This window comes from Glandiceps talaboti, chromosome 12, assembly GCF_964340395.1.
Source record: "Glandiceps talaboti chromosome 12, keGlaTala1.1, whole genome shotgun sequence".
Lineage (NCBI taxonomy): Eukaryota > Metazoa > Hemichordata > Enteropneusta > Spengelidae > Glandiceps > Glandiceps talaboti.
The window spans coordinates 1,378,235-1,522,413 of NC_135560.1; the positions used below are offsets into that span (position 1 = coordinate 1,378,235).

At 36.4% G+C, this 144,179-nt stretch overlaps 1 protein-coding gene and 1 long non-coding RNA gene across 2 annotated transcripts; one reads left to right on the plus strand and one right to left on the minus strand.

The window, feature by feature from the left end:
- Positions 1-942: 942 nt before the first annotated feature.
- Positions 943-120,954, minus strand: LOC144443278 (insulin-like peptide receptor). The gene is made up of 21 exons (XM_078132716.1): positions 120,322-120,954; positions 109,956-110,489; positions 98,446-98,609; positions 94,510-94,660; positions 89,947-90,045; positions 86,814-86,958; positions 83,255-83,475; positions 78,708-78,834; positions 67,233-67,444; positions 66,834-67,004; positions 57,530-57,716; positions 52,214-52,584; positions 50,603-50,811; positions 46,909-47,201; positions 41,341-41,414; positions 34,839-35,046; positions 33,393-33,525; positions 29,650-29,809; positions 18,805-18,934; positions 8,872-9,006; positions 943-8,738 (listed from the first exon to the last, which is right to left on the minus strand). Exons 1-21 carry the CDS (start codon positions 120,437-120,439, stop codon positions 8,363-8,365), a joined length of 4,218 nt encoding a protein of 1,405 aa, XP_077988842.1. The 5' UTR covers positions 120,440-120,954; the 3' UTR covers positions 943-8,362.
- Positions 120,955-137,777: 16,823 nt separating this feature from the next.
- On the plus strand, positions 137,778-138,679 carry LOC144443337 (uncharacterized). Its single transcript, XR_013481685.1, has 3 exons — positions 137,778-137,879; positions 138,341-138,405; positions 138,614-138,679. It is a non-coding gene; the product is annotated as an uncharacterized LOC144443337 (long non-coding RNA).
- The last annotated feature ends 5,500 nt before the right edge of the window (positions 138,680-144,179 follow it).

A 144,179-nucleotide genomic window follows, 5' to 3' on the forward strand; every position in this document is an offset into this window, starting at 1 on the left:
ACAGGATCAAGCTGTCAATCTAACTGGTTGCACACTGGCAATCAAATAGATTGCATTCCATGTTTCAGCTATGGTTAATGGTGAACTATCAGTCTAGATGTTGTACATTCACGTAAATATCAATCGCATTGTAGCACAACAGTAAAGTTTCTAACAAGTGACCTATCTATCGGTCAGTCTAATAGCTCTGCTGGTCTTTTTGTTCTTTTTTTGTTTTGTTTTTGTAATGTTTAGAAGTGGTTCTGCTGCTCAGGTCTTCCACTATGCAGTTTTGTTTTAGCAAATTAACAAAGTGGTTAGTGGTTTCATATGATGACTCTCCCACACTATAGAACACATTTCACACAGAAAGTTGGTAAAATATTGTACTTTTACTTTAAAGTCACCATTTTACAAAAATTCTATTTTTACCCCTAATTTGCATATTAATGACCCAGTCAATCTGTCTTGAACGATCTTATATTTGCTCATCTCAAGACGTGTACAGAAGAAATTTCAACTCAATTGGCCCAGTAATCTTGGAGATTTTAAAGCATTTTTACCAACAAATTCTCCCCCCTAATTTGCATATTAATGCCAAATTTGTCTTCAACAAATTTATATCTACACAACAAATTTCTACTCAATTGGCCCAGTAGTTTTGTCGAATATTTTTGAAGCATTTTTACCCCAAATCCTATTTTTACACCTAATTTACAGAACAATAACGCAATCAATTTGTCATGAGCACACTTACATATGCTCATCAAATGATACCTACACACCAAATTTCAGGTCAATTGACCATGCAGTTTTAGAGGAGATGAAAGTAGAAAAGTTGACAGGACGGAAAACAGAGAATCAACCTAAAAATGGAACACAGTGAATAAAGAATACAGAAACACATTGTCAAAGATTTTAATATTCAAGATTCAAAGATTTATAAATTTATTTGAGTACTCAGCATAAGATTTATTTACATCATGTAAAACTTGAAAGCCCATATATGCCTATATGTAACCATGTATGCCTATGTATATGTACCCATGTATGCCTATGTATATATACCCATGTATGCCTATGTATATATACCCATGTATGCCTATATGTACCCATGTATGCCTATATATATGTACCCATGTATGCCTATGTATATATACCCATGTATGCCTATATGTACCCATGTATGCCTATGTATATATACCCATGTATGCCCATGTATATATACCCATGTATGCCTATGTATATGTACCCATGTATGCCTATGTATATGTACCCATGTATGCCTATGTATATATACCTATGTATGCCTATGTATATGTACCCATGTATGCCTTTGTATATATACCCATGTATGCCTATGCATATGTACCCATGTATGCCTATGTATATATACCCATGTATGCCTATGTACCCATGTATGCCTATGCATATATACCCATGTATGCCTATGTATATGTACCCATGTATGCCTATGTATATATACCCATGTATGCCTATGCATATGTACCCATGTATGCCTATGTATATGTACCCATGTATGCCTATGTATATATACCCATGTATGCCTATGCATATGTACCCATGTATGCCTATGCACATGCACCCATGTATGCCTATGTATATGTACCCATGTATGCCTATGTATATATACCCATGTATGCCTATGCATATGCACCCATGTATGCCTATGTATATGTACCCATGTATGCCTATGTATATATACCCATGTATGCCTATGTATATGTACTCATGTATGCCTATGTATATAATGAAGTATTTATAAACATTACATTCAACATTAAATAGGTCACGTTAACATGTTATTGGACACCGTATTTGACACTGGGGAGGCAATCTTTTGGATGCAAGCATCACTGGGGATGCTCCATAAAGATAGGACAACTAGGGCTAAACCTCTTAAGTGCAGTGTAGCCTGTGATAATTTGAATATGACCCATTGTATGCACAACATATCAAACAGTTTCATGTGCCCCATAGCCATTTACTGACATGGAGAGCTTGCCTGGGGGAGTTTAGAAACTACATGCTGTTATCATGATCTATCCACTTGAGTAGTTACTTATAATAGACACATGAGACAAGTAATGTGAGAAGTGGTTAGAAACATCAATATCATGATTACGGTGTCTTCTCAAAGGCAAAACGATGATCAAATAGACCCCATCGGCAGACAGTCTATGCTGAAACTTCACCCAGATAAATTCATACCATCTTCTCACCATTTCATTCTCAATAAAACTAAAGCATATTCTTTTTGAGCTTCATTACTAGATCGAACGCATTACATGAATTTGTTGTTCACTGCATGCTCTGAGATGACTACATGGTTCACAGGCATCTTTCAAGAATAAATGAATCTCTCAGTGTATGCCGAGTTTACCGTTCTCTTCAGTGACATAACATTTGTATCAAATACTTTTGCAATTGTGTCTCTGTCAAGTTGAAAGTTAACACTGTTGTTCCTGTTATGGAACCTAGCATAGTGTAGGCATGTTATGTACTCCATATGGATGGTCTGATTGCCTGGGCAGTCCCGGGAGATACAAGAAGTGCCTGGGAGCAAACCAGTGGCCAAAGGTCACTCAAAAGTCGATATTTATGTGCATTAGGTTACTGCAAATATACATTGACTAAAATTTAGTGGCTTCAAGCCCCCTATCTGCTGCTTGTCCAGTCTTAGATTTTCTAGCTATGTTACAGACATTGCAGGCTACCGCATATATTATTGCCAAAAACACATATAGACTGTCCAAATTTAGAGGTCTAATCAATATTAAAAGTAAACTAGAATGTTACAAATCCTATCTAGTCTAAGTTATGATCATTCAAGTCTTCTTTTATCGTTTTTCCATTCTCGCAAACCAGAGATGTTTTTTTCTGCCATACCATGAAATAACAAACTAACAAACCCTGGCTTCTTATGGCTGTGAAAGCCGTATCACACGTATACATAATGTATATTCATGAGCAATGGTGTCATGATAATCCGACTAATCAAAGTCCATCTCTCAAAGAGTCTGTTTCAGAATCATAACAACAAGAGTCTGCTCATTGTATGGCGAGGTCCTGGGGCCAGGTATGGCAACTAGCAACACAATTCTGAAACACTACAGTCACACTTACAACTATCCCAAAAAAAGCCCTAAAAACCATATTTGGGGAGTATATGAAATGATGGACTTTCACACAGCACGTTTTGGATGGTGCAGTAGAAGAGGCCACAAACGTTGACCGATGCAATGGATGCATGCACTGAGTGAATGTGAACAGGCTATTCAAAAGACCTGTGTAAAAGTTACAAGTACCATTTAAATTTACTAGGATAACCAACATATGGCAGGGTAAAGAGTATAAAGTAAGAAACTATGTGTGCCCGAAGAGCACTGTGCTAAAAAGTCGTACTTATACAGTGTTCAGCGAACAACACTTTTTATCTTGAATGAACTCGCATGAATCAACAAATTTGGGCTTGTTGTAACCAAGGAAGTATAACCCTGCTTTCATGTTATAACCTACTTGCTATAAATGCACTATCATATCAGATGCCTCGTCTGACGGTTCAGCAAATCCATGCTCTCACAAACCCTAGTATTGACACTTTGATGCAAAAGTTATAGATCATTATTTTATGTTCATACATGTATCATTTCAATCTTGTCTGGAGGATGACAAAAATTAAACTTCAGCAACAAGAACCCAACTTCAGTGTACATAGTTTCTTGCTAAGGCCGATTGTATATCAAGTGATATGCATGAAGCAATCTGATTGGTTGTAATGTTGATGTACAAAGCCACAGGGAGTAAATCCTTAGATTGTATATGAATGATGCCGAGGTCTCTGGTAGGGCACATAGGAGACGGTGCCATAAAAGCGGCCGTGGTTTAAGACAATGCGTTTTCAAGCTAAGAACCTTTCGTTCAAATTGACCTCAGCACATATAATCTCACCATCTTGCTTCCTGGAATGTACCATTCTGTTGAAGGGGTGCTGATTTCAGATTTGTGCCTAAGTCTGCAACCCTGTTTTGACTAGACACTCGTTGTTGAGGGTGCATGATGCGTAGAATTCCATAGCATATTACATTGCTTGTTGTCTGCTGTCAATTGTGTCATTTGAAAAGTGGCAGTTTACTTCAGTCTAGTGGCTGATTTCCAATATGGTGTTGGTCACAATGCACAATTTCAATAATTTACATATTTTTAAAAAAATCACAAAAAATAGAAAAGCACATGCTCTTACTTGAAATTAACAAATCTGAGTAGGCTACCCTCTGTGCATCTACATGCCAGATATCAAAGCAAATTGACAAATAGGATTTGAAAAGAAGTTGAAAATATCATTTTTTACAAAAGAGCTCGAAAAAATCTGACAACAGCAGAGATCAACTTGGCATATAAAAATCTGAATAGCCTCCCATGTGTTCGTGTTGCTAGGCACAATTATATACATGTTTTGAATGTTTATTCACTTGTCTATTATCCCTTTTTGCAATACATGCAATCATTTGGCTGTTGCTATGGAAGTGTTCTTGTTGCTAGGCATATCTGCATACACTTTTTGAATGTTTGTTCACTTGTCTAAGAATCCCTATAAAGATAAACTACACCATCATTTGGCTGTTACTATGGACGTGGTCATGGTTGCTAGCGTCATTTGCATGCATTTTTTGAATGTTTACTCACTTGCCTTGAAAATATATTGGCATTTGGTTGTTGCTAATGGCATGGTCATGGTTGCTAGGGCCAATTGTCAAAATTTCAGTCTAATTGACCAAATACTTTTGAGATACAAGTTTTTGACCAAAGTTCACATTTTCACCTAATTTGCATATCACTGATGAGATCATGTTGTGAACAATTTTTAATCTTACACACCCCTAAGAATATTCCCATCAAATTTCAGACCAATCCGCCCACTCGTTTTTGTGTTTAAGTTTTTGTTTTTTTTACCAAAACTGACATTTTTTAAAACCTAAATCACATAACTGTGATGTGATGATTTTGCTTTGAACAATTTCCTAACTAGCCACCAAATACCAAGGCAGTTGGTCTGGTGGTTTTTGAGTTTAAGTCATCCACCCCCTCACATAGAGGCAAACAGACAGACACCGCACCATGCCAACAGCACTACTGAACCTTATCAGTTGTGCTAATAAAAAATGGCCTGATTACAAATTACGACAATTCCCCTTGCCCATCCCTCTTAGAATTCTGGTTAGTACAGTACACAATGTGCAAATGGGACGCTAGTTTAATGCCTCGGAATGGTTTGACCTTCACAGACAGAGACATGCCCAGGCTATTATGGCGCTGTCAAGATACATTGCTACCTGGTTGTTCCTTCTAGCCCTTGTATCAACAGGCACGACTAGCTGACCATGTATTAAGATGGCACCATGGCTATCCACACACGAGCAGAATAACACAAATTTATGTTGTAACTCCCCAAAATTACAGGCATTCATAAGAAATGCAAATGAAACATACATAAAAAGACTTGCCAAGCGAGAACATGTCAAACACAGTTGATCACCTACAACATGATATGCACAACACACAAACAAATTGCTTTGAACACATCAACAGACAAATACCACAAGAAAAATGTATGGGACAACTCATCAAAATCACTGTGCTATAAGCTTGGCCTTTCAAAGACAACTTGATATAGTGGAAAAGCTGCAGCACACTCTTGCGAAAAGAGGTGTGAATGCTAACTGATTTAATTAAAATATCCCATTCGTATACATAAGATATTGAAAAAAATAGCAAAATGTATGTTTACTTATCATCAATGTTTGTGCTAAGATATATGCATTTGAAGAGATCACTTAATTACCATAAGTCGTTGTGTAAGTTAGTTTTAATTTGCATTATTTACCAATCAGTTGTGGTGATTAGCATATGGAAGATGTATAGCAAGTTTCATCAAAATCCATCCTGTAGTTCTAGAGATATTGTGTCCACAGACAGACAGACAAAAGCATAACGGGTGGAAATAGATTGGTCCCAGAATTTGAATATCTGTGGAATTTGCTTTTCTTGTTATTCCTTTGTAAAGTCAATAGCAGGATGTGCTTCAGTATCAACAACTTTTTTGTTGAAAACATAGTTCCCAATATTCAATGTATGCATTCATAATCTGAATTTTTACATAATTGAACTACATTATCTGACAGTTGTGCCAGCTTTTTAGAAACTGGCCCATACATATTTCAGGCATACATGAATCCTTATGAATATTTTGGGTCAATTGGATAGCGTTCAAGGTCAAAGGTCAAGGTCTCATTAGAAATAACATGGGTGTAGACACTCAATGTAGTCCCTATCTATTAAATTTCCAGAGTTAGTGGGCACAATGTGAATTCTTAAGACAAAAAAACCACCATCGCAAAAATCTACAATGAAAGTTACGAGGACTTACATATGCAGACTATATAATATCTGTGATGGGTTTGGTTGAAATTGACTCATGCATATCAGAGATAGAGGTGGACATGGTTACATGGACAGACAGACGGACCCCATACATAGTAGTTCCCCTTGGGTTTTGATTGTTGGGGACTAATAAATATTCAATAAATGAGTCATTACTGCACATGCACAGTATTAAAAATGGAATATATTTGTATTTTGAGAGTAAGACCCCTTTTAGTGACAGACATATATACATGATCTTCCACACCATAACTGTATGCACTTTGCAGTTCAGATTGATCTGATGGGTCTATGTTGCTGCTCATAGATAATGGTTTTGTGTAAACACTGGAAAATTCTGGGGCTTTATAAATCCTGATTTCTCCAACCTGGGGAAGACACCAGTCTTTGGCATGGATGACTTTATATTCTGAAGGTGATGTACAGTAAGGATATTGCCAGATGCATGGTTGCAGATGGCATCAATTGCCCATCAAATACCAGTATAATAGTCTCTCATTGAGGGCAATTTGGAGACATGCCAACTGTGTATACCACAAATTAAGCATAGATATTTTTGTGTCTTGAAAATCAGATCTCTATGCATGTAACATCAATATACATGTACTGGTATACACACATATCTATCTATCTATCTATCTATCTATATATCTATCTATCTATCTATCTAACTATCTAAATATCTATCTGTCTCTATATATGTGTGTGTGTTCAATATATACATGTTCATTTGCCATTGGTTCAGATAGGAACATTCAGGATAGTTGGCAGGGAGGTGAGGCTTAATATTGCCAACAGATCCTATATAATTAAAAGTACTGCCAAAACTGTAATCTTTACAACACTCATATTTTGGCAATCTAAATAGATTAAAATGATAATTGTAAAAATTGTTATACATTCCCTATCATATCAAATATCACCGTCTCAATATGGGCATCTTTTGGAAGTGGAGGTAATCCCCCTCACCCCCAGTCAGCATTATTGATTGGTATCAATTTCCCTTAATGGGCTCTCGTGATCAGGAGTGGCCATATTGGATTTGTGACTGCTGATGACAAACATAAACCTAATTAATCAATCAAGTCATTTATAAAGTGCCAGTATCCAATACTAAGTACAGTTCAGAGGCACTGTACAATTACGTATACACATTGAAAGCTCTGCTGAAAAGATATGTTTTAAGGTTCTTCCTAAAAGAACAAGCTGTGGGCTTTCACATAATCACATTTCACTGTGTCAAATATTCTAATGCATACATACATGCTCTTGACTACGGAGAAGGAATAAAATATTCTTGACATACTACACAATTTACGAATGCATCCACCATATCTGATAACAATAAGTGCAGACTTCTTCTGAATAGAATCTAGATCTACCAAACTTGTGAAAGTTATTTGAAAATTCAGCTATTGACCTTAAAGACAGAGGTGAAGGTCAAATACCTAGGCCCTAAAAGGAAACTACCTTTGATAAGATCGGTGGAGAAACTTGAATGTAGACTCTGTGTATTCAACTTGTTAAGTTTTACTGTATGCTGTACAGGCTAAATAGTCAAGATCGTGAAATGAAGTGATAGTGTTTGCAATTTGTGCCAGGTTCAATTGAAACTGAGTTGTGGGTGTCAGAGATATGACTGTCCACAAACGGACGGATGGATGGACATGGGTCACCCCTGTAGCCCACTGTGGCTGTGCCTGAAATGAATAAAAGAATACATAATATATAGTACATTGACTATGTCTATGCTGCAATCTTGTTTGCTAGTGTAGTTAACACATTGAAAGCAACTAATCAGAAATTAAATATGGCCGCTAATGATGGCAGCAATGCTTCCAGGTTTTGGTGCATATTGAGACAGTAATGCCTCATACATATTATTAAATATTGCCTGTCATTAACATTAACAAATTTTGAATTAGCATGTCGTACACTTGGGAACTTTAACAACAGTGCCATTAAGTGCCCCGTTTTTAGGTACATGAGCATAGTCTATAGGAACACTTCCTGATCTAGCACTTGCTGGCCTAACTTCAACTGTTGGAGTAGAGAGACTGGCTTCTGTCTCTGTATTCCTGTTTTCAAAATCATCTTCCGTGTTACTGACAAGTAGTGGCATAGCTTCTTCTTGCTTGTGGCTATCTTTGTTGACACGTCTTTCTTCACTGTGATAAAATGACACTTCCTTAAAGTGTGGTGAAAGTTCGCAGTGTGCTTCTAAGTTTTCTATCAGGTCTATGAAACTTGGTCTCATTTTAGGATTATATCGCCAACAAAGTTTCATCAAACTAAACCTATGTGGAAACGAAAAAAAGGGAAACAAAATCAGTGTTTCAGGAAATCACCCAGATTTTTTTTAACAATGCCTGTTTTAGTGTTTTGATCCGAAACAGAACAGAAGAAATGGTGCTACAGCACAATACTTACAGTCTTTCAGGGCAGCCTGTTGGTTCATCCAGGCAATTACCATCAATCACATATTTTAATACTTGTTCATTGGATAGACCTTGGTATGGCTGTTCTGCCAGTGTTGCCATTTCCCATAGCACAACACCATATGACCTAACAAAAACATTAACAATACATGTAATCAGCAAATTAAATACATTTGCAATAACGGTATGGTCAAGATAATGGGGCTTTTGAACACATGGAAGTGGACGTTTTTTCAAGTACATCCAAATGACGAGCTATCATAATTTTTGTGTGCGTTTTTCGCTACCAAAATCGAATTTCAACATGGTGGAAGATATTAATGGCTCTCATAACATCACCTCCAATGTAAATTTGTCAACTGTCCAAAGAAATTTCCACCAGAAATACATCGTTGAATACATGTAGTTGGTCATGGGAACGGTGCAAGCATCAGAAGTACTGCTAAGTTTGTATGATCTCCCAACAGGGAATTTACGGGTGTCGCAGTGAAAGTCGGCAAAATGTGTAACTTGTTGATGCGTAACTTACGCCCATACTATCGCTGTGGGGCCAATTTTTACCGATATAAAGAATTCTTTTGGTTATATTTCTTTGTAGCAACGTTCAATAATGAACAAGTCATTGAGAATGACATATTCCCCGCTATGATTGGGTTTTAAGGAACATGAAAACTGCGCCAACAAAATGGCTGCCAGGCAGCCATATCGGATTGTATCATGATGAGGATATGCACATGTATGTCAGAGAACACAGTGCTAAACCAACTTTGAATGAGATCTGTTCAAGCATGTCAAGTTATGGCTTTGGACAGGGAAAATTCGCAAACAAAATGGCTACTAGGCGGCCATATTGCATTGGATCGTATCATGAAACAAATTGACGTGCATATGTATGCCATAGTATGTTGCCCCTGTACCAAGTTCGAAAAAAATCGGTCCAGGCATCTCCAAGAAACGGCACACAATCCATAAGTAATAATACTCGTACAAGATCAATTTATACGGTCAGTGGTGGGTAGATTATGCATGATCTAATGATTTTCTGATTGGATTTTTAGCATGTTTTTTTTTCAGGTTAAATTCAAATTTCAACATGGCTGCAGCCAAAATTGTCTCCCCTAACATCGTTTACGATGTAAATAACGACTCTGGTCATGATATTTTCTATTTAATTTCGACTTGGATGGCATTATTGACTACTATGAAAAGATCATATTACTGTGGCTTACATTTAAATGGCTAGCAGCAAATTTCCATTGATCGGTATGCATGACGCCATATAGCGCCACTTTTCCCATCCGATTTTGGCACCGATACTACCGATTTATGGGCATTTTTTTTTTTTTTACCAATTTTGAGAATAAATTTTGAGATAATTTTTTGTCGTCCTGTCAAATATTGAAATATATTTATAGAAGCTCATTTTTCAGGTCTTGAGTGACGAATTGAGATATTTTAGTACATTTCCACTTCTGGTGGGGACAGACTGTAGTGTCATAAACGGATTAGTGAGCTGTTAATTTTTTTCATTCAAATTTAATACGACTGAAAATGACATTTTCTGCCAATTTTTCGCCAAATTTGACCATTTAACCAGTATACAGAAGTTTTGTAGGAACATAAATGTTAGTATTTGAATTTTGTTTATAACATAAATATTGTGTTTATTTGTGATATGTCAATGAATAAACAACTCATATTTGTTTTATTAATATCTTATTACTTTAATCGATATTTTGGTTCTGTGTGTGGCTTTTAAATGTATGTATTTTTAAGTATGATGTAGAAAATTTATTTTCCAATGAAATGATACCTTATTTTTCAAAAATGAGCGACTGTAAGTATTTTAAAATAAATTTAATCACACCACACTCACTCTGAACTTATGCTACCACATAGTACACACAATGTATGTACTTCAGATCAACTTGCTGTACCCGAAGATTTGATCAGGAGCACTCATGGGAGTAGAGTGCTGCGTGGGCAGAGCACATGTTGTGTGATTGTATGTTTCTAACCGACAACAACAGTCTAGGCCAATTGACAGGATTTCATAAATAGGACAGCTTTAAATACATCATCAAACTGCTTCATCCATTCAATATTTTCAAAGAGTATGACAGAAAATCATTGAAAAATCTATTTTCAACATGAGAAATCACATGGATATACTTGTAAGTGCCGTGAGGTCACACCGGAAGTATCGCACTTAGACTGACTCTCATATTTGTGACTTGTGATTGTGAAGTTAGTTTGCAGCCAATTTACCTAATACTGTCAAAAAATAGTACCAATGGCGTTGTAGCAACTGTACAGTTTTTAAAAATGTTTACCTGCATACTGATCCATGCTAAGTACAGGTGTTCATTTGCTGAATGATAAATGCAGTTGCCAATCCAACCCTGTTGTTATCTTTGCAATAAACATGATCATTTGGCTGTTGCTATGGACATGGTCTTGTTGCTAGGTATGTTTGCATATATTTGTTGAATGTTTATTCATTTGTCTATTAATCCCCATTATCGTTGCAATATACGTGATCATTTGGCTGTTGCAATGGGCATGGTCTTGTTGCTAGGCACATATGGATACATTTTTAAATGTTTATTCATTTGTCTATTAATCCCCATTATCTTTGCAATATACATGATCATTTGGCTGTTGCTATGGGCATGGTCTTGTTGCTAGGCACATTTACATACATTTTTTGAATATTTATTCAACTGTCTATTAATCCCTGTTGTTATCTTTGCAATATCTGTGATCATTTGGTTGTTGCCATGGGTGTGGTCTTGTTGTTTTTGAATGTTGGTTCACTTGTCTAAGAATCCCTGTTATCTTTGTAAAATACACCACCTTACTCACTTGCCTACCATATGATGTTATTTAATCAAAATAGACTGCCATTTGGTTGTTGCTATGGGCGTGGTCTTGGTTGCTTGGGCCAATTGTGTCTAAATCTTTTGATGAAAATCTGCAGTATAACACTTTTAGAAACATCTTACCAAGTTACAGTCTCATTGACCAAATACTTTTTATGATACAAGTTTTTGAAAAAAATTCACATTCTTACACCTAATTTGCATATCACTGACATGCTCATTATATGCTTAATATTTCTTCATCTATACACCCCCAGATGCATCCCCATTAAATTTCAGCCCAATCTGCTCAGTAGTTTTGGAATTAAAGATTTTTTCACCAAAACGACACATTTTAGCCCTAATTTGCATATCACTGATGGGATCATCATGTCATGAACAATCCTTAATCTAAACACCACTAAGAATGTTCCAACCAAATTTCAGTCTTTTTTGAGTTTTTTTACCCAAATCACAAACTGGTGGTAAGATCATTTGATTTGAACAATTTCCCATCTAGACACCCAAGGTAATACACCCACCAAATATCATCGGTAGTTTTTGACTTTTAAGTTGTTTACACACACACACACACACACACACACACACACACACACACACACACACACACACACACACACACAGACAGACAGAAAGACAGACAGATACTTTGCCATGCCTATAGCACAACTGAACATTATCAGTTCAGTTGTGCTAAAAACTGAGTCATGTGTCCCACATGATTAAAGATTTTGTCATCCATCAAACAATTTTAGCATTTTCAAATTTGTTTTACAATCAATCATAATGCGTACCATTTAGGCTATTTGTAGTCTAGTTCCTATACAGTATCATCACCATTTACACCTCTATCACCTTGTCTAGTTCCTATACAGTATCATTACCATTTACACCTCTATCACCTTGTCTAGTTCCTATACAGTATCATTACCATTTACACCTTAGTCTAGTTCCTATACAGTATCATCACCATTTACACCTCTATTCACATAGTCTAGTTCCTATACAGTATCGTTACCATTTACACCTTAGTCTAGCTCCTATACAGTATCGTCACCATTTACACCTCTATTCACAGTGTAGTTCCTATATACAGTATCATTACCATTTACACCTTAGTCTAGTTCCTATACAATATCGTGACCATTTACACCTCCACTCACATAGTCTAGTTCCTATACAATATCGTGACAATTTACACCTCCACCCACATAGTCTAGTTCCTATATGGTATCATTACCATTTACACCTCCACTAGTCTAGTTCCTATACAGTATCATCACCATTTACACCTCCACTCACAGTCTAGTTCCTATACAGTATCATTACCATTTACACCTCCAATCAGTCTAGTTCCTATACAGTATGTTACCATTTACACCTCCACTCACAGTCTAGTTCCTATACAGTATTGTTACCATTTACACCTCCAATCACAGTCTAGTTCCTATACAGTATGTTACCATTTACACCTTCACTCACAGTCTAGTTCCTATACAGTATTGTTACCATTTACACCTCCACTCACATAGTCTAGTTCCTATACAGTATCATTACCATTTACACCTTAGTCTAGTTCCTATACAGTATCGTCACCATTTACACCTCTATTCACAGTGTAGTTCCTATATACAGTATCATTACCATTTACACCTTAGTCTAGTTCCTATACAATATCGTGACAATTTACACCTCCACCCACAGTCTAGTTCCTATATGGTATCATTACCATTTACACCTCCACTCACATAGTCTAGTTCCTATACAGTATCGTTACCATTTACACCTCCACTCACATAGTCTAGTTCCTATACAGTATCGTCACCATTTGCACCTTAGTCTAGTTCCTATACAGTATCATCACCATTTACACCTCCACTCAGTCTAGTTCCTATACAGTATCATTACCATTTACACCTCCACTCACATAGTCTAGTTCCTATACAGTATCGTTACCATTTACACCCCCACTCACAGTCTAGTTCCTATACGGTATTGTTACCATTTACACCTCCACTCACATAGTCTAGTTCCTATACAGTATCGTTACCATTTACACCTCCACTCACATAGTCTAGTTCCTATACAGTATTGTTATCATTTACACCTCCACTCACAGTCTAGTTCCTATACAGTATCGTCACCATTTGCACCTTAGTCTAGTTCCTATACAGTATCATCACCATTTACACCTCCACTCAGTCTAGTTCCTATATACAGTATCATTACCATTTACACCTTAGTCTAGTTCCTATACAATATCGTGACCATTTACACCTCCACTCACAGTCTAGTTCCTATACAATATCGTGACAATTTACACCTCCACCCACAGTCTAGTTCCTATATGGTATCATTACCATTTACACCTCCACTCACATAGTCTAGTTCCTATACAGTATCGTTACCATTTACACCTCCACTCACATAGTCTAGTTCCTATACAGTATCGTCACCATTTGCACCTTAGTCTAGTTCCTATACAGTATCATCACCATTTACACCTCCACTCAGTCTAGTTCCTATACAGTATCATTACCATTTACACCTCCACTCACATAGTCTAGTTCCTATACAGTATCGTTACCATTTACACCCCCACTCACAGTCTAGTTCCTATACAGTATTGTTACCATTTACACCTCTACTCACATAGTCTAGTTCCTATACAGTATTGTTATCATTTACACCTCCACTCAGTCTAGTTCCTATACAGTATCGTCACCATTTGCACCTTAGTCTAGTTCCTATACAGTATCATCACCATTTACACCTCCACTCAGTCTAGTTCCTATACAGTATCATTACCATTTACACCTCCACTCACATAGTCTAGTTCCTATACAGTATCGTTACCATTTACACCCCCACTCACAGTCTAGTTCCTATACAGTATTGTTACCATTTACACCTCCATTCACAGTCTAGTTCCTATACAGTATTGTTACCATTTACACCTCCACTCACAGTCTAGTTCATATACAGTATCATCACCATTTACACCTCCATTCACAGTCTAGTTCCTATACAGTATTGTTACCATTTACACCTCCACTCACAGTCTAGTTCATATACAGTATCATCACCATTTACACCTCCACTCACAGTCTAGTTCCTAGTCTGTATACAGTATCATTACCATTTACACCTTAGTCTAGTTCCTATACAGTATCATCACCATTTACACCTCTATCACCTCGTCTAGTTCCTATACAGTATCATTACCATTTACACCTCTATCACCTCGTCTAGTTCCTATACAGTATCATTACCATTTACACCTTAGTCTAGTTCCTATACAGTATCATCACCATTTACACCTCTATTCACATAGTCTAGTTCCTATACAGTATCGTTACCATTTACACCTTAGTCTAGCTCCTATACAGTATCGTCACCATTTACACCTCTATTCACAGTGTAGTTCCTATATACAGTATCATTACCATTTACACCTTAGTCTAGTTCCTATACAATATCGTGACCATTTACACCTCCACTCACATAGTCTAGTTCCTATACAATATCGTGACAATTTACACCTCCACCCACATAGTCTAGTTCCTATATGGTATCATTACCATTTTTACACCTCCACTAGTCTAGTTCCTATACAGTATCATCACCATTTACACCTCCACTCACAGTCTAGTTCCTATACAGTATCATTACCATTTACACCTCCAATCACAGTCTAGTTCCTATACAGTATGTTACCATTTACACCTCCACTCACAGTCTAGTTCCTATACAGTATTGTTACCATTTACACCTCCAATCACAGTCTAGTTCCTATACAGTATGTTACCATTTACACCTTCACTCACAGTCTAGTTCCTATACAGTATTGTTACCATTTACACCTCCACTCACATAGTCTAGTTCCTATACAGTATCATTACCATTTACACCTTAGTCTAGTTCCTATACAGTATCGTCACCATTTACACCTCTATTCACAGTGTAGTTCCTATATACAGTATCATTACCATTTACACCTTAGTCTAGTTCCTATACAATATCGTGACCATTTACACCTCCACTCACATAGTCTAGTTCCTATACAATATCGTGACAATTTACACCTCCACCCACAGTCTAGTTCCTATATGGTATCATTACCATTTACACCTCCACTCACATAGTCTAGTTCCTATACAGTATCGTTACCATTTACACCTCCACTCACATAGTCTAGTTCCTATACAGTATCGTCATCATTTGCACCTTAGTCTAGTTCCTATACAGTATCATCACCATTTACACCTCCACTCAGTCTAGTTCCTATACAGTATCATTACCATTTACACCTCCACTCACATAGTCTAGTTCCTATACAGTATCGTTACCATTTACACCCCCACTCACAGTCTAGTTCCTATACAGTATTGTTACCATTTACACCTCCACTCACATAGTCTAGTTCCTATACAGTATCGTTACCATTTACACCTCCACTCACATAGTCTAGTTCCTATACAGTATTGTTACCATTTACACCCCCACTCACAGTCTAGTTCCTATACAGTATTGTTACCATTTACACCTCCACTCACAGTCTAGTTCCTATACAGTATTGTTACCATTTACACCTCCACTCACAGTCTAGTTCATATACAATATCATCACCATTTACACCTCCACTCAGTCTAGTTCCTATACAGTATTGTTTTCATTTACACCTCCACTCACAGTCTAGTTCCTATACAGTATCATTACCATTTATACCTCCACTCACATAGTCTAGTTCCTATACAGTATTGTTATGATTTACACCTCCACTCACAGTCTAGTTCCTATACAGTATTGTTACCATTTACACCTCCACTCAGTCTAGTTCATATACAGTATTGTTACCATTTACACCTCCACTCACAGTCTAGTTCCTATACAGTATTGTTACCATTTACACCTCCACTCACAGTCTAGTTCATATACAGTATCGTTACCATTTACACCTCCACTCACAGTCTAGTTCCTATACAGTATCATTACCATTTACACCTCCACTCACAGTCTAGTTCCTATACAGTATCATTACCATTTACACCTCCACTCACAGTCTAGTTCATATACAGTATCATTACCATTTATACCTTCACTCACAGTCTAGTACCTATACAGTATCATTACAATTTACACCTCCACTCACAGTCTAGTTCCTATACAGTATCATTACCATTTACACCTCCACTCACAGTCTAGTCAAAGTCATTACTCTAGAAGTCCTGAGATGCACTAGATGTCATTTAAAATTCATGATCCACAGCCACCCACACAGTCATTAATATCATGTCTTTGTTAATCAATCACAGAATTCTAACCAATAACACAGTCCCTCATACAGTTAGTGTTTATTGGGGACAGTTATGTAATATTTGTCAGCTCAGGATGCTACTTATACACTGTTTACATCACTATAGCAGCTGTGGTTCATTGATTGTGTTGATTGAGGGACTTTGACCAGACTGTGGTTTACCACAGTTGGCATCCAGACTAGGCTGTATTTTGTGAAACAATTTTGTACAGATTTTTCATATCCGATGTTCGTTTCATTTGCAAACTGTTTTAAAGTGGTGTTTGGAAATGCCTTTCAAATAGGTAAATTTTTAGCATACCATCATTTTGAAGCTCTTTTAGGGGCGACATCAAAATCAAACACATCGTAATTACGCGTCCTCACGAGTAGCTACGAGTAGTTACTATGTACTACGTGAAACAGGAGATAATGAGGTGTTCAAGTTCATGAATAACTGACAATAGATAATCAGTTCACTTTTCTTTGTTTCCCGTAAAGTTTTACGTAAAGACGTCGTCTTTGAGCGTAGATACGTGTAATTTTTTATCGCCAACACACAATAGACAGTGATTCTCGCCTTCCGTGTTTCCAATGATGACATCGTCTTCTATCGTAGTTGATCGTAGTTTGTCATAATTTTTGATCATCAAAGAAAACCACGTACTCCAGCCAGTAATGTGCTGATGAAGCTTGTACTGTACATGTTTTTATGAGTGCAAGTTCATGGGCGATATTCATAAAAAAACCAATAAGATACGCACAAAATCAAAGTTTCAATATTCAGTAAATCTTTTCACGAACATGACGGTATGTATTCAAAATTTATTGTGATGGACGCATGAACGTAATATTGTAACAGTCCTAGGTTAACAGTAAATCTTTGAGGAAGATTATCGTACAATTGTGTGACTCTCAAAGCATCAATCACGGTTAGACTTTGTTTTTGCACGGTCGACAAACGAACAGTACAACTTACAAGCTCACGCTTGGCGGCCATGCTAGGGCCAAGAAATGCTGTTGAATTTCCGGGTTGCGGAAGTGCAGTTTTGACATTTATATCATCGAATAACGGGATTTGTTTTATATATTCTAAAACATAAACTAATTTTTTATGTTTCTCAGTACAGTAACATTCCTAAATGATGGGGTTGAGTTGAGAAATCGCAATCTTTGGCAACACGTGATGTGATGTCGGTAGATAAACATAGAGACGCAAGTGATGAACGTATTCAGTTATTCGTAGCGCGAAATTTTGAAGAAACAAAATGTTTTTAGGTGATTTTTTTCACAATGAAGACTACGCGTAAATGATCGTAGTTTGGGCTCATGAATAACAGACAATAGGTGTTTACTTTTTATTGTCTACAACCTAAAGTACATGAATATGCGTCAAGACTTATGAATATTCAGAGTAGTACTCGTCTCTACTCGTTAGGACGCGTAAGTACGATGTTTTTGATTTTGCTGTCGCCCCTTACATAGAATTTTGTTTGGATGCAAAAATTTTTGTTGTATACAAGTGCCAATTTTTCTTTCACCACTGTGGCTAATTATGTAAAAAATATTTTCGCCAAGTTTGAGTTTGATTTGCCAATGCGAATGGGCAGTGCGGACACAGAGTAAATCAGTGTACAATGTGATTACAGTTAAAGTTTGCTTATACACGTATGGACGGTATCAAAATAATCTTCATTTATATTTTTACACAATCGGACTTAAAATAATACTTGTACTGCACACTTACCATACATCTGACTGACTGGTAAACACACCATCTTTTAAGGACTCAGGTGCCATCCAACGTACTGGGAGTAATCCCTTACCTCCCTTTCTGTAGTAATCTGTTTCGTATATATCTCTTGTCATTCCAAAATCTACAGAGAACACAATATATATAGTATTTAGTTACTGAACAATTTGCTTTTTACGGATTTTTGAACAATTTTTGGATTAACCCTTTCACCACCAAACGCTCTAGGGCACCCACCAATTCCCGCTATTGCAGGAACGCTCTAGGGTTCCCACCAATTCCCGCTATTGCGGGAATGCCAAAGTTCATTCACCTACCATGCCGTTTAAAGGCAGCTATTGCTACAAAAATTGCTGCCATAACTAGTTCCACACATCAGTGTTTCCTCTGGGTCAAAACATTTACTAGCAATTTGGCTAATTTGCTTCAAAATTTATCAGCCAAACCAGACTTTCAATTAGCCAAACTTTTGGGATAAAAATGAACCTATATAAGTAAAGACAATAACGCAAAATTGTATGTTTTTACTTTGTTTATTTACATACATTTTTCATGTCATGTTGGCAAACGTACGGTTCTCATCTTTGCTTTGAAGTTGTAGCACCAAACATCGAGGTTTTAATCAGGTCTCATTGTAACTATTTTCTAAATCTCAATGTGCAGTGTGACCTGTGAAATTTGAAAATGACCCATCGTATGCATAACGTTTCAACAGTTTCATGTGCCCCCTGACCATTACCTGACGTGGAGAACACGTCTTGGTAGTTTAGAAACTACGCGATGTTACTTATCCACTTGATTGGTTACTTATTAACATGTGGTTAGAAAGGGTTTCCATCGATAGCACGGCCATTACGGCAAAGCATCTTCCCTCACGAGTGAAACGATGATAAAATGGACCAGATCGTTGGACAGTCTATGCTGAAAACTTCACTTAGATAAATTGAAACTGCCACGTCACCATTTCTTTCTCACTAAAAATGAAACTTTTTCTTTTTGAGCTTCGTTACTTGATCGAACGCATTATGTGAATTTACCGTTCACTACACCATGCTCTTTGTCTGGTTCGCACATTATGTATCATTCAAGAATAAATGAATATCTTCATGTATTACGAGTTAACATTTCTCCTGCATAGTGGAAGGGCCCGGTAATAAAGACGACTCATCTTCCATTGCCCCTTGCATGTGACGAATTACTTGATCAAATTTTACAAGCATGGATCGCATGAAAGTTTACACAACGGAACTTACAAGTTTGTTGGATGGGACGTTATTTGCATTGCTGATGTAACGATTTTATGATTTGTTTAACTTTTGATGAACGCACAATGTGTACACTTCCTTCTAAATGTAATACAATTTAGTTTAAACTAGTATGCATTTGCAAGCAAAAGCGTAGTTCCAGGGCACAGTTGGGGACATGAAGAGGCGATGATGTTTGGATTGGTGTAAATTGGCATATAGTGGATATATTGAGGGTAGGATAGTGTGGCAGTGAAACAAGGTTACATACCTAAGGGTTGGGAGACATCTGGTATATTACAGGACCATGGTAGCTGTAATATGTTTGCATGACATGGGCATTTCCCAATAGGCGAGTGTGCAGATTTGACATAGATGTGGTCTATTACTACATGTAGGTGCCTTTGAGTGTGGTGGCTGTTTTAACAACTTGGTTGAATTGGAAGCTGGACATGAATTTCTCAACTGGGTGAACTTGTTGTGCTAGGAGATTGTCATTGAAGTCTCCACAGATGACATTGTGGTAAACATTGATTGTGTGCAAGGATGCAATGAGTTGACCAAGATTGCTGAGGAACAAGCTGGTTTGGTAGTTTGGTATGTAGAAAACACGTAACCCCACCTAGTACCTGCACATGAACGACCGGTGTCATCGACAAAAGTAGCGAGATCTGTTCACATCTGAGCAGGAGACCTACTTTGTTTTAGAAATCACGACAAGGCGAAAATTCGAACAAATATGTTATGTTACAGCAGTCGATAAAGTCATATTCAAATCGAAGTTTGTTTAGGGCGATGTTGATGTTTCCGACGTTCAAGTTACAAATAAAATGATATTCAGCGGAGATCAAGCATTCATAGAAGTTGTATACTATTGGTAAGTGGTGATAAATCGAAATTATATCAAAAATACTTGCCGAAATAGAATATTTAATTTTATACTAAAAAACATGGCAACCATAATATTGAATGTCATTTGACACGTAGGTATAAACTTTCAAAAGTTATTACTTGCGACGCAACGAGGTGGTTACACGGAGCAACTCATGAAGCAACTCGAGAAGCAATTTGTGACGAGTTGCCGAAAAACCAACATTCAATTCACGTAGGATGGTCTCCAAAAAACCTGTTCTAACAAAACTAGGCCGATCGGAATTAAAAACTAAAAACTCATCGATGGATTGCTGTAAACGAGAACTCCAAACAGTCATCATATCAATCATCCAATGATGCGAAAATTGAAATCTCCCTGCATACTGAGCTGATGAATATTCATGATATGCCATGACATCATTCATGTCCCGCTTCGAATGCATCACTATTTTTCCCATATAAGGGTAGCACAATGCAAATGAATGATAGCGCTAACTTCAGCTGGAGATCAACAATTATGAACGAACACGGAAGTGTTCCACGCTCCCACCACGTAATTTTACCGAACAAACGTTGATTTTTATGGTAACCACATCAAAAGGAGCACAATTTTGGAGGCGATGTAGAAATACCGAGGTCAATGTTGATGCACATAAATAAGTTGCACGACATTTTATAGGATTATGCCAAAAGATAAAGGGAGTAGTTGAGCACAAAACTACCGAGCACATAAAATGAGTGAAACCAATATATCTGTCCCTTAATTTAACAAAATCACGTCCAATGATGCACAAATTCGATCAAAACAGGTTCACACATCGTAAACTAAACTTTACTGTACTATGATCGCTGATCACGCTTTCACCACGTGTTTCTGATGTAATGAGTCAACATTTAAACACGACCCTTCAACTCCACAACTTTTAGTTCAGTACCACCTCCAACACAATAGTCAGCTATCAAGAGTTTTTAGCTTGCACAAATAGTGACGGAAATAGGGGTCCCGCAACGGCTAGTGTTTGCCACAATGCATGCTGGGAAACCCGGAAGAAAACTGCGTGGAGACCCCCCACAGAGTTGTAAACCGAAAGTGGATAGAAAGTAAGAACGGACACAGAAACAAGAGTTCCAGGTCGCCCTCTAGAGGGCACCCTGGAACTAATTACGGATATTCCACGTTGCGACAAAGAAACCACAAGCATTACGCATAGATTTTCTGGTGCCCTATTCTAAATTGGCTTCGCAAGTTTGGCTAATTGTATCAAAATATTCTCGCCAAATGCAGAATTTATTCGCATTTTGCAATTTGGCGAGTGGGCAGCGGAAACACTGACACATGCATATTACTCTTGTTTATCTACACTGCCACTTTGAAAGCATGACAGTGAACAATATCTGGAATACGATCCAAATGACGAGCGATCGTAATTTTATGTGTGTTTTTCGCTTACAAAATCGAATTTCAACATGGTGGAAGTAACTAACGGCTCTCATAACATGGTCTGCGATATCAATTATGTCACTATCTTTGACTCGAAATACATCATTGAATACAAGTATTTAGCTATGGGAACACATTGTACTTGTGTGTAAGCATCAAACTCCTGCTAACTAAGGCCGTGTGAGCTGCTGGCAGCAGTTTATGGTTGAATTTTTGAATGTTCAAATTTACGCAATCTTGTGACCCTAGGTGCCGACGCCCATGCTAACGTTCTGGGGGTAATTTTTGGCTATATCATGGTATATGATATTATTTTGGTTTTATTTCTTTTTGTTACACTCAATAATGACTTGTATTTGTATTAGCTCACTGTGTAGAGGTCAGTGGAGGGAAACTTATGCATGATATGGGCGATTTTCCAATCAGATTTTTTACGTGCGTTTTTCAATGTAAAATTCAAATTTCAACATCGCTGAAGCAAAGTCTGTCTCCCCTAACATAGTGTGCAATGTAAAATAAAGGTGCTGTTCGTAGAAATTTCCACTCAATTTTGACTATGAATACAATGTTTTATACAAGGAGATGGCTGAGTGAACTCAATGCAGTATATGGAAGGATCAGATTATTGCAACGTAACTTCAAAGTCCCGACTGCATATTTGGTTTTGTGGGTAAGCATATTGGCAAAAAGCGTCACCTTCGCGTCCCAATCCGAACTCGTATTCTACCAACTTGTGGGTATTTTTATTATTTTTTACTGATTTTGAGCATAAATTTGGTGATAATTTTTTGTTATTCTGTCAAATAATGAGTTATAATTACACAAAACTGACTTGGGGGCGACGACTTGATATAACTTTGTCCCTTTCATTGCCGATGTGGGGGCCAACTATTGCATCATAATTGTATTAGTGAGCCGTTAATTATTTTTGTTCAAATTTAATACGACTGAAAATAACATTTTCAGCCAAATTTTTGCTGATTTAACCAGTATACAGAAGTTTTGTAGGAACATAAATGTTGGTATTTTGAATTTTGTTTGTGACATAAATATTTTGTTTATTTGTGATATGTCAATAAATAAAAAATCTGTTTGTTTTATTAATATTTTATTATTTTAATCCATATTTCGGTTGTGTGTGTGACATTTGAATGTATGTATTTGCAACTGTGATGCAGAAAATTTATTTTCCATTCAAATGATACCTTATTTTTCAAAAATATGCAACGCTAAGTATTTTTACATCAGTTTGATTTATAACACTCACAGTCACATTACATTAGTAAGTGGGCTGGTGGAGATCAAACAATCCCATGAGGCCATTGGTGGTGAAAGGGTTATTAAGAGGGATCATTGACTAATTGGGACCCAAGGGGTCCCAACTGCAAATCTGGGAGTCATTTACAATGTTAGTGTGAGTGAAACTAATGTCGGTGAAATGAGGGTATTCTGATAATGGAGAGATCAAAATAAGTAACAACAGTATTGGTCAGTGTGGGTGAGTTGGCAATTGAAAGTACAAATAAGATACAGTCCCTCTCATATACAACCAAAACATATACATACACAATTTGATTAATTGATGTATTGTATGCTTTGTGTTTTCTTCTTGGCTGTTATGTGTACTGTTGTTTGTTCTTCCGTGAGCACTTGTTACCAATCTAATTAAAATCTGATGGGGATGTCGGATAATCGTTCATTGCTATTTTACCTTTGTTATTTTGCCTGAATTGACCTTCGTGGTACATGTTTATGTTTTAAACCTTATCGCCTCTTCTACATCTGAACTGGCACCCATGCCCACGCTGCTCTGCTCAGTGAGCCACACAGCCAATCAGGTTGCGTCTTACTGAAGACAGTTTATAGTGTACGCAACGCAACGCAATGCAAAGCGACAGAAATGTTCACGATAAGGACGTTTTTTAGAAATTATTTCTTAAATTTCCCCTTTTCTGAGTTCATATAACACAACTGTGGCAAATATTTCTATGACTCGTACAATACTTCATGACTTTACGTTCGAGGAGAAGCATACTACAGAGAACGCCTACGCGATAACTATGAACACTACCCGGGAAACGCATTCCAATGTAGCTAGCATGTACATAAGAGGACATGCATAGAGGTATATCTAAACAAGAATTCTTTAATTACTGTAAATATATAGCAATACAATCACTGAATGTTTTTACAGTTGAAAATAATTTATATGTTGTCAGTTGCCTGTGTGCACAAGTAGCGCCATGTTATTTGTTGATATTCAATGCGTATGCCCATGACAAGTAAGACGCAACCTGATTGGCTGTGTGGCTCACTGAGCAGAACAGTGTGGGCATGGGCGCCAGTTCAGATGTAGAGGAGGCAATCAGGATAAAAACGTAAACATGTACCACGAAGGTAAATTCCTGTTGTTATCTTTGTACTATGCATCATCATTTCACTGTTGCTAAGGACATGGTCATAGTTGATGGTTTTAGATCTAATTTGCATATCATTGAATGATTGATGAGATCATCATGTCATGAACAATTCTTAAAGGTACGACTGCCTGGGCCTGGGACTCTATTTTGCATATGACTGACTATATGTTTGGAGGTGGAGAACTTGTGATGACTCACTGGCAAGTAATCACCAAAATATAAACATTCCCTATCTGGGTTGTTCACATGCAAATGCCGCATATTTGAATAATCCTGAGTGACACACAATCTAAACAGCTGTTTGCAGGGGAATTTGTCTCATTTTGAAAGTTTTTTTTTCATTCTATGAAACAAACATTGATTTTCAACTAATTTGTGTACCAAGTTACCATCCTACGACATTTACAAACAATTTGTACATGATACATGACCTGTGTGTTTCTCGGAGCACAGAAAAAATGCTGAACCAGATTTAAACTGAATGCCTTCCATAAGCAATTTCATGATTTATGCAAGAAATTTAGCTCTATATTCTGTGATGAATGTGAAACACCCGACATTATAAGTGTTTATGTGTATCTAGTCTAGACATTTCGATTTATTTTGCCATAATATGGGGACATAATATTTTAGCATTTATACCCACAGACACTGACAATTAGTCAGGAAGTGTGAGTAAATATCGGTAAATGTTGGTTAATAAGACATGTAGAGTGTAGTTTTTGTTTACTGATGTCTATTACAACCACCAGCAATGTATTTTTTCACAAAGCTGTTGAGTTTTATTCACCTGTTGACCATGCTCGTCATAGGCTACGTGCTAACCATGTCTCCTTATGACGTCATAAAATCCCGTGGTCTAGGTGGACCGGAAATACCCGAAAACTCTCGAAGTAAATCCGAAGGGAACTGACGGAAAAAAGGTCATTTTAAGGTGTTTGCAGACGCTTTTTTAAAGTTTTAAAACCAGAATGCATTTCATAAACATGTTGTCTAGCAAATTAGCAATAGTGATTGTGAGCATTTTGAATCACCTTTAACTTCCTTCTGTCCCACCATGTACCACGAGTTTACGGGAAAATTGTCAAGATTTTGTTGAGTGGCGTGCCCTCACTGTACACTAATTATATAGAGGTCAATGTATAGGTCAACATTATTGATACATTGTCGCGAAATTTTCTTCGCAGGCTAGGCGAGGCTTGGTCTATTTTCCATATTTTGACCACACACATGATTTGGGTATAAATTATAGATTATTACACTTGATAAATATGTGAGAGTGTATTTATATCCTGAGATACAGAGCTAGATAAATGATTATGTACAAGCCTTGCAACAAACAGTGGTAGTTTGTTATCGAGAGAAATCGGAAAAGAACATGGTAAAAAGGAGACGGTTCGCGGTCAATATAATACTTCCCAAACTTCTAATCGAAAATCTAAAAATACCGCCAATGGTGTTGTAGCACAACTGTACAGTTTCTAAAAATGTTTATCCATATGGTAGTCCATGCTAACAATAAGTGTTCATTTGTTGAATGACTATCCAGTTGCCTATCCAACCATGTTGCTATCTTTACGATATATGCTATCATTTGGCTGTTGATATGGGCGTGGTCATGTTAGTTAGATATATTTGCGTATGTTTTAGTTCACTCGTGTATGAATTCCTGATATTATCTTTGCAATATATATGATTATTTGGCTGTTGTTATGGCGTGGTCTTGTTGCTAGGCATATTTACACACATTTTTTGAATGTTTATTCAATTGTCTATTAATTCCCATTGTTATCTTTGCAATAAATGTGATCATTTGGCTGTTGCTATGGGCGTGGTCTTGTTGCTAGGCACATTTGCATACATTTTTTGAATGTTTATTCAATTGTCTATTAATCACTGTTATCTTTGCAATATATGTGATCATTTGGCTGTTGCTATGGGTGTGGTCTTGTTGCTTGGCACATTTGCATACATTTTTTGAATTTTTATTCATTTGTCTTTCTATTCCTGTTATCTTTGCAATATACATGATTATTTGGCTGTTGCTATGGGCGTGGTCTTGTTGCTAGGCAAATTTACATACATTTTTTTGAATGTTTATTCAATTGTCTATTAATCCCTGTTGTTATCTTTGTGAAATACACGACCGTTTGGCTGTTGCTATGGGCATGGTCATGGTTACTAGGGTATTTGCATACACTTTTTGAATGTTTACTCATTTGCCTACCAGATGATGTTGTTATTTGACCAAAATATACTGCCATTTGGTTGTTGCTAAGGGCGTGGTCATGGTCGCTAGGGCCAATTTTGTCAAAATGTTTTGAAGAATAACACTCAGTAACATCTCACCAAGTTTCAGACTCGGTGACCAAGTACTTTTTGAGATATAAGTTTTTGACCAAAAATGAACATTTTTACACCTAATTTGCATATCACTCATGGAATCATGGCATGCTTAATATATCTTTGTCCATACATCCCTAGATACATTCCCATTAAATTTCAACCCAATCTGCTCAGTAGTTTTGGAATTATAGATTTTTAACCAAAAAGACACATTTTTAGCCCTAATTTGCATATCACTGATGGAATCATCCCGTCATGAACAAATCTTACTTTACACCCCCTTAAGAATGTTCCCACCAAACTTCGCACCAATCTGCCCAGTAGTTTCTGAGTTTAAGTTTTTTGACCAAAAATCACATTTTTTGACCCAAATCACACACCTGTGATGCGATCATTTTGATCTGAACAATTTCCCAACTAGACACCCAAGGTAATGGACCCACCAAATATCGTGGCAATCGGTTCAGCGGTTTTTGACTTTAAGTTGTTTACACACACACACACACACAGACGCCGGGCGATCCCTATAGCACTACTGAACCTCAGTTCAGTTGTGCTAAAAATTGCCTTTTTGACAATTAATTTGAAGCTTTTTGGATCAAAATTTCAAAATTTTGTCTAGACAGATTTTGACATGTATATTTATGACAACTGTAAAAAAAAAATCAAAATTGCCTATTACAGAGTGGAAAATATGAAAAATATGATATAATAATATATATAGGTGTCAAATTTCATCATAATTTAATCAAACTCTACTTTAATGTTTTTAATGTTATGATGAATATTTAAGGGACAAACTCACAAAATTTGGAATCAATATCTTTATTTTTAACAAAGTTAAAACTATTTCTACAATAAAGAATTGGATGAAAAATAGCCTATACAACAACCTTAAAAGTCGATCAGATCAGAAGTAAAGGTAAAGACGTCAATTTTGGCACAGATAATGGATATAAACTGAAATTCTAGTCTCAAAATTTTGTTTCATATTTCGAGCAATATGAACCCACATTGCCAGCCACGGCAATTCAACACAGATATATGTTCAGACTCACAATCATTAATTTGAGAACTTGTAAGGTCAGATTGAAATATGTACAAAGTATAAACCACACATGAGGTAGAGACACCAAATTTAGCACAGATTATGAATATAAACTAAACATTTGTGTTGTTTCAAGCATCAGAACCCACCTTGCCACAGACACAACATAGCCATAGTCATTTTAAGATCATTCCTAAATGCCCAAGTGAGAAATCATGTGATGTCTACATCTTCACACATCATGCACACATAGCTGGCCATGTGCTCTGACTTCTGTTTACATTTGGGATGTAAGTAATGAGGGAATTCAGTAATTCATAGCCCAAATTTCATAATATAAATGACGTTTATCTTTCACATTTTTACTACAAATTTCATTTTAAATAACTTAAAAATAAATTAGATCAAATAGTATAACTAACCTTAGAGGTTAAATTTAGTTTGTAATTTGTTTCGCACTAAATATGCTTAAATTCAGATGACAAATTCACAGCTCAAATTGTCTGACCAGTGATTGTTTAGTTAGCTAGCTACAGTGGGATGATACATCCTATGGAATGGTTCTGCATCATCTCTCTTTGTCAAACAGAGACACTCGTGCACACCAATGTCAATTTTGTCTTGTTATTCTCAGAATTTTTGTGAAACAATTATGCTATCATAAATATTAAGGAGTTCATAATTGGAGAAGCATAAAATTTAGTATGATGAACCATAACACACTAGTAAGTAGACTTTACATTGCAATGGTTGCCAATTCTATGATGTGTGGCTACATTACATTACATTCTGGTATTGATACAGTTTACTTCACTGTGACATGTCAGTCATTCAGAACATGTTAGTTGTTTCATTTCTTTGCTCTTAATGCTGTTTCCAGACATCCAACACTCCTGGTTCCCCCTGGAACTATTATGCATTGTTGAGATTTTTATTAGTCTGTTTTGTTTACATTTGCAACATTTACAGTAAATATCAGACAGGGTTTTAGCCTAGGAACCGCAGTTAATTGTCCATCTACCAGTTGAGGGTGTGGGCAGGTTAAATCTGCCCAGGGAGCTAACTCGTGTCAGTAATGGCAGAAAAAAATTCTGATATTTTAACGCTTTACAAATCTGTATCTTCAAAAGTTCCTTGCTGATTTTAGTCATTCAAGTGTCATTTTCCATCTTTCAATGAGATCTATCTAACAATTACAGGTTTGATAAGCAAAAGACACTTTTAAAAAGTGCCTGATATGGCTACTGATAATGAACATTTCAACTTTACTACTTCTACATCCCCAATGTGTAATTGTTTCTTTAGCATTAGGAGTTGTCTGAGGATGTGTGTTAAATGTCATGTCACATGAGTGAAACACAAAGCCTACTTCATTTTAGCTGTAAATGTCATGTCACATGAGTGAAACACAAAGCCTACTTCATTTTAGCTGTATTTGACTAACAATAGATAATTTCATATTCTTACCTCCTATTTTCACAGAACCATCTTCAGCAACCATACAGTTCCGTGCTGCTAAATCTCTATGTACAAATTTTTGAGCGGCTAAGTAGGCCATGCCATCTGCAATTTCCCCTGCCATATGCAGGATTTGAGTGACTGTTGGTGGTAAGCTATTCTTATTATCCTGTAATAACAAATGAACATAATCAAATAAAAATAGCACCAATGGCTTTGTATTACTACTGTAGAGACATGTGTTATTTAAAAATAGCGCAAATATTGCATTGCCGCACAACTTCATGTTCAGGGCAATGATAGATATATAATTTTTTGAATATTTAAAGTTGTAACCAAAACAAAATTTTCATACCTAATTTCCATCATCATAATCCAGCCATCCTATGTTGGAAGTGTACAAGACAAGTATAGCAACATCCTAATCAAACTTTAAAGGGATGTGTCTACAAGGTTTTGTACTTCTTTATTTTTTTAAATCAATTTGGAACCAAGTCATACCAATATAACAGGTTTATCTTTCTTGGTTGTCTTATTGTAATATTGTAAAAGCCAGCTACATTCAGTTTATATGGGTAGGTGATGAAACAGCTGTCTTACAATATATTACATAATCCAGTCATAAACCAAACTGGCCATGCTACAGGCTTTACCACCAGAGGAAATAGTAAAGTAAACATTATAGTTAATTAACAATGTACTGTTCTCACTGTGTCAGCTATTAATGAGGACAAATGTACACATTCTCAACAAAGTTAAGCTCAATCTACTGGGTAATTTCAGAGTTGAAGATTTTTGAGGAAAAGCAATGACAAAGAATAACACTTCTAGAAACATCTCACCAAGTTTCAAACTCATTCACTTAGTATTTTTTGAGATATAAGTTTTGACCAAAATTCACATTTTTACACCTTAATTCCATATCACTCATGGAATCATGGTATGCTTAACATATCTTCGTCCATACATCCCTAAATGCATTTCAGCCCAATCTGCTCAGTGGTTTTGGAATTATAGATTTTCAACCAAAAAGACACATTTTCAGCCCTAATTTGCATATCACTGATGGAATCATCCCGTCATGAACAAATCTTACTTTACACCCCCTTAAGAATGTTCCCACCAAATTTCGCACCAATCTGCCCAGTAGTTTCTGAGTTTAAGTTTTTTGACCAAAAATCACATTTTTTGACCCAAAACCCACATCCCTGATGCAATCACTTTCATTTGAACAATTTCCCAACTAGACACCAGAAGTAACATGACCACCAAATATCAAAGCAATCGGTCGAGCAGTTTTTGACTTTAAGTTGTTTACACACATACACACACACACACAGACAGACAGACAGACAGACACTTTGCCATGCCTATAGCACTACTGAACCTTTCAGTTCAGTTGTGCTAAAAACCAGAGAACTAAAAATAGCGCCAATAGCATTGTAACACAACTGTACAGTTTTTAAAAATGTTTTCCCATATGCTGATCCATGCGAGGTATAGGCGTTCATTTGCTGAATGATTATCCATACATTTGTCTATTTATCCCTGTCTGTTATCTTTGCAATATATGTGATCCCTTGGCTGTTGCTATGGGCGTGGTCTTGTTGCTAGGCACATTTGCATACATTTTTTGAATGTGTCTGTGTTATCTTTGCAAAATATGTGATCATTTGGCTGTTGCTATGTGCGTGGTCATGTTGGTTGCCATATTTGCATATATTTTTTGAATGGTTATTCATTTGTCTATCAATTCCTATTGTTATCTTTGCAATATACGTGATTATTTGGTTGTTGCTATGGGCGTGGTCTTGTTGCTAGGCAAATAACATACATTTTTTGAATGTTTACTCAATTGTCTATCCATCCCATGGTTATCTTTGTGAAATACATCACTGATTGGCTGTTGCTATGGGTGTGGCCTTGTTGCTAGGCAAATTTACATACATTTTTGGAATGTTCATTCAATTATCTATTAATCCCTGTTGTTATCTTTGCAATATATCTGATCATTTTGCTGTTGCTATGGTCGTGGTCTTGTTGCCAGGCATATTTGCATATATTTTTTGAATGCTTATTCATTTGTCTATCAATTCCTGTTATCTTTGCAATATATCTGATCATTTGGCTGTTGCTATGGGCGTGGTCTTGTTGCTAGGCACATTTGTAAACATATTTTGAATGCTTAGACACCCCTAAGAAAATTTCAGACCGATCTGTCCAATAGTTTTTGAGTAAGTTTTTTGACTAAAAATTACATTTTTTGAACCAAATCACACACCGGTAGTAAGATCATTTTGATTTGAATAATTTCCCAACTAGACACCCAAGGTAATACACCCATCAAATATCATGGCAATCGGTACATGCAGGAAATTTAACCTGCCAAACACAGTATGATCATGGAGGTCTTGATATGACTATTTTTCCATCCCCATAAAATGTGTGACTTCTTATTCTTTGTACAAACTGTTTTTTTTTTAATGCCTAAGGATTGTGCATTTATATGAACCTGTTTTAATCATAGTGTCTAAGGGGGGGGGGGGGGGGGGGGAAGAACCTGTTCTAGCATGTCTGAGTTATGGCTTTGGACATGAAAACTGCACAAACAAAATAGCTGCCAGGCGGCCATATCGCATTGTATCACGACAACAATGAATATGCACATGTATATCATAGAACACTGTCCGAATACCAACTTTGAATGAGATCTGTTCAAGCATATCTGTGTTATGGCTTTAGACAGGGAAAATTTGCAAACAAAATGGCTGCTCGCAGCCATATTGGATCGTATCATGAAACAAATTGATGTGCATATGTATGCCATTGTATGTTGCCCCTGTACCAAGTTTGAAAAAAATCAGTCCAGGCATCTCCAAGAAATGGCTCTGGACGGATGGACGGAACCCAATCCATAAGTCCCCCTCTCGGACTTCATCCGGCGGGGACTAAAAAGACACATTTTTAAGTGCATATTACTAATGGAATCATCATGTCATGAGCAAATCCTAATTTACACACCCCAAGAACATTCCCACCAAATTTCAGGCCAATCTGCCCAGTAGTTTTGGAGCCTGGGGGTTTTTGGCTTTAAGACACAGACACACAAACAGACAGTTTATCATGCCTATAGCACTACTGAACCTCAGTTCAGTTGTGCTGAAAATGATTTCCAGCCCTGTTGGTACCTAATAGGGAACTTGCAATCCGGATATCCAGACTGATCATGCTCAGATACAAAAGACTATTGGATTATCTGTGGTTATCATAATATGTAATCTGGAACTACTGATAAAATAACACCTCCCCCTCCCACAATGGCCAGGGTAACTATGAATTGAATATTTGTGGTTACAAACAATGTATCAAAGTTGTTTACAATGCTAATTGATTAGTACTCATTATTACATTTCCCATGATGCAACATTCAACATGGCAGGTTTGCAAGTTGCCTATTCAAATTTAGTTAATGGGCAGGAAAGGTTGATCAGACTTAGTTAATGGGTAGGATGGGTTGATCAGACTTAGTTAATGGGTAGGATGGATTGATCAGACTTAGTTAATGGGTAGGATGGGTTGATCAGACTTAGTTAAAGGGTAGGATGGGTTGATCAGACTTAGTTAAAGGGTAGGATGGGTGATCAGACTTAGTTAATGGGTAGGATGGGGTGATCAGACTTAGTTAATGGGTAGGATGGGGTGATCAGACTTAGTTAATGGGTAGTATGGTTGGATGGGGCTATAATACTAACCAGTTCATCAGGTCGATGTGATCGTAACCAGTTTTTCAAATCACCTTGTACCATCAATTCCATTAAAACCAAAGTGGGTTGGCCTTTTGATACTACTCCAAGTAGACGAACCACATGACTACAATTGAAAGCCCTGTAAGTGAAACAAATATATCATTTTCTCAGCCTCTTGCAGTTAATGTATGAAGCAAGGAACCTATTGGTCAGAATAGATGTTTTTTTATTCCTTTTTTTTTCCGTAACACATGTAGGAGAGTGGTTTTGCTGTTCAGCGCTTTCACTATGCAGATTTATTTTAGCAAAGTAATAGTGGTTGGTGGTTTCGTATGATACACGATAAGCAAAGTTGATGAAATATTGTACTTTTAAAATATAGTCACCACTGTACAAAAAGTCTATTTTTAGACTAATTTGCATATTAATGACCCTGTCAATTTATCATGAACAAACTTATATCTGCTCATCCCAAGACACTGACACAACAAATTACAACTCAATTGGCCCAGTAGTTTTGGAGAAGACTTTTGAAGGATTTTACAAAAATAGCGGCAATGGCGTTATTGTACAACTGTTGCTAGGCATATTTGCTTACATTTTTGAATTGTTATTCACTTACCTACCCATGCCACATTTCATCTTTGCAATATACACCATTTGGCTGTTACTATGGGCATGGTCTTGTTGCTAGGCATATTTCCATACATTTTTTGAATCTTTATTCACTTACCTACTCATCCCTATTGTTATCATCTTTGTAATATGCATAATCATTTCAGTGTTGCTAAGGGTGTGGTCATGGTTGCTAGGGCTAGTTGTGCCAAATGTTTTGAATAACTGCAGAATAACACCTCCAGAAACATTCCCACTAAGTTTTTGACCAAAATCTAGATTTTCAGACTTAAATTGAATATCGCCGATGGGATCATCATTATGAATACAGTTTCATCTACACATATCCAGATGCATCTCCATTAAATTTCATCTCAATATGCTGAGTAGCTTTGGACTATTTTTGACAAAAAAAGGTGCATTTTTACACCTAATTTGCATATCACTGAAGGGGTCATCATATCATGAATAATTCCTAATGTAAACACCCCTAAGAATGTTCCCACCAAATTTCAGACCGATCTACCCATTCATTTTTGAGTTTAAGTTTTTTGACCCAAATCACACACTTGTGGTAAGATCATTTTAATTTGAACAATTTCCCAACTTGACACCCAAGGCAATACACCCACCAAATATCATGGCAATTGGTTCAGTGGTTTTTGAGTTTAAGTTGTATACACACACACACACACACACACACACACACACACACACACACACACACACACACACACACACAGACAGAGACACTTTACCATGCCTATGGTACTACTGAACCATAACAGTTCAACTGTGCTAAAACAACACTTTCAAAGAGTACAGACAGAAACTTACTTCATAACTGATGCTTCATTTAAAAATTCAATTCTATCTCGAATACAGGCATTTTCATTGACTGTTTTCACAGCAACTTTCACTTTGCCCTCTTCGTCCTTTAAATCCTTAGCTTCACCTTCATACACCATACCAAAAGAACCCTGTCCAAGTTCTCTTACTAATGATACTTTGTCTCGTGGAACTTCCCATTCATCTGGAATATAAACTAACAAAGGAATAGAAAAATCAAACCTTACTCTATAAATTGAAATTTCTTGTTTTCAGTTAGTGGTTGTAACTTAAATTTGCCACTGACTTGTATTGTATGTATATCCTACCATTTAGCTAATATACTTTATGTCTACTTTCACTGACTTGTATATCCTACCATTTAGTAAATATACTTTGTCTACTTTCACTGACTTGTATATCCTACCATTTAGTAAATATACTTTATATCTACTTTCACTGACTTGTATATCTTACCATTTAGTTAATATACTTTATGTCTACTTTCACTGACTTGTATATCCTACCATTTAGTTAATATACTTTATGTCTACTTTCACTGACTTGTATATCTTACCATTTAGTTAATATACTTTATATCTACTTTCACTGACTTGTATATCCTACCATTTAGTTAATATACTTTATATCTACTTTCACTGACTTGTATATCCTACCATTTAGTTAATATACTTTATATCTACTTTCACTGACTTGTATATCCTACCATTTAGCTAATATACTTTATATCTACTTTCACTGACTTGTATATCCTACCATTTAGCTAATATACTTTATGTCTACTTTCACTGACTTGTATATCTTACCATTTAGTTAATATACTTTATATCTACTTTCACTGACTTGTATATCTTACCATTTAGTAAATATACTTTATGTCTACTTTCACTGACTTGTATATCTTACCATTTAGTTAATATACTTTATGTCTACTTTCACTGACTTGTATATCTTACCATTTAGTAAATATACTTTATATCTACTTTCACTGACTTGTATATCTTACCATTTAGTAAATATACTTTATGTCTACTTTCACTGACTTGTATATCCTACCATTTAGTTAATATACTTTACGTCTACTTTCACTGACTTGTATATCCTACCATTTAGTTAATATACTTTATATCTACTTTCACTGACTAGTATATCCTACCATTTAGTTAATATACTTTATATCTACTTTCACTGACTTGTATATCTTACCATTTAGTAAATATACTTTATGTCTACTTTCACTGACTTGTATATCCTACCATTTAGCTAATATACTTTACGTCTACTTTCACTGACTTGTATATCTTACCATTTAGTAAATATACTTTATGTCTACTTTCACTGACTTGTATATCCTACCATTTAGCTAATATACTTTATATCTACTTTCACTGACTTGTATATCTTACCATTTAGCTAATATACTTTACGTCTACTTTCACTGACTTGTATATCCTACCATTTAGCTAATATACTTTATATCTACTTTCACTGACTTGTATATCCTACCATTTAGCTAATATACTTTATATCTACTTTCACTGACTTGTATATCCTACCATTTAGCTAATATACTTTATGTCTACTTTCACTGACTTGTATATCCTACCATTTAGTTAATATACTTTATGTCTACTTTCACTGACTTGTATATCCTACCATTTAGCTAATATACTTTATATCTACTTTCACTGACTTGTATATCCTACCATTTAGCTAATATACTTTATGTCTACTTTCACTGACTTGTATATCCTACCATTTAGCTAATATACTTTATATCTACTTTCACTGACTTGTATATCCTACCATTTAGCTAATATACTTTATGTCTACTTTCACTGACTTGTATATCCTACCATTTAGTTAATATACTTTATATCTACTTTCACTGACTTGTATATCCTACCATTTAGTTAATATACTTTATATCTACTTTCACTGACTTGTATATCTTACCATTTAGTTAATATACTTTATGTCTACTTTCACTGACTTGTATATCTTACCATTTAGTTAATATACTTTATGTCTACTTTCACTGACTTGTATATCTTACCATTTAGCTAATATACTTTATGTCTACTTTCACTGACTTGTATATCTTACCATTTAGTTAATATACTTTATATCTACTTTCACTGACTTGTATATCCTACCATTTAGCTAATATACTTTATGTCTACTTTCACTGACTTGTATATCCTACCATTTAGTAAATATACTTTATGTCTACTTTCACTGACTTGTATATCCTACCATTTAGCTAATATACTTTACGTCTACTTTCACTGACTTGTATATCCTACCATTTAGCTAATATACTTTATATCTACTTTCACTGACTTGTATATCCTACCATTTAGCTAATATACTTTATATCTACTTTCACTGACTTGTATATCCTACCATTTAGCTAATATACTTTATGTCTACTTTCACTGACTTGTATATCCTACCATTTAGCTAATATACTTTATATCTACTTTCACTGACTTGTATATCCTACCATTTAGCTAATATACTTTATGTCTACTTTCACTGACTTGTATATCCTACCATTTAGCTAATATACTTTATGTCTACTTTCACTGACTTGTATATCCTACCATTTAGTAAATATACTTTATATCTACTTTCACTGACTTGTATATCCTACCATTTAGTTAATATACTTTATATCTACTTTCACTGACTTGTATATCCTACCATTTAGTTAATATACTTTACGTCTACTTTCACTGACTTGTATATCCTACCATTTAGCTAATATACTTTATATCTACTTTCACTGACTTGTATATCCTACCATTTAGCTAATATACTTTATGTCTACTTTCACTGACTTGTATATCCTACCATTTAGCTAATATACTTTATATCTACTTTCACTGACTTGTATATCCTACCATTTAGCTAATATACTTTATGTCTACTTTCACTGACTTGTATATCCTACCATTTAGCTAATATACTTTATGTCTACTTTCACTGACTTGTATATCCTACCATTTAGCTAATATACTTTATGTCTACTTTCACTGACTTGTATATCCTACCATTTAGCTAATATACTTTATGTCTACTTTCACTGACTTGTATATCCTACCATTTAGCTAATATACTTTATGTCTACTTTCACTGACTTGTATATCCTACCATTTAGCTAATATACTTTATGTCTACTTTCACTGACTTGTATATCCTACCATTTAGCTAATATACTTTATGTCTACTTTCACTGACTTGTATATCCTACCATTTAGCTAATATACTTTATATCTACTTTCACTGACTTGTATATCCTACCATTTAGCTAATATACTTTATGTCTACTTTCACTGACTTGTATATCCTACCATTTAGCTAATATACTTTATATCTACTTTCACTGACTTGTATATCCTACCATTTAGTTAATATACTTTACGTCTACTTTCACTGACTTGTATATCTTACCATTTAGTTAATATACTTTATGTCTACTTTCACTGACTTGTATATCCTACCATTTAGTTAATATACTTTATATCTACTTTCACTGACTTGTATATCCTACCATTTAGCTAATATACTTTATATCTACTTTCACTGACTTGTATATCCTACCATTTAGCTAATATACTTTATGTCTACTTTCACTGACTTGTATATCCTACCATTTAGCTAATATACTTTATATCTACTTTCACTGACTTGTATATCCTACCATTTAGTTAATATACTTTACGTCTACTTTCACTGACTTGTATATCCTACCATTTAGCTAATATACTTTATGTCTACTTTCACTGACTTGTATATCCTACCATTTAGCTAATATACTTTATGTCTACTTTCACTGACTTGTATATCCTACCATTTAGCTAATATACTTTATATCTACTTTCACTGACTTGTATATCCTACCATTTAGCTAATATACTTTATGTCTACTTTCACTGACTTGTATATCCTACCATTTAGCTAATATACTTTATATCTACTTTCACTGACTTGTATATCCTACCATTTAGTAAATATACTTTATATCTACTTTCACTGACTTGTATATCCTACCATTTAGCTAATATACTTTATATCTACTTTCACTGACTTGTATATCCTACCATTTAGCTAATATACTTTACGTCTACTTTCACTGACTTGTATATCCTACCATACGTGACTTGTACATATGGGATAATTTGCATTTTTGGTTCAACAAAAATTACCTCCTTCAAATTACAACTAACAATAGAAAACAACGCACAGTGTTGATCACCAAGTCAGTCACTACAAATGAGTGTCTCAGATTTTTCCCATCTGTTTTTGTTACGAAGAAGTATAAATATTTTTCATAAGTGTTCAAATAAACCGAGTATGTCTCAATTAAATCCGTCTTACTTTCAAAGAAATAACACAATCAGAAATCGGAGACACACTTTACTATTACGGTGAACAAGATCATACTTTGTTTGGTGTTGTCGGGCACTCTTTGAAGTTGCTAATTTCAACAAAGTAACGCACTTCTTTGCAAAATGCAAACTTGAAAAAATGACAAAAACGTGTTCGAAGGTTGAAACAAAAATCCAAACATTTCACACATTCGTTATCCAAAAGTTGCGATCATAACTAAGTGTCACATTACTTTATCACCTTTGAAAATTTGTTTTTCCATGGTATAACCATTGTATTGGCCAAAAAATATGAAATCAGTCAGTTCAAATGTAGCCAACGCCCACTATTTGACGGAAGCTATTTTGGCCATTTGGGTTATATATTAACAATGCATCTGCATATGTTTGGAAAAAAATGGAGGGCGGAGCCATCTTCCTTTTATGGAAAGCAGAGTGTCAAGCCACTGAGTCTGAGGTTTTAGTATGTAAAATAAACATAGCCGGTAAATGTTACCTGGGTTCCCTGATCAATATACCAGAGTTCCCCACGGGTGTGGCCGTGAAATGATGGAAAATATACAAAATCCTTTGAAAATTGTGTTTTAACTAATAAAGAAGCAAGTTAGCTCCATAAAACATCTCTAGTAATAGTACTATGGTATTTTTCTTGGAATTACAGTGCAAAGTCCAATTGCATGTTTTGCTTTCCAGCATCATACTCAGAGTCGACAATTTCGCTCTACTACGACGACTTTGCTATTAAAGATTTTGGAAGGTCAAATATTGTAGAGTGATGACGAGTGCTACGTCTGAACTATTACATTGTAAATAAATAAGTTAACTTCCAAAACGTGGGTTTTGACTTCACTCGCTGAAACATAATCACTACTACTGTGCCACAAGGGTGACCATGTTTTGTAAACCTGAAACATAATCACTACTACTGTGCCACAAGGGTGACTATGTTTTGTAAACCTGAAACATAATCACTACTACTGTGCCACAAGGGTGACTATGTTTTGTAAAACTGAAACATAATCACTACTACTGTGCCACAAGGGTGACTATGTTTTGTAAAACTGAAACATAATCACTACTACTGTGCCACAAGGGTGACTATGTTTTGTAAAACTGAAACATAATCACTACTACTGTGCTGCAAGGGTGACTATGTTTTGTAAACCTGAAACATAATCACTACTACTGTGCTGCAAGGGTGACTTTTTTTTGTAAACCTGCGAATTACTTCGCCTAGATAGCGAAAATGGATTCCCCAGGGATCAATGTGCTGTTGTTAAATCAGCTGATAAATACTTTTTTTTTTCCTTTTTTGCTTAAAATTGTGATGATGTGGTACTAATTACACCTTTCCATCATTCTTTGTTGTAGGATGCCTTGGTTTTATCAATGGCAGACTTCGCAAAGACCATCTCTATAACAAAGCTGACTTGCACTTGCATTTTGACACTTGTGGTACACTGTACCTCAGACCAGTGACTATAGGAATTCTTTTAGTGGTCTGAGACTGTACTGGTATCAGCAAGTTTATGTAAATGAGTTGACAAGTACTTGACACATTTCATCAAATGTATGCTAATGAGCTGCCTAGTACTTGACACTTCCCACTATATTATAATAAAGTGTGCAAATGGTTGTAAAGCCATGTGCATTTGTGTTTGTTTTTTATTCTGTCCCACATCTCAAGATTGAGAAGTGCTACATTTGGGGTTCACACAATGATAGCTGAGATGGTTGGAAGTAGTTTCCCCCAAAAAAGTTAATTTTGTAATTTTTTCTAGTTTTTGGTTGGACTCAAACCTTATGACTTAGTCCATGTTTCTATATGTCAAAATGTACTTGTCTTCAGTAACTTTTTTTTTTTTACTTTGAAACTATTTTGCTCTACTTCTGATGTCTTAAAATATTTTGGTTTTTTTTTTTATCTACTATCAATTTACACATTCTTCTAACATGTTTTGTTGAATGAATTCTGTAGACTAGGTATGAGTACACTCATGGTTAAACAGTGCTGGGTACTATTCAAATGTTTATCAGTAACAGAATATTTTGACTTGGGTTATTGAAGGAAAAGTTAAACATTATCTACCACTTACCATCAGCAGCACTCATGTATTCTGGATTATATGACGCATATAGAACACCTTTAGGGATTCCATTATTCATGTAGCTGTAGAAAATATTTAAAAACAAAATGTCCAATATATCAAAACTGGCACTGTAGTACAAATGAATATTTTTATTATCAATGACTTAATTTTTATTTGGGATAATTTTAGCCTGACTGGCCAATCTTCCAATTATAGAACACACTTTAAAGACATTGATTTCTAAATATTTAGTAGTTACTATGGGTGTGGTCTTGTTGCCAGGCATATTTGCACATTTTTTAGCACAACAGTTACTGTACTGATAAGCTTTAATATTGCTATGTAGACATGTCAAAGTGTCTGTCTGTCTGTGTAAACAACCTAAACTCAAAAATAGCACCAAATAGCCCCATTTTTCAATGTTTACTCACTTGACTACCAGATGTTATCTTAGCAAAATATACTGGCATTTGGTTGTTGATAAGGGCATATGGTCATGGTTGCTTGGGCCAATTGTGTCAAAGTGATTTGAAGAAATGTTTAGAATAACACGGCTAGGAACATCTCACCAAGTTTTAGCCTCATTTGACTTTTTGAGTTATAAGGTTTTTTTACCAAAATTCACATTTTTACACCTAATTTGCATATCACTGATTAATATGCTTAATGTTTCTTCATATACATGCATCCCAAATAAATTTCAGCCCAATTTGGTGGCAAGATTACTTTGATTTGAACAATTTCCCAAGGTAACACACCCACCAAATATGGCAATCAGTCCAACAGTTTTTGACTTTAAGTTGTTTACACATCCACACACACACACACACACACACACACACACACACACACACACACACACACACACACATGGATATGTACGCACAGACACACAGACAGACAGACAGACACTTTGCCATGCCGATAGCACTACTAAACCTTATCAGTTCAGTTGTGCTAAAAAAACTGCTGGACCAAGTGACACCACTGATACAGTCATACATTTGAGTTGACCTGGTTATAAAAGTCTTTCATTTTCCACACTTATTCTGATTTCTAAACCTTGTCTCTTCATCGGATAAATCATGAAGTATTTTAAATTTAGTAACAGGTGTTCTTGCCAGGATTTTGCCAGAGTGAGACATTTTGTTCCATTGCATCAGAAATATTGGCAATTTTTGAGTCAAGATGTAACAAGGTATTTTGAAATACATCGACATACATCAACATTGTTATCATCTTCACTACCTCACAGGCTGTGGCACAAGTAATAAAGAAACTATATAAATTTTGTAATTTGGGTGATTATCATTTTTATTTTACATTTAAGGGTGAACTAAGTCCACTTTATCCCACTCTTAGGCTGAAATAATCAACTTACTGCAGTAAATTTACAAGAGTCAACACTACCTCTCATACTGGTTTATTCCAGTGTTCTATTCATTCTGGGATTTAATTGTATTTAGGAGTAATAGAAATATAATGAAAATTAATAATGTCATTACATACCACTGTTCATTCAATGATATGACACTGAGATTTAATGCTAACATTGTCACAATAGTGCCACTGTTTTGTTTTAGTAGCGTTTATAGATGTGGTTTTGCTGCTTTGTCTTAGCAAAGTAACAAAGTGGTTAGTGGTTTCATATGATGACTCACACACCCTATAGAACACATTTCACACAGAAGGTGGTAAAGTGAACTGAACTGAACTGAACAAAGCAATTCAATCTGCTAAACGACAATATCAGGAAAAATACTGCCAATCGCATTGTAGCACAACTGTACAGTTTTTAAAAATGTTTATCCATATGCTAGTCCATATAACAATAGGTGTTCATTTGCTGAATGACTATCCAGTTGCCTAGCCAACCATGTTGCGATATACGCAATCATTTGGCTGTTGCTATGGGTGTGGTCATGTTGCTAGATATATTTGTATACATTTTTGAATGTTTTTGTTCGCTTGTGTATGAATTCCTGATATTATCTTTTCAATATATGTGATCATTTGGCTGTTGCTATGGGCGTGGTCTTGTAGCTAGGCACATTTGCATTCATTTATTGAATGTTCATTCGTCTTTCAATTCCTGTTATCTTTGCAATGTACATGATTATTTAACTGTTGCTATGGGCGTGGTCTTGTTGCTAGGCAAATTTACATATATTTTTTGAATGTTTATTCAATTGTCTATTAATCCCTGGTGTTATCTTCGCAATATATGTGACCATTTGGCTGTTGCTATGGGTGTGGTCTTGTTGCTAGGCAAATTTACATAACATTATATTTTTTGAATGTTTATTCAATTGTCTATTAATCCCTGGTGTTATCTTCGCAATATATGTGACCATTTGGCTGTTGCTATGGGCGTGGTCTTGTTGCTAGGCAAATTTACATATATTTTTTGAATGTTTATTCAATTGTCTATTAATCCCTGGTGTTATCTTCGCAATATATGTGACCATTTGGCTGTTGCTATGGGCGTGGTCTTGTTGCTAGGCAAATTTACATACATTTTTTGAATGTTTGTTCAATTGTCTATTAATCCCTGTTGTTATCTTTGTGAAATATACTGCCATTCGGTTGTTGCTAAGGGTGTGGTCATGGTTGCTTGGGCAAACTGTGTCACAATATTTCGAAGAAAATCTGCAGAATAATACTTCTAGAAACACCTCACTAAGTTTCAGTCTCATTGACCAAGTACTTTTTGAGATATAAATTTTTGACCAAAATTCACATTTTTACACCTAACTTGCATATCATTTGAGCCCTTCGTCACTGTGCTGAACAGCTGTTGAGTGTATTTGCAGACATACATTTGTATTTAATATCTCACTTTCGCAGTGTGTCGTACCTTCCTGTTTCAAGAAATCTACAATAATTCCTGTACTGAAGAAATTCCCAGTCAAGTGTTTGAATGACTATAGGCCGGTTGCACTTACATCTGTCATCATGAAATGCTTCGAACGCATAGTCTTACACCATATTAAGTCTATATTACCAAAGTCTATCGACCCATACCGTGCCAATCGCTCTGTAGAAGATTAGTATCAGTTGCACTTCATTCAGTATTAACTCATCTAGATAAACGTAATTCATATGCTCGAATGCTATTTGTCGATTTCAGCTCTGTGATTAACACTATTATTCCATCCAAGTTAGTCATAACATTTTCTGACCTTGGAATTAGCCGTTCCATGTGTAGGTGGATCTTAAGTTTTCTCTATGATAGGCCACAGTTTGTTAAAATTAATAGCAATGTATCTTCTACATTAGTTCTTAATACAGGTGCTCCTCAAGGTTGTGTCTTAAGTCCTTTACTGTACTCCCTTTTCACCTATGACTGTACTCCCTTGTATGATGAAAACGTGCTTGTAAAGTTTGCCGATGACACCACAGCCATAGGTTTAATTACTGATAATGATGAGTCTGCGTATCGGAGTGAAATTTCAAATTTGGCAAACTGGTGTAGTGTCAACAATCTTGAACTGAATGTGAACAAAACCAAAGAAGTAATCATCGATTTTTTAGGGATGGCAATATGACTCATGCTCCAATTAACATCAATGATAGAACAGTTGAAATTGTTTCTATATTTAAGTTTCTAGGCATTCAACTTTCAAAACGTTTGTCTTGGCAAACTAATACTGATTACCTGGTAAAGAAGGCACAACAGCGTCTATATTTTCTGAGGCGTTTGAAGAAAATTAGCATGAGTAATTCCATTCTAGTCAACTTTTATCGCAGTGTTATAGAGAGTATTTTAACATATGCTATCACAGTCTGGTTCAATAATATAACCAAGGATGAATTGAATACACTTGAGCGGGTTGTGCGTACAGCACAAAGAATCATCAGCACAGAATTGCCATCATTACATTCCATTTATAAGTCACGTACTATGCACAAAGCAAAAGCCATTATTCAGGATTCTAGCTATCCAGCACATGATTTCTTGAAACTTTTACCCTCTGGTAGGTGGTATAGGAGCATCAGAACAAGAACAGAACATTTTAGGAAGAGTTTTTATCCATCTGCGATCCGTATTTTAAACCGAACATAGACATCTACCACCTGTTTTATTATAACTTGTCTTAATATTGTATTTTAGTATCGTGTGTGTTTTATTGTCTGTTGTGTCATTCTTTTATATTCTTAGTTTTATTCCCGTTTAGTATTTTTATGAGCTCGTGTGAAAAATCAATTTCCAATGCTTTGTTAGCATATGGCAAATAAAGTTATTATTATTATTATAAATATTGTACTTTTATAGTATAGTCACCATTTTCCAAAGTTCTATTTTTACCCCTAATTTTGCATATTAATAACCCTATCAATTTTTCTCTTGAACAAACTTATATCTGCTCATCGAATGAGACCTACACAACAAATTTAATGACCCAGTCAATTTGTCTTGAACAACTTATATCTGCTCATCTACCCCCCCCCCCCCCCCCCCCCCCAACAACTTTCAACTCAATTGGCTCAGTTGTTTTGGAGAAGATTTTTGAAACATTTTTATCACAAATTTCTATTTTTAGACATAGAAGAATGAAATAAAAAAGGTTGACGGACGGACAGTCAAAGGTCAGATATCAACCCACCCCTATAGCTCTGCTGACTGTCCAAAAAAATTTTAATTTGGCAGACTAGACGTGGTTTTATTTTCCTGACGCTAATTTGATGTGAAATATAGTACCTGTACTTTGTTCTGACTATCTCTAACATCTAGTATCACACTTAAGTCTTGTGGGAGAAACAAACCTTATAATCTGCCTAAAATCGGGGTTACTTTCCAATCAACTATTTTAAACTGTATACTAGAATAAGGCACCATGTTATTTCAAGACTGACCCAGATCAACACTTCACTGCCGCCCATAAGAGACGTCACAGTGTCACACTGTCATTTCTGGGAATACATTGTCAGTGCCAAACTTATGCAGCATACTATATGGCTGTAATATTTCAATCTTGAGAAATGGTAATTAATGACAAGCAAAATCGAGTAGTTTTGATTATTAGTACACATGTACATGGTGGAAACATTTCCCGTCCATCAAAGATTCAAAAACATGTATGCCAATATGCCTTGCAACAGGACCACGCCCATAGCAGCGGCTAAATAATGGTTTATATTGCAAAGATGAAAAGTGGGAAGGGTAGGCAAGTTAATAAAGATTCCAAAAATGTATCCAAATACGCCTAGCAACAAGACCATGTCCATAGCAACAGCCAAAAACAGTTGTGCTACAATGCCATTGGTGTTATTTTTTACTAGTCTGTTCATTTTTCAATAACCATATTACAAAATACATAGATTTTACTTTGATCCTCTGTCTGTACATAAATTATGTTGATTTATATTGCTCTAAGAATGTAGATACATTACAACGTATTGCAGTATGACTATTTCAACTACCAGTGTTATGTAACAGTTTCACTTCTTTATTGTGATAATTGTCTATTGTATCTTTGGACCATAATATCTACAACTTAGTTCTACCATACTATATTTGCTGTCGTTGAGTATAACCACTACAGCAAGAAATTGTCATTAACATGTCCTTACCTTCTTTTCACTTTATATACAACTGCAACACATATGGCAATAATAATAGCAACAACACCAACTACACATCCAACAACTATTATAATAGTATTGCCATATTTGGGTTGGGAATGATGTTCTGATTGATCTGCAGGTAGATCTGACTTCACAAAGAAGACTGGCCAAGTCCATGTACCATTTCCTGCTAGAGACGATGCACGTACACGCATAGAATAATTGCCAGGAGATAGATCTTTCAAAATGTATCCTCCAATTACCTGATATTCAGAGTATGAAATGCATTCTTCTTTACCCTGCAAACAATAAAAATAACAGAGTAGGTCAAAATAAAACACAGGGCTGATGACGTTGTAGCACAACTGTAGTCTGTGCTATCTTAAAAATAGCACCAATGGCATTGTAGCACAAGTGTACAGTTTTTAAAATTGTTTATCTACATGCTGATCCATACTAGGAATAGGTGTTCATTTACTGAATGATTATCCAGTTGCCTATCCAATCATGTTATCATCTTTGCAATATACACGATAATTTGTCTGTTGCAATGGGCACTGTCATGTTGCTAGACATATTTGCATACATTTTTGAATGGCCGTTCATTTGTCTATCAATACCTGATGTTACCTTTGATGATACATCCTATGGCTGTTGCTATGGGCGTGGTCTTGTTGCTAGATATATTTGCATATTTTTTTGAAAGGTAATTCATTTGTCTATTAACCCTTAAGATGCCATGGACTTCCCATGCAAATGACCCCCTAGGCCAAGGACTTTCTTGGTTGCACACAGTTGTACACAATATTTTGATAGTGATCATTTTACACCAAAACAGGTGGGGTATAGTCTCATCTACAAGTATATCAATAATTATGAAATATTGCATTTTAATTTACATGAATGTATAGTCAGTAACTTGACCAAGGAATTAAAGAAAATTGGTATAAAACACACGTTTTTGGTCAAAAAAGCATGCAGGGTTCGTACACTTAAAGCAAAACAAAATTCCAGGACTTTCCAGGGGTTTTTCGTCAGTTTTCCAGGGGTATCTATATTGAATTTTGGCCATTTTCCAGGGGTGTTGACACTAAAGTATATTTTTTGAATGACATCTATTTGTCTGATGTGGACGAGAAAAAATTATCAACAGTTCCCATAATATGTCACAAAACATTTTAAAGACAATCGACACTCTGCAAGACGTTGGTTTCAAAACCACGTTTGTACGCTAAGATTAACGGAGAAACCGCTGTCCTAAGTAGCCGTTTCGTCAAGCTGTTGCATTGATCGTGTAAGATTGAGTCGCAGCATTCGTCAGTCTAATTCAGACATATCCAGAAAAATAAACTAAAAACTCAAGTTTGTCCTTGTTATTGTATGGTTTGATGTTACTAGATTTATAAGTCACCTAAAATAATTTTTTTCTTCAAAATTTTGAATGAAAACGTCATTTACGTAACGAAATTTTGAGCTATGAATAACTGAATACATTCATCGCTTGCGTCTCGATGTTTATATACGGATGCCACGAGTTGCGGAACATCGCGATTTCTCAACTTGACCATTGACGAATGTTACTGTACCGACTACATAAAACAGTAGTTTATTCTTTTAGAACATGTAACACAAATCCCCATTTATCGACGACATAAAAGTCACAACCGTACTTCCACAACCCGGAAATTCAACTGCACTTCCCTAGGCCCTAGTATTACCATGTCTGAGCTTGTAGTATGTCGACTCGTGCGCCGAACTTGTAACAATTTCTAATCGAGGTTGATGATGCTTTGATACTCGCTACAATGTTACGATAATCTTGTTAACAGACCTACTGTTACCCCTGGCCGGGATTGTTACAATATCATGTCCCTGAAATGACGACTGGGAGATGGAGTAGCAATATACGCAAGATCGCAACAAACACTGCGGCGCTCATTCAGTGTACGCTAGGCATGGTCTGTGGGGGCAAAGTGTCTCGTGGAACGATCGTTTGACTGTCTGGGTTTAATCGGCGTGAATTTTGATTCACCACCGTGGCGAAAGACTTTGAAAATATTTTCGCCATTTCACATTTACGAGATTCAGAATCATATGAATGGGTGGCACGAGCACAGACATGACGATCGTCAATATTAATCGATCGATTGATCATGATCATTTTCCAGGGTTTTCCAGGGGTAGGGCGCATTTTTCCAGGGTTTTCCAGGGTTTTCCAGGGAGGGTTTGGAATTCCAGGGTTTTCCAGGGTTTTCCAGGACTGTGCAAACCCTGGCATGTGAAATTTAGTTTTTTGATAAATACATGGGTTACAATTGGAAATTAGCTGAAAAAATTAATACACAGATAGTACGGGTGTTGAGTAAAATATTTATCATAAAATCAACAAGTACTGTCCATCGATGTTTACAGTAAATACAAACAAATTTGCATATATCATATATACAAATACTGCATACATATGTCTACAGATAGCAGCATAACAATATGTCTCACAGACGATTATATCCAACACTTTGTCTGTTGACAAAAATCTGATGAAAGTCAACGATGTAGATTCTGCCGTAACGTCTTCATCAGTTCATGTAAACCAACCTAGGAGTAATTGTACGGCATTGGCATCTGTGTTTTGTCATCGGCAGCAATCGCTGGACCTGCCATTGACGATGTCAGTCCAAAAGTCGAAGCGGTTTTTGACTTTAAGTTGTCCACACACACACACACACACACAGCCAGACAGGCTGACAGACAGACACTTTGCCATGCCTATAGCACTACTGAACCTTATCAGTTCAGTTGTGCTAAAAACAACTTTTACAGTTCTCCTGTGATTTTGGTAACATTACAGGTTGCCGAGGACTTACCACATAATATCGTCATGTTATTGGTCCTTTTATTAGCAGCATCTTGTGCACACTTTTAAAAGCTGAATTGGACCTTGTTCTGAAACTCTCATGATCATGTTTATGTGACATTTTCTGTTGTTTGGAAAGTATGAGAATATTCTTGGTGACATGACAAGTGCACAGTTTACTGTCCCAGGTTTACACTACGAACGCCATTATTGATGCACAGCTGGGGCTATATATATGAATGAACGACCCGACCCCATAACAGTAAGAATAATCATATCAATGCGCACATACTTTTGGTAAGGTTCCTGTAGTTCAACATTAAGATGTGGAAATTCAGTCACTATATATTTGCCAAATTTACTCCTTGTGCATAGGAATATGATAAATTGGTTATTACCCAATATCAGCTGTTTGTTCGATCATATCGTCATTCATGTTATTTGCACGGAATCACACTCGTCGCAGCTCAAATAACACTCACGCAATATGCTCGAATGAAGTAATAACCTCATATTATCATGTCTGTACCATCAATGAACCTTTTTTAATCATAGACAGTGTCTTTGTTTTAATTCAGTTGTGATAAAAACAGTGTTTCCAAGTTACCTCAATATATATCTCATAAAAGTTGACAGCACCAGTTCTGATAGTGCCCTGGACTAAATATAAGCTGACCAAAACAGATGCATGGGGAACAACAGAGCTTTCACTATACACTGAAAACTATTGGGGCATGAGGCACATTCGGATGACTGAACAATTCATACAATGGGAGTTTACTGCATGAAGATGACAAGCAAATTGGGTAAAATTATGGAAATTAATGAAATAAACCATTATCTTACATTCTCATATTCCTGTAGGTCATTTATCATTGACTCTGATCTTGCTTCTCTCCTGGACAAGTCTTCAGTGTCTAGGTCATTTAACTTGATGTAGGCAATATAGTAGGAGACTATCAGACCATTTGGTGATGGGGGATCTTGCCATTTGATATGTACTTCTCTCTCAATGTGGGAAATTGTTATATTACCAGGTATGTCATCTGCTGATGCTGTATATCATTAAAATATAAAAAAGATACTTTCACTTATGGTGTTCTGAGAACAATAGCTATGTATGGAAATCAACTATTAATATAGGTACTGTGAAGGTGAGTGGTGTTGAAGTACTTGTTCTGAATGCACAAAACGCTTGCATTACTACATCCGTGTATGTACTTAAATTTGATACACACACATACATACATACACACATCGGACATACATACAGATACACACACATATATACATACATACATACATACATACATACATACATACACACATCGGACATACATACAGATACACACATACGTACGTACATACATACATACATACATACATACATACATACATACATACATACATACATACATACATACATACATACATACATACATACATACATACATACACACGTACATACATACATACACACATACGTACATACGTACATACATACATACACACACACACACACACACACACACACACACACTCTCTCTCTCTCTCTCTCTCTCTCTCTCTCTCTCTCTCTCTCTCTCTCTCTCTCTCTCTCTCTCTCTCTCTCTCTCTCTCTCTCTCTCTCTCTCTCTCTCTCTCTCTCTCTCTCTCTCTCTAATTATTTGACCTTCACCCTCTCACAAGCAATACAAAATTACTTTACCTTCACCCTCTCACAAGCAATAGAACAATATTCGACCAACTGTACCTCAAGACCTGTCTCAAGTTGTGCTAATCTACTAGTAGCAAGTTTCTCTATTGATCACAGTGTAATATTTCACTCCCTGTACATTTCACCAGTGGAGTAGTCTTCAGGATAGCAACAATGTGGGATATCTAACCTGGTAAAGTTGTATTGTGTTCTAAGTACTAATAATTAGCTACAGTGGTACAATAAGACTTACCATCAGGTAGTGTCCTTGCATTAGCTACAGTGGTACAATAAGACTTACCATCAGGCAGTGTCCTTGCATTAGCTACAGTGGTACAATAAGACTTACCATCAGGTAGCGTCCTTGCATTAGCTACAGTGGTACAATAAGACTTGCCATCAGGTAGTGTCCTTGCATTAGCTACAGTGGTACAATAAGACTTACCATCAGGTAGTGTCCTTGCATTAGCTAGAGTGACGTATCATCAGGTAGTGTCCTTGCATTAGCGACAACAGCATAGTAAAACTTACCATTAGGTAGTGTCCTTGCATTAGCTACAGTGGTACAATAAGACTTACCATCAGGTAGTGTCCTTGCATTAGCTACAGTGGTACAATAAGACTTACCATCAGGTAGCGTCCTTGCATTAGCTACAGTGGTACAATAAGACTTACCATCAGGTAGTGTCCTTGCATTAGCTAGAGTGACGTATCATCAGGTAGTGTCCTTGCATTAGCGACAACAGCATAGTAAAACTTACCATTAGGTAGTGTCCTTGCATTAGCTACAGCAGCATAACCACAATCTTCATTACAGGCAGACACTTCAATATAATATTCTGTAAAATGATTCAACCCATCCAATAGATATTCAGTCTTCAGAAACACCACAGCTTCAGAATAACTATTTTCTGTAGTTGGTGTGGCTTCAGTTGTTATATTTGTGTCCTGTGTACTCATTGATGGAGCCTCAGTGTGGGTTTCAATTGTATATGTCACATTATCTTGGGGATTATAGGAATCATCCATTGGTTCACGTCTTGTTGTTACTGATTCAGCAAAATGTGATGGGGTACTTCGTTTTGATTGGCTGTTCCTGCGCGGTCGTTCAAAATAATTATCATTGACAGGCCTGTAGACAAATAAGTATGTAATATTAATATTAGTGATACAATCATACAACGTCTTGATTCTTTCCATTCATAGAATTGCAGATTATCAACCACATTTAAACTGAATGCCTCCCGTAAGGGCGGCCCTTTTTATTTTTCTGTTTCTCATCTCCCGACCGACCCTAATTTGCAGCTCCGACATCAGAAAAAAAAAAGTTTTTTTATTTCCGACCGACCCCTGAGCACAGCAAAATTGTAAGGTTCCTCATGGCATCTTAGACCAGTTCTGCCGAGGCCACGACCATGCGACATTGGCCCCCTAAAATTACAAATGACGCAATAATTTTCCCACCTTGCGTCATTTTACGGCAGACATCAAAATTATCTCAGTCATCGGCCGGACCAGGCCAGGCTCTGACTCGACGTCAATCCCACAAGAAGTATACTGACTGCATAAGGGAAAGTTTTGTTGACATCATATAAGATACAGTGACAACGCACAGTTCTATTGTTAACATAAAAAATGCCACAAAAAGATCAACTTTTATAAACTTAATCTACAAATTGAAACATTAGAGGGAGTAGATGAGACGTCGAAATGGACGTCTCTCCTCACATGTTTTGTCTATCGTCACTGTCGTGACCTCTGACCTACTCACTGACGTGTGCGAAACACTGAACTTGCTACCGGAACGCGGAACATCTATCTGCCACAGCTCAGAAGCCTGAGTAAACCAAATTTATGGGACAGGTTGTGATTTCCATTTGTTGATGGGTTAAATTAAATGAGTACATGTGTATTTTGATTCCGAAAAAGTTGTGTTGGGGGATCTTGTTGCATGATGTTGACAGTGACATGTGAATGTTGGGCACTGAATCAATGCGTGATCACTGGACGGCCGATGCATGTGCGCCCGGTCACACATGAAGAACGAACTTGTTGTGCAAATCAGAAAAAAAATAATGTGGTATTTACAGAGCATCCCAACTTTGACGTTGTTGATAGTTTTAGTTAAAGATTCAAGTTCTGAGTTTCAAGGACACCTAATGTCAGCTTTCCGTATCAAGTTTACGGTATGTAACTATGCTGTCATTTGATATAGCAGGACCAAATCATGATACACAGCCAGTAACGGTTAATTAATAAAAAATAAATTATTTTAAAGTTTGTTTGACTATTATTTGTAAGTTTTTCGTTCACATTTGGTACTTTTTAAAGTCAGGGATTTTTTTTCTTCAAAATGTCATGAATTTGAAGAGGGAATAATAAACACAGCAGTGTACTAACAATTTTAAAAATGAAACAAGTGGTTACAAGTTTAGGATTTCTCAAAGTTTTTATTCAATCGTATGTTCACTGTGACTTATTTTGAAGTTGTTCTTTGTCCTTGTCTGAAAAAAGGGAATTATAAATTTGAGCACAGCTATTCATTGATATTCAGATTAAAAATTGTGACTAACTGGCTGTCCAATCTTTCTAAACAATATATAATATACTCTGTAGAAATGACTTAAAATTACATAATCTTAATTGCCTTCTTTTTCTAAGGTGTAATGTGTAGTACACAATTTTCAAAAAATAGCTTACTGGGAACTGTTATTATGAATGGAATTTTTTTATGTAGTTAGGTAATGGTCTATACGTAATGGAATATCTCAGACCACAGTATCTCTAGTGGTCTGGGATAATTTATATGAATATTTCATAGACAATAATAATTGACCCCACTCCCTGTCAAATGACACCCCTTTTTGCAACAAGGGGCCTTTGTCCCCACTTGTTGGAAACCTTGGCAGAACACTGCCGTCTACCCCCCCCCCCCCCCCCCACCCCTTTGTTACATCAGAGCAGCATGTGTCTTTCATCATGGCTGAAGCCGTTGAGGTTTGATGAGGGACAGGGCTCGAAATTAATACAGTCGCGCAGTACATTTTGCTGCAATGTAATAATAGCTCAGAATATTTCCATCATTTTCAAAATTATGCTTAAAATTGATAAAAGTCATACTGCATTCCTAATTTCTTGACCATTTTTTAGCTTTAAATCAGTTATACAATGTATCATAGGGGAAATGATCGACTTCATGACCCATGACATGCATGATTCCGATGTTTACATTATTACTTGTAATTACTTTTAAACAGTAAATCCCAAAGGAGTTCTGCGTTCTAGAAATGTTTACATGTTATCTGGTGGATTATTTTGACAAGTTCACACTGAAGAAAAATGTTTCATAGAAGTAATGATTTATATAAATAAAAATTCATCTCGCACACTGATGACAATCATGTAAGTGTTTCAAAAAGTTACACACTGAAGTTCAAATTGGAAAATCTGAAAATAACTTGAAAAAATTATGTGGCAATACCACTTTGATTAATAAGACGAATGTATTAGTACTCCTGATAATATCATACAATAGTTCATGGCTACAGATATACACCCATCAGGATGATAAGTATTCAATCATCTTCTTACAAAGTTGTTATACGGACTTGTCAACCTTGCTAAAATGAAGGAAAGAGACTTGTAACAAGGAATTCAATAAAGAGAGGAGAAAAGGAGTTGTAGAGAGCCTGACAGGACAGAAAGGAGAGAGAATAGAACCGAAAAAATACAGATTTTTTTTTCTTGCCCCCTTTTTTTTTTATTTCGCCCGCCCGCCCCGCCTGACTATTCCATTGGAGATGAGAAACAAAAAAAAAAAAAACCTCACCCTAAGGGCAAAATCATAGATTTTTGGACCTACACACATTGTTGGAATACACAATTCTAAACTATAGCTATTATACATGATGTACCACTTAATTAGAAAATTAATTATATGAAACTAAATGAAATTTGAAGCTTGCACAGTTAACATACTACCTTGTTATTAAAAAAAATTCATTATGCAAATTAACCATATAGATTATAAGTTAAAACAAGCTTTTTTTTAAAAATGACACATGCACTTCTCTTTACCAGCAACCATTAATACATATACAAAATTATCTGAATTTGAAGTTTGCATTCTTAAGAGATAGCCTAATTACCGAAAATCATTAATCATGCAAATTAGCCATAAAATCAAAAATACTGCCAATGGCGCTGTAGCACAACTGTACAGTTTTTAGAAATGTTTATCCATATGGTAGTCCATGCTAACAATAAGTGTTCATTTGGTGAATGACTATCCAGTTACCTATCCAACCATGTTGCTATCTTTACGATATATGCTATCATTTGGCTGTTGCTATGGGCGTGGTCTTGTTGCTAGGCATATTTACATACATTTTTTGAATGTTTATTCAATTGTCTATTAATCCCTGTTATCTTCGCAATATATGTGATCACTTGGCTGTTATGGGTGTGGTCTTGTTGCTAGGCACACTTGCATACATTTTTTGAATGTTTATTCATTTGTCTTCTATTCCTGTTGTTATCTTTGCAATATATGTGATAATTTGGCTGTTGCTATGGGTGTGGTCTTGTTGCTAGGCAAATTTACATACATGTTTTGAATGTATATTCAATTGTCTATCAATCCCTGTTGTTATCTTTGTGAAATACACGATCGTTTGGCTGTTGCTATGGGCGTGGTCATGGTTGCTTGGGTATTTGCATACATTTTTTGAATGTTTACTTATTTGCCTACCAGATGATGTTGTTATTTGACCAAAATATACTGCCATTTGGTTGTTGCTAAGGGCGTGGTCATGGTCGCTAGGGCCAATTTTGTCAAAATGTTTTGAAGAATATGTGCAGAATAACACTTTTAGAAACATCTCACCAAGTTTCAGACTCGGTGACCAAGTACTTTTTGAGATATAAGTTTTTAACCAAAAATGAACATTTTTACACCTCATTTGCATATCACTCATGGAATCATTGTATGCATAATATTTCTTTGTCCATACATCCCTAGATACATTCCCATTAAATTTCAGCCCAATCTGCTCAGTAGTTTTGGAATTATAGATTTTCAACCAAAAAGACACATTTTTAGCCCTAATTTGCATATTACTGATGGAATCATCATGTCATGAACAAATCTTACTTTACATCCCCTTAAGAATGTTCCCACCAAATTTCGCACCAATCTGCCCAGTAGTTTCTGATATGCAAATTATTCATTACAACTGCAATATACATCAACAAACTTTGTAGGACATATGCGCCTACTTATGGTTAACTTATGTACTAAATTATATTGAAATTGAAGTATGCAATTTTAAGATATAGCCTAATTACAGAAAGCCATTACTTATGCAAATTATTCATAAAAACTTTAAGCTAAATCAACAAAACTTATAGGACATATACGCCTTGTCATGGTTAACATATGCACCTAATTATGTTCAATTTGAAGTAGATGATGGTCAAGGTGAAAGCTCAACTCTATAAGTGATAATGCAGTCACTTAAATGGTGTCTCCAGATACAAAAAATCATACCTTAATGAGCAATTTACTCTTTGATCTTGAACCTCAGAGTCAAGCTCAAAGTTAAAAAGAAAGGTTCCTTTTGATAATATGATGTAGACATGAATTGTCTGTGTTTATGGTAGGAAGACAATTTTTGGCTATTTGACCTTGAAAATGTTGGAAGGTCAAAGAAAGCTTAACACTGATAAGATGAAGTAGACACTTGATGGTGTCCATATGTTTCAAACTTGTAGAGATGAGAGGAAATGTGCAAAACCACAAATATGGCCAACGTATTGCCATCAAGTTCAAGATTGTGGCATTAGGGGACATGCAAATTTCAAACATAGAATGTTACCTTTGAGTAACGGTATGGTTGAAATTGGCCGCTGCATGTCAGAGAAATGCAAGTACAAGGATGGACGAACTGACAGAAGGATGGATGGAACCCAATATAATAGTTCTAATCATAGACTAGATGGCATTCTTTGTCAGTATCTTTCCACTGGTCAATTTAAATATTTATCTTATCTTGATGGAGATTGACAAAATGACTGACCTTGCTTCATAAACATTGTTATGGATAAAGTTCTCAAACTCTTTTCTGAATAGAGCCTCATCTTGCTCAATCTTTAGTTGTTTCTCATCTTTTGGACAAGCACAACATGCACCAGTGAAGTTACCATTACCATTATCTATGTCTTCTTGTCGTGTTGTTTCCCTCTCATGGGAAGGCAAGCTTAAGACTGAAATGTAATCATCATGGAAAAGTAAGCATATATGTACATTTTTTGAATCTTTATCCATTTCTCTATCAATACATGTTCTTATCTTTGCAAAATAAACCATCATTTGACTAACTATGGGTGTGTTTTTGTTGCTAAAATACAGGTACTGTAGTCAATTATTTCATGTTTATCCATGTGTATCAATCTATAATTGCAACATAGCAAAGTATACATATAAGGATGGAAAATAGCGCCAATGGTGTTGTAGCACAACTGTACAGTTTTTAACAGTGTTTATCCACATGCTGATCCATGCTAGGTATAGGTGTTCATTTGCTGAATGATTATCCAGTTGCCTATCCAACCCTGTTGTTATCTTTGTAATATACACGATCAAGACTGAAAATATTGATATATTTAAAAAACTTTCAAAGTGTCACATTTCGGAACGATTATAATGTTTTTGTGTCAAGTTGTTTCTTTTAGTCATTGTAGATGTATTTGTATTTTTTTATATGTTTTTTTTGTATTGTCTTTGATGTACTCTTTGGCCTTTTCCGAGTGTGGTCTACTTTTCCTTTTTTTGTGCTTAACTTGCTTGGGCCCCTGGGTAGATTAGGCTGGTCCTAACAGGGTTACCCGTTTGTTGATGTGTATTTTAAAAGCATTTTGATAATAAAAGTCATTATTATTATATATATTATATTTGGCTGTTGGTATGGGCATGGTCCTGTGTTGCATATTTGCATACATTTTTTGAATCTTTAGTCACTTACGTACCCATCCCTGTTGTTATTTGTGTATCAGGCATCATTTATCGTCATTTCACTGTTGCTAAGGGGCATGGTCACGGTTGCTAGGGCCAATTGTGTCAAATTGTTTTCAATTATCAGTGTTCTCCCCAGGCCCTTGAAGCGGCACGGCACCGTGACGCTTGGACGGCAGGCCGTGACGCTTGACAATGTGCTGTGACGCTTTAGATCTTGCCCGACATCCTTGTTTATGATATGGTAATGATTACCAGACAGATTTCATTGAAGTTTGCCGTCAGTATTGTTTTCGATAGGAATAAAATGCGTAAACCCGCTAATGGTAGTGTGATTCACACTCGGTACAACAGCTTTCGGTAAATCAAAGGCAAAACCGGCCCATCCGTAACGTCGGTTCGACCGTAGAAGCATGTCGGAACTGCCAGATTTTGACAACTATAAAATCAAACGATGCCGTGCCATTTTGCTATAGAGTATAAAAGTTCGACAAACGCATGAAGTTGACATTCAGTGTCTAGTTAATTTTCTATGAGTGACAGAGTAACAGTGATAACACCGTATGTCTCAACCCAAGAGCATGAGCATGTGCATTCTTCAATGTCGTGAAAAGAGTTGAACAGACTAATGTACCTTTCGATAAAGTGGCAATGTTATCTCCGATTATCAGCTTCATGTTCAATTTTACCCTGAAAACACGTTTAGTTTGTAGTTTGACATTGTAATTTGTAGACTGATACATCGTACGACTACGCATGGATTTTCCAATATGGCGGCCATGACGTCACAAACTATCGCGAGTTTTGGAAGTCCTCCATAGGGAAGTATAGTAAGTCTCGTGTATCACGATATTTCGGACTAACACGATGTCTGCCGGTTGCTGTACACAAACTTTGCGTGTTTCGAAAGTCTAATTTATCTGTGGACATTAAGATTTAAATAATTTCAGCTTTCCTAACAATAATAATCAATAACACTGCTTTATGAGTTTCTTTTTGGTGCTAATATTTTGAATTAATAAATTGGCCTTCAACTTTCCTTTGGTCACATGTACATGTACTACTTGTTTGATATTAATTTTATTATGATGTACTTTGATTTTTCGGGAATATAATTATATGTAAATTGATGCTAATTTATGCTAATGAGCCGATATCCTATCAACAAATCCTGGGGAGAACACTGATTATGATAGCAATTACAGTAACTGAAGAATAATACCTCCAAAAATGTCATTTCAATCCAATTCACCGTACAGTTTCAAGATCAAAATTGACATTTACTGACCTAATATACATATGCCTGATGCACTGTACAACTGACATTTGTAATAATTGCCCACATTTGTAATAACGCCAATATTTGTAAAAATAGCGCCAGCCGCGTTGTAGCACAACTGTACTGTATAATTTTAAAAATAGCGCCAATGGCATTGTAGCAGAACTGTAGTTTTTAAAAATGTTTTCCCTACATGCTGATCCATGCTGGGTATAGAAGTTCATTTGCTGAATGAATATCCATACATTATTGAATGTTTATTCATTTGTCTATTTATCCCTGTTATCTTTGCAAAATATGTGATCATTTGGATGTTGCTATGGGCGTAGTCATGTTACTAGGCATATTTGCATACATTTTTTGAATGTTTATTCAATTGTCTATTGATCTCCATGGTTATTCTTTGCAATACACCACCGATTGGCTGTTACTATGGGCGTGGTTTTGTTGCTAGGCAAATTTGCATACATTTTTGGAATGTTCATTCAATTATCTAGCAATTCCTCTTGTTATCTTTGCAATATATGTGATGACCTGGCTGTTGCTATGGTCGTGGTCTTGTTGCTAGGCAAATTAACATACATTTTTTTGAATGCTTATTCAATTGTCTTTTAATCCCAGTGGTTATCTTTGAGAAATACCTCACCAGTTTAGCTGTTGCTATGGGCATGGTTTTGTTGCTAGGCACATTTGCAAACATTTTTTAAATACTAAAACACCCCTAAGAATGTTCCAACCAAATTTCAGACCGATCTGCCCAATAGTTTTTGAGTAAGTTTTTGACCAAAAATTACATTTTGTGACCCAAATCACACACCGGTAATAAGATCATTTTGATTTGAATAATATCCCAACTAGACACCCAAGGTAATACACCCATCAAATATCATGGCAATCGGTACATGCAGGAAATTTAACCTGCCAAACACAGTATGATCATGGAGGTCTTGATATGACTCTATTTTTCTTTCCCCATAAAATGTATGACTTCTTATTCTTTGTACAAACTGTTTTTTTGGAATGCCTAAGGATTGTGCATTTTATATATGAACCTGTTTTAATCATAGTGTCTAAGATTTAATTCAGCTGTGCTAAAAACAGGCCTAGGTTGCCAACCAACCTTAAACAGATGTTAATCTTTACGCCATTGACACTGGCATGTTAAGTGGCCCATAAAAGATAAAACAAGAATCTTTCATTTCAAGGCTGAAATCAAAGCATTTTGTAATACAACAAATCACATTTCCATGATGCGATCATTTTGATTTGAACAATTTCCCAACTAGACACCCAAGGTAATGGATCCACCAAATATCATGGCAATCGGTTCAGCTGTTTTTGACTTTAAGTTGTTTACACACGCACACACACACACACACACACACACACACACACACACACACAGACGCTGGACGATCCCTATAGCACTACTGAACCTCAGTTCAGTTGTGCTAAAAAATTACATTAAGGAGGGTCTTTCCTTCCATCCAAAAAAATGGATTATCTATTAAATAAAGAAATCCAAGAATGCCAAGTCATCACGTCAAACGAAAGTAGATTCAACAAGCATTAATTGCATTGATGAATATACTAATTAATTGAACTATTAATTAAGTTATTAATATTTCAATCAATCTGCATACATATATGTATGTACGTACGTACGTACGTACGTACGTACGCCTGCCTGCATTTATTTATGTATGTATGTATGTATGTATGTATGTATGTATGTATGTATGTATGTATGTGTGTGTATATATATATGTGTGCATGTGTATGTGTATGTGTGTGTGTGTGTATGTATGTATGTATGTATGGATGTATGGATGTATGTGTGTATGTATGTATGTATGTATGTATGTATGTATGTATGGATGGATGTATGTATGTATGTATGTATGTATGTATGTACGTACGTACGTACGTACGTACGTACGTACGTATGTACGTACGTACGGATGTATGTATGTATGTATGTGTGTGTGTATGTATGTATGTATGGATGGATGGATGGATGTATGGATGTATGTATGTATGTATGTATTTATTTATCTATGTATGTATGTATGTATGTATGTATGTATGTATGTATGTATGTATGTATGTATGTATGTATGTATGTATGTATGTATGTATGTATGTATGTATGTATGTATGTGATGAGGAAGTGCACGAATGATTGAACAAATAGGAACGAATGAACGACCAAAGAAATGAACTGATGAATGAATGAATGACCAAACTAATTAATTGATTAATAAGTGACTGGGTGGATGTCATTCATTTGAACGAACGAACGAACGAACGAACGAACGAACGAACGAACAAATGAACGGACGAACTAATTAATTAATTAATAAGTGACTGGGTGGATGTCACTCATTTGAACGAACGAACGAACAAATGAACGAACGAACGAACGAATGAACTATTTAATTAATTAATGAAAGGATGGATGAATATATGAATGAATGTACACTTTATTATTCATCTGTAATTCTTAGCGGAGTTTTGTTCGGGGATATACTGCAATTCAACAGATTGTATAAGAAGAAAGTATGTGTTGGTGTGACATTGACATGAAATTTGTGAGACCATAAATGTTTGAGTACAGCAGCCCCATTTCATATCATTACAGTAGTTTTCTATTCTTCATCAAACTATTCAATTTAGTGGGGTTTTCGAGGATGTGCATGGTTTAGTGAGCTGTGCATTTTAGGCAGTAGTTCATCATTTGATGAAATCTGATAGGGAAGGGATAGTTGACCAGTAGAGCCCGCAATCTGCTCAATAATTTTGGAATTATAGATTTTTTGACTAACAAGTCATTGAGAATGACATAGTCCCCGCTATAATTGGGTTTTAAGGAATTATCACTATTGTGATCACGCAACAACATTTGTGAACCTAAAACCAACAGACTTAGATATGTTGTGTGTGCTTGTTGGACATGGAACATGCCTACAACAATAAAGGATTGGTTGGGTATGGGGGATCATATCACGATGAAAATGGAGTCGGAGTTATGGCTTTGGACATGGAAAATTCACAAACAAAATGGCTGCCATGCAGCCATATTGGATCGTATAACGACGAAAATGGATATGCACATGTATGTCACAGAACGCTGTCCTAATACCAACTTTGAATGAGATCTGTTCAAGCATGTCTTAGTAATGGCTTTGGACATGGAAAATTCACAAACAAAATGGCTGCCAGGCAGCCATATTGGATCGTATCATGACGAAAATGGATATGCACATGTATGTCATAGAACACTGTCCTAATACCAACTTTGAATGAGATCTGTTCAAGCATGTCTGAGTTATGGCTTTGGAAATGAAAATTCGCAAACAAAATGGCTACCAGGCAGCCATATTGGATCGTATCACAATGAAAATGGATATGCACATGTATGTCATGAAACACTGTCCTAATACCAACTTTGAATGAGATCTGTTCATGCATGTCTGAGTTATGGCTTTGGACATGGAAAATTCACAAACAAAATGGCTGCTAGGCATCCATATTGGCTCGTATCATGACAACAATGAATATGCACATGTATGTCATAGAACACTGTCCTAATACCAACTTTGAATGAGATCTGTTAAAGCATGTCTGAGTTATGGCTTTAGACAGGGAAAATTCGCAAACAAAATGGTTGCTAGGTGGCCATATTGGATCGTATCATAAAACAAATTGACGTGCATATGTATGCCATAGCATGTTGCCTCTGTACCAAGTTTGAAAAAAATCGGTCCAGGCATCTCCAAGAAACGGCTGCGGACGGACGGACGGACGGACGGACACACGGACAGACGGAACCCAATCCATAAGTCCCCGTTCCGGACTTCGTCCACGGGGACTAAAAAGACACATTTTTAGACCTAATTTGCAAATCACTGATGGGATCATCATGTCATGAACAATGCTTAGTCCAACTAAATGTCATACCAATCTGCGCAGTTTTTTGACCCAAATCACACACCAATGGTAAGATCATTTTGATTTCCCAATGATTGGCCCAGCAGTTTTTGACATCAAGTTGTTTACACACACACACACACACACACACACACACACACACACACACACACACACACATCCACACACACAGACAGACACTTTGCCATGCCTATACTTGTAGTACCACTGAACTTTATCAGTTGTGCTAAAAACTACATTTGCTGTAGTATAAGGTCATTTTTATTAACTTTTTCAATTTCATTTTTCAGCCCAGGTTTTAGTATATGCCTTTCCAAAATGTATTCCTTCTCATAAACAAATTTAACGACAGTTTGGGAATTATTTTTCAGAACACATTCAGTCATAAAATGATCTGTTTTCTGACAATTTCCAACTGTTATTAAGACCCAGTTCTAGAAGATGTGGAACTAGCATAACTTAGCTATTTACATCATCATAATCATGTGGTACTTCTAGCTTGTCTGTCATGTACATAGTGTGATATTCTGGCTTTGTTTCTTGTCTTCCATTTTTTCCTTCCGTAAGGAAGAAAATACATTAGGGGGTGAAAACTCTGTTTGCCTGTCTGTCAGACTGTGTCATCGTTTTCTCCAAAATGGCTGGCTCAATTCAAACGAAATTTGGCACACGTTCCATAGCGTAATGGCAAGAAATGATTAGGTTTTGGTATTGAATATTAATGAGAAATTTACATAATTAATGGTTTTCGGTAATTAGGCTGTATCTCAAGAATGCATGCTTCGAATTTATTGTAATTTGGTACATACATTTGAGATACAAAGCGCATCTGTCCTGAAAATATTATTGATGCAGCTTTTAGTTTTGATAAGTTATTGGCATGTATACACTTTACCCAGTGACAAAGTAGTAGGGCAATAATACCGTATCACTTCACCGCATTAAACTTTGTCAATTTTGCACGATGCTCATTATGTATTTTGCTTTGATGTCTCTTAAACTAGGTCAAGGTTTAAAATTACCTGACAGCTTCCGATAGCAATAGTCGTCGCTTTTTCAGGCATAATTGTTGAATACTTTCCTAACACTTAAGAAGTAACTTTATATTTTACGCTTTGGTTTCTTTTGATAAATATTGGGAACTTCAGTGTAGCAAATATTTAATTTTCAGACTATTTTTCTTAATGATTGTCAATGATTATCTACAACTCCGTATGTGGTGATGTTATGTCACAGAGGATGTCAGCTGGTGAGTGTCAGTCAAAGAGAATGTCAGCAGGTGAATGTCAGTCAAAGAGGATGTCAATTGGTGAGTGTCAGTCAAAGAGGATGTCAGCAGGTGAATGTCAGTCAAAGAGGATGTCAGCAAGTGAATGTCAGTCAAAGAGGATGTCAGCAGGTGAATGTCAGTCAAAGACGATGTCTGCAGGTGAATGTCAGTCAAAGAGGATATCAGCAGGTAAGTGTCAGTCAAAGAGGATGTCAGCAGGTGAGTGTCAGTCAAAAACGATGTCTGCAGGTGAATGTCAGTCAAAGAGGATATCAGCAGGTAAGTGTCAGTCAAAGAGGATGTCAGCAGGTGAGTGTCAGTCAAAGAGGATGTCAGCAGGTGAGTGTCAGTCAAAGCTGGCGAGTGTCAGTCAAAGAGGTGTCAGCAGGTGACTGTCAGCCAAAGAGGATGTCAGCAGGTGAGTGTCAGTCAAAGAGGATGTCAGCAGGTGAGTGTCAGTCAAAAAGGATGTCAGCTGGTGAATGTCAGTTGAAGCTGGTGAGTGTCAGTCAAAGAGGATGTCAGCAGGTGAATGTCAGTCAAAGAGGATGTCAGCAGGTGAGTGTCAGTCAAAGAGGATGTCAACTGGTGAGTGTCAGTCAGAGACAATTTCAGCAGGTGAGTGAGAGTCAGCGGATGTCAGCTGGTGAGTGTCAGTCAAAGAGGATGTCAGCAGGTGAGTGTCAGTCAAAGACGATGTCAGCAGGTGAGTGTCAGTCAAGGAGGATGTCAAGTGGTGAGTGTCAGTCAAAGAGGATGTCAGCAGGTGAATGTCATCAGTCAAAGCTGGCGAGTGTCAGTCAAAGAGGATGTCAGCATGTGAGTGCTAATCAAAGATGATGTCAGCAGGTGAGTCAGTCAAAGGATGTCAGCAGGTGAGTGTTGGTCAAAGAGGATGTCAGCAGGTGAATGTCAGTCAAAGAGGATGTCAGCAGGTGAGTGTCAGTCAAAGAGGATGTCAGCAGGTGAATGTCAGTCAAAGCTGGTGAGTGTCAGTCAAAGAGGTGTCAGCAGGTGAACATCAGTCAAAGAGGATGTCGGCAGGTGAGTGCCAATCAAAGATGATGTCAGCAGGTGAGTGTCAGTCAAAGTGGATGTCAGCTGGTGAATGTCAGTCAAAGAGGATGTCAACAGGTGAGTGTCAGTCAAAGTGGATGTCAGCAGGTGAATGTCAGTCAAAGAGGATGTCAACAGGGGAGTGTCAGTCAAAGCTGGTGAGTGTCAGTCAAAGAGGATGTCAGCTGGTGAGTGTCAGTCAAAGCTGGTGAGTGTCAAAGAGGATGTCAATTGGTGAGTGTCAGTCAGAGGATGTCAGCTGGTGAGTTAATCAAAGAGGATGTCAGCAGTGAGTGTTAGTTACAGAGGATATCAAGTGGTGAGTGTCAGTCAAAGAGGGTGTCAGCAGGTGATGTCAGTCAAAGAGGAAGTCAATTGGTGAGTGCCAGTCAAAGAGGATGTCAGCTGGTGTGCGTCACTTATAGAAGATGTCAAGTAGGGAGTGTCAGTTACTTCTCAAGGATGTCAACTTTTGAGTGCCAACCAAAGAGGATTTCAATTGGTGTCAGTCAGAGGATGTCAACTGGTGCAAGTCAGTCAAACTGGTGAGTGTTAGTCACATAGGATATCAACTGTTGAGTGCCAGTCAATAATGTAGAGATGTGTCACAGAGGATTTCTCCAATTACCAAGATAGTGCTGCTGGTTTTAGACTTTTAAGTTGTTCACACACACACACACACACACACACACACACACACACACACACACACACACACACACACACACACACACACACACACATACACACTCATTTCATCATGTCTATAGCACTACTGACCTACGATTGTGCTCAAAAGAAGTAGATCCATACCTTCTATACAATAGTCTCTCAGATTGAAGTCTTCTTTATCTTCTTTAGTTTGCCATATACGTACTTCGTATTTTGTAATATTGCCATTTGGTTTAGAGGGTGGTTCCCAAGTCAGCATTAATTCTGATGGTGACTTTGACACAGCTTTCAGGTTCACAGGTGTTGTTGGCTCTGAATGAGAGAAAAGATAAACCTGCAATTACTGCAATATTGGCCAAGGATTAATGCTAGGGACAATATTGTTAATTTTTTGGAATATTAATTCCCTTCACTATGTCACTATGTGTCATGTTTGTTATCTTAGAAAGACACTACCATCTAGCTATTGATATGGGTAAGGTCTTGGTTACCAGCTACATTGAGCCCATTGGGGTTAAAAATTACATATGCAGCACTTACTATCTTGCAGAGTTGTGACATATATAATATCACTCTTTGCTCCTTTAAGAGAACCAGCTATAGTGTAAGTCTTGATGTAAATGGCATACTGAGTCCATGGTTGTAGATTTGTGATAGCTGTATTCCTTGAATGTGCAGGATTATCTTGTCTATGCCAGAAAGGACTACCACATGCATCCTGCCCATCAAATTCTGTTACATTTCTTTCTGGTCTGTAATTTTAAAATGTTAACAAAAATAGCAATGACATTATCAACAAAAACAAGTTAGTCATTCTCTAAAGGAACTGATGCTGATTGTAAAAGTTATGTGTACACAAATGTTCAAAACTATATATTATGTGTTGTATGTACTGAATACTATATTTTGGATTAGCTCCAAATTCAGAGAGTACATTGTCCATTTTGGTGAAATCACTCAGCCTTCTTCAGCTGTTATTGTATATGAGTCATTGACTTAAACTTGTCATATGCGGTTTTGGAAAGAGTTTTGAAATCAAATGGAGTCAATATTTACCAAGGACCACTCAACACTATAAGGCAACTACTAACCCATGCCACACAAAACAAGCAGTCATCGGAAATGTTTACAGAGAATTGCCACCAGTCATGGTAGTGTGATGTATTAGACTGTATGAAATATAGTGACAACTGTATAACTGACTGAATATTTGCATACATTTTTTGAATGTTGATTTATTTGTCTATTAATCCCTGTTATCTTTCCAATATGCATGATCATTTGGCTGTTGTTATGGGTGTGGTCTTGTTGCTAGGCACATTTACATACATCTTTTGAATGTTTATTCAATTGTCTATTAATACATATCGTTATCTTTGCAATATACCTGATCATTTGGCTGATGCTATGGGCATGGTCCTGTTGCTAGGCACATTTACATACACTGATTGAATGGTTTTTTTTGTTTTTGTTTTTTTAAATTTTTGTGCTGGGAATTCCTCCCAGCGATTTTCTGTTATGCAGACAAATACACACAAACAAACACAAATGCTACAGAGATCCATTCAGGTTTGGGACTACGTGACAGGGCTATGCTGCACACTCCATATCACATTGCTGTGGAACTGTCAAGGCTTTCCTAGTCAGTCCACAGGCTATCCCAGAGTCACCCAGGCCCGGCAAACATAGCACCTGCGGGCTCTGTGTGCGTAATTGTCCCCGACTTTTCGAGTCATTACTCCAGGAATCCCCCCAAATTTGCACTCGTCTTGTGAGTGAGACACGGCTGAGTGATACAGCCTACCCATCGAGTCTGTAGAACACTCACCAGGGTTTGGGTCGGTCACAGAAAAATCCTGTTTCCATACACTGATTGAATGTTTATTCAACTGTCTATTGATCACTATTGTTATCTTTGTGTTATGCATGATCATTTGGTTGTTGCTATAGGCGTGGTCTTGTGGCCAAGTAGATTTGCATGCATTTTATGAATGTTTATTCACTTGTCTATTAATCCCCATTATCTTTGTAATATACATCATCATTTGGCTGTTGCCATGGGCGTGGTCTTGTTACTATGCACATTTACATACATTTTTTTGGAATGTTTATTCATTTGTCTATTAATCTGTTACCTTTGTGAAATACACATTTGGTTGTTGCTATGGTCGTGGTCATGGTTGCTAGGGCCAACTGTGTCAAAATATTTCAAAGAAAATCTACCTGCAGAATAACACTTCGAGAAAGATCTCACCAAGTTCCAGTCTCATTGACCAAGTACTTTCCGAGATATATATGTTTTTGACCAAAATTCACATTTTTACACCTAATTTGCATATCACTGATGAGATTATTATATGCTTAATATTTCTTCATCTATTCATCCCCAGGTGTATCCCCATTAAATTTCAACCAAATCTGCTCTTTAGTTTTGGAATTACCGTATCTCTAGACATTAGCGCCCTTACACGGGCAAGCGTCCAGTGCTTTGGTTCAGACAATGTCTATTTTTAGAATAGTTGCGGTAAACAGCCCACCCCACCCTCCCTCCTGACCATGTATTTGTTCATTAAGGAAGACTGGCAAGACCACAATAATAGATAAATTGTTCACAGTAACAATCATGGGTACTTGAAGTGTTTTGATACCTTACCCATTACCGTAATTAAAAGTCAATCAGATCAGTAGTAAAGGTATTAGAATGGATATAAACTAAAATTTAGTCTTCAAAATTGTATGTCATTACAAGCAATATGAACCCACTTTGCCAGCCACTGCAATTCAACACAGATATATGTTCAGACTCATAATCATTAATTTGAGAACTTGTAAGGTCAGATTGAAATATGTACAAAGTATAAACCACACATGAGGTAGAGACACCAAATTTAGCACAGATTATGAATATCAACTAAACATTTGTGTTGTTTCAAGCATCAGAACCCACCTTGCCACAGACACAACATAGCCATACTCATTTTAAGATCATTCCTTAATGCCCAAGTTGAAGAGAGAAATTGCGTGATGTCTACATCTTCACACATCATGCACACATAGCTGGCCATGTGCTCTGACTTCTGTTTACATTTGGGACGTAAGTAATGAGGGAATTCAGTAATTCATAGCCCAAATTTCATAATATAAATGACGTTTATCTTTCACATTTTTACTACAAATTTCATTTTAAATAACTTAAAAATAAATTAGATCAAATAGTATAACTAACCTTAGAGGTTAAATTTTAATTTGTTTCACAATAAATATGCTTAAATTCAGATGACGAATTCACAGCTCAAATTGTACGACCGGTGATTGTTTAGTTAGCTAGCTACAGTGGGATGATACATCCTATGGAATGGTTCTGCCTCATCTCTCTTTGTCAAACAGAGACGCTGTCGTGCACACCAATGTCAATTTTGTCTTCTTGTTATTCTCAGAATTTTTTGTGAAACAATTATGCTATCATAAATATTAAGGAGTTCACAATATTGGAGAAGCATAAAATTTAGTATGATGAACCATGACACACTTAGTAAGTAGACTTTACATTGCAATGGTTGCCAATGCTATGATGTGTGGCTACATTACATTACATTCTGAAATTGTTACAATTTACTTTACTGTGACATGTCAGTCATTCAGAACATGTTAGTTGTTTCATTTTTGTGCACTTAATCATTATGTTGTTTCCAGACATCCAACACTCCTTGTCCCCCCCCCCCCCCCACCAGTTGAGGGTGTGGGCGGGTTACATCTGCCCTGGGTGCTAACCTGCGTCAGTACGGTAAAGATTTTTGACCAAAAAGACACAGTTTTAGCCCTAATTTGCAAATCATTGATGGAACAATTCTTAATCTAAACACCTCAAAGAAAATTCCAACCGAATTTCAGATCGATCTGCTGAATAGTTTTTGAGTTTAAGTTTTTTTGACCAAAAACCATGTTTTGACCCAAATCACACACTGGTGGTAAGATCATTTTCATTTGAACAATTTCCCAACTAGAGACCTAAGGTAATATACCCACGAAATATCATGGCAATTGGTCAAGTGGTTTTTGACTTTTACACACACACACACACACACACACACACACACACACACACACACACACACACACACACTTTGCCATTCCTATATAGCACTACTGAACATTATCAGTTCAGTTGTGCTTAAAATCACCCCGAAGCACTCTCAAAACACATCAAGCCCCCCCCCCCCCCTCCATGGAGTAAAATTTTTTTGAGACATATATAATTTGTACAGTTCACCAACATGTAAACATGTAAGAGACCATAGGTGATTCTTTCGCAAATAGATGTGGCTTCTCAATAAAGTATTCTCTGTCTCGTGGCAGATCTTGCGAGATACTGTGAACCGGAAAATTATTCGCGCATTTTTAATTTCGCGCAATTTCGCGCTCGACCGTGACCGCGAAATTAAAACTGCGCGGATGTACTTGTGTGTGCCCCCATGCGGCAAGTATTTAACTTCTTTCTTTTTTGTTACAATCACTCCGTATACAACCACACACGGTACACGCAAACACACTGACACACGAGTTTTCAGACAACACCCAATAAAGCATTTGCAACGAAGTTTTACAAAGAATTATGAATCTTTATTTCCAATTTTGCATAGAATCTCAGAGGAGTACTGCTGATAAGACCCTCGCTTCCGTTTTGTAGAACCGTTGTTTGTTTTGATGAGGCACGCATCGATGTTTTCGTTGACCTCGACATGTAGATAATTGACTTTGGCTTTCCCATCGGCATGCAAGGGTAAACAATGCCTTCTGTAAACATGCTATACCAAATCATATACTGTTGTCCTCGCTTGGTACATGTAATTCCGACATCTTTGCTACCTCTGATTTGCAAAAAGATGACTTCAATTCTGGTCGACACATTATGTGACTGTACAAACACGTGTGTGGTGTACGGGCCTTAGTTTGCTGTCAGTATACGTAAGTTAACAGTATCTCTCTTCCCATCGCTCATTCCATTTTGGCTGTGTGTTGTGTCGGCATTGATAACACTAATGTACGTGTATCTAAGTAATAAATGCTATTTCTTGCCAATTATTTTGTAATAGACTAAACATTCCATAATCACAAATACACACCACTCGGTTTCATTTCACCAACATTAAGATGTAACATTTCAAAATTCAAAGACCAACCCTACGGAGAAATGGTATGTGCTATGGTGCGTCTTGTACAATCTTATCTAATGTTATCAGCAATAAAGGAAGTCACGTTGACAGCATGAACAGTCCTAGAACACCGTGGGAGTTTATTTTAGAACATGACAGATATAAACAAAGTCATAAAGCTTTCCGTCAACCGACATCAGAGGCACCGGCTGTTGTTTTGTGTCACTTATCTTGTTGTCTTTACCTAAATTGTCTCTGCTTGAAGCTCACTTCATGCAAGCAACCGCAACGCTCTATATTCCATAGTTGTATTTTTGTTTGCATGGTTGTTCATGCCATTTTATTGATACAAGAATCATATACAGTATTGTAAGTAACGTGTAGCAATCGGATCATTCTCTGTGACTTCGGATACTGAGTATCAAAATGTAACCAACGTGACCTTTTGAACTTCATTCCAAAAAGACGCAAAACAGAGACACTGACATGATTTGATTAGTGTTTCACCAAACTTGTGACTGTACCATATTGACGCATGTGTGTTGGCGGCTCCTGCTTTGAGGCTGTGAGCTACCCGACTTTCGTATTGTGTGATCTGGTAACTTGTTTAGTACATAATTGAACAAATTAACACCTACATTTGTCACAAGTCAACGTGTCACAGTATCTTCGCAGTTGGAAACAATAGAGCACTGCAACTGACGGATGCCGACAGAGCAATACTGCCCATCAATCAGTGTCAAATTTCATTGTTCTCAGCTCAACGTATTGTTTATGTTCACACAAAAAATCCACTGACGGCCTTGCGCGAAAATTAAACTGCGCGTAATCACCGTGATCTCCCAAAGCGCGAAAATAAGACTGCGCAATAATTTTCCGGTTCACAGTATGCAAATATGCCTAACAACGGTTGTCAAGGGGTCAAGCTAACAACCTTGCCATATTGTTTACATGAAGGGCAATGCATTCGTCTGAAAAAAATATTCCCTTTTGTGACCATCTACAACTGTAAGTTGTCATGGAAAACATTGACAGATTGAAAGTATCCGCACTAAAGAACATGTTACGAAAATTTGGCGTGTCAACAACAAGTTGTAAGAAAAATATGTCACGGTGTCACACGGTCATTTCTGAACTGACACTGACTGTCATTACTGGGAATACGTTGTCAGTGCCAAACTTATGCAGCATACTAGCTGGCTATAATATTTCAATCTAGAGAAATAGTAATTAATGACAAGCAAAATCGAGTAGTTTTGATAATTAGTACACATGTACATGGTGGAAGCATTTCCTGTCACCAATTTTCAATAGTAGTATTTAGTACGCTATGCACGTGAAGTGTCACATAGTACCAGTAGCTAAGTACACATACACCGCAGGGTTCTCCACAATTTAGAAAAATACAGGGGCGCCCTAATTTGCATATTTATTTGCATATCATTAGCATATTTCCAGATCATAATATTAGGAAGTGAAAAAAGTTTCCAAAATCAAAAACTCCTATTTTATTCATTCAGCAAACTAAAATGTACTGAAATGTATTGTAATCACCAATTTCCAAACCTTTCACATAATTCACAATGTAAAAATTTCAGGAAGGAGGTTGACAGTTACACAAACGATGTTATAGTAATGTTGGCAAGCATGTTTTACACACAGGAGTGACAACACATGGCATTGTTGATGTACATGTATGCACCTCTAGGCTAGCTATCACTTAGTTTTGAGTTGTTGGTTTCACCTTGTAAATGTGCATGTCATTCATAAAAATTAATTGAAAACAATTCATTTTCCTTTATTTCTCTAAAATTTGATATCCTTTTAATTTTCATGAATGGAAAATGATTTTTCATCCAAATTTGCCGGAAATACGTACATTTTTAATGTGACGAATTTGGGCTAAGAATAACCGAATACGTTCAGTGCAAATGTACAGTAACAAACATGGCTGCCACTTCGGAGCTACCTCGTGGTACTACGATCGCGATTCACATCCAAACGTGATCATTTAGGACATAAATTTTACCATGGAACCGTACCGGAGTAGTTATTTCTAAAGAACATGTATAAATTTTAGGATTTTGTTCGTATTTATCGATACAATACGAAAATTGCCGTGACATCGTACATCGTATGCGTACTGTATTACGTATACGGGAAGGCTTGGAAATTACCGGCTTGATATACCCGGCCATAGAAACTACCAACGTACCGTCTTCTACTTTACGACGGTACTACATTTACTGTTTTTGTTTCGGCTACCATTGTTATAATCAAGGCGATAAATAAGTTCATAAATGATGATAGACGCAGTGTCGCTGTTTACTTCCTTCATTAACGGCATTGAATAGAATCTCTTGAAGACGTTCACACCAAAACAAAGGGGCGCTGAACGCAAACAGAGGGGCGGTTCTGTAAACAGAGGGGCGGTCCATGAAAACAGAGGGGCGGTGCGCCCCTCAAAAACCCCTCGTGGAGAACACTGCACCGTAAGCCCTTATGTACCGTTGACATTTACACTGTTGACAAATACGGACACAAGCTAAAAGTCTTGCACATTTTTAGAGAACATATGCCTTGTTTTGGTCCTAGAGTTCAAAATTGAAAAGATCTAAATTATTGAGACTGGTCGGGAAATCATAGTCAGTTCCTGACGACAGTATTCCAATTTTACCATACCTTATCTCCATACATTACCAGTCTAGTTTCTGATGACCATATTCCTATTTTACCTGATGTTAATAATGATAATAAACATTGGCTAAAATCAGAATACGGTCGTCAGGAACTTGACTAGTAATGTATGAAGATAGCGTAGAGTAAAAATACCGCCAATGGCGTTGTAGCACAACTGTACAGTTTTTAAAAATGCTAACATGCTAACAATAAGTGTTCATTTGGTGAATGACTATCCAGTTGCCTATCCAACCATGTTGCTATCTTTACGATATATGCTATCATTTGGCTGTTGCTATGGACGTGGTCTTGTTGCTAGGCATATTTACATACATTTTTTGAATGTTTATTCAATTGTCTATTAATCCCCATTGTTATCTTCGCAATATATGTGATCATTTGGCTGTTGCTATGGGCGTGGTCTTGTTGCTAGGCACATTTGCATACATTTTTTGAATGTTTATTCATTTGTCTTCTATTCCTGTTGTTATCTTTGCAATATATGTGATTGTTTGGCTGTTGCTATGGGCGTGGTCTTGTTGCTAGGCATATTTACATACAGTTTTTGAATGTTTATTTAATTGTCTATTAATCCCCTTTGTTATCTTTGCAATATATGTGATCATTTGACTGTTGCTATGGGCGTGGTCTTGTTGCTAGGCACATTTGCATACATTTTTTGAATGTTTATTCATTTGTCTTTCTATTCCTGTTGTTATCTTTGCAATATACATGATTATTCGGCTGTTGCTATGGGCGTGGTCTTGTTGCTGGGCAAATTTACATACATTTTATTAATGTTTATTCAATTGTCTATTAATCCCTGTTGTTATCTTTGTGAAATACACGACCGTTTGGCTGTTGCTATGGGCGTGGTCATAGTTGCTACGGTATTTGCATACATTTTTTGAATGTTTACTCATTTGCCTACCATATGATGTTGTTATTTGACCAAAATATACTGCCATTTGGTTGTTGCTAAGGGCGTGGTCATGGTTGCTAGGGCCAATTTTGTCAAAATGTTTTGAAGAATAACACTCAGAAACATCTCACCAAGTTTCAGACTCGGTGACCAAGTACTTTTTGAGATATAAGTTTTTAACCAAAAATGAACATTTTTACACCTAATTTGCATATCACTCATGGAATCATGGTATGCTTAATATTTCTTTGTCCATACATCCCTAGATACATTCCCATTAAATTTCAGCCCAATCTGCTCAGTAGTTTTGGAATTATAGATTTTTAACCAAAAAGACACATTTTTAGCCCTAATTTGCATATCACTAATGGAATCATCCTGTCATGAACAAATCTTACTTTACACCCCCTTAAGAATGTTCCCACCAAATTTCGCACCAATCTGCCCAGTAGTTTCTGAGTTTAAGTTTTTTGACCAAAAATCACATTTTTTAACCCAAATCACACACCTGTGATGCGATCATTTTGATTTGAACAATTTCCCAACTAGACACCCAAGGTAATGGACCCACCAAATATCATGGCAATCGGTTCAGCGGTTTTTTACTTTAAGTTGTTTACACACACGCACACATCCACACACACACACACACACACACACACACACACACACACACACACACACAGACAGACAGACAGACAGACGCCTGGCGATCCCTATAGCACTACTGAACCTCAGTTCAGTTGTGCTAAAAATGGAATATGGTCGTCAGGAACTAGAATAGGAAATCACCCGCGATACTTGAAACACGTGTAAGTGTCAGCCTTGTCTATACTTGAGTTTGATGAACGTGTTGTAGAACTCTTAGTCCAAATTCGTAAAATAAAAGGACATAGTATCTCTAAACATTAATTTGAAAATACATATATATATAGCTGATTTATAAATTTATATGATAAAATTAAAGACAGTGAAAACAATTTCTCAACCGCTTTCAATGTTATTAGCGGACGCGGACGAATTTAGCCGACGAAGTACAAACTAAAAATCATTGTCAACTCTTAACTTGTGTTACATTGAAATGACCGCGTCCACTTTGTGTGTTGTTTTTTAGACGACGCGATGCGACGTATAAAATCTGTGGGAAAGTTATGACAACAATTTTGCTGCCTGGCATGCAACTTTTCAACCGTAGGGCCTGTGATCCCTCGAATGGATCCAACTCTAATTCAAAATGTAATATTTTCAAGTTCATGTGGAAACTAATTTAAAGGTAACACTGTCAATTTCAACTGCTCTTCAATCTGTGCCAAGACTGCCAAAAATCACCGCCTGACAGCAAGTTATGAACCCTTGCCAGCGACTTTTACATATGCACATTGTTTTTACAACCATACTTTCAAAGTTTGCTTCCCTTGATCTATCATACATACTGTACATACGATGACATTGAGAACAATGGTGTTGCTAAGAGTTTGACACTTCAGCTTGACCACCCTAACATGGTTGCTATGCACTCAATGGCGTCTCGTGAGATCTCCCATGAGACGGAAGATGGTTTATTTAAGCAATAAACCACCCCCTGGGGATGGTGTACCAAGAGGTTTTGACCAGTGAACGAAATATATGCACGAGCGATAGCGAGTGCATATATTGAGTTCACTGGTCAAAACCGAGTGGTATACCTTCCCCAGGGGGTGCTTTATCGCTATTACATGTATATTATACCAGTATATTGAAAATATCGGAAACAAGATAAGAACTAACGTTTTCTCGTTCCATATGCGCCCCTGTGGCTAATTTGCATAACAGTACAGATTATTATTGCTAATTTGCATAATAATCTGTACATTGATCGGCTCATTAAAAGTGCAGTGATGAATAAACAACCTGTTTGACTCAAGGTATAAACTTGAAGTGGTTTATTGAATACAGCATGCTTCGATCATTCCCGGCCGAATTCGCGACTCGGTGAAGTGATAGACATGTCGACAGGTTGATATTTACAATGTATTTATATTACTGGAAGTTACGTCAGTAGATTTTCGGGTTTGAGGATTTCCCTCTCGGATTGATGACTGATACTCTAGGACAGGATCCCAGACAAATTTCTATTTAGATTAATGGTAAGTCGGCCAGTGTAAGCTCTTTCACTTGCTTCATTTTTATGACGGGACAGGACAACTCACCAATGTTTCCACTCCAGCTAGCCGCGCCGCGCCGAGGCTGGGACCGTACCGATTTCGTGCATGCCTTGACCTTAGTACATGTAGTAGGTGATGATTTGAACAAATACGCGATGACTTGGTTGCTTTCGAAATTTCCTTCAATAATTTCTCATAAAATATTGTCTCATTGAGAGAAAATCCTCCTCTGACAATTCGAAGAGTTCACTATCAGTATCACAGTGAACTACAACTCAACGCTCAACCGTAGCCAAAACAAACAAAATTTGGACGCGTGCCAGCAGTGCATTATCGCTCGTTTTAGACGCGCTAGTTCGATGTCTAGACCAATCAGATCTCTCGATTTGCGCCATCAATATACTGGTATAATATAAGAGAAGATATCTCATATTGAGCTTTAACTGATACTTGGCTTTTCCATTTGATCTGCAATTGATTTGAGGGGAGAGACAGCATTACAATGGCAGCTGGTAGGGGTATCCCCCTCTCATGCGGGATACCCCTACCAGCTTAAAATGTCATAAAATGAAGCTTTGGAATCAATAATAAGAAATAAGAGTTTATTACTGTTGGTTGTCTAAAGAGGAAAAACACTACAATAGTTATTACATGATAATGTATCAGGAAAGGTGTGAAAATTGAAATGTTTCCAACTACTTGTAGTGACTTGTGTGTGTGCATGTATACAGACATACATACACATGCATCCATACATATATATATACATACATATACACACACACATGCATGCATCATTCATATATATATATATATATATATATATATATATATATATATATATATATATATATATATATATATATATATATATATGGATATATATATATATATATATATATATATATATATATATATATATATATATATATATATACGCACGTACACATACATGCATGCACACACACACATACACACACGTGCACACACACACACACACACATACACACACGTGCACACACACACACACACACACACACACACACACACACACATACACACACACACACACACACACACACACACACGTAACTCAATTCTGAAAGTAAGCACTCACGCTTCTCTCCAGGAAAGTTGATAACTTAAAAGATCTCTTGGGTCACCCAACTCGTCGCTAATGGACCATACCAACATAATATGATTTTTGTATGGTTTGCTACCCAGTACTATTGTTTTTGTTTCACCTGTGTAGAAAAAAATTCATGGTTAGATGCATCGTATTTTTGACTGAAGGAATAGTAGCACTTTCTAATACTAGTATACCTCATGTTGTCAAAGAAGACTCACTGGCTCACTGAGCAGAACGGCGTGGGCATGGGTGCTAGTTCAGATGTAGAGGAGGCGATCATTATAAAAAGATAAATATGTACCACGAAGGTCAATTCAAGCAAAATAACGAAGGTAAAATAGCAATGAACAAGTCATTGAGAATGACATAGCCCCCGCTATAATTGGGTTTTAAGGAATTATCACTACTCTGATCACGCAACAACATTTGTGAACCTAAAACAAACAGACTTAGATATGTTGTGTGTGCTTGTTGGACATGGAATATGCCTCCAACAATAAAGGATTGGTTGGGTATGGGGGATCATATCACGATGAAAATGGAGTCTGAGTTATGGCTTTGGACATGGAAAATTCACAAACAAAATGGCTGCCAGGCAGCCATATTGGATCGTATCACAACGAAAATGGATATGCACATGTATGTCATAGAACACTGTCCTAATACCAACTTTAAATGAGATCTGTTCAAGCATGTCTGAGTTATGGCTTTGGACATGAAAATTCAAACAAAATGGCTGCCAGGCAGCCATATTGGATCGTATCACAACGAAAATGGATATGCACATGTATGTCATAGAACACTGTCCTAATACCAACTTTGAATGAGATCTGTTCAAGCATGTCTGAGTTATGGCTTTGGACATGAAAATTCACAAACAAAATGGCTGCTAGGCGGCCATATTGGATCGTATCATGACAACAATGCATATGCACATGTATGTCAAAGAACACTGTCCTAATACCAACTTTGAATGAGATCTGTTAAAGCATGTCTGAGTTATGGCTCTAGACAGGGAAAATTCGCAAACAAAATGGTTGCTAGGCGGCCATATTGGATCGTATCATAAAACAAATTGACGTGCACATGTATGCCATAATATGTTGCCCCTGTACCAAGTTTGAAAAAAATCGGTCCAGGCATCTCCAAGAAACAGCTGCGGACGGACGGACGGACGCACGGAGCCCAATTCATAAGTCCCCGTTCCGGACTTCGTCCGTGGGGACTAATGATTAGCCGACATCTACATCGGATTTTAATCAGATTGCATGACCACCAAATATCAAAGCAATCTGCCCTGCAGTTTTTTACTTTAAGTTGTTTACACACACACACACACACACACACACACACACACACACACACACACACACACACACACACATCCACACAGACAGACAGACACTTTGCCATGCCTATAGCACTATTGAACCTTCAGTTCAGTTGTGCTAAAAAACCGTAAATATTAGTCATTTGCATAATTTTGGCTATATCATTAAAATGCATACTTCAAATTCAATATAATTTGGTCGATACATTCATGATATATCGATAACAAGGGTAAATGTGTCTTATAAAGTTCAGTTTTAATGAGTCATGTGCATAATGATTTTCAGTAATTAGGCTATATCTTAAGAATGTACACTTCAAAGTCAAGATAATTTGGTACTTCATTGATAGTAAAGTCCACGTGCGACATAAAGTTTTACAATGTAGCTTTTAAAGTTAATTAATGAGTCATTTGCACAATTAATGATTTTCATTAATCACCTATTTCTAAATCAATCGAAGACACAGTCTCCAACTTGTGTGTTTTATGGCAAAAGTTATTGTGCAAATTTGAATGGTGTCTCTTAGGGGGCTTCACACCTGGAATATTTAGTCCGCTCTAAAACATTAAAGATGATACTCCGTTATAAGTCTGCTTTCACACTTGATTTCTGAAATGATGGACCTGGTGTAACATTCCATTGAAACAATGGAGCTGGCGTAACGCCTTACCTGTCATAAGATTGGACATTTCCTATCTCCCACATTAATTATGGAGCCTTCATGACCCAAGAAATGTTCAGAGGTACCCCAAGCCCTCAAATTTGGCAAAAGTAGAAACGCATACATGCAGAAAAGCACAGAAACAGAAGAAAAAAGCATCAACAACAAACGTTACAATTATTGCAGCTCTGATATCTAAAATTGCTGACTTCGATCAACTACAACACACTGATCATACTATTTATGTTGCTGATGAGTTTTATGGTACCTGTAACCCTTATGGACATCATTTTTCATGCTCAAATAAGAACTGCTTCAGCCTATTCCACTCCTACAAGTTCAATGTTCTAAATTGTAGAGAGAATGAGTGATTTATATTTATAACTCGGTAGAATGGGTACCGTTACTACATGATGAGAGGGATGTGAACCAACCTTTGTGCTGAGTGCAGTTCAATATTCATGACGTGAGTTACATTGTATTCTTGAGTTTATGTACAAAGAAAACTTTTGCTATGAGAAAGCTCATCATTGATAATGTGAGGGTAGACACTTGAATGGTGTCTATATGTATCTAACATTTGCAGATAACAGTCAAAATGTGCTTGTCAAAACATGGCCAGCATTTTGCTTTTCAAGTCAGGATGGTGAAATTAGTTGACATACATGTACCTCGCATCAAGATATGATTAAAATATCACATAACTTGAAATGTTTGATACCCAAATTTGTCTATTTGACCTTAAAGAAGACTTTATAGGTCAAAGGTCAAAGTCTTAAAAGAACACTCATATTTCATAATATGGGTGTAGCCACTTGAATGTAGTCACTACATATTATATATGTTATTTAGAGTGCAAGCTGTAAAAGAACAAACGACAGTAAACGTAACAGCCAAAAAGAAATCTTTACCTTACGAATGCACTCTTCAAATTCAATATAACTTGGTACATACATCAACCATAAAAATGTGCATGTTTTTAAATGCTTGTTGATGTATCTGTTGCAATGTTTCATTTACATAAATAATTATTTTCATGAATTAGGCTATTTTAAGAACGCATACTTCAAATTTCATATTCTTTGGTACATGAAGTTTACTGATGAAGTTTTTCACTGCAATTAGTCATTTGCTTTAAATTGAGATAAATGGTGCACATATTGTTGATAACATATAGGCCTTTCTAAATTTGCCATGGTGGTGCTCTACATGTATTTCCGGTCTGTGTACCTCAAAGGTATACATGGTATAGGTTACTCAGTTAATCATGGAGCACTGCTGCTTTCCTCAATATCAGAACAATATGAAAAACATCCCTGATTTACACTTCTACAGAATACCACGCAACAAAGCTCTAAAGAAACAGTACAATGAGGTGATGATACCCCAAATCTGAGTAAGGGCGCTGTATTCTCAATCTGGAATGGCCTATTGCATGTGTCCAATAGATAAAGCTAGATTTTTCATTTGCATAATTAATACTAGTTGGTAATTAGGTATATCCAAAGTATACAAACTTCAGAATTCTTATAGTTTGGCATGATTATTTGCCAATTTTGGGGTATATCAGCTTTGATAGCTATAGTATACAAACTTCAGATTTCTTATAGTTTGACATGATTATTTGCCAAGTTTGGGGTATATCAGCTTTGATAGCTATAGTATACAAACTTCAGATTTCTTATAGTTTGACATGATTATTTGCCAAGTTTGGGGTATATCAGCTTTGATAGCTATAGTATACAAACTTCAGATTTCTTATAGTTTGACATGATTATTTGCCAAGTTTGGGGTATATCAGCTTTGATAGCTATAGTATACAAACTTCAGATTTCTTATAGTTTGACATGATTATTTGCCAATTTTGGGGTATATCAGCTTTGATAGCTATAGTATACAAACTTCAGATTTCTTATAGTTTGACATGATTATTTGCCAATTTTGGGGTATATCAGCTTTGATAGCTATAGTATACAAACTTCAGATTTCTTATAGTTTGACATGATTATTTGCCAATTTTGGGGTATATCAGCTTTGATAGCTATAGTATACAAACTTCAGATTTCTTATAGTTTGACATGATTATTTGCCAAGTTTGGGGTATATCAGCTTTGATAGCTATAGTATACAAACTTCAGATTTCTTATAGTTTGACATGATTATTTGCCAATTTTGGGGTATATCAGCTTTGATAGCTATAGTATACAAACTTCACATTTCTTATAGTTTGACATGATTATTTGCCAAGTTTGGGGTATATCAGCTTTGATAGCTATAGTATACAAACTTCAGATTTCTTATAGTTTGACATGATTATTTGCCAATTTTGGGGTATATCAGCTTTGATAGCTATAGTATACAAACTTCACATTTCTTATAGTTTGACATGATTATTTGCCAATTTTGGGGTATATCAGCTTCGATAGCTATAGCTAAGAATTTTGCACTCCCACAATTATTGTGTTCAGGTACGAAAATCTAATGATTTAGCCCTTACAGAATACATTCAGTTTAAATCTGGATATATTTGATATGCAACTTACAGGGAACTTGATCTCCATTGGTTGTTTTTGATATATCATTTTCATCCATCTCCTCTGTCAACGCAATGTGTTCCTCCAATTCTCTGATCACTCTCATACAAAGTTTTGGATTAAAATGAAAGAAAATCTTCCCTCCATCAATAGTCAAGTTTTTATGTTGATGATCCAGTTCAAAGAGATGTTGCAAATTCTGGTTGTCAAGAACGTACAGGGAATATATGCTGTTAAGAAGAAAAAATCCACATTTTAGTTCAACATGATACACTCCTTGTATGTGAAACATGCAAGATTCACTTTTGAAGCAGTCCCCATTGCCCTCCCCATTGCCATGGATACTTTACAGTGCATTGCCATACATGGATACTTTACAGTGCATTGTCATGCATGGATACTTTACAGTGCATTGCCATGCATGGATACTTTACAGTACATTGCCATGCATGGATACTTTAGAGTGTATTGTCATGCAAGGATACTTTACAGTACATTGCCATGCATGGATACTTTACAGTACATTGCCATGGATACTTTACAGCGCATTGCCATGCATGGATACTTTACAGTGCATTGTCATGCATGTATACTTTACAGTGCATTGCCATGCATGGATACTTTACAGTGCATTGCCATGCATGGATACTTTACAGTGCATTGCCATGCATGGATACTTTACAGTACATTGCCATGCATGGATACTTTACAGTACATTGCCATGGATACTTTACAGTGCATTGTCATGCATGGATACTTTACAGTACATTGCATGCATGGATACTTTACAGTACATTGCATGCATGGATACTTTACAGTGCATTGCCATGCATGGATACTTTACAGTGCATTGCCATGCATGGATACTTTACAGTACATTGCCATGGATACTTCACAGTGCATTGTCATGCATGGATACTTTACAGTGCATTGTCATGCATGTATACTTTACAGTGCATTGCCATGCATGGATACTTTACAGTGCATTGTCATGCATGGATACTTTACAGTGCATTGTCATGCATGGATACTTTACAGTGCATTGTTATGCATGGACACTTTACAGTGCATTGTCATGCATGTATACTTTACAGTGCATTGCCATGCATGGATACTTTACAGTGCATTGTTATGCATGGACACTTTACAGTGCATTGTCATGCATGGATAGTTTACAGTGCATTGTCATGCATGGATACTTTACAGTGCATTGTCATGCATGGATAGTTTACAGTGCATTGTCATGCATGGATACTTTACAGTGCATTGCCATGCATGGATACTTTACAGTGCATTGTCATGCATGGACACTTTACAGTGCATTGTCATGCATGGATAGTTTACAGTGCATTGTCATGCATGGATACTTTACAGTGCATTGCCATGCATGGATAGTTTACAGTGCATTGCCATGCATGGATACGTTACAGTGCATTGCCATGCATGGATACTTTACAGTGCATTGCCATGCATGGATACTTTACAGTACATTGCCATGCATGGATACTTTACAGTGCATTGTCATGCATGGATACTTTACAGTGCATTGCCATGCATGGATACTTTACAGTGCATTGTCATGCATGTATACTTTACAGTGCATTGTCATGCATGTATACTTTACAGTGCATTGCCATGCATGGATACTTTACAGTGCATTGTCATGCATGGATACTTTACAGTGCATTGCCATGGATACTTTACAGTGCATTGCCATGCATGGATACTTTACAGTGCATTGCCATGCATGGATACTTTACAGTGCATTGCCATGCATGGATACCTTACAGTGCATTGCCATGCATGGATACTTTACAGTGCATTGCCATGGATACGTTACAGTGCATTGCCATGGATACTTTATCACATCTTGTGTACAAACTTATAATGCTAATTTGGGGTACCATTACATGGAGGAAATGATGTGTTCACAAACAAAGAAGCAAAAACAATAAATACCATCAATCTCACTGTAGCACAACTGTAGTTGGCTGTTGGTATGGGTGTGGTCTTGTTGCTAGGCATATTTACATACATTTTTGGAATCTTTATTTATTTGTCTACCTTTTCCAGTTTTATCCTTGCAATATAAACCATCATTTAGCCATTGCTATGGGTGTGGTCCTGTTGCTAGGCATATTTGCATGCATTTTTGAATATTCAGTCATTTACCTACCCATCCCTGTTGTCATAGTTCTAATATGCATAATCATTTCACTGTTGCTAAGGGTGTGGTCATGGTTGCTAGGACCAATTGTGTCAAAATGTTTTAACTATAACTGCAGAATAACACCCCCCCCCCCTCCCCATTCAATGTGCAGTTTCAATGTTTGACAAAAATTGAGATTTTTAGACCTAATTTGCATATCTCCTATGGGATCCCCAGATACATCTCCATTAAATTTCAGCTCAATATGCTCAAAAATTTTGAATTATACATTTTTGACCAAACAGACACATTTTTATACCTTATTTGAATATCACTGATAGGATCATCATCATACTATGAACAATTCTTAATCTAAACACCCCTAAGAATATTCCTACCGCATTTCTGCCCAATCTGCTTATTAGTTTAGGAATTAAGAGATTTTTGACCAAATGTACACATTTTTATACTAATTTGCATATCACCTATGGAATCACTAGGTCATGAAAAATTCCTAAACTAACCATCCCCGAGAACATTCCCAGCAAATTTCAGGCCAATCTGCCCAGTAGTTTTGGAGGTGAAGTTTTTTGACCAAAATTCATGCATTTTTTTAAACCCAAAATGCACATCTCTGATGCGATCATTTTCATTCGAACAAATTTCCATCTACACACCCAAAGTAATGTCCCCACCAAATACCAAGGCAATCGGTCAGGTGGTTTTTGACTTTAAGTCTTAAGTTTGAACACACACACACACACACACACACACGCACACACACAGAGACATTTCACGATCAGTTCAGTTGTGCTAAATAATGGGCTATGCTACATGATATGCGTGTACAATTCATAAACTCAGAGGAAGTCACCTGAGGTTGGAAAACTTACATGTATGTAACCCTAAATTAAATGGGAGACTGTAGTATATGCTTTTCATGTCTCTTGTGATTTCATTGCTTATTCTTACTCCACGTTGCTAGAGTGTTCTTGTGACCTTATTTGGCTAGAGTAGTAGTATACATGTACAATGTGTCTGTGATAGGGAATAACTGACTTGATTTTGATAATTGACTTTTAAGTTAAGATCAAGTTCAAAGGTCAAGGTTTTAAAAGAAACCTTCCACTTGATAATATAGGGGTAGACAATTAATTGGAGTACATGTACCTACATATTAAAGTTTTAGAGTTATGCGGTTTTTTTACCTTAAAAATGGCCACGCTTCGGTCAAATTAGCATATCTTGAAAAAAAAAGTAATGTGCATGTGTCCCGATGTCACCTTTGTGCCAGGTTTGATTGAAATTGGATATTGCATGTCAGAGAAATTATGTGTTATGGATGGATGGATGGATGGATGCAATAGTAATAACTGCAATAGCTGCTCTTTTGGGGGCTTAAAAATAAAGACTACTTACCCATTAAATTTTGTATTACCCCTAATTCGCTTGAGATTCTTCAAGAAAGTAAATGATACAAGCGAATATGTATGGCTGACTTCAACGAAACCCGTCACTTCTTCTATTAGGTTCAAATTGTTTTCTAACTCTGCCACAATGTTCGCTGTAACAAGAATAATGTAGATTTTTAAATATAACACTTTTTAACAACATATTCAAGGCCCTATGCAATGCAATATACTATAGCCTACCTAAGAATGCTTACACTTGAAGATCAGCTGTGCCTCACACCCCTATACCAGCTAATTTGCATAACCTGTGAAGTTCACCACAGCAAACAAGAGGATTACATGTAACATATATATCTGTACACTTTTAAACCAATTCAAACAATTTCAAATTTCATTAACCCTTGTGATACCGCGTTGTCGATGTCTGAACTAACTTCCACATTCTAGGCCACGTCACTGATATCAACGACAACAGAGTAATTTGCATATGCTGTCAATAAAGTGACGTTGTAATGGGTTATCGTTGTCCCACCCTTATGCCCATAATAAGTAATGATGTACACGATGTTATCTTATTAAATATTAAATTATTCAGGCGGGAAACAGTCACATGACCATGTCTAGTACTTACTTCCTCCATGGACTATAATCTTTATACAATAAATGACCCTGTCTCGTACTTACTTCCTCCTTGGACTATAATCTTTATACAATAAATGACCCTGTCTAGTACTTACTTCCTCCATGGACTATAATCTTTATACAATAAATGACCATGTCTAGTACTTACTTCCTCCATGGACTATAATCTTTATACAATAAATGACCATGTCTAGTACTTACTTCCTCCATTGACTATAATCTTTATACAATAAATGACCCTGTCTAGTACTTACTTCCTCCATGGACTATAATCTTTATACAACAAGCCATTGAGAATGACATAGTCCCCGCTATGATTGGGTTTTAAGGAATTAGCACTACTCTGATCACGCAACAACACTTGTGAACCTAAATCAAACAGACTTAGATATGTTGTGTCTGCTTGTCGGACATGGAACATGCCTACAACAAGAAAGGATTGTTCGGGTATGGGGGATCATATCAATATGAAAATGGATATGCAAATGTATGTCATAGAACACTGTCCTAATACCAACTCTGAATGAGATCTGTTCAAGCATGTCTGAGTTATGGCTTTGGACATGGAAAATTCACAAACAAAATGGCTGCCAGGCAGCCATATTGGATCGTATCATGACGAAAATGGATATGCACATGTATGTCATAGAACACTGTCCTAATACCAACTTCGAATGAGATCTGTTCAAGCATGTCTGAGTTATGGCTTTGGACATGGAAAATTTGCAAACAAAATGGCTGCCAGGCAGCCATATTGGATCGTATCACAATGAAAATGGATATGCACATGTATGTCATAGAACACTGTCCTAATACCAACTTTGAATGAGATCTGTTCAAGCATGTCTGAGTTATGGCTTTGGACATGGAAAATTTGCAAACAAAATGGCTGCCAGGCAGCCATATTGGATTGTATCACAATGAAAATGGATATGCACATGTATGTCATAGAACACTGTCCTAATACCAACTTTAAATGAGATCTGTTCAAGCATGTCTAAGTTATGGCTTTGGACATGAAAATTCACAAACAAAATGGCTGCCAGGCGGCCATATTGGATCGTATCATGACAACAATGAATATGCACATATATGCCATAGAACACTGTCCTAATACCAACTCTGAATGAGATCTGTGTGAGCATGTCTGAGTTATGGCTTTGGACATGGAAAATTCACAAACAAAATGGCTGCCAGGCAGCCATATTGGATCGTATCATGACGAAAATGGATATGCACATGTATGTCATAGAACACTGTCCTAATACCAACTTCGAATGAGATCTGTTCAAGCATGTCTGAGTTATGGCTTTGGACATGGAAAATTTGCAAACAAAATGGCTGCCAGGCAGCCATATTGGATCGTATCACAATGAAAATGGATATGCACATGTATGTCATAGAACACTGTCCTAATACCAACTTTGAATGAGATCTGTTCAAGCATGTCTGAGTTATGGCTTTGGACATGGAAAATTTGCAAACAAAATGGCTGCCAGGCAGCCATATTGGATTGTATCACAATGAAAATGGATATGCACATGTATGTCATAGAACACTGTCCTAATACCAACTTTAAATGAGATCTGTTCAAGCATGTCTAAGTTATGGCTTTGGACATGAAAATTCACAAACAAAATGGCTGCCAGGCGGCCATATTGGATCGTATCATGACAACAATGAATATGCACATATATGCCATAGAACACTGTCCTAATACCAACTCTGAATGAGATCTGTGTGAGCATGTCTGAGTTATGGCTTTAGACAGGGAAAATTCGCAAACAAAATGGCTGCTAGGCGGCCATATTGGATCGTATCATAAAACAAATTGACGTGCATATGTATGCCATAGCATGTTGCCCCTGTACCAAGTTTGAAAAAAATCGGTACAGGCATCTCCAAGAAACGGCTGCGGACGGACGGACGGACGCACGGACGGACAGACGGAACCCAATCCATAAGTCCCCGTTCCGGACTTCGTCCGCGGGGACTAATAAATGACCATGTCTAGTACTTACTTCCTCCATGGACTATAATCTTTATACAATAAATGACCCTGTCTAGTACTTACTTCCTCCATGGACTATAATCTTTATACAATAAATGACCCTGTCTAGTACTTACTTCCTCCATGGACTATAATCTTTATACAATAAATGACCATGTCTAGTACTTACTTCCTCCATGGACTATAATCTTTATACAATAAATGACCCTGTCTAGTACTTACTTTCTCCATGGACTATAATCTTTATACAATAAATGACCCTGTCTAGTACTTACTTCCTCCATGGACTATAATCTTTATACAATAAATGACCATGTCTAGTACTTACTTTCTCCATGGACTATAATCTTTATACAATAAATGACCCTGTCTAGTACTTACTTCCTCCATGGACTATAATCTGTATACAATAAATGACCATGTCTAGTACTTACTTCCTCCATGGACTATAATCTTTATACAATAAATGACCCTGTCTAGTACTTACTTCCTCCATGGACTATAATCCTCAGATCACCATCAATAATAGTACATCCATGTAATTCCTCAGCTCTACCAACGGAGTCTACTGTGACACCACCACATACTGCAAATACAAACAAGCCTTCATAAAGGACACAACCTCAAACCGGTTTGTTGTTTGTCAAAGTTGTTCAGACAATTGAAGTTTGACCTTGAAAATGAAGGTCATGTTGAAAAGTCTGTCTGAATAGTAATCATACATGTACTTCTAACAATGTGGGTGTATATATTTCAATGATGTCTCACAGGATGAAACTTTCTAATGTATTGAAGAATGTAATAATTTGACCTTGAACGTGAAGGTCAATCTCAAAACTTTAAAATCCAGCTTGAAAGTTGACCTCTATAAATACAGGTGTAGACACTTGAATGGTCTCTCTAGATACAAAACCCATAATTTGTTGACTAATTTGCTCCTTGACCTTGAATGTGGAGGTCAAAGTGAAAGGTAAGCTAAGGTATAGTATAAAAATACAGCCAAAGGCGTTGTAGCACAACTGTACAGTTTTTAAAAGTGTTTATCCATATGCTAGTCCATGCTAACAATAGGCGTTCATTTGCTGAATGACTATCCAGTTGCCTATCAAACCATGTTGCTATCTTTGCAATATACGCGATCATTTGGCTGTTGCTATGGGTGTGGTCATGTTGCTAGATATATTTGCATACATTTTTGAATGTTTTTGTTCACTTGTGTATGAATTCCTGATATTATCTTTGCAATATACGTGATCATTTGTCTGTTGCTATGGGTGTGGTCTTGTTGCTAGTCACATTTGCATACATTTTAAAATGTTTATTCATTTGTCTTTGAATTCCTGTTATCTTTGCAATATGAGTGATTATTTGGCTGTTGCTATGAGCGTGGTCTTGTTGCTAGGCAAATTTACATACATTTTTTGAATGTTTATTCAATTGTCTATTAATCCCGGTTACTTTCGCAATATGCGATCATTTGGCTGTTGCTATGGGCTTGGTATTATTGCTAGGGATATTTGCATACATTTTTGAATGTTTATTCACTTGCCTACCAGATGATGTTATTTAACCAAAATACTGCCATTTGGTTGTTGCTAAGGGCGTGGTCATGGTTGCTAGGGCCAATTTTGACAAAATGTTTTGAAGAAAATCTGCATAATAACACTTTAACACTTTCACCACCAAAGGCCTCATGGGATTGTTTGTTCTCCACCAGCTCCCTCACTAACATAGGGCGAGAGTGAGTGTGGTGTAATCAAATTGATATAAAAATACTTACAGTTGCTCATTTTTGAAAAACAAGGTAACATTTCAATGGAAAATAAATTGTCTACATCATACTTGCAAATACATAAAGTCAAATGCCACACACACAACTGAAATATGGATTAAAGTATTAAAATATTAATAAAACAAGTCATTGAGAATGACATGGTCCCCGCTATGATTGGGTTTTAAGGAACTGGCAGTTTATGTTGTCATTTTCTTTATATCACTACTCTGATCACGCAACAACACTTGTGAACCTAAATCAAACAGATTTAGATATGTTGTGTCTGCTTGTTGGACATGGAACATGCCTACAGCAATAAAGGATGGGTCGGGTATGGGGGATCGTATCACGACGAAAATGGATATGCACATGTATGTCATAGAACACTGTCCTAATACCAACTTTGAATGAGATCTGTTCAAGCATGTCTGAGTTATGCCTTTGGACATGGAAAATTAGCAAACAAAATGGTAGCCAGGCAGCCATATTGGATCGTATCATGAAACAAATTGACTTGCATATGTCTGCTATTGTATGTTGCCCCTGTACCAAGTTTGAAAAAAATCAGTCCAGGCATCTCCAAGAAACGGATCTGGACGGACAGACGCACAGACAGACGGAACCCAATCCATAAGTCCCCGTCCCAGACTTCGTCCGGCAGGGACTAACAAACATGAGTTGTTTATTCATTGACATATCACAAATAAACACAATATTTATGTTACAAACAAAATTCAAAATACTAACATTTATGTTCCTACAAAACTTCTGTATACTGGTTAAATGGTCAAAATTGGTGAAAATTTGGCAGAAATTGTCATTTTCAGTCATATTAAATTTGAATGAAAATAATTAATGGCTCACTACTAATCCGTTTATGATGCTACAGCAAGTCCCCACCAGCAGTGAAAATGTACTAAAATATCTGAATTCGTCGCCTCAACACCTTCTGAAAAGTGAGCTTCTGTAAATATATTTCAATATTTGACAAGAAGCCAAAAAATTATCTCAAAATTTATTCACTAAATTGGTAAAAAATGACCATAAATCGATAGTATCGGTGCCAAAATCGAATGGGCAAAGTGGCACTATTTGCCGTCATGCATACCTATCAATGGAAATACGCAGCTAGCCATTTGAACGTATGCCACGGAAATATGATCATTTCACAGACTACACCGAGTTTCCACAGCCACCTACTAATAGTCAATAATGCCATCCAAGTCGAAATTAAATACAAATTTTCACGAACAGAGCCGTTATTTACATCGTAAACGATGTTCGGGGAGACAATTTTGACTGCAGTCATGTTGAAATTTGAATTTGACCCCAAAAAAACACGCTAAAAATCCGATCGGAAAATCGTCAGATCGTGCGTAATCTACCCTCCACTGACCAGTATAAATTGAACTTGTATAAGTATTATTCATTATTGAACATTGCCACAAAGAAATATGACCACAATAATTCTTTATATCGGTAAAAATTGGCCCCACAGCCATAGCATGGATGTAGGTTACGAGTCAACAAGCTACACATTTTGCCGACTTTCAATACGGCGCCCGTAAATTCCCCGGGAGATCAGTCGAACTTAGCAGTACTTTTGATACTTGTACTGTACCCATGACCAACTACATGTATTCAACGATGTATTTCTGGTGAAATTCTGTGGACATTTCTTTGGACAGTTGACAAATTTACATCGTAGGATTGAAATTCGTTTTTGCTAGTGAAAAACGCACAAAAAAATTATGATCGCTCGTCATTTGGATCGTACTTAAAAACCGTTCACTTCCATGTGTTCAAAATGGCAGGCGAGATAAACAAGGCTAATACACATGTGTGGAACTAGTTATGGCAGCATGTTTTGCAGCAATAGCTGCCGTTGAATGGTATTACGGCGGAGTAGGTGAATAAATTTTGGCGGCCCTGCTGTAGCGGGAATCGGTGGGCGTCATAGAGCGTTCCCGCTGTAGCGGGAATCGGTGGTGAAAGGGTTAAGAAACATCTCAACAACTTTCAGTCTCACTGACCAAGTACTTTTTGAGATATAAGTTTTTGACCAAAAATGACAAAAATTCTGTATACGGGTTAAATGGTCAAAATCAGCGAAAATTTGGCAGAAAATGTTATTTTCAGTCGTATTAAATTTGAACGAAAATAATTAACGAGATATAAATGAGATATAAGTTTTGGACCAAATATGAACATTTTTACACCTAATTTACATATCACTCATGACATCATTGTATCCTTAATATTTCTTCATCTACACATGCCCAGATGCATCCCCATTAAATTTCAGCCCAATCTGTTCACTTGTTTTGGAACTATATATTTTTGACCAAAAGGACACATTTTTAGACCCAATTTGAATATCACTGATGGGATCATCATGTCATGAACACTTCTTAATATAAACACCCCTAAGAATGGCTCCCACCAAATTTCAGCCTAATCTGCTAAGTAATTTTGGAATTATAGATTTTTGACCGAAAAGACACATTTTAGCTCTAATTTTCATATTTTTTAACCAACCCAAATTATACATTGGTGGTAAGATCATTTTGATTTGAACAATTTCCTAACTACACAGCCAAGGTAATATATCCACCAAACATTATGGCAACAGGTCCAGTGGTTTTTGACTATAAGTTGTTTACACACACACACACACATATCCACACAAACAGACACTTAGCCATGCCTTAGCACTACTGAACCGTATCAGTTCAGTTGTGCTAAAAATGTTGACGGACAGAAGACAGACAATGACAGAGAATCAACCTAACCCTTAAGCTCCACCCAACTGTCACTGACAGTGGAGCTCACTAGAATCCAGTGAGATATATATCATGGTTGAAAGAACTAGAATACAGAGAGATATCACAGTCGAGAGAACTAGAATACAGTGAGATATGGTTGATAGAACTAGAATACAGAGAGATATCATGGTTGAAAGAATTAGAATACAGTGAGATACGGTTGATAGAACTAGAATACAGTGAGATATCACAGTTGAGAGAACTAGAATACAGTGATATATGGTTGATAGAACTAGAAACAATGAGATATCACAGTTGAGAGAACTAGAATACAGTGAGATATCACAGTTGAGAGAACTAGAATACAGTGAGATATCATGGTTGAAAGAACTAGAATCCAGTGATATATCACAGTTGAGAGAACTAGAATACAGTGAGATATCACAGTTGATACAACAAGAATACAGTGAATGCCAGATCAGGGCAGACTGTTGTGGTATAAATCATTTACCTTTTGGACATGGTCCATCACAAGGCTGACATAGTATAGGATGTGTAGAATTAGAGGTGTATCCATTAGGGCAATCCTCTAAGCACTGGTTGTCAAATAACTTCCATTCTTTGGGACATTCATCTCTGGTAATACAACGCCGATTACGGTACTAGAAAAGAAAAGAAAAAAATAGCACCAATTGCATTGTAGCACAACTGTATTTGGTTGTTGATATGGGTGTGGTCTTGATGCTAGGCATATTTGCTTACATTTCTTGAGTGTTTGCTTGCATATTAATCTGTTATCTTTACAATATACACCATCAATTGACTGTTGCTATGGGTGTGGTCTTGTTGCTAAGCATATTTGCATACATTTCTGTCATCTTTATTCATTCCTCTACCCTTCCCCAATTTTCAACTTTACAATATAAACCTACCTGATGTCGTTATTTGAGCAAAATACACTGCCATTTGGTTGTTGCTATGGGTGTGGTCTTGGTTGCCAGGGCCAAAATGTTTTACAGAAAATCTGTAGAATAACACTTCTAGTAATATCTCACCAAGTTTTAGTCTCATTGACAAAGTACTTTCTGAGATTTAAGTTTTTGACCAAAATTCACATTTTTACACCTAATTTGCATATCACTCATAAGAGCATTATATGCTTAATATTTCTTCATCTATACATCCCCAGATGCATCCCCATCTAATTTCAGACCAATCTGCTTAGTAGTTTTGGAATTAAAGACTTTTGACCAAAAAGACACATTTTTAGCCCTAATTTGCATATAACTAATGGAATCATCATGTCATGAACAAATCTAAATGAACACGCCCCTAAGAACATTCCCACCAAATTTCAGCCCAATCTGCCCAGTAGTTTTGGAGTTTAAGTTTTTCGACAAAATATCACATTTTTTTATATCAAGGAAATTGGATATACGGGGTAGTTCCTTGGTCTTGTCTTAAAACTGACCCAAGTCAGTTCACATATGACTGAATAATGGCTCATGACAAATCAAAATATAGCTCTAAGTCGGCTAAATTGCATCATATTCCAAAGCAAATTGACGTGCATCTATAAGTCACAGTTCATTATCCATTCACTAAGTTTAGAAGAAATTAGTCAATGAATGTCCAAGAAATGGCTCTGAACGCACGAACTGACGGAGCCCAATCTATAAGCCCCCCGTCTCGGACTACGTCCACTCTGGTACTAACAAAGTGCATATGTCCTATAAAGTTTGTTGATGCAACTTACAGTATTAATTAATGAATAATTTGCATAATTAATTATTTTCAGTAATTAGGCTATATCTTAAGACTGCATACTTCAATTTCAATACAATTCAGTACATATGTTAATCATCGCAAATCACACATGTCCTATAAAATCTGTTGATGTAGTTTAGTTTCAATGAAAAATTTGCATAAAGAATGATTTTGGGTCTTTAGGCTGTATCTTAATAAAGGAAGCCTCAAATTTCATATACTTTGGTACATATATCAACCATAACAATGCGCACATGAGATTTCTTGTTGTAGCTTTTACTTTTAATGAGTAATTTGCATTATAACAAGTCATTGAGAATTACATAGTCCCCACTATGATTGGGTTTTAAGGAATTATCACTACTCTGATCACGCAACAACACTTGTGAACCTAAATCAAACAGACTTAGATATGTTGTGTCTGCTTGTTGGACATGGAACATGCCTACAACAATAAAGGATGGGTCTGGTATGGGGGATTGTATCACGACGAAAATGGATATGCACATGTATGTCATAGAACACTGTCCTAATACCAACTTTGAATATTCAAGCATGTCTGAGTTATGGCTTTGGACATGGAAAATTCACAAACAAAATGGCTGCTAGGATGCCATATTGGATCGTATCATGACAACAAATGGATATGCACATGTATGTCATAGAACACTGTCCTAATACCAACTTTGAATGAGATCTGTTCAAGCATGTCTGAGTTATGGCTTTGGACATGGAAAATTCGCAAACAAAATGGCTGCCAGGCAGCCATATTGGAAAATATCACGATGAAAATGGATATGCACATGTATGTCATAGAACACTGTCCTAATACCATCTTTGAATGAGATCTGTTCAAGCATGTCTGAGTTATGGCTTTAGACAGGGAAAATTTGCAAACAAAATGGTAGTCTATCAGCTAGCCCTCGGATGTTCTTCCGATAAAATACGACACACAGCCGAACAACGCTATCGAGGATGGAACATCCGAGGTCTAGCGAATGTCATCAGGATATAAATAACTGCCAATCCGAGAACCGCATTAGCGACAAGCACAAACAGAGGACAATAGCTAAATTTTCATGCATATTCATCTTAAAAATAACCACCAATGCGTTAACTAAAATGTGTGAATGACAACGTCACACTCATCAAACACACACTCATCAAACACAATTACCATAAACTGATAAGACATAGTAATAACATAAATGTGTTTGTCAACACCTGCATGCAGAGATTGAATATATTAAAGTATATATATGCATATATAGCCCAACCCACCACTTATCGTAATCTCAATGGAATGTCCGGTCTGAAAATGACATTCGCTAGACTGTTCGGGCAAGCCCTCACATGCTAACTTCGTTCGCTTATAGTTATAGCATCGAAAGAAAGCCCGAACGTCTAGCAGCAAGACTAACAAAATGGCTGCTAGGCGGCCATATTGGATCGTATCATGAAACAAATTGACGTGCATATGTATGACATTGTATGTTACCCCTGTACCAAGTTTGAAAAAAATCGGTCCAGGCATCTCGAAGAAACAGCTGCGGACGGACGGACAGACGGACGCACAGACAGACGGAACCCAATCCATAAGTCCCCGTCCCGGAGACTAACAATCTTCAGCAACTGAGCTATATCTGGAATACATACTTCACATTCCATATAATTGATCACATACATCAACCATGAGAAAACACATATCTTCTAAAGCCTGTTGGAATAGTTTTTAATATTAATGTGTAATTTGCATAATTAATTATTTTTGGTAACTAGGCTATATCTCAAGAATGCAAACTTCAAATTTCATTTAATTTGATACATTCATCAACCATAAAAATCATATGTTTTGATGTAGTTGCTTGTTTAGTTTTTAATTGCAATATGTTATTTCCATACGTAATTATTTCGCTAATTCGGCAATCTTTAGAACTCAAACTTTAAATTTCAGATAATTTAGTAAATATATTTATGCTAAAGACGTGTATGCTTCATTTAAAGGTTGATGACGTAACTTATAAGCTAAATGGTTAATTTGCATAATGAATGATTATTTTTTATAGACAATATGTTAACTATGTAAGTTTCAAACTACATACAGTTTTGTGCCATTAATTTTCCAATTAAGTGGTACGTACATCATGTATAATAGCGATAGTTCAGAGGTTTGCATTCCAACAATGTGTGTAGGCCCACAAATCTACGGTTTTGCCCTTATGGGAGGCATTCTGTTTAAATCTGGTTATACCTAATGTGCATATCACTGATGGGATCATCATGTCATGAACAATTCTTAATTTAAACACCTCTAAGAATGTTTTAACCAAATTTCACATCAATCTGCTGAGTACTTTTGGAGTTAAACTTGTTAAAGTTTTTTTAACCAAAAATCACATTTTTTTACCCAAATCACACACCGATAGTAACATCATTTTGATTTGAACAATTTCCCAACTTGACAGCCAAGGTAATACACTCACCAAATATCATGGCAATCAGTCAGGCGGTTTTTGACTGTAAGTTGTTTACACACACACACACACAAACACTCTGCCATGCCTATAGCACTACTGAACCTAATCAGTACAGTTGAGCTAAAAAAAAAAGTTAATTTCAAACCCTGACTGTATAATGTGTAGTTTATCCTTTCCTTTCATCTAAGAATAGGTGTACTTACTGCATAAGTGCCCGGTGGACATTCCTCTACACAGTGGCCGCTATAAACATAGTTGCGGCATGCAACACATTTATCGGTACCTACGCCATGACAGCCACCAACACACTCACCACTACAGGTACATTTTCCATTGCGACAATTATCCTGACATGCTTGAGGACACACTGCAAACAATAGAAAGTTATGCATGTTATAACTTGACATTATGTTAGGGACGTTTGCACAAGGTCATACAAGCTCAATAAGCAAACATCGTTTATTTAGGGGGAGGGGGGTCTGGCATCAATAGTGTTTTTTTAAGGCTGGGGAACATAGGTAAACTGATGGGGAACTATGGCAACAAGATTGTGTGCAGTGAAACTAAACAATTAGTTGAAATGAAACAGATAATTATAAATCATTAAATGGTGCCAATTTTTTGCAAAAGGTCTTCAAGGGTTATAAGTTTATCACAGTTTGTGGTGGTGGTGGTGGTGGTGGTGGTGTCCCAGGGGAAACACATACACCCACTCAGTCTAATCCCTGAATAATGAGTGAACATTAACAGGTCACTATCTTTCTCAGTAAACAATGATTATCTTCTGAAGACAAACAGCAAATATTTCACATCAACACCTTGACTGTGACCTCTAAATCATAGGACTTCACCTGGTGGTGGCAGTCCCCGGAATGGTGGATACCCATGCTTGTTAGCGCCATTTCAAATGTACCCCTTTCCCCAGAATATTTCAATGAAAAACACCCCCTTTTTTTCATTGAATCTGGGAGAAAATCATTGCAAAAAACACCTCATTATTTCTGAAATACGGAAGGCTTTACTTGTCCCCGGGCCTTCATCAGGAAGTTTCTTCCGAGATAAATAGTAGTAAAAGGGCATCTATTCTCGGAGGGTGACCTGAAAAAGTACCCCTTTTCACGATTCCATGGACCTAGATGGCCTACGAAAAACACCCTCTTTTCCGTGATATTTCTAACAAGCAAATGTACCAGCTTAGTCTGGTACTGACACCACCGGGGACTTCATGACTATACTTGAAAGCCAGCTCTGAAGATAACAAGCCATTGAGAATGACATAGTCCCCGCTATGATAGGGTTTTAAGGAATTATCACTACTCTGATCACGCAACAACACTTGTGAACCTAAATCAAACGATTTAGATATGTTGTGTCTGCTTGTTGGACATGGAACATGCCTACAACAATAAAGGATGGGTCGGGTATGGGGGATTGTATCACGACGAAAATGGGTATGCACATGTATGTCATAGAACACTGTCCTAATACCAACTTTGAATGAGATCTGTTCAAGCATATCTGAGTTATGGCTTTGGACATAGAAAAATTACAAACAAAATGGCTGCCAGGAGGCCATATTGGATCGTATCACAACAACAATGAATATGCACATGTATGTCATAGAACACTGTCCTAATACCAACTTTGAATGAGATCTGTTCAAGCATGTCTGAGTTACGGCTTTGGACATGGAAAATTCGCAAACAAAATGGCTGCCAGGCAGCCATATTGGATCGTATCACAACAACAATGAATATGCACATGTATGTCATAGAACACTGTCCTAATGCCAACTTTGAATGAGATCTGTTCATGCATGTCTGAGTTATGGCTTTGGACATGGGAAATTCGAAAACAAAATGGCTGCCAGGCAGCCATATTGGATCGTATCACGATGAAAATGGATATGCACATGTATGTCATAGAACACTGTCCTAATACCAACTTTGAATGATATCTGTTCAAACATGTCTGAGTTATGGCTTTGGACATGGAAAATTCACAAACAAAATGGCTGCCAGGCAGCCATATTGGATAGTATCACGATGAAAATGGATATGCACATGTATGTCATAGAACACTGTCCTAATACCAACTTTGAATGAGATCTGTTCAAACATGTCTGAGTTATGGCTTTGGACATGGAAAATTCACAAACAAAATGGCTGCTAGGTGGCCATATTGGATCGTATCTTGACAACAATGAATATGCACATGTATGTCATAGAACACTGTGCTAATACCAACATTGAATGAGATCTGTTCAAGCATGTCTGAGTTATGGCTTTAGACAGGGAACATTTGCAAACAAAATTGGCTGCTAGGGGGCCATATTGGATCGTATCATGAAACAAATTGATGTGCATATGTATGCCATTGTATGTTGCCCCTGTACCAAGTTTGAAAGAAATCGGTCCAGGCATCTCCAAGAAACGGCTGCGGACGGACGGACGGACGGACGGACGGAACCCAATCCATAAGTCCCCGTCCCGGACTTCGTCCGGCTGGGACTAATGACACCATTGACCTGTTGGATGACCACTAGACAGACAAAGTTGTTCCGCGTTCAGGTCACCATGCTGTACAAAGACAATTTGGGATGTGGTTTCAGATACACCTGTGAAAGTACATTTGAGATATGTCACCTAAACTAAATTTATGTTGACTGACATTGGTAATTGCCTTTGTAAAGAAATATTCAAAAAAAAAACATAACTTAGTAACTAAAATCTGTAGCATGACCTTCATCAGTGTTTCCATTATTTTTTTTCCATTGCGTACTGCGTAGACCCCATGAAATTGCGTACAGCGTGAAAAAATATGTGGGTGGTTTAGATTCGGTTCAAAGTAAATCGGTTTGGAACAGGTTTAGCTTAAAACCGATTTAAGTTGAATTGGTTCAATGTCCATTACCATCGGCTGCAACGCCATGCATTTGAGGTCAACTCTCAAGTCTTGAAGACAGCATGGTTTGATCCGTTTATTGAAAAAAAGACCGATCGTCAAAAATAATTATTCAGCAATGGTTTTAGTTATTTTGGAGAGATTTATACATTTTTTTACCTGAAGGACCTGAAAGCCGTCAAGGTCAATGCTCTTTGCTGTCATTGTGCAGTGCCTTAATAACCGAGTGTCAATATGATTATTATCAAAATTATTATTACTATATAATATTTCTTTATTTAATTATTTAAGTAACTTAACCTATCGGTCAGAATAGCTCCACTGTTCTTTTTATTTTTTATTTTGGTAACATGTAGAAGTGGTTCAGTTCTTCAGCTCTTCACTATGCAGTTTTGTTTTAGCGATGTAATAAAGTGGTTAGTGGTTTCATATGATGTCTCACTATAAAACACATTTTACACAGAAGTTGGTAATGTATTGTACTTTTATACCACAGTCACCATTTTATCAAAAAAAATCTACTGTTATGAAAAATTACACAAAATCTCAGAAAAATGATGACTGGGAAAATGCACACAAGAAAAAGAAAAAAAAGGATTTTTGAAGGTTGGCTATAAATAATTCCAGTGTCTTACAGCTTTAACCCTGGAAAATTTTAATGATGAATGAAATAAACTAGGGATCTGATATAATTTTGAGGCAATTCGAATTTCAATTTTCTAACAAATTTACCAAGTCAACAACTTGAACATTCAACTTGTAGTAGACATAACATCGTCTGATATTTTAATTTATGGAGTGTCTTGTGACCGGCGCCTGTCAGCAGACTCGGCCAATTTTTTTTTCATCATTCCATTGTGTTTAAACCTTGTACTTGACATTTCGCAATATTTATAATTCTCAAAAAAATACCTCAACATGCCTCACCTCGCTCGTACTCAAAGAAGTCCCGGTATGATCACTGACATGACTAGAGAGAACCTTTTCGGATTTACATGTCAAACGAGGAAAGATACGAAAAACATAATGCAAAGTCTGAAGCCAAATTAAAGTTGTAATTATTTTCATTATTTTTACTTGCCAAATAATTGCATTTTGGAAATGGCAAGACACGTTCATGTCGTTTACATGTAATTATAAACTGTCGGCCAATATAAACAAAGTTTGGTCAATTCACACAGTCCGCAGTGAGACTGCTCTTGCATAACTTCAACCGCATGCCTTGGCATACCTTTCTTTTGCGAGTTGTCTTCATTCTGGTTCAACGTCACTCCAAATTGCACGACAATATAGAATTAATCACAAGTTACATGTTATCTGAAAACACCAAACTTTTATAGTGGGTCTGAAGTGCAATTTTTAGTGAGTACTGTTGCATTGCTGCTTGCTGTGGAAAATCACTTGTTCAAACAAGGTTAGCTTCAGCTTCCGGGTCAAATCAGTCGTTTTCTACCGAAAATTCTTGAACGGACCGGACCGTTACACAACGATCCTACTAAATTTACTTGCCATAGTTATTTAAAACACATAAAAATCCACCTTTTTGTGATATTTGTAAACTTTCTGGTTCGTATTGAGGAAATTATGAGCGAAAAACCGGGTCGAAATTTCAGGGCCTCAAGTATGCGTCTCGAATTCGTCAGAAAATCGGTATTCCTAAATGTAATGCCAAAATGTATTTTGCTGCCACGAAAGAAGAGATGTCAGTTGAGGTTTAGACGTTTACAGTATCTAAAATGGTGGACTCTAGTGAAAGTTATGGTGAGTTGAAAATACCCAAAAATAAGGCCCGTGAGCAGCCACTCAAAGAGTAATGGTCGCGATCTGAAGGATAGATTAGATGCACACGATGCATGCAAATGAGGGTGTTGCGGACTGGCTGATTATGTAGAAGGGGTGCAGAATTTGGATTTGAAGTTTACAACCCTGTTTCGAACAAACACATGTCATTTGGGCGCACAATGCGTGGAATTATGACTGTAGCACATATTGCATTGCTTGTTTGACGTCAATAGTGTCTTTTGAAAAGTGGCAGTTTACTTAAAGTCTCGTGGACTGATTTCCAATATGGCGTCGGTCATAATGCTCATTAACATATTCATTTTTTCTTTAAATTACAAAAAAATAATCATCAAAAATAGAAAAGATGCGCTGACTTGAAATGAACAAATCTGACTAAGCTACCCTCTACGCATCAACACACCAGATATCAAAGCAATCTGACAAGTAGTATTTGAGGAGATGATGAAAATATCATTTTTGAAAAAAAATCATAAAAAATTGAAAACGGCACAGATCAACTTGGCATGAACAAATCTGAATAGCCTCCCCCCAGGGAACATGCACACCATATATCGAAGTACTCTGACTGTTACTTTTGGAGAAGATGATGAAAATAAAAAAAGTTTACGGACACCTATGATTCACTTATACTCTACTCTATAACAACCTATACCTAAAGCTACGCTTTCAGCTTTAGCTGACAGCGGAGCTAAAAATAAAAATAGATCAAATATTATAATCTAAGAGGTTTAATTTAGTTTGTAATTTGTCTTTCTATTCTCAATATGCTCAAATTCAGCTGATGAATCGGTGACTCAAATTCTACGACCAGTGATCCTATAGCTACAGCTGGATGATATGTTGTTTGGAATGGTTTTGCGTCTTCAATACGGCGTATGCGGTTATCGAACTTCCGGTTGTTTCGCAGGAAAGTATCGCGAGAGGGCGCACCATATCTGACAAAGTGAGGGCCAGAATTTTCGTCATGGCATCTAATAGTATGGCGATGTATGAAGCTGTCAACAAAATGGGAGTAAAAGAACTCCGTGCATTCATAAAAGAGCGGAAAATTACTACTTCTAAATCTACTAGATATCGCCAGAAATGCTGTCAACCTTGGTCTTGAAACACTAAAAAATGATAATTTTCTGAAAGAACGGAAGAGGAGACGAATAGTGGATGTCGGGCATCAGAAGATAGAACTAATCGACAGCGGAAACATTGAAAGTTGGACGGAGGACCTTCAAAATATACCCGATGTAGACATGATAAACATCTTTCTTTACCTTACTGGTGTCTGTTGCTGGACAAAAGAACGATTAGAAAATTACAAATCTGACAACAGCTTCCAATCTGATTAAAATCCGATGTAGATGTTGGCTAATCGTTCATTGCTATTTTACCTTCGTTATTATTTTGCCTGAATTGACCTTCTTGGTACATGTTTACATTTTTTAGCCTGCCTGATCGCCTCCTCTACGACCAGGCTAACAAATTTAAACATGTACCAAGAAGGTCGATTCAGGCAAAAACACGAAGGTAAAATAGCAATGAACGATTAGCCGACATCTACATCGGATTTTAATCAGATTGAACAGCTTCCAGCTACAGTCATCGCACTAGTTTCCCGGACAGCAATCGTTCATTGCTATTTTACCTTCGTTATTTTGCCTGAATTGACCTTCGTGGTACATGTTTACGTTTTTATCCTGATCGGTAGAGAAGGCGATCAAACATGTGCCACGAAGGTCAATTCAGGCCAAATAACGAAAGTAAAATAGCAATGAACGATTAGCCGACATCGATCTACACCGGATTTTAATCAGATTGGTTTTATACAAGCTGCAATAACTGTAGCGTATATTGTGATTTTGAGGGTTCTTTCCTCTGTTTTTGTACCTTTTTCCGTTCCGATGTTTGACTGGAAGCAATCGCTACAATTTCTCCAACGGTAACGCAAATGGACGAGGTCACACTGAAAACGTGAGTGAGATGTCAGTGTAGTACTGTGTACACTACCCGTTTCAAAATGTTACTTTTGGGTTTTCCTCACGGTCGAATTACAGGGCATGCCTTTTGAGGCGAGCGATCGCTCCGCTCGCCTACCACTCGCGCAAACTAAAATCCACGAGAGCGATTTTCCACTCACCTGGGCCCCAACGAACCTGTACAACAGCCTGATGTTATTTGATATCATTTTCAATATGTGGTTACCATAAAAATCAACGTTTATTCGGTAAAATTACGTGGTAGGAGCGTGGAACACTTCCATGTTCATAATCGTCGATCTCCAGCTGAAGTCAGCGCTGTCATTCATGACCTATATATGTATCTGAAATTTGCATTGCACTACCCTTATACGGGGAAAATAGTGACGTATTCGAAGCGGGACATGCATGATGTCATGGCATATCATGAATATTGATCAGCTCAGTATGCGTGGAGATTTCAACTTTCGAATCATTGCAAATTGTGCAATTACGATTGATACAATGACTATTTGTAGTTCTCATTTTCAGCAATCCATCGATGAGTTTTTAGTTTTAAATTCCGATCGGCCTAGTTTTGTTAGAACGGGGTTTTTGGACACCATCCGGCATCCGGCATCCTACGTGAATGTCTCCTCCGGAACATGAACAACAACTGCGATTTATAGTAGCTACACAAAGTACATGCCCAGAGTTCTGACAATAGCTTGGCGATGTTTTGGAGGGCATTGATATGAAAGAATGACAATAAAATAAGATCAATTATTTTACAAAATAAAAATAAAAATAAGCTGTCGATATTTTTCCCACCTTATCTTATTATTCTCGTGCAGTTTTCAGAGAAATTCCCGGGTTTTTATTTCATAATCTCCAACACGCAGTTTCATTGTTTTTGTCCGATGATCTATTCAACTGCCGACCACGTCTGTTTTACCTCCATGACTTTATCGACTGCTGTAACATATAAAATATTTGCTCGAATTTTCGCCTTGTGATTTCTAAAACAAGCGACCTATCGGTCAGAATAGCTCCGCTGTTTTTTTTTTTAATTTAATTTTTTATTTTGGTGACATGTAGAAGTGGTTCAGGTCTTCAGCTCTTCACTATGCAGTTTTGTTTTAGCGATGCAATAAAGTGGTTAGTGGTTTCATATGATGTCTCACTATAAAACACATTTTACACAGAAGTTGGTAATGTATTGTACTTTTATACCATAGTCACCATTTTATGACAAAGATCTACTGTTATGAAAAATTGCACAAAATCTCAGAAAAAAATGACTGGGAAATGCACACAAGAAAAAGAAAAAAAGAGGATTTTGAGGTTGGCTATAAATAATTCCAGTGTCTTACAGCTGTAACCCTGGAAAATTTTAATGATGAATGAAATAAACTAGGGATCTAAAATAATTTTGAGGCAATTTGAATTTCAATTTTCTAACAAATTTACAAAGTTAACAACATTCAACTTGTACTAGTTGTGGTAGATATATATAGGGAAGAAATGTATTAATCGCCATCTTAGTTTCCGTACGGCGACAATCTCAAGTACCCGGAAGAGAGTCATTCTCAGCCATACGTTACAGTGGTAACACTCGTTCATGTTCGGTTACCTTTCACAAAGAAAACACAACGAAATGGTTGAAATGATCTTTTTTTTTAAATTTCTTTTCATCACAACAACAAAATCTGCGTGATCAAAAGTGTTGTAAACTAAACCAGAAAGAATTATCGGACTGGCTAAACTTCCCGATGAACTGGAGTAAGGTCCTACTACTTCCAAGTAAGCCTCGATAGTACTATAGTACGTGAGAAAATCGTCTCAAACTAGCGATACAACTTTCAAAATATAACTTGACATGTCTTCATTTGTTAGAGTTATACAATTCAAGACGGGTTTTCACTCGAAAACAACAATTCTGTGAATAATGACACTCTGAACGCAGAGATTTCTCGGATGATGTTACCACTGTAACGTATGGCTGACAACGACTTGCTTCCGGGTTAGTCCCTCGTGCATACGGGTGGATTGTCGGCGATTAATACATACATCGTCTGATATTTTAATTCACAGTGTTTCTTGTGACCGGCGCCTGTCAGCAGACTCTGCCATTTTTTTCATCATTCCATTGTATTTAAACCTTGTACTTGACATTTCGCAATATTTATAATTCTCAACAAAATACCTCAACATGCCTCACTTCGCTCGTACTCAAAGCAGCCCCGCGCAGTATGATCACTGACACTGATGACATGATGAGAGAGAACCTTTTCGGATTTACATGTAAAACGGGGAAAGATACGCAAAACATAATGCAAAGTCTGAAGCCAAATTAAAGTTGTAATTATTTTAATTATATTTACTTGCCAAATATTTGCATTTTGGAAAGGCAAGACACGTTCATGTCGTTTAACTTTACATGTGAACTGTCGGCCATAACTTCAACCGCATGCCTGGCATGCCCTTCCTTACGCGTTACGCAAGTTGTCTGAATTCTGGTTCACTGTCATTCCAAATTGCACGACAATATAGAATTAACCACAAGTTACATGTTATCTGAAAACATCACACTTTTATAGTGGGTCTGAAGTGTGATTTTAGTGAGTACCAAGAACGTCCTGTGATACTCAAGATACTTGCTGTGGAAAATCGCTCGGTCAAATGAGGTCACCTACAGCTTCTGGTCGAATCAGGATAGAGTATGCAAATGAGGATGTTGCGGACTGGCTGATTATGTAGAAGGGTGCAGAATTGGATTTGAAGTTTACAACCCTGTTTCGAACAAACGCTTGTCATTTGGGCGCCCAATGCGTAGAATTATGACTATAACACATATTACATTGCTTGTTTGACGTCAATAGTGTCTTTTGAAAAGTGGCAGTTTACTTAAAGTCTCGTCGACTGATTTCCAATATGGCGTCGGTCATTATGCTCATTAACATATTCATTTTTTTTTCAAATTACAAAAAAAAAATCATACAAAATAAAAATGAGGATGTGCTGACTTGAAATTAACAAATCTGAGTAAGCTACCCCCTGCGCATCAACACGCCAGATATCAAAGCAATCTAATAAGAGGTTTTCAAGGAGTTGATGAAAATGACATTTTATGAAAAAAAATCATAAAAAATTGAAAATGGCACAGATCAACTTGGCATGAACAAATCTGAATAGCCTCCCCCCAGGGAACATGCACACCAAATATCGAAGAATTCCGACTGTCACTTCCGGAGTAGATAGTAAAAATATAAAAGTTTGACGGACACCTATGATTCACTCTACTCTCTATACCTCAATACCCACCTATACCTAAAGCTACGCTTTCAGCTTTCGCTGACAGCGGAGCTAACAAAGTAGGTCTGCTGCTCAGACGTGAACGGATCTAGCTACTTTAGTCGGCGACACCGGTCGTCGGATCCATGTGCAGGTACTAGGTGGGGTTACGTGCATGCGTGTTTTATTGTCTCGGATCGAGTGAATGGTTACAAATTAGCAAGCAATTTAACGTCAACGTCAAAGCTCAACATCAGGAGGCATTTGTCATCTCTGGGGTACGTTAGTTTTTGTCAATTCATTGTAGTTTTGAACAATCTCAAGTTTGAATTAGCTGCATTAATTAAGCGAAATAGAAGTGGTGGTTTCTTCAATGCCCTCCAAAACATGTATTTTGTAGCGACTATAAATTGTTCCGGAGGAGATATTCAGGTAGGATGTTATTATAAAAACGTTCTAAGAAAACAAGACCAGTTAGAATTTGTAATTAAAAAAGTATTTTTGTATTGTACTACTTGTAGTCACAACAAAAAACTTAATATTTTTTCAAGATTTTGATGTGCACAGACTTAACAAAATTGTTGCAATAATAATTGTTGTACAAATAACCAAACGAACTGTTACTTATAAATATATTTTTGCATACATTTTTTAAATGTGTGTGTTTTTTTATTCTATTTTATTTATTTGGAGCCAACAGGCCAAAATACAAATAGAAATGAAAATGAATTTTTTTTCTTCACTCGCCTGACTATTTTCAGGAGAGGTATTAAATCACTCGCCTACCACTCGCCTGGATGGTTTCAGGAGAGTGATTTTTAGCTCTCCTGCCATTTTCAAAAGACATGCCCTGGAATTACAGAGCCAAACTTACGCGAAATATTAGGAGAACAAGAGGTTAATTTGCTATTTCGTTATTTGATGCAATATTATAGCGTAAAGTTACGGGGAATGACAGAAAATCTTTAGTCAGTGGTTACGATGCCTATAGACTCTATGCTTTGCAACGATACTCTACAATTCTGGCCCTCACTTCCGGTTCTAAAACAGCGCCCCTAGTGGCCAAACAATCATATCTTTTATCTTTTCGGGGCTTCTTCGATAACCGGCATACGGCGTATTTATTCTTGCTATTCTCGAAATTTTGACATTCATGTGTAGTATCACTTCATTTCGGGATTTTTACTAATCATGGCTTGCAAAGATTTGTTGAAACCAAAGGTAAACACAGTTTTGCCCGCAATACCACACATTTGCCCAGCAGTGATCCCTTTCAATCTCCCTTTTGTTATCCCCATTGACACCTTGTATTCAACTAAACGACTTCGCCCGCAACAACACAGTAGTAATATTCCACGGTCGGGAAAGGGTTTGCCAGGGCGGTTTTGGACATCCGGGGCAACACAGGTGCTTACCTCCGCCTTGAATAAGATCACCTCCATAAGCTGACACCATATCACGGGCACCATCAGAGTGGCTTGGGGCAATAGCCAATCAATGATCATAGGATATGATGCACAGATGACCATGTTACCCTTTCACATAGAACAATGGGTTTAGCAAGTGTGATTTTCTAAACCAGTTGACATGAATATTAATCCAAATGATTAACTCAGAAGTAGGTACTGAGTGGACCAAAATTCTCATTTAATCACAACATTGTCCATCAATGTCAAGAAGTTGGAAACACAGATTCCACAGACACACACACACAGACACACACACACACACACAGACAGACAATGTAGAGACTTGTTTGAAATTACCTATTTGGCAGTGTGAAGATGTCCAACACAGTATTTCATACTGGACTCCAGTGAATAGTCTACAACGGTCTTTGGGGCACACATTGGGACATTGTGACTGTTCCTTATTATCTCTCATGAAATTTTCTGTTTGTGTCCCCCCTACCAAGACCTGGAAGTTGATGGTGTCCATATAGCAAAGGTTTGAATTCTTTTCAATTCGAACTCCACCACGTTGAATAGTAACTAATCCATGAAGTCCAATTTCTTTCATGTCTTGCATTTCAAAGGCTACCAAGGCGTAGTTGAAGAACAGTTGTTGCCCTCGAATCACTGCCAAATTTGGAAAAATGTGTTTAAAGGTGAGAAGACCTTTAACTCGAAACATCAAAAAGTAGCCAGTAATTTCAACTAATCCTGGGAAAGATAGGTCTTCATATTCACTGGAGGTAGCAAAGTCAATCAAGATAATCTTCAAGTTGCCTTCAATGACTGTACAGTTTTCCAATTGGTCAAAATTTTCCACTTTATTCCGAATGTCAATCGTATTACACACTGAAAAAAAACATTAACATTAATAATTAATCAATTTATCATTATTGGGTTATGTTATAATGCATAATTTTCAACAGTAATTCTGGACTATATGGTTATCTCAAACTGGCATGAAAATCAAGAGATGTATATGGTTTTTAGCACAACTGAACTAATAAAGGTTCAGTAGTGCAGGGTTCTCCACGATTTTGACAAATAAAGGGGTGCCCTAATTTGCATATTTATGTGCACATCATTAGCATATTTCCAGATCATAATATTAGGAAGTGAAAAAAGATTTCAAAATCAAAAACTCCTATTTTATCTGTCCCAAGTGTCAATTATGGCATCAAATACACACAAATAACATGTTAACTCGACCTCTGTATCTTTATGATATATGCTATCATTTGGCTGTTGCTATGGGCGTGGTCATGTTGTTGGATATATTTTCATACATTTTTTGAATGTTTATTCAACTGTCTATTAATCCCCGTTATCTTTGCAATATATGTGATTATCTGGTTGTTACTATGGGCGTGGTCTTGTTGCTAGGACATTTGCATACATTTTTTGAATGTTTATTCATTTGTCTTTCTATTCCTGTTATTTTTGCAATATATGTGATTATTTGGCTGTTGCTATGGGCATGGTCTTGTTGCTAGGTAAATTTACATACCTCTTTTGAATGTTTATTCAATTGTCTATTAATCCCTGTTGTTATCGTTGTGAAATAAACGACCGTTTGGCTGTTGCTATGGGCATGGTCATTGTTGCTAGGGTTTTTACATACATTTTTTGAATGTTTACTCACTTGCCTATCAGATTATGTTATTTGACCCAAATATACTGCCAAAGTGGCGCTTTTTGCTGACATGCTGTACCCACAAAACCAAATAAGCAGTCAGGATTTTGAAGTTACGTTCCGATAATCTCATCCTTCCATATACTGCATTGAGTTCACTCAGTCATCTCATTGTATAAAACATCGTATTCATAGTCAAAATTGAGTGGAAATTTCTATGAACAGCACCGTTATTTACATTGTAATCTACATTAGGGGAGACAGATTTTGCTTCGTCGATATTGAAATTTGAATTTTACATAGAAAAACACATAAAAAATCTGATCTGATAATTGCCCGTATCATGCATAAATTTCTCTCCACTGACCTTCACACATTGAGCTAGTAAAGACAAGTCATTACCGAGACGTAACAAAAGAAATAAAACCAAAATAATCCATTTTATAGCCAAAAATTACAACCAAGACGTTAGTATGGGCGTTGGTGCCTGTCACAAGATTGTGTAAATTTGCCAACATTCAAAAATTCAACTGTAAACTACCGCCGACAGCTAGCTCATGATAGACTTAGCGGGAATTTGATGCTTACACACAAGAACAATGTGTTCCCACAGCTAGCTAAATACTAATATTCAATGATGCAATTTGAGTGAAATTCAGTCGAAATATCCAAAGACGCGACATAATTTATATCGTAGACCATGTTTTGAAAGTCGTTAATTACATCCGCCTTGTTTAAATTCGATCTTGTGGGCGAAAAACGCATGTAAATTACGATCACATGTCATTTAGATCGTAACTCCAGATACCGTTCACTATCATACATTCAAAATGGCAGGCTAGATAAACAAGGCTAATACGCATGTGTGGAACTAGTTATGGCAGTAAATTTTGCAGCAACACATGTAGCTGCTGTTGAATGGTTTTACGGCAAGATAGGTGAATGAACTTTGGCATCCTGATATGATGATGTTATTATAGGTATCTAAAATATTCCAAAAATACAGTTACCGTTACCGGCGACTGTTGTGGAATAACCTACAATACCTATAATAATGTCATTATTTTGTATTATGATCATCCTAGACTAGAATATCCCCATCCTGGAATGGAATATTAGCTCACAAGTGACTGTGTCCTGTATGTAATCGCAGGAAAACTTTGACCTCACTCTGTAATGGATGACATGACCCTCACAACAGATATCATATAAATGCTTATCTTATTGGCTATCAAGTCAGCATATTTTAAAAGACTTATAACCATTGGCTCATTTTCTGGCTTTTGAATTTGCTGATATACACCCCATTAAATTTACGTGCCATGTCACGCTGCCATAAAACATGTAGTTGTACACAAGCCAACTTCGGAGTATTTTCCAAGTGGGAGGACTAATATTTAAACAGAGCGTTTCACACAAATAAATTATTTCAGGTGTAGACAAGTTAGTTCATTCATGCTTCAGTGTAATTTTTTCAATAAACAATGTTGCGTAAAAATAAAGTTTCAAAGATACATGTAACATGATTTTCTACAGTGAAGATTGTTGTGTTGACGACGAAGGGTATAAATTAAAGACCACCGACTCAAAGTTCTTTGCTTCCATAATGAGGCATCCTGACAACAGGAATCAACTTGATTATAACGTGGACCATATTTTGTGCTATGAATTCAGTCTGAAAATTACTGTATCCATCTGTGAACAAGTCATTGATAATGACATAGTCCCCGCTATAATTGGGTTTTAAGGAATTATCACTACTTTGATCACGCAACAACATTTGTGAACCTAAAACAAACAGACTTAGATATGTTGTGCGTGCTTGTTGGACATGGAATATGCCTCCAACAATAAAGGATTGGTTGGGTATGGGGGATCATATCATGATGAAAATGGAGTCTGAGTTATGGCTTTGGACATGGAAAATTCACAAACAAAATGGCTGCCAGGCAGCCATATTGGATCGTATCACAACGAAAATGGATATGCACATGTATGTCATAGAACACTGTCCTAATACCAACTTTGAATGAGATCTGTTTAAGCATGTCTGAGTTATGGCTTTGGACATGGAAAATTCACAAACAAAATGGCTGGCAGGCAGCCATATTGGATCGTATCACGACGAAAATGGATATACACATGTATGTCATAGAACACTGTCCTAATACCAACTTTGAATGAGATCTGTTCAAGCATGTCTGAGTTATGGCTTTGGACATGAAAATTCACAAACAAAATGGCTACCAGGCAGCCATATTGGATCGTATCACAATGAAAATGGATATGCACATGCATGTCATAGAACACTGTCCTAATACCAACTTTGAATGAGATCTGTTAAAGCATGTCTGAGTTATGGCTTTAGACAGGGAAAATTCGCAAACAAAATGGTTGCTAGGCGGCCATATTGGATCGTATCATAAAACAAATTGACGTGCATATGTATGCCATTGTATGTTGCCCCTGTACCAAGTTTGAAACAAATCGGTCCAGGCATCTCCAAGAATGGACAGATGAATGGACAGACGGACGGACGGACAGACGGAACCCAATCCATAAGTCCCCGTTCCGGACTTCATCCGCGGGGACTAAAAAAAGGCATTTTATAGTGATGACAACCAGTCAAAATGTTTCAGCAGAATGATTGACATCTGCCTAATTTATTCATGTAAAATTAGCAATTACCATGTACCGCCAAAGTTGTTTGTCCCCTTTGAGATACTGTGTCAGCATCGGGTGTGTTGGGGCGATAATGAGAGGCTGTATGATTCAAGTTTCAGCTGAACCACTGACATCCTACACATTTAATTGATTCACTTAATTCTAATGAGCATTTTCAGAATACGGCCTAAGTTGTCAGTCTCCTTTGTGACAAGATTGTAGTGGTGTAGGCTGCATACAAGACGCCAGATTAAACAATGTCGATTAGCAAAAAGCTTATTTTAAACAAATGAGTGTTGTAAACCAAGAAGTAAAAGCACTGAGTTCAATAGGTTGCCTTGAGTAAGAAATTGTCTCAAATCTAATGTAATGCCCCTAAAAGTTGATCTAAGCTGCAAAAGGAACAAAAATCGTGGTGTACTCGACTTGGTATTCACATAAGTGTACATAAACAAATTCGACAAAGATGTCCTGTATGGGTTGTTTTTGACAGAAGAACATGTAAACCTCAATTTATTCGTTACATTTTTTTTGTTAATTTCAGATGTTGTGAAAATTTCATTTAACATTCAACTGGACAGCGTTTACATAGATGTTTTGGAATACAAATTTAGTGATTGATAAGTTTTGTAAACAGAGTAAAATTTGCATAAATGAGATATCGGTACCTTTTGAAAGTGTTATTGATTTTTTGAGACAGTCAACACAAAATATTGGAGAAGCATAAAGTTTAATATGATGAACCATGACACACTAGTAAATAGACTTTACGAAGCAATGGTTGCCAATCTTTATTAAGTGATCATGATCGAATGCTATATGTGGCTACATTTACGTTACGGTCTTGAATTGTTACAATTTACTTGGCAGTGATATGTCAGGTTATGCAGGTCACCGCCCATCCCCCAGTTTAGGGTTTTGGTGAGTTAAATCCGCCCAGGGTGCTAATGTGAGCAAGTATGGTAATGTTGCAGTTAGGAAATGTCTGATTTTTGGCAGGTATGGTGTAATTTAGCAGAAAAATCCACCCAACTTTGTGATTCAGATCTGAATCACTTCTATTTGCATTTATGTTACAGGAATTGTAGCATTTGCTTACAGCTAAACACTGGAACGAAAAAAAAGTACAACAAGCGACCTATCGGTCAGAATAGCTCTGCTGTTGTTGTTTTTTGTTTTTGTTTTTATTTTGGTGACATGTAGAAGTGGTTCAGTTCTTCAGCTCTTCACTATGCAGTTTTGTTTTAGCGATGTAATAAAGTGGTTACTGATTTCATATGATGTCTCACTATAAAACACATTTTACACAGAAGTTGGTAATGTATTGTACTTTTATACCATAGTCACCATTTTATCAAAAAAAAATCTACTGTTATGAAAAATTGCCCAAAATCTCAGAAAAAAAAATGACTGGGAAATGCACACAAGAAAAAGAAAAAAAAAGAGGATTTTGAGGTTGGCTATAAATAATTCCATTGTCTTACAGCTTTAACCCTGGGAAATTTTAATGATGAATGAAATAAACTAGGGATCTAAAATAATTTTGAAGCAATTTGAATTTCAATTTTCTAATACATTTACCAAGTCAACAACATTCAACTTGTACTAGTTGTAGTAGATATATATAGGGAAGAAATGTATTAATCGCCATCTTAGTTTCCGTACGGCGACAATCCCAAGTACCCGGAAGAGAGTCATTCTCAGCTATACGTTACAGTGGTAACACTCGTTCGATTACCTTTCACAAAGAAAACACAACAAAATGGTTGAAGTGATCTTTTTTTTTATTTCTTTTCATCACAACAACAAAATCTGCGTGATCAAAAGTGTTGTAAACTAAACCAGAAAGAATTATCTGACTGGCTAGACTTCCCGATGAACTGGAGTAAGGTCCAAGTCCAAGTAGAGCCTCGATAGTACTATTAGTACGTGAGAAAATCGTCTCAAACTAGCGATACAACTTTCAAAATATAACTTGACATGTCTTCATTTGTTAGAGTTATACAATTCAAGACGGGTTTTCACTCGAAAACAACAATTCTGTGAATAATGACACTCTGAACGCAGCGATTTCTCGGACGATGTTACCACTGCAATGTATGGCTGACAATGACTTGCTTCCGGGTTAGTCCCTCGTGCATCCGGGTACTTGGGATTGTCACCGTATGGAAACTAAGATGGCGGTTAATACATACATCGTCTTATATTTTAATTTACAGAGTATCTTGTGACCGGCGCCTGTCAGCAGACTCGGCCATTTTTTTTTCATCATTCCATTGTATTTAAACCTTGTACTTGACATTTCGCAATATTTATAATTCTCAACAAAATACCTCAACATGCCTCACTTCGCTCGTACTCAAAGTAGCCCCGGTATGATCACTGACATGACTAGAGAGAACCTTTTCGGATTTACATGTAAAACGGGGAAAGATACGCAAAACATAATGCAAAGTCTGAAGCCAAATTAAAGTTGTAATTATTTTAATTTTTTTTACTTGCCAAATATTTGCATTTTGGAAATGGCAAGACACGTTCACGTCGTTTAACTTTACATGTGAACTGTCGGCCAATAAAGAAAGTTTGGTCGATTCACAGTCGGCAGTGAGACTGCTCTTGCATAACTTCAACCGCATGCCTAGACATGCCTTCCTTACACAAGTTGTCTTCATTCTGGTTCACTGTCACTCCAAATTGCACGACAATTTTGAATTAATCACAAGTTACATGTTATCTGAAAACATCACACTTTTATAGTGGGTCTGAAGTGTGATTTTAGTGAGTACCAAGAACGTCCTGTGTTGTTACTTGCTGTGGAAAATCGCCCGGTCAAATGAGGTCAGCTTCAGGTTCTGGTCAAATCAGGATAGAGTATGCAAATGAGGATGTTGCGGACTGGCTGATTATGTAGAAGGGATGCAGAATTTGGATTTGAAGTTTACAACCCTGTTTCGAACAAACGCTTGTCGTTTGGGTGCCCAATGCGTAGAATTATGACTATAGCACATATTACATTGCTTGTTTGATGTCAATAGTGTCTTTTGAAAAGTGGCAGTTTACTTAAAGTCTCGTCGACTGATTGCGAATATGGCGTCGGTCATAATGCTTATTAACATATTCATTTTTTTTTCAAATTACAAATAAAAAAATCATAAAAAATAAAAATGAAGACGTGCTGACTTGAAATTAACAAATCTAAGTAAGCTACCCTCTGTGCATCAACACACCAGATATCAAAGCCTCCCCCAAGGGAACATGCACACCAAATATCGAAGAATTCTGAATGTCACTTTCGGAGAAGATGATGAAAATATAAAAGTTTGACGGACACCAATGATTCCACCTATATACTCTATACCTTAATACAACCTATACCTAAAGCTACGCTTTCAGCTTTCGCTGACAGCGGAGCTACAAACAGAAGAAAAAGCCTTCAAAATCACATTAAACGCTACAATTATTGCAGCCACTCTGGCCCAAAAATTGCGTTACTTTACGTGACCAAATGTAAAATCATGACTTGGTATATAACAAGGGTCCCTCATTACATAGGATTAAAAGATTATCACTAAAGCAAATAAGTGACATCTTCACACCAAGGGAAAAGCCATGTTTCTCGTCTGTTCTCTAGAGTGGTCTGAGGTTTAAAGTATGACTCTTTCTCACCTTAAAGTGCATGTAAATAGGTTTCCAAAGTTTCCAAAGACTTTTTGCCTGCAAATGATGTAGTTTTCATAGATGATTAAAGATTTGTATGACATTTTTGACAAAAGTATGATATTAATTATGAAAAATTGATTTTTTTGGAAAAGTTTTGTATTTCATGACATCACAACCAGAAGGAATTTCAAATATGTCCGATAACATAACAAGCGATACCGATTCTAGTGGAACCACGTTCGACTATTTAGAAGTCGAAATTGACAATGACAACAATACAGCAGTATTAATGGGAGTACTAGTGATGACGAAGAAGATGTGGTAGTGGTGGATGCCTGTATTGTACGATATATGTATGAACCACTACCACAACCATGACTACAGCCAAACAACAATCACCAGCTGCAGATGGTCGTTGATGATGTTATTGTCAACAGACTAAATAATACTGACTGGTAAGTTACATGTATGATAATAAAAAGTAGATAATTTTAAATTAGCAGATTAAGGAAAAAATTGGGTCAAAAGTAGTTGTCCCATTGAGATCATAACATCGTAACAGTAGTACTATTTAGTGGGGTTATATTGACTACCTGACTACACAGTGTGTATGTGTATGTACGTACACTAACTGTGTTTGAATCGCCATTCATATATTTCATGTGAACGGCTATGTAATTGAAGGTCTGATCGGTTGTGAATCTTTAAAGGATTTTGTGAAATCATCATTACCAGAAAAAATCAGAACAGTTCAGGAACGGCCAAATAATTTATTGACCGTGAGCACTGGGGATACACTGCGTTCCAGGGTAGCAGGGCGAGGTCTACCGCTAGAGCACCCTGTTCCGCAGGACGTGTGACTAGACATGCTCTGGAGAACATGCTAGTATACAGCCCGATGAACCTCTGGCTCTGTTCTCACTCTCAGTCACATCCAACTGCTCTCAACCTTGCAAACAATGCATTAAATTTAGCATTTATAAATGACAGGTCTTCATTCACTGACAAGGAAACCAAAGTCATACAATAAGGTCATGAATATGTCTAATGGAAGTGCACTGCCACTGTACGATAGTACGGATGCACATGTTTTGTTTTTGTTATTCATCGGCGCGGCTATATGGGCCGGTGCATAGACATTGCTATCAAGTAAAAATTCCCATTATGTGGTCCCAGCTCGTAAACGTTTTTTTTTCGAACGGCAATGTTCTTTGAAAGTGAAATCTATGTTTCTTATCTGGTGAAATGACTTTCAATTCAATTCAACATTCGGACTCGTAATCACAGCCAACACAAGAAACTTCATCGTTGCGAGTGTCGTAATATAGTACACCAGGACACAACATCTTATCATTCATGATCCGAACTCAATTTTTTTTTTTTTAAATATTATTTTTTGTGAGTTTATGAGTTGTGCAGTACTGCATCATTGAAAACTTATCCTTTGTATGTTGAAAAGAAGCAAGCTGATTAGAACTTCCAAATCTTTTGTGAGAAAATCGGAGTGTAGACTCAAGTGTTGACGTCCTCCTACCACGCAACGTTCAGGCATGGTTTAAAAAAACATGGATGCCGCAATCGTGTTCCGGCAGTGACGCAATTTTCCAAAGACTCCCGAAGCAAAATGCTCATCGCAGATTTCAAAAAAAAATCAATTTTTCATTATTATAGTACTTTTGTCAAAAATGTCATACAAATCTTTAATCACCTATGAAAACTACGTCATTTGCAGGAAAAAAGTTGGAAACTTTGGAAACCTATTTACATACACTTTAATTAAACCTATGTGTTCCTACATTAGATTTGCCTTACCCAATTATTCATTTTGTCCATAATTCAGTTGGTTTGGTTTGGTTAGTCAGGTTGGTATATCACAATATTTTGTAAATTTTACATACAGTGCATGGTTAATGTAAACGGAATGACCCTGAAATATCAAGATGTGGTGTGTTTATTGTGCAAGGTCACACAACCCAGACAGTGAATGACCCGTGCAAATTATGAATACAAGTTTTTAAATATTTCACATTGCTCTTCCTCCAGGCAACGATTGTAAACGCCACTAAACCTAAGACGATAACATTTCGTATGGAACTTTTACTTGATAATTTGAGTTGAGAAAGTGTGGTGTACTATTGTGGTCACTGGTCAACAAAGGACTACGAGTACGACCTCCATTTTCACGTTAACATTGTACACCAGCCTTCAGGGATTTGTCAAGTCATACGAAAACGACAACATGTACTATACAGTCTGTGACATCTTCATTTCGTTTTAGTAAACTAGCAAAACTTGCCCACCTTACAATGAGATGTCTACACACTTTACAAAAATAATCAACCAGTGTCAACATTAATACTTCTCAAAATGTTACGCGTCGTTATTGTCAAAGAGGCTGTTTCGAACAACACAATAACATGGTGTGGCTACACTGATGAAAAATACAGCCATTGCTTACACTATGGCGAATAACAACAACCGTATAATTGTGAAACATTTTGACAGCTTCTCTTCCATTAAATAAATTCCATTAAAGGATAACTATTTTAAAGGTATCTGAAGCGATCGGATATATTCTTGGTGCGGCATGATCGACTACTTTTGAGTCATGTCTGATAATAAATTAGACACGACACGACACGACTGGGACACAAGTAGTATCAAAACAAGTCAATAAAACCTTGTATACCCTAACTTCCTGGACAACGCCAGTTTTTTACCTACCAGTTTCATCAGCTAGGCTCCCTTTACTACACCCTAATGTCACTATGAACAATAATATTATCCAGGATGTCAGAAGCGGCTGATAATTAGCTTTCACTGGCGTAGTATGTTTCATCATTCTGATGATGAGCGGGCGACGTTTTTTTTCCGAACGGCAATGTTTATATATCTGCTTTGCAATACTGAACAGCAGCCGAGAAAAGACGTCGTAATATTGGATCCATACTATCTTCCTTTGGAACAATGTTTATATAATAGTGTCGTTAAATATTCACGCTTCTCTCCCATTGTGTGTCAAAGTCTTCCGTACGCACAGAAATTCCAAGGAAAATATTTTAGTGTTCGATTTGCAGCGAAGTAGGAAGTTATGGCGGGCCACCGACTGATATGGCGGCATTGGATTCGTTCCAGCAATCGACACTGTTCCGTGTAACAAACAACCTGCAACAAACCGTGATCATACACAAAATCCAACCTTGGTTTCTTCGTTGAAACATTACAACGACGCCATTCCTCCCTTTTGTTAATATCCAGAGGTTTTTCGACCCCTTCTTTGGGCAATTTTAACGCAAAAACGAACAATACGGAGCATCTGTGAAGGAAAGGACCACGTAGCGATGCAATGACCTCTCCCTCTCATTGAAATGTTGGAGAAAAACAAGGTGGAACAGTCCATCTCTACATGTATGGGAGATTAGGTTTGGGAGGGATATCGTACACACACTATTACCCGCGGAGTGTTATACTTAGTTATCGATGAGAAATATTACTGGACGTTGAAGAAGTTATTCTGGTATGTTGGAAAAGATAACATATGTCTGGTTACAACGTCGAAGAAACGTAATTAATAATCGGCAACACGTTCCCTGTCACATATCCACCCCACCTAATTATGGTATCGACCTATTAACGTCGGTTTGATTCAGGACTTGATTGGTGTAATGATTGCGACGTGCGCTCATATGTCAACATCGAGCAAATGAGATACTCTGTGAAACATAACAAATAAATACTAAAAAAGAGATGAAGGAAACAAACACTCACTTTAATACGTGAGATGATGTAAAATGGCGATAAACGAATGATGAACATAGCAACATTTGGTGAATAGATCGGTATGGCATAATAATGTACTGCTACTGACAAAAACTTTCTTGTCAAATTTGGACACACGTTTTATAATTCTTATACTATATTATGTTATATCCAGTCATCGTGGAAATTTGCAAACAAATGTTATGAAAACAGATTAGGGATCGGTCAGTTTCTTCGACCGGGGGGGGTGATTGGTGGGGTGTCACCCTGTTTTGAGGGGAGGGGGAGGTCATTGTGTTTTGTAAAAAAATGTGGTACATGTAAATATTTGTTCTTGTCCCTGTTTCTTACAGCAATTCTTTAATATTACCTCACATAAGCGTTCAAACTTAATTATACATTTACATATACATGTTTTACCTTGCTACCACACAAGTTACAGAACATGTCATATAAATGCTTGGCTGTTTCACAATCAATGCTTCACGTATATTGCACTTTGGGGCAAAAGTGAACTTGAACGTTTCATAATGGTAATCTTCATAGATAGTTTTAATATATAATACATTGATGGCAATTAAGATGTTACATTACCACTGTTTCCTTGAAATATATTCTTTCAGCAGTGTTCCTATTCATGGTAGGAACATATAATCCATATAACCTGACTAACCAGGCCAAGTTTATGTCGGACGGTAAATAAGGAAAGTAACATAATAGAATTATTTCACTTAAATTTATCAGTATTTTAGTGTGGTTGAATGAAATTGCAATAGATAGATAGACAGAAAAATGGTTGTCTTTCACTTACAAGTAAGTCATTGAATCTATAATTTGGTAAGAAATAACACACAGAAAAGTAAGTCATTGAATCTATAATTTGGTAAGAAATAACACACAGAAAAGTAAGTCATTGAATCTATAATTTGGTAAGAAATAACACACAGAAAAGTAAGTCATTGAATCTATAATTTGGTAAGAAATAACACACAGAAAAGTAAGTCATTGAATCTATAATTTGGTAAGAAATAACACACAGAAAAGTAAGTAAGTGTTATTGTTCTTCAAATTGACATTACCTTTAAGTTCACCATTTTAATGCAAATAAACCTGACCATACAGAAGAAAAAGTGGTATTTATTTCGTAGTCTCACTTTCAGACCTCATGACTCATCTCTCTAAAGGTGCATGAATCGTACACTGAGCGGCAAAGCAGTGAGATGTGAGCTACTACAATTAGATTTTTAGCACAACTGAACTGATTAGGTTCAGCTAAGTGCTATAGGTATGGCAAAGTGTCTGTCTGTCTGTCTGTCTCTCTGTTTGTGTAAACAGCTTAAAGTCAAAAACCACTGGCCCGATTGCCATGTTATTAGTATAGTATAGTATAGTATAGTATAGTATAGTATAGTATAGTATAGTACAGTATAGTACAGTATAGTATAGTATAGTATAGTATTAGTATAGTATAGTATAGTATAGTATAGTATAGTATAGTATAGTATAGTATAGCATTGTATAGTATAGTATAGTATAGTATAGTATAGTATAGTATAGTATAGTATAGTATAGCATTGTATAGTATAGTATAGTATAGTATAGTATAGTATAGCATTGTATAGTATAGTATAGTATAGTATAGTAATGTATAGTATAGTAATAATAATAATAATAATAATAATAATAATAATAATAATTATAATAAAATAAGTATATAATAATACTAATTTTTATAATAATCAAGTTTATTTGAATATTAACCACCCTACCTGGGGTAGTTTTGTATGCTGAGTTCACAAAAGGGGGTCATTTTATGAACATCTGTTGCCATGGTAACAAAAACCACCATAATATGTTAACCATTTTTTTCCAAAATTTGACATAAAACATTGAAAAAAAGATAACACAGTGAAAAAATGTCCTTGTATTAGACATGTATGAGTTAGTGCTACCTGGTGTAACATAAATTGTTAAAATTGGATAGCTGTTTCCATGGAAACGTATGGTAGACGTGAAAATTATGTTTTCATTATATACACATACATCTCACAAATAACATTATAAATCTGATAAATATCTTTTTATTTGCACATTGACCCCACTACCAAGGGTAGTTTGTCATGCTGAATTAAAAAAAGTGGTCATTTAATGAACATCAGTTGCCATGGTAACCAAAATAACCATATTATGTGATTTTTTGAAAAATTAGACATAAAACACTTTAAAAATTTCAAATTTAGGAAAAAACATCATTGCTGTTTGAATGTATGGGTTGGTGATATATGTTGTAACAAGGTTTCATGATTTTTGAAATTATCTGTATCAAACCTATGCAATTCTAAAACTCTAAAATCACCAGAATAAATTGTAAATACCTAAAATACCACCAGTTCTTGACAATTCCATTTACGCAGCTTGGTTAAGTCTTTTATCACAAAATCTTGAAAGTAAGTGTACACACACATTTGAGTACAAGTTGACATGATCGTTGACTCCATACTGTATATTATTGTTTGTACTTGGATTTTATCCAATAAAATATCGTCTGCTTTTAACTTCTCCAACTCAACTGACAACATGATGTGCATATGCGTACGTACATATTTCCGGGTCCCAGTGACACGTGCCAAATTCAAACGATAAGGACACAATATAGTTGGGATCGATCACAGTATCACTACATCGATTGTTACAGGAATATCAATATTATTATCCAGAATTTCTCAGTCGTGAAGATTGCTGACAAGTGCAGAATTATCAAGATGGCGACTGTAATATTTTGCGCGTCACTAGAATGTATTACAATGTAGCTATAGTTATCACGCGAATCACGCACGCTATGTGTACTGCATTTATGTGTGTATGCAGCATGCAGTACGAGGTGTGCCGTACACACATCATATACACAAAATGATAGGCAATGAAAGCAACCAACTCACTAGTTTATTGTTTACATGACTTTGCCGAACGACTAGGAATAATCATTAATTTACAAGTTGCTAAAATTTACACGAAGTTGACTTAAAAACAGAAAGGGGCATTGCAAATATTTTGTAATGCATGGTAGTCCGGATTGTTTGTCTTGCTTCCAAGCACAGGGGCGTGTAATATTTCATAGATTGTTGTTTTCTTATTGCTTAGAATGCCGTTTTCTTAGGAAAATATTGTACGAATCTTGCTGCTACAAATGTATCAATCTCTATACTACTAAGAAATATTAGGAATATATATTAATCAAAAGGTTGTTATATTTAGTCTGTAGACCTGGAAAACAACAATCTATGAAATATTACACGCCCCTGTGGTCATAACTACTCTATCTGAAAATTTCAAATTATGGATTATGAATTATGGAAAAGACCAGCCAGCAGAAATGCACTTCAGAAGAAGAAGTTAAAAATAAAGTGGACTTTTCTGAATTTTGTTTAAATATTTTTCCATATATACTAATCTAAATCTTGTGTAACATTGACTCCTGAGTTAAGGTCAAGAAATGTACATAAATGATAATGAATGGCTGGCTGGTCCAGAATCCGTGACAAATTTAGTCCACGTCAGTCGAAACGATGATATTCCATATGTCACGTACTTGGAGACCCCTATATGGCTTCTTGCTTATAGAGTTTCCAATACTCACACGCCAAAAGGGACCCGTTATCAAGAATGTGATATGAAAAGCAGAGAAGTGACATGTAAAATGCCTTACTTTTTACTTATTTCAAAAGTAAATTATCAAATCGAATAGCTATTTGCGAGACTTGTATTATAATTCTGATTTAGCATACAGCGGCATCGCAAAATTGTGGCGTAAAATCAAAGACGATGTGAAACAAAAAAAAATTTAAAAAATTAAGCATAAGGAATTGAAACAATGGTTGGAACAACAAGAAGTTTACACTATGCACAAACCGGCGATTAAAAAGTTCCCTTACCGCAAAGTATATGTTTCTGGAATCGATGATCAGTGGCAAGCCGACATTGTAGATATGCCTAATGACCAGAGTAAAAATCGGGGGTATCGTTACATCCTGACTGTTATCGATGTGTTATCTAAGTATGCCTGGGCGATACCACTCAAGTCAAAACGTGGTATTGAAATGGCTGACTCCTTTGAGTTAATTTTTAAAGACCGTGAACCGAATAAAATACAGTTTGACGAAGGACGAGAATTTTACATTAAATACGTTAAAGATATCTTCGAAAATCGTGAAATTGAGTGGTTTAGTACACGATCAGATAAAAAGGCACCGGTTGTCGAGCGTTTTAACAGGACACTTAAATCACGTATGTATAAATATTTTACCGATAAACAAACTAAAAATTGGATCGACGTACTAGATCATTTAGTGAATGGTTACAACAATACCTATCACAATTCAATCCACATTACTCTGAAGGAAGCATCGTTACCGAATAATGAAAATATCGTTTGGTATAATTTGTACGGTGCTTATCTCACTGTTGAATATGGAACTCCGAAGTTTAATATCGGTGATACTGTGAGAATTTCCAAATACAAGAACGTGTTTGCCAAAGGATATCTACCAAACTACACGCGTGAACTTTTCAAAATCAAACAAATTATCTTTGGTCCCGTTATTGTTTACACTCTGGAAGATTTATCGGGTGAATACATTGAAGGCACGTTTTATGAGCAAGAATTATCGATTGATACGACTAAAGAATCGAAGGAATACAAAGTTGAAAAAATATTACGTAAGAAGAAAATCAAAGGCCATGAATACGCATTGGTAAAATGGTTAGGATATGACGATAAATTCAATTCTTGGGAACCGATTGAAAATATCAAAGAATTAAAATAATGTAATGTAATAATATATAGTATAAAATGTTTGGAGAACGTAATATAACTAAATTTTTAAAGAAGTACAGAGACGTCCTTGGTTTTAATATAGAGCTAGAATGGGACAACTTGAGAAGAAAAAATATGCACGTATTAATTGTAAATGCGGGAATAAAATTGAAAGATCAAAGTTTATATCAGGTTATTTTATCCTTTACTAAAGAAGTCGAAAAAAAGAATTTTTTTAAACGTATAGAATTCATAAATTTATTTCCAGAGTCAGATGACAATCAAGAGGTTAAATTTTTAAATGAATACTGGGTTCTTAAATTAATGCAAGATACTAGAAACAGACGTATATTTCAAGATAATTATGGAAATTTATTAGTATGTTTCATATAGACCCTTTAATATATATGTATTAGAAAAATGTGGTCATTAGGATTACCAGGTACGGAGTTAATGAGACATAAGCCAAAACCAAAACAGCTACCACCCCAGGACCGTAAGGAAGCTCCGCAAGCACCGCAAGCACCGCAAGCGCCGCAAGCGTCACACTTTCCAAAACCATTTACTTTAGAGAAAAATGCTAACTATGAACTACATCTACCATTTGATGAAGAGACATACTTGGATATATGAGACGTATTAGTTAACATGAATGTTTATGTAAGTGAAACTGATCGATTCGATATAAAATTGAGAGATATATTCAAAAACTACATATTAGTTCATAAAAATGCAAAAACTGCCAACGAGTGGTTGAAAGGACCGAGTATGCATTTCTGGGATCAACAATTGAATTTTGTTGTTTGGTTAGCTACTACTGGATGCGGTGTTAGTATTCATGATCATCTGTATAATAATGATATTCCGAAACAGATTCAATCATTTTTTAGATTTCACGCATACTTTACTATAAGAAGAATATTGAATGAGCTTTCTTGTCCACTACCAGACGACACCAACACTTTTAATAAAATAAATAATTTATATGACTTACCATCTTATCATAAAATATGCGATGAATTCGGATTAGATTATAATACAGATTTTAGATTCACGTATGATAAATCAGGAAACAATGGTTTAGGTGATGGTTATATATGGATACATGGTCCTAAAAACGATTAAATTCACCTCATTATAATGGAACTATGTTTCAAACTAAAAAGGAACCGAGTGTTGCTAGAGAAATGCGTGCACATTGGTATAAATTTCAAAATGATGATTATAAACAATACAACTACTTTGTTTTACCGAGTAGCGTGGGTTTTACGCAAGCGGGTTTAGGAAGATTAAATCGATCGATCGAAGCTTATGTATATTGCGTGTTAGGAAGTCAAGCAGACACGCGAGGAAGTATAGTAAACTCTGGCGGTGCTGGTCAAGAAACGAGACAAAAAATGATTTCATTACTCGAGGATGAGACGAGAGGCATTAATGAGGATGATAGTATACCTCGTTATCAAAATGTAATTAATGCAACGAGTGTAAAGTTAGATCTAGCCATTTCTCCTTCTTTATGGTTAATCCCGAGTAAAATGATTATAAATTTGAATATGAATGTGGCAGGTTATAACAATTTCTTACAACAGGCGACAGAAGATATGAAATTCGGTTATAACAACATAAATAATAACGTAAAAGAATCGGCATTAAAAGAAATGGAAGGCCATGACGATCCGGTGAAACGACTACCGGTACCGATAGGAGGACCGACCGACCGTACCGAAGGAAAGGAAGGGACCGAAGGAAAGGATGCAGCGCATGGCGAGCGTGACATTGTTCATGAATATACAACGATGGGAATAATAGTCGGGATAATATTTTTAAGTTACTTATTTATATAGTCTTGTCAGTATTTGTATAACATTATATAGTATTAGTAAGATGGCTGACTATAATCCTTTCGATATTAATGTAGATGACACAGCCTTCGATACGGAAGACTTGGAAATGGTAGACTACGAACAAGATTCGTTGGATTTTCCGGTGGACGGTCAGTACATTCAGGAAACATCATTCACTGATCCTACAGTTGAACCCACAGATTTCGTTGATCCTGCTGAAGTTAAATTGTTTGAATTAAAAAAAAAATATTGGAGGGTACTATCGATGAAGTTATCCAAAAAAGTGGCGTGCCAGTTAATCGATTTGAATTACAATTAAATACACATGTAGGAAAAGATGGAGAGTTGTATGATAACGTAACAAATAAAAACATTACGAGAAACGGTAAACTTTTTGCCAAAAGTACAATAAAAAGCAAAATTGGTACTGCAGCTGCTAATAGACTTTTCGAGGATACTGCTGCATCCGTTGGTCCTATCGGTCCTACTGGTGTCGGACCATTAAATGTGGATGAAGTCGAAGCTATAGATCTCACACCACCAATGATTGGTCAATTAAGAGAATATCAGAACTACCTCAGAAGAAACTTTGCAGATAATAAAGATGAAATAAGTAAAATAGATAACAAAATTGAAGAATGGAATGAACTTAATCCTGAATATACAGTAATGCGTAAACAACTTGATACAGCAAACAAAAATTTAGAAGAGTTGTACGATAGAAAAAAAGTATTTGAAAATAGACAAAAAATCGAAGAATTAACGCCAGAAGAATTAGAAGAATTAGCAAGAATTGAAATTCATATTTTAAAATATAATAAAGAAACTGATATTTTAAGTAATAAGTTAGCTGAGACATCTTCTTTGAAAGAAGTACTCAAAGACCCGAATCTTAGTACTAAAGAAAAATTGGTTATTATTTTCAAACGTAATGGAATTACTATAGTTTCATTGGCAACAGCAATCGGTTTAGTTATAACTACCTTAGCCATTACATTAGGCATCAAATCACCACCCGTTGGTAGTAGCGGTAGCGGTAGTGGCAGCGGTAGCGGTGGTGGTGGTCCAGTCAAAGCGGTTATTAAACGTGTTGCGGATGTATTAAAATGGTTAGGTAATAAAGCAGCTATAGCGTTGCCAGGTATTATCGGTTCTATCGTGTCATTCGTTTTAAAAACAGCGGGACAAGTTGTAGGATTTATAGCTGAACATGTATGGTTATTAGCAACTGCAATAGCGATATACCTGTATGAACGGATTTTAACTAAACAAAAAATAAATAAATAAATGAAATGTATAATATAGTATAATATATAGTATAGTAAACGAAAAAGAAGAGAAAGAATGCCTTACAATAGAGAACTACAAGGTGACTACTCAAAATTTAACGCACTCGGTAGTAAAGGAGAACGAACTCATCACGTTGTAACGAATAATCCAAATAGCGCAAAACCTGGTGAAACTTTATATATCAGATGTCCAAAATTAGAACACACTGTTGTTTTAACGGGTAAATTCAATCTCGTTTTTGATCTTAAACTAAACGGTCATAATAAGAACTTCGTTGTTCAAAACCTGTCCGCTAACATCGTAAGTAATTTAATTTTAAAATTCGAAGGGGCAAAATTAATGGATTTATCAAACTACAATTTAGTACAAACGTATAGAGATCTGTATTCGGATAGAACAAATAAAACGCTGTATGGAATTCAGTCAGAAAATCTCCGAAAATTGAGAAGCGATAATATCGATGGAGTTGGTGGTGGGAATTATTTAGGAGAGGGTGCACTTCATAAGGCATACGGTAAAAAGTACGCGATCGATCTAGCGAAATTGCATCCTATAATGAATGGCCATGGAGCCGTATATCCTTCAAGCTTAGGAAGCCATATCGAATGGGAGATTACTCTCGCTCTTGTTAATAAAATCCTAGTAAGTGAAGACGAGACTAACTGGGATTATGCTTTAAAAAATATTCAACTTGAATATGAAACGATAAGAGATTCAAAGTTAGCTATGGAAATTAATGGTTATTATAACAGCGGTAAAAGCTTTCTTTACGAACATATTCAACATGAGAGAACATTTAACTTCCCCGGTACGGAAACAATTATTAATCAGAACATTAATGTACCACGTAGAAGCTTGAAAGGAATGTTCATATTATTCAGTACACCGCAGCTACAAAATGCATTAGATACCGAATTATTCTTTAATCCTAGTACTAATTCTGTTTCAATAACGATAGAAGGTATCGCAAATAAAGTGTATGCACAGGGATTATCTCCTAGAAAATTTTGGGAAGAAACCATACGTTATTTCATGTCATCCGAGTTCTGTTGCGATAAACTAGAGGAAATAACTGAGGAAAACTTTCTATTAAATAAATATTGTTTGTTTATTGATTTAAGAAGTTTTAAGGATAATAGATATTACGGTAGTGGTCTGAAAGTCATGAACACAAAAGATGGGGTTCAACTGGAAATTCAACGAGAATCCACAGACCCGCAAGTAAAAATAACCGCAAATGTTTTCATTATAAGTGATGCTTTGCTTAATATTGAAGGATCTAAATTAAAATCTATTATGTATTAACATTATTAACATATCTAACTTATCAGTATTAACATATCTTATCAGTATTGATAGTATAGGATAGTATATACTGAGTATATACTGAGGATACCTCATATTAATATGTCTAAAATGAGCCGAAGCAGCAGCAGCATCTGGCTTGACCCTCCTTTCAATATGCTTATTAGTGCACCGACATGTTCGGGTAAAACAGAGTTCATTATGGAACTATTACAAACGTATTATAAAAACGTATTCGATTATATAATCATAATCTGTCCGACGTTCATAAACAATAAAGCTTACGATAAAAAATGTATTTACGAAGACTCTGACATTATTATAATGATACCCAACGTAGAAAAAATAAACGAAACTATTAAATTCGCGTATGAGTGTTATAAAAATACAAAAAGTCTAATCATAGTAGATGACTGCGCTTTCACGAAGGATGTCAAATCTCGTGTCAATATTTTAACAAAGTTAGCATTTTCAGCTCGTCATGATAATATTAGCGTATGGGTACTTACGCAACAACTTACGAGTATCGCTAAGACGTTTCGAGAAAACATCGGCATGCTAGTTCTTTATTACACACCGAGTAAAAATGATGTTAAAGAAATAATTGAAAACTATGGGACGGAATTAAATAAGGAAGAAATTAATGAATATATAAAACAATTAAAAAATACTCCTTATAGTAAATTAGTATTTCGTTTAAGACAACCGTATAGTATATATTTAGTATAAAGTTTACGAAGTTACGAAGTTTACGATGTTAATCAATGATATTTTGTGGCTATTTATTCAGTTAGGTATCATATACTGCATGTTATACATGCGGATGTATTTTTTAAAAATACGCAAATATTTAATATATATATATAGTATAAAACTTGTGAAATGGAACAGTCGTTGGCAGAAATTTTACAGCCAATTGAATCAACATCCACACCGAGCGGAAGCACCACGAGCGCCGCGAGCGTAACATCAAAGCAAGCGTCTCCAATTGGTACGTACAGAGAAAGATTACTTTGTATTATTGCTGCTGGACAATCAAAAGCTTTCTTAGGAAAAAATTTCACTCTCGAATATATTGAAAAAGCGAGCGATAAAGAAATTGAAAAATATTATAAGATATATGAAAGCACTTACAGTTCTCTCGTCAGTGACAACATTGTAAATGGAGTTTTATTTGGGATTAGTAAATTAGTAGGACTTGTGCTTCCAATACATGATGTGAATAAATTAAGTGACGACTTGAAAAACAATTTTCTCGTTACGAATCAATTCAAACAACTTACTGGAAAGTTAGCGTATAATTATGGTCCTCTTTTAGCATTGACAAGTGGTGGTGTCACTATTTTAAATAATATAGAGTTTCACTCTTCCGATAGGTACAGTAACTTGCAAGACTTTGCAACACACACTTGCCACAAGACCGAAGGAAAAAGTGACTTGACTGAAAAAAATGACCCTTCGAACTTGAGTCAACTTGATCAAGAACTTATTAGAGAACTTGCTATAGAACTTGATCAAGAACATGAACAAGAACTTGATCAAGATATTGAAAACAACTTGAAATTGACTTGATTAAAAATAAAAAGTAATTTAAAAAAAAATATTTTTAAATATTTTGTATTAAACATATATATAGTATAAATATATTACATAATATAATGATGACACCTCAAGGACTTGAACTTGATGATCTTAAAGATGTTAACGCAAAAAAATTAACTGAAGGAGATAATAATAATGAATTTTTTGTTTTTAAATATGATAATGAGTCTAAAACATTACGAGATGAATCTATACTTCACTCTTTACTACCTGTGATCACGTCAATTATGAATTCGTCACTACGTACTGGGCGTTTTTTCAAAAGTGATGAAACATGCTATCGTCAAACCCTTACTTAAGAAGAACAATCTGCCACAAAACAGCTTAGGTAATTATCGACCCGTTTCAAACATCAACTTCCTTAGTAAAGTATTGGAAAAGGTCGTGACTCAACAGCTGGTGAGATATTTGAATTCATATGGTATCCATGATCCTCTACAGTCAGCATATAAACATGGTCATGGTGTAGAAACTGCCTTGATTAAAGTTAAAGCTGACATAGAACACGCGCTCGATCAAGGTGATGGCGTGCTATTAGTGCTCTTGGACCTGTCTGCAGCGTTCGATACAATCAACCACACAAGGCTCATATCTCGCCTTCATGACATAGGAATTAGAGGAGCGGCACTAGAATGGTTTCAATCATATCTGAGCGGTCGTACACAATCAGTAGTTATTGATGATGTCCTTTCTGATGCTGTTTCTCTTAACACAGGTGTCCCACAAGGCTCAGTGTTAGGACCGATACTTTTTCTCATATACATCTTGCCGCTTGCTGATATTATTAATAAACATAACATTTTTCGGCATGGTTATGCTGACGACACACAATTGTACACCAGATTCTCACTCAAAGATGAACATGGACTGCAGCATGCCACAACCAAAGTTGAACATTGTATATCAGATGTGAGAAATTGGCTAAACAAAAATGAACTGAAGATAAACGACGGCAAGACAGAATTCCTAGTTATCACCGCGCCAAAACACAAGGAGCGAATTCTGCGTAAGAACCCTCAGATCCACGTCGGTAATGAGCTGATCCACCCATCACCTTTTGTTCGTAACCTAGGCGCACATTTCGACTGTACTATGTCTATGGTTCCACATGTGAACAACATTGTAAAGAATGTTTACTATCAACTCCGGCGAATAAATGGAATACGATGTCACCTGGATAGGGAAACGTGTGCCAAAATCCTCCATGCTCTAGTCACATCGCGTTTAGATTTTAACAACGGTTTATTACTTAGGTTGCCAGATAAAACTCTCTCGCGTATACAGGTTGCACAGAACAGTGCTGCCAGACTGCTCACTAACACTAAGAAACGAGAACATATCACCCCTTGTCTATACAATCTTCACTGGCTCCCAGTGCAGCAAAGAATAAAATTTAAAATTCTCTGTCTAATTCATAAGGCAGTATTCTCAAATGATTCACCAGCCTATTTGAAGTCTCTAGTCACCATCAATATAATTCCTTCTAGAAATCTACGATCAGCTAGTGATACTACCAGACTGTCTGTTGACAGAGTTAGAAATTCCTATGGATATAGACTCCTTTCAACCACTGGTGCCACTTTGTGGAATAATCTGCCCTTGACCATGAAAAACCATAGTCATGGTAGATTTAAAAAAGATCTAAAAACAATACTGTTCAATGAATACTACAATTAATGTTTATGCATGTTGATTTGTGATCAGATTTTGTCTCCATAGAGTCTTTATTTTATTTTAAAGAACACCAGCAAGTCCTTTATTTTAATATACATCGTCAGTTTTTAGAATCCTTTTATTATTTTTTTTTAACTGTTGTAAGGCGCATAGAAACGTATTGTGTATTTGCGCGGATAAATGAATAAATTATTATTATTATTATTATACTCTTCACCCTTGTCCCAAGACCGAAGGAAAAAGTGACTTGAGTAATGACTTGAAACAACATGCACAAGAACTTGTTAAAGAACTTGATCAAGATATTGAAAACAACTTGGAACTTGACTTAGTTGAAAAGAGTTTCAAAAAATTAAAGTAATTTAAAAAAATATTTTTTTGTATTATATAGTTATTATATATATATATTAGTGTAAAAATGAGTGATACAGAAGTCGAAGCAAGTGTAACACAACCCACCGCAGGGAAAGTAGAAACTCAAGTACAAAAGGATGAAACTCAAGTACCGAAGGATGAAACTGTTACTACAAAGGGTAAAACTAAAAATCCAGGTCGAGTTGAATGGGGAAAAAAATTAGCAATAATTTCAGCTGAAGCAAAAAAACGAAAAAAATTAAAAATGAAAGTCGATAGAGTAAACGATAACGTACCCTTCGGTAAATCAATGGGATCAATGGAGGCAACTGAAAGCAATGAAAAAACCGCAGGGTATGAAAGCTTGCAATTTCATAATACCATGGTTTTATTAACTCTTGGTTCATTAGTAATTGGGGCAGCTGGTTTATATTATAAAGTTTACGAAAGACAATGGTTTTATAGCAACAAGTCGTCACCAGACCAGCACCTACCGGAAGCGTCTAAACAATTAACTACATTACCGAAGGATGAATCAGTTAAAAAGTTAACTTCCGTTAACGAAAATACAGCCCCGCAAGCTTCGCAAGCTTTACTTGAAATGGAATAAAAGAATGACATTAATTATTTATATATATATATTTTTTTTATATATTATATAATATATACGCAATACCAGAGGATACTGAAAGACACTGAAAGATATGACGGACTATACTAAACTAATTGTAAATGGCCTATATGATGGTGCAATTTTATCTGCTTTAACTATAACTAATAGTTTTATACTTGACAAGACTATGAAGATGGCTCCAGACAGTCCTAAAAGTACTTCATTTAAGAAGTTTGCTTCTCTCACAATAGCTATAAGTGCCGCAGTATTAGAGAAAGATATGTTGGAACAAAGAAATATGTTGCCGGTTGATCCTTATAAAGGAATGTAATACCGAAGGGTTATTAAAAAGAATATTAAAAAATAATGTATCCCTTAATAATATATATATATATATACTATACATACTGATACATGGAATGGCTGCAGCTATTGCAATGTTAGTTGGTGGAGCTATTTTAAATGCAACTGCCTTTATTGGAGGTAGTGCTATATCTAAGGCAGTTGCAGGTGATACGAAAGAAGAACATGAAAAAGAAATAAAGAGACATGATTTAGCTTTAGAGAATTTTAATAAAGATCGAGAAGAGTGGTCGGAACATAGACAGAAAGTATTTGATTTTATAGCGAAACAAAAAAATTTAGATGTTAATGCGAGACAAAATCTGATTATGACTGATCAAAACTTAAATTTATATCTTGAATTTCATCCAGAGACACCCTTAGGTACTAATGATACACTCGACAGTCTTAAAAATAAACCCAAATTTAGTGACTATTACCAACCTTCCGATAATATGAAGACATATCAATACATTTATTTAGCTGGTGGTGGAATATTATTAGTTTATTTAACAAAAAAATATATAATATAATATAATATAATAAACTAACTATACTATAAGACAATGGAATGTCAATTATATAAACAACTTTATTGCGATTTAATGAACAAAAAAGTAAACGAAAAAAACTGGTATAACATCGTACATTGTAACATATGTAAAAAAATTAATATGAAGTTTCACCCTCGTGATGACCAATGGGACCAACGGGTTATTTGTAAAAACATTTGTGGTAAGATCTATGGAAGGTTTCACTGTTCACTGTTGTAATTCATTAAATAAAGGATACGGAGGATACGAATCTTCAGATGAATCTTTCCGAAGGGTAGATGAAAACTTTGACTGGCAAGACTGTCAAGAACAAGACCAAAGAAGTCGCAGCAGTCAAAACAAACAAAAAAGAAGAAACATCTATAACCCTAAAAACCATATTAAAAAAAGTTTTAAAAAAATATAAACTAAATTATTATCTTTTAAGAAGCGTTACTATAATATTTTTATCAATTAGTGAAGTTTCAACTAAAGTTTATATAGAACCAACACGATATCGATCACTCAACTTCAGCGTAATTATATTATATTTAGGAGAATATCGGGAAGCCGCGCTAATACCGGAGTTGAAAATGGAAGCATTTTCGCAGAATCAAATTTTAAAACGATTTTGGGATAAATGGAATGCGGAATATCCAGAGATAGTGAGATTTAGTTGGTGGCGTTTACGATGGCGTCAAATCTTTTTAAAACTGAATAAACACCGGTAGTTCAATTAGAGACATGATACATTAGTAAAATGTATGTAATTTGTTGGCTCATAACAGCGTGACTGACAAGACTAATAATAGAGTAGCAAAGAGGCCACTAAGGGGTTTAACAATGAGGCTCCCTACCGATAGTGGTACTGAAGGATGCGATTAATTTATTAATAATAGCTACAACAAATTTAGTCATTTTTTAGCCAATTTTTATGGGTAAGATTTATTTTGCCTTTTAATGGATTATATAAATATAAAAAAATATAAATATTAATTTATTAATATAGGAAAGAGACTTTATTTGGCTATATAATAGATTAAAAGGAAAGTGTGCCAGCTTTCTCCTTTTACATACTACTGCCGCCAAGCAGCCATTTTGTTTGCAAATTTTCCCTGTCTAAAGCCATAACTCATACATGCTTGAACAGATCTCATTCAAAGTTGGCATTAGGACAGTGTTCTATGACATACATGTGCACATTCATTGTTGTCATGATACGATCCAATATGGCCGCCTAGCAGCCATTTTGTTTGTGAATTTTCCATGTCCAAAGCCATAACTTGGACATGCTTGAACAGATCTCATTCAAAGTTAATATTAGGACAGTGTTCTATGACATACATGTGCATATCCATTTTCATCGTGATGCGATCCAATATGGCCGCCTGGCAGCCATTTTGTTTGCGACTTTTCTATGTCCAAAGCCATAACTCAGACATGCTAGAACAGATCTCATTCAAAGTTGGTATTAAGACAGTGTTCTATGACATACATGTGCATATCCATTTGTTGTTATGATACGAGCCAATATGGCCGCCTCGCAGCCATTTTGTTTGTGAATTTTCCATGTCCAAAGCCATAACTTGGACATGCTTGAACAGATCTCATTTAAAGTTGGTATTAGGACAGTGTTCTATGACATACATGTGCATATTCATTGTTGTTGTGATACAATCCCCCATACCCGACCAATCCTTTATTGTTGTAGGCATGTTCCATGTCCAACAAGCAGACACAACATATCTAAGTTTGTTTGATTTAGGTTCACAAGTGTTGTTGCATGATCAGAGTAGTGATAATTCCTTAAAACCCAATCATAGTGGGGACTATGTCATTCTCAATGACTTGTTGTTCTTATACCCATGACACAGCAAGCAGTCACCCCCTTCAGAAAGTATATGTAGTAGTACTTGAAATTTGTCGCGCAATTTGTAATTGTGTATAAACATTGTAATGTGAGACTGCAAATTTACTCATCCATGTGTTGAGGGCGCACTTTGGTTTGTGCATGCATCCCGGGCATGCGTATATCACTAAACTATTGGTCGCTGTGATTTCTGGCGCGCTCACTGAAAGTTTTGTTGTCAAATTATCACAGAATTGAGTGCTTATGCCACAACTTATGGAAAACCTGCATGAATCCCTGCTTGGTAAGCGTCCTTGGGTTATATTTGTAGATTTTTGTAATAGTTTTCAGCCAATTTTATGAACGTTTTTGGTTTACATTGTTAGATGCATATTTGTGTGCACGGCAGCTATGCTATTGTACTGTGTACGTGCACAGCAGTTTGCCGACGCACAGACAAGTGTTTATTGTTCAGTTATTACCGTTCATCGCCACAGTAATTTTACAACTTTGATATTTCACGTTATTGTTGACATAAATTCAAGTCTAGTACCATTTATGAAGTGACTTCCAGTCATAGCCATTCCATATGTAAAGGTATTTTCTATGGATAGTTTCATCAGCGTACGTTTAGTGAGGCCACGTCAGATGAATTTTATGTTTACACGCACATGTAACTTGCATTTATGGAGTGTTCTGTACGATTTATGGAGTGTTCTGTACAATTTTGTAAGACACTGACATTGTTGTTTATTACTTAAACAGGTGTTTTAGTGTGACAAGCACAGAGAATTGTTTAGGATAACAGATTCAGGTTGCATCCTGTCAGGGTGAGTTTTGTGTATTATTAGTAAGCAATCAACAGATCTTTATATTATTGTAATGCTGTAATGGTGTAGTCATCTAGTCTATTCATTGCTCAGCATGTGATCTCTCTGATGTAACAATACATTGAATTTGTTGCTGTATTGCTTGTATTGTAATATACTGCCTAGCTGTATTATTTATACGGATATTTTCTGTACTTCCTATACACAGGTCTTTTCTTCTACTGTATGTACTACTGAATTTCGCCTTATTTAATGTGGACTTGGAAATAAAAGAACTTGGTATTGATGACTTCAGCTACAGTGTCTGTGTGCATCTTTATCGAACGTTACAGTAACATAAATACGGAAACTGCTGAGTCGGCATTCAGCAACATCAGTTACAAAATAAACATGCGTCTTGGTAATTGTCAAGTGAACTCTCAATATTGCTCACTAATTAGCTGGCATCATCGTTAAGTTGCTGTCCAGGAAATTAGTGCGATGACTGTAAACAAAATTACTGCCTGTTGGCTGCAGAAGTCACCATTCGAATCAAGGTTTATATCAATCGTCACAAAGCATAGTACAACACGTCACTCGCTAATAGTAATACACCCATGGTCAACAACAGCGAAAGAGGTAACAACTGGTGGGACTGAATTCAGAATTTGTATGATTCAGATTAGAAAACACATGAATTCACGTTGGTCGACATGTCGACGTTGAGCGTGTTGCATGGCTTGTCGAAAGTTAAACTGGGCATCACGACGATGAGTGAAATTGTTAACATGCATGAGAAGACGTCTTCGCTTAATTCTCAAATGCATGAATGTATACAGCAATAAAAAAACAAGGCAGTCTCTACAGCGTCAGCCATGTTGTTTACAGTGATCGCACTATGCACTTATGTTGAGGGCGTTTACGCCGGCGGATAATGCAATGGTGTCAAATTCCATGTGTGAACACATACAGCTAATCCCCTCTGTTCACTAATCATCCTCACCTATACGCCGAAGAAAAAAAGCAATATGAACATGCCTTTAAACTAATACAGACTGGGCTTGATAACGGCTAATTAAAATACTACAAACTGAGTTGGTATATTATACTTAAGTAATACATTTTATGTTATGTAATGGCGCCGACTGAGAGCGACGTACGAATCTGAGCAAATATCCAACTAGAATTGTGCTTTCACCCACAACTTTGAGTGGTTAAATTGAAGACACCAGGCATTATGAATATGTGGTGGATACTACTGTTGTGTTTACTTATGGAAGTATGTGGTTTTGAGCTGGAAAGAAGGTCGAGGGGAAACAACATGGGCAACACTAGTATTCAGCAGCAAAGGGAACGAGGTGTCAGGATTCAATGGTCAAGATTCGAGTTATTGGACCTTTATTTGGATCTTTATTACCAGAACAAGTAAGAGTAATAAGACAACTTAAGATTCATAAAAGAAGAAAAAGGGGCCAACGGGGTGGTATAAAGTCTCAAGAAAAGAAGGGAATCAACATGGCTAATCTAAGAGTTATAGAAGTCACGGACAACACGGTCATGAATAATTATCGACAGCTGAAAATATCCACCTGGAATGCACATTCAATAAAAAACAAAGCTGTGTTACTAAGAGACCATTTATTGAACAATGGAATAGACATGTGTGTGATAACAGAAACGTGGCTACAAACCAGAGACCAAATATGGATTGAAGGTTGTGAATTGAACAACAACGGTTTGTGCATGCTATCTTCTTTCAGAGGGGATAACAGGAGAGGTGGTGGTTTAAGTCTGGTCACTGTGACTACACTCGTTTCAAAGACGATAAAATCAGATACGTTGAGAACATTTGAATTTCATCATTGGCATGTGAAAGGGCAAAATGTGGATGTGAACGTACTTGGTATTTACATACCTCCATACAGCAAACAACACCAGTCTACGGTCAGTGACTTCATCAAGGAGTTTTTAACCCTCCTGGAATCCTGGCTCCCAGCAAACAACAACATCGTTATAGCGGGCGATTTTAATATTCACATCGACGATAAAGAGGACACAAATGCATGTAGTTTCGTTGACAGCATGGATGCAATCGGACTGGAAATCTGAGTGGATTTTGCCACTCACGCAGAGGGTCATCATCTTGACTTAATGATTACGGAAAGTGTAAGTTCTTTTGATATTCAGAAAGTTAGTGCTGGTCCATTCCTTTCAGATCATAGAGTGGTAACGTGCATTCTACGTAAAGATCGTGAAGAGATTGTAGAAAAGATGGTTGAGAGCAGAAACTTTAAGAAGGTAAATAGGGAAGATTTTGTAAATGATCTGCAATGCATTAATTTAACCCCAGATACAGATGCCGATTCATTGTATAACCAGTTTCACAACGAATTGATGACAATCGTAAATAAACACGCACCAAAAAAGACAAAAACTGTTATTCAGCGGAAACTTCAAATCTGGTACAATGAAGATATAAATAATCAGAAGAAAGTAGTCCGAAGAAGAGAGGAGGTTTGGAGAAAATACCGCCAGACCCACCAATGGATTACCTACAAAAAGTGTAGAAACTCTCTTCAATACATGATCAAGGCTGAAAAAAGAGATTCTATAAGTACTAAGATACGCGAGTCAAGAGCAAACACCAAGAAACTGTACCAAATTGTTAACAACTTAGTTGGTAAAAAAGATGTCAATCCAATGCCTGAAGGGAAAACAAATAAAGAATTAGCCAATGAATTTGCTGATTTTTTCCTACAAAAAATACTTAAAATTAGAGAGTCGTTAGCAAATAAAAGCAAATATTGTCCAACCTACAGGGAAGTTCCGACTTTCTCCCTATTTGCATCGGTGAGTGAGGAAACAGTTGAGAGAATCATCAAAGAAATGCCAACAAAACACTGTGAATTGGATATAGTACCAACAAAATTCCTAAACGGAGTGTTGAAAGGACTGGTTCCACACATTACTCGGTTGATTAATGTATCTCTGCAACAAGGTGTATTCATGGAAAAGTGGAAGTGTGCAGTGCTTAGGCCGTTGCTAAAGAAGGTCGGACTGGACTTAATATCATCTAATTACAGGCCGGTTAGTAACCTGGCGTTCCTATCTAAAGTCTTAGAAAAAATAGCTTTAAAACAATTTAATGAACACTGCGATCAATATCATCTCTTCCCGGACTACCAGTCAGCTTACAGAGTGAATTTTAGTTGTGAAACCGCCTTGCTTAAATTAACTGACGACATCCTGTGGGGCATGGAGGAACAGAAAATCACTGTTCTTGCTGCAATCGATCTAAGTGCAGCCTTCGACACTGTGGATCATGAGGTATTATTGAACATACTAAAAGAGCAGTATGGTATAGATGGACAAGTACTAGCGTGGTTTTCCTCTTACTTAAGACCAAGAGGTTTCAGAGTATGTGTTGATAACGCCTACTCCGACACTAGAAACATAGATTTTTCTGTTCCACAAGGCAGCTGTGCGGGGCCAATATTATACAGTGTGTACGCAAGTACCCTGAACAATGTTATACCAACACAAATTGACATTCATGGATACGCTGATGACCACGCCCTGAAAAATCAATTTCCAGTGAAATCTAGGGGTCTGGAAATGCTTGCAGTGAAAGGTCTGGAGGATTGCTTAAAAAAGGTTAAAATCTGGATGGATGAAAATAGATTGAAGATGAATGACAGTAAAACTGAATTCATATGTTTTGGGTCAAGAGTACATCTACAAAAAGTCCTGTCAGAAGTATTGACAGTAAACGATTGTAACATTGAAAAAGTGCCGGAGATCAGGTATCTCGGTTTCGATCTTGATAAACACCTGTCTATGAAGAGAAACATCTCTAGAAAGTGTGGAATTGCAGCGGGTAATATACAAAGATTGAAACTAATTAAACAGTATTTAGATTTAGACGCAAGAAAAATAGTAGCATCAGGCATGATACTTTCCCATTTGGACTATGCTAACTCTCTATACGTAGGTCTTCCGAAATGCGACCTGAATAAACTTCAGCGGATTCAAAATATGGCAGCTAGAACAATTCTTGATAAAAATAGATGGGACAGTGCTACAGAGTGCTTAAAAACACTGCACTGGCTTCCTGTGAACCTCAGGATTGACTATAAAATATGTTGTTTAATGTTCAAATGTCATCGAAATGAAGCACCGGACTACTTAATATCGATGTTAACTCCTTCCCAGGTTAAGCGCGCTGGTCTGAGAAGTAGCACCGTGGAAGATTCCTACCATGTTCCTACAACGGTCCGTAAAACGTTTGGAGACAGGACATTCAGTGTTCAAGGTCCTAAAAAATGGAACGCATTACCACTGGACCTTAGAAATGCAGTCACCTATGATAAGTTTAAGGCGGAACTTAAAACTCACTTGTTCGGTAAATTCTAGAGCGGACAATCACTAGCTGGTATCGAGAACATTGCTACACACCATTTCCATTGTCGGACTGTTACTATCTATTATTACGAACCCTGCTAGACTATTTACATTAATTTTTATATTCTTTCGGATTGATTTTGGTTACTTCTGTCTTCTTTTACATTTGCGTATTATTGTAAAGCAGTGTGGATAATGTTTTCATTGACATATCGCTATATAAACAAACTAATTGTAATTCTAATTCTAATTCTAATACAAACTAAGTTGATATAGACTACTTAAAGTGTAAGCATCCACAGATCCAATTAATGGAGGTGACATGTCTGTCCATAATGCATTAATTTGGGCAAATAGTAAGGATGTTTTACTGTATACCAAATGGGCCACAATGGTATGTTTTACTGTGTACTAAATGGGCCAGGATGGTGTGTTTTACTTTATACCAAAAAGGCCAGGATGGTATGTTTTACAGTATGCTAAATGGGCCAGGATGGTATGTGGTTTACTGTATACTAAATGGGCCAGGATGGTATGTGGTTTACTGTATACCAAATGGGCCAGGATGGTATGTTTTACAGTATACTAAATGGGCCAGGATGGTATGTTTTACAGTATACTAAACGGGCCAGGATGGCATGTTTTACTTTATACCAAAAAGGCCAGGATGGTATGTTTTACTGTATACTAAATGGGCCAGGATGGTATGTTTTACTGTATAACAAATAGGCAAGGATAGTATGTTTTACTGTATACCAAATGGGCCAGGATGGTATGTTTTACTTTATACCAAAAAGGCCAGGATGGTATATTTTACTGTATACTAAATGGGCGAGAATGGTATGTGGTTTACTGTATAGTAAATGGGCCAGGATGGTGTGTGGTTTACTGTATACTAAATGGGCCAGGATGGTATGTTTTACTGTATACTAAATAGGCCAGGATGGTATGTTTTACTTTATACCAAAAAGGCCAGGATGGTATGTTTTACTTTATACCAAAAAAGCCAGGATGGTATATTTTACTTTATACTAAATGGGCCAGAATGGTATGTTTTACTGTATACTAAATGGGCCAGGATGGTATGTTTTACTGTATACTAAATAGGCCAGGATGGTATGTTTTACTGTATACCAAACTGGCCAGGGTGGTATGTTTTACTTTATATCAAAAAGGCCAGGATGGTATGTTTTACAGAATACTAAATGGGCCAGGATGGTATGTTTTACTTTATACCAAAAAAGCCAGGATGGTATATATTTTACTTTATACTAAATGGGCCAGAATGGTATGTTTTACTGTATACTAAATGGGCCAGGATGGTATGTTTTACTGTATACTAAATAGGCCAGGATGGTATGTTTTACTGTATACCAAACTGGCCAGGGTGGTAT

Bases quoted from the DNA above. Each gene is read 5' to 3' on its own strand.
- LOC144443278 (XM_078132716.1), bottom strand. From the start codon at position 120,439: ATGATGAAACATACTACGCCAGTGAAAGCTAATTATCAGCCGCTTCTG. The intron at 90,046-94,509 runs GTAAATGATTTA...TTGTATTTGCAG, and splicing joins TGATGGACCATGTCCAAAAG to TATGTGGTGGTGTCACAGTA. The intron at 47,202-50,602 runs GTAAGATAATGG...TATTGTTTGCAG, and splicing joins ACCTACAGGAATATGAGAAT to GGTAAAGAAGAATGCATTTC.